General features: G+C 42.9%; 1 long non-coding RNA gene and 1 pseudogene across 1 annotated transcript; one reads left to right on the top strand and one right to left on the bottom strand.

The window, feature by feature from the left end:
• Positions 1 to 15,067: 15,067 nt before the first annotated feature.
• On the bottom strand, positions 15,068 to 21,844 carry LOC119543377. Its single transcript, XR_005218567.1, has 3 exons — positions 21,788 to 21,844; positions 16,550 to 16,612; positions 15,068 to 15,488 (listed from the first exon to the last, which is right to left on the bottom strand). It is a non-coding gene; the product is annotated as an uncharacterized LOC119543377 (long non-coding RNA).
• Positions 21,845 to 39,328: 17,484 nt separating this feature from the next.
• Positions 39,329 to 130,944, top strand: LOC119542525 (annotated as a pseudogene).
• The last annotated feature ends 13,235 nt before the right edge of the window (positions 130,945 to 144,179 follow it).

Here is a 144,179-nt window from a genome sequence, read left to right as displayed (position 1 = left end):
ATTTCATATCAGTGAGATCATACAATATTTGTCCTTTTGTGTCTGGCTTGTTTCACTTAACAAGTTGTCTTCAAGGTTCATCTGTGTTGTAGCATGTGTCAGAACTTCATTCCTTTTTACTGCTGTATAAGATTTCCTTGTACAAATATACCACATTTTGTCTAGCCATTCATCAGTTGATGGACATTTGGGTTGCTTCCATCTTTTGGCTATTGCGATTAACGCCTCAATGAACATAGGTGTGCAAATATCTGTTCAAGTTCCTGCTTTCAGTTCCTTGAGGTATATACCAGGAAATCAGATTGCTGGGTCGTATGGTGACCCTATACGGAACTTTCCGAGAAACTTCCAAACTGCTTTCCACAGCAGCTGCAGCATTTACATTTCCACCAACAATTTAAAAGCGTTCCTATTTCTCCACATCTTCACCAACACTCGTTCTTTTCCAGTTTTTTTAAAATAGTAGCCATCCTAGTGAGTGTGAAAGCCCATTTTTTTTTCCTCCAGTTTATTTTTTATCTACCCACCCACCCATCCTTCAGTTTCTGTCCCCAGTCTGGGCTGGCCGTGCCACAACATGTTCAGCAGGTGACTTGGTTGTGGTGAGCATGTCTGGCGTGGACCTCCTGGGGGTCTCCGTCTTCTGTGGCTTGACGTGGCAGGCCCTTGGGGAGGGGAGAGTGAGTTCCCCACCCCTGGCTGGGGCAATGGTGAGTTGGTTCAGCAGGTGGTGGCGGGGGGCACCTGGAAGCCGGTGGGCCCTGTGCACACACCGGGTCCCAGAGTGGGGCCCCTAGCTCTCTGGGAGGGTCTGCACTTTTCCGGTGAGTATCCTCAAGGCTGAGAGAGCACAACATTAAGTCACAAATAAAAAACACCATGGCAGGTGGAGAGAGAGAGACTGTGGGAGACAGAAAAAGCTTTACCAGGCTGTACCATTAGCATTGCTCCTTTCTTGCTTTTTGAACAAGGGGCCCATGTCTCTTGTAGCCAGCCCTGGTGTCAGGGAAGCCTTTCCAGGAAGGGGGTCTGCTCATCCTTGGAGCTTTGGCAGGTCTGGTCCACCAGGTAGCAGGCTCCTTGAAGATCCCAAATCCAGAGGCCTCGCTGTGCTCTGAACCAAGCTGACAGCAAGCATGGCTCAGCTCCTGGGGCCACCACTGCCCCTCAGGGCCTGTGCTTACCTCCTGCAGACCCCCAAAAGCCAAGCTTCCCTTTTCTCATGGTCCGAGTTCAGCTGGGCGCCTGGCTGCCTGGCCAAAGGCCACCTTTCCCAGCAGCCCTTGCAGCCAGGTATGGCTGGTCGTCAGTGAGCAGCGGGGACAGTGCCACTGGGGCAAGCTTTCTGCCCCTCTCCCCTTTCCCTGGGCTGCAAAACGTGAGCACTGGGCCCCTGGATGTTGAGGTGGAGGCTGAGCACTGAGGGTGCAGAGCCCCCCTTCAGCCCTGGGCCACTCACTTCTGCACTGTTAGGTGAGTGACACCCAGATGTGAGCATTTTGGGTGCTTTTATTTCAGAGGTTTAGACTATACCCTAATATGGACAGAGAGAGAGACAGCCCCCCATCCTGGGGCCTTGCTCTCTCACACTGGTCCCAGTGACTCCAAACAGAACCATCCTAGCTCCTAGAGATTTCACTCGGAATCCATCCCAGGGTTTCGGCACAAGTCTGTGGGGCTGGGGCTGGGGCCGGGGCCACTGACGGAAAGATCTCATGTTGCCCTCAGAACCAACCCTACCCTCTCGTGGCCCTTGGGTGCTCAGCAGAGGAAGCCTGGAATTGATGAGAACAGAACGAGCCTAAGGCTGGGAGCCCCACTGCAAAGGAGAGCCTCCTGGGACATCCAGGATCCACCCTCCTTATTTTAGATCCCATTTTGCTCACCATTTTTCTACGTATTATAGTCATTTATTTCTCAAAATATGTTAAAGTACTGACATGCAGACCACATATTCTATTCCTCTCCTAAAATGTACATGGGGCATTGTTTCCTATTTTGTCCTAACGTGCTGATTTTCAGTGTTCTTATAAAATTTATTATCAAATATGAAGGCTGGAAGACACATAATGAGGTATTCCGAAGATATAGGGGCATGGACTTTTTTTTTAAATATAAAGCAATTAGCAAGTTTATTCTGCTTTTTATGAACACTCCTTCTTTCCCCCCATTGACATCTAGTTTGTCAGTGAATCTAGTCTTCACATGCTACGCTATCTCCATTGAACCTGTGTCTTAGTTCTACAGGTAAATATATATTTAATATTTAATAATCACCCCCAGTCTTCATATTAATGACTCTCCAGCTGCTTTTTTTTAAATTAAGGAAGTTGTGGGTTTCCAGAAAAATCTCTCCTAAAATGCAGGGTTCCCATATACCCCCTACTATTTATTAATACCTTGCATGGGTGTGGTGGATTTATAACAATTGACGGAAGTACATTTCTATAACTGTACTACTAACTGTAGTCCATGGTTTAACTTAGGAGTCACTGTTTGCACTGTGCAGTTCCACAGATTTTTAAATTTATATATTAAACATATATAGGCATGGCCTTTAAAAACTAATTTCCATGTGAAAAGATCAACTCCAACTGAAGAGAAGAACAGGAACTGGGTAAAATAAATAAAATGAAGGTTGGGGACTGGGTTCCCAATGCAGGAATAAAATGTCAACATTTGCTGTTGGCACATTGGGTGGTGTTGTGCTGGGTCTCCCCTCTTGTGTGGCACATAGCTACACAGATATCAACACGCGCCTAATGTCACTGTCAGTTGCTTTCCAAAAAAGAAGCTAGGCTGTTGTGGAAGCAATCTGCACGTCTTTGTCAGATTCTGAAGTTTTCACTCTGTGAAAGAAAAATCAGTGTCACCACAACGTAACAGCTCTGTGGTTTACATGTGAATTGCAGGTATACTTCTGATATCTGACGAGGTGATCCCAGAACTCTCCAGCACTTTCCTGGGCTAATAGCCACTTTTTAAAAAACTTTGCTTTTGGAAATAATTTCAAACTTATAGGAAAGTTGTAAAAATCATGCAAAACCCATATAAAGAACAGCAACCTACTCACCCCCAATATCCAGATCTACCATCTTTTAACATTTTACTGCATTTGTTGTATCATTCTATCCACCCATCCACCATCTATCCATTCACCTGTCTATTTATCTATTTTCTAAACATTTGAGAGTAGGTTGTATACATCATGTTCCCTGAACACTTAATACTGCCATGTATATTTCCTAAGAACAGGGTATTCACCTTAAGTTCAGTTATCAAATTCAAGAAAGTTAACATTGATATTGTTCTGGTTTGCTAATGCTGCCATTAGGCAAAATACCAGAGATGGATTGGCTTCTATAAAAGGGGGTTTATTTGGTTACACAGTTACAGTCTTAAGGCCATAAAGTGTCCAAGGTAACACATCAGCAATTGGGTACCTTCACTGGAGGATGGCCAATGGCATCTGGAAAACCTCTGTTAGCTGGGAAGGCACGTGGCTGGCATCTGCTCCAGAGTTCTGGTTTCAAAATGGCTTTCTCCCAGGACGCTCCTCTCTAGGCTGCAGCTCCTCAAAAATGTCACTCTTAGTTGCTCTTGGGGCATTTGTCCTCTCTTAGCTTCTCAGGAACAAAAGTCTGCTTTCAAAGCCCATCTCCAAAATGTCTCTGTAAACTGCAGCTCCTCTCTCAGCTCCTGTGCATTCTTCAAAGTGTCCCTCTTGGCTGTAGCAAGCTCAATCCTTCTGTCTGAGCTTTTATAGGGCTTCAGTGAACTAATCAAGGCCCACGCTCAATGGGCGGGGCCACACTTTTAAGGAAATTATCTAATTAGAGTTATCACCTACAGTTGGGTGGGTCACATCTCCATGGAAACACTCAATCAAGGAATTACAATCTAACCAACACTAATCTGTCTGCCCACACAAGATTGCACCAAAAATAATGGCGTTTTGGTGACATAATATATTCAAACTGGCACAGATATAAAGCTTACAGTCTACATTCCAATTTTTTATATTTCCCAATAATGTCCTTTTGGCATTTTCTCTTCCATTATTAGATACTAACATCTACTCTTTTCAAAATCAACAAATTTGGGTGAACACAGATTCAAGTTTGGCTTTCAATTCCAGCCCTGAAAATAAATTTGAGCCTGTGACTTAACCTCTCTTATCCTGTTTCCTCCTTTTCAATGTGGGGAAAAAAATAATCAGAACTCACTTGTTGCTGAGAAACTATAGGAAATAATAGTTGTAAAGCATTTAGTGCAGGGCCCGACACCCCTCAACAACTCAATATGTTCTAGACATGATGACTATTATCAGAAATTTATTTTAGTTCATGTCAAGATTAATTTTCCAAATTGACTGTAAATAAGTGTTTATATGTATACACGACTTTGCTTTATCAACCAGAAGCCTTGCACGGTAGGCATGCAATATGCAAAAGACATGTCCACCCGGGACCTGTAACTGGAGCCTTATTGGGAAAAAGGTCTTTGCAGATGTAATTAATTTAAGGATCTTGCGATGAGATCCTCTTGGATTAGGGTGGGCCTAAGTCCACCGACAAATGGGCTTAGAAGAGAAGAGAGAGGGAGAAGATACAGCAGAGAAGGCAAGGAGAACGCAGAGGCACGTATTGGAAGGAGGCTGCAACGAGCCACAGAACAGAAGCTGGAGGCTTCCAGAACTCAGAAGAGGCAAAGAAGGATTCTTCCCTAGATCCTCTGCAGGGAACGCAGCCCTGCTGACACCTGGATTTTGGACCTCTCACCTTCAGAACTGTGAAAGGATAAATTTCTGTTGTTTTAAGCTGCCAAGCTTATGGCAGCCCCGGGAAACCAGCACACAATGCAAGGAAAGTTGGTGCATAAGGCTTGTTTCCACATTTATTTATGTCATAATTTTTTATTTTCTCTTCCAGGAGAAGTTTTGCATTCACATCGCATTAAACCTTTCTCCGGACACAGTTCAAAAAGGAGCATATCAATTGCTAGCTGTTTTGCCTACTTGCTGTGTGCCTCTTACATCCAAGAAACCAGGCTGCATGATTATCATTGTCATTTTACAAAATGGGAAAATGGAGGCACAGAGGATGTGGAACAAGGAAGGGATGGAGTTAGGATTTGAACCAGGCAGGGAAAATGGTAATTTTAATGATAAAACAAAGAATGCCATGCTGGAAACATGTATGCTTTAGCTGAACATAACATTCAACTTGACGGGAAGGTTCTACTAGCTGAAAGGAAGCTCTCACTCGTTAATGTGGAGATAGGCAGCTGACGATGGAGCACTTCGGCAAGTTGGGGCCTCATGACGGGGAAGAGGTGGGGGGTCTGCAGGACAGGGGAGCATGGGGATGGGGTGCGGCAGAGGTCAAAGGGCTGGCGGTGGGGACACACCTCCAGGTATGCATCAGATGTTCACCCCAATCCCAGATCCCAATGATTCCAAGGCTGCATAACCTGAGGAGCAGGCCACAGGTGACGCCTCCTTCCAGAACACTTCCAGACCCTACCTCAAACCTGGCAAGGTCAGTCGCAGAAAGTCATAAAACTAAATCTCGTCAGTTTAGAAACCAGAGTTAGGTTTAAAAATTTTAATAAAAAATGTTATGCACTTGGCCATAGCCGATTTATTTTAAGGTTACCTTAATTTCTTTCAGTCCGTGGGGGCCCAATTCAATTTTCAAGGTTAATTCCTTCCTGCTCTCACCATGACTGCAGCCTCTCGAGCCTTCTCCTCCCTCGTCCAGCCCCCAAGGGCCCCTCCCTGCGTTTTTCTTCCAATGCCACCAGGAACCACCCATGCAACCTGCCCACATGCGGTTTTTGATTGCTGAAGCCCTTTCTGGGAACAGATAAAGATCTACGCTACCCGGAATCTGCAACTTCGGGGCCCCAGCCTGAAGTGTGGTGAGAGTCTGTCTTAGTTTCACCATCTCAAGGTGAGAGTGGGTCTGCAGGAGGCGGGCAATGCCCCTCCCAAGAAACCAGCCCTCCTTTCTCCATCAGGCAGAGCAGAGGTTACAGCTCTAAGATAAATCTGTGTGAATTTAGAACCATGACATTTGGGATACAGCAGTTTCTGGAAACATGCATGCATTTCGCTTAGAGACACTTTTGCTTAGATATTTGCCAAAGAATTCTGGAATTAAAATGCAGCCACTTGCAAATTAAAGCTAATGAAAAAAATAGTGTCTTTCTCTGTGCTGCCCCATGTGGATGCATACACACACGTTTTACACACACTTGCATGTATATTTTTTTTTTATCATCATTTTATTGAGATATATTCACATACCACGCAGTCATACAAAACAAATTGTACTTTCGATTGTTTACAGTACCATTACATAGTTGTACATTCATCACCTAAATCAATCCCTGACACCTTCATTAGCACACACACAAAAATAACAAGAATAATAATTAGAGTGAAAAAGAGCAATTGAAGTAAAAAAGAACACTGGGTACCTTTGTCTGTTTGTTTGCTTCCCCTACTTTTCTACACATCCATCCATAAACTAGACAAAGTGGAGTTTGGTCCTTATGGCATTCCCAATCCCACTGTCACCCCTCATAAGCTACATTTTTATACAACTGTCTTCGAGATTCATGGGTTCTGGGTTGTAGTTTAATAGTTTCAGGTATCCACCACCAGCTACCCCAATTCTTTAGAACCTAAAAAAGGTTGTCTAAAGTGTGCGTAAGAGTGCCCACCAGAGTGATCTCTCGGCTCGTTTTGGAATCTCTCTGCCACTGAAGCTTATTTCATTTCCTTTCACATCCCCCTTTTGGTCAAGAAGATGTTCTCCATCCCACGATGCCGGGTCTACATTCCTCCCCGGGAGTCATATTCCACGTTGCCAGGGAGATTCACTTCCCTGGGTGTCTGATCCCACGTAGGGGGGAGGGCAGTGATTTCACCTTTCAAGTTGGCTTAGCCAGAGAGAGAGGGCCACATCTGAGCAACAAAGAGGCATTCAGGAGGAGACTCTTAGGCACAAATACAGGGAGGCCTAGCCTCTCCTTTGCAGCAACCGTCTTCCCAAGGGTAAAACTTATGGTAGAGGGCTCAACCCATCAAACCACCAGTCCCCTATGTCTGTGGTCATGTTAGCAACCATGAAGGTGGGGTAGGCAAATACCCCTGCATTCTCCACAGGCTCCTCAAGGGGGCACTACATCTTTTTTTTTTTTTTTCCTTGTTTGTCTTTTTTCTTTTTTTTTTTTTTTTTAACTTTCCCTTCTTTTTTAAATCAACTGTATGAAAAAAAAAGTTAAAAAGAAAACAAACATACAATAAAAGAACATTTCAAAGAGACCATAACAAGGGAGTAAGAAAAAGACAACTAACCTAAGATAACTGCTTAACTTCCAACATGTTCCTACTTTACCCCAAGAAAGTTACATACTATAGCAACATTTCAGTGAACTTGTTCCTACTACATCCATCAGAAATTAACAGACCATAGTCATTTCTGGGCATCCCCAGAACGTTAAATAGCTTATCTGTTCTTCTTGGATTATTGTTCCCCCTTCCTTAATTGCTCTCTACTGCTAGTTCCCCTACATTCTACATTATAAACCATTTGTTTTACATTTTTCAAAGTTCACATTAGTGGTAGCATATAATATTTCTCTTTTTGTGCCTGGCTTATTTCGCTCAGCATTATGTCTTCAAGGTTCATCCATGTTGTCATATGTTTCACCAGATCGTTCCTTCTTACTGCCGCGTAGTATTCCATAGTGTGTATATACCACATTTTATTTATCCACTCATCTGTTGAAGGACATTTGGGTTGTTTCCATCTCTTGGCAATTGTGAATAATGCTGCTATGAACATTGGCGTGCAGATATCTGTTCGTGTCACTGCTTTCCGATCCTCCGGGTATATACCGAGAAGTGCAATCGCTGGATCGAATGGTAGCTCTATATCTAGTTTTCTAAGGAACTGCCAGACTGACTTCCAGAGTGGCTGAACCATTATACAGTCCCACCAACAATGAATAAGAGTCCCAATTTCTCCACATCCCCTCCAGCATTTGTAGTTTCCTGTTTGTTTAATGGCAGCCATTCTAACCGGTGTTAGATGGTATCTCATTGTGGTCTTAATTTGCATCTCTCTAATAGCTAGTGAAGCTGAACATTTTTTCATGTGTTTCTTGGCCATTTGTATTTCCTCTTCAGAGAACTGTCTTTTCATATCTTTTGCCCATTTTATAATTGGGCTGTCTGTACTATTGTCATTGAGTTGTAGGATTTCTTTGTATATGCAAGATATCAGTCTTTTGTCAGATACATGGTTTCCAAAAATTTTTTCCCATTGAGTTGGCTGCCTCTTTACCTTTTTGAGAAATTCCTTTGAGGTGCAGAAACTTCTAAGCTTGAGGAGTTCCCATTTATCTATTTTCTCTTTTGTTGCTTGTGCTTTGGGTGTAAAGTCTAGGAAGTGGCCTCCTAATACAAGGTCTTGAAGATGTTTTCCTACATTATCTTCTAGGAGTTTTATGGTACTTTCTTTTATATTGAGATCTTTGGTCCATTTTGAGTTAATTTTTGTGTAGGGGGTGAGGTAGGGGTCCTCTTTCATTCTTTTGGATATGGATATCCAACTCTCCCAGCCCCATTTGTTGAAAAGACCATTATGGCTCAGTTCGGTGACTTTGGGGGCCTTATCAAAGATCAGTCGGCCATAGATCTGAGGGTCTATCTCTGAATTCTCAATTCGATTCCATTGATCTATATGTCTATCTTTGTGCCAGTACCATGCTGTTTTGGCAACTGTGGCTTTATAATAAGCTTCAAAGTCAGGGAGTGTAAGTCCTCCCACTTCGTTTTTCTTTTTTAGAGTGTCTTTAGCAATTCGAGGCATCTTCCCTTTCCAAATAAATTTGATAACTAGCTTTTCCAAGTCTGCAAAGTAGGTTGTTGGAATTTTGATTGGGATTGCATTGAATCTGTAGATGAGTTTGGGTAGAATTGACATCTTAATGACATTTAGCCTTCCTATCCATGAACATGGAATATTTTTCCATCTTTTAAGGTCCCCTTCTATTTCTTTTAGTAGAGTTATGTAGTTTTCTTTGTATAGGTCTTTTACATCTTTGGTTAAGTTTATTCCTAGGTACTTGATTTTTTTAGTTGCTATTGAAAATGGTATCTTTTTCTTGAGTGTCTCTTCAGTTTGTTCATTTCTAGCATATAGAAACATTACTGACTTATGTGCATTAATCTTGTATCCTGCTACTTTGCTAAATTTGTTTATTAGCTCTAGTAGGTGTATCGTCGATTTCTCAGGGTTTTCTAGATATAAGATCATATCATCTGCAAACAATGACAGTTTTACTTCTTCTTTTCCAATTTGGATGCCTTTTATTTCTTTGTCTTGCCGGATTGCCCTGGCTAGCACTTCCAGCACAATGTTGAATAACAGTGGTGACAGCGGGCATCCTTGTCTTGTTCCTGATCTTAGAGGGAAGGCTTCCAGTCTCTCACCATTGAGTACCATGCTGGCTGTGGGTTTTTCATATATGCTCTTTATCATGTTGAGGAAGTTTCCTTCAATTCCTACCTTTTGAAGTGTTTTTATCAAAAAGGGATGCTGGATTTTGTCAAATGCTTTTTCAGCATCTATTCAGATGATCAATTGATTTTTCCCTTTCGAGTTTTTAATGTGTTGTAATACATTGATTGTTTTTCTTATGTTGAACCATCCTTGCATGCCTGGAATGAACCCCACTTGGTCATGGTGTATGATTTTTTTAATGTGTCTTTGGATTCGATTTGCAAGTATTTTGTTGAGGATTTTTGCATCTATATTCATTAGGGAGATTGGCCGGTAGTTTTCCTTTTTTGTAGCATCTTTGCCTGGTTTTGGTATTAGATTGATGTTAGCTTCATAAAATGAGTTAGGTAGTGTTCCATTTTTTTCAATGTTTTGAAAGAGTTTGAGTAAGATTGGTGTCAGTTCTTTCTGGAAAGTTTGGTAGAATTCCCCTGTGAAGCCATCTGGCCCTGGGCATTTATTTGTGGGAAGATTTTTGATGACTGATTGGATCTCTTTGCTTGTGATGGGTTGGTTGAGGTCTTCTATTTCTTCTCTGGTCAGTCTAGGTTGTTCATATGTTTCCAGGAAATTGTCCATTTCTTCTACATTATCCAGTTTGTTGCCATACAGTTGTTCATAATATCCTCTTATAATTTTTTAATTTCTTCAGGATCTGCAGTTATGTCACCTTTTTCATTCATTATTTTGTTTATATGGGTCTTCTCTCTTTTTGATTTTGTCAGTCTAGCTAGGGGCTTGTCAATCTTGTTGATCTTCTCAAAGAACCAACTTTTGGTGATATTTATCCTTTCTATTGTTTTTTTGTTCTCTATGTCATTTATTTCTGCTTTAATCCTTGTTATTTCTTTTCTTGTACTTGGTTTAGGATTGGTTTGCTGTTCATTTTCTAGCTTCTTCAGTTGATCCATTAGTTCTTTGATTTTGGCTCTTTCTTCCTTTTTAATATATGCGTTTAGTGCTATAAATTTCCCCCTTAGCACTGCTTTTGCTGCATCCCATAGGTTTTGGTATGTTGTGTTCTCATTTTCATTCGTCTCTATCTATTTAGCAATTTCTCTTGCTATTTCTTCTTTAACCCACTGATTGTTTAGGAGTGTGTTGTTTAACCTCCAGGTATTTGTGAATTTTCTAAGTCTCTGATGGTTATTGACTTCTAATTGTATTCCATTGTGGTCAGAGAATGTGCTTTGAATAATTTCAATCTTTTTAAATTTATTGAGGCTTGTTTTATGTCCCAGCATATGATCTATTCTGGAGAAAGTTCCGTGAGCACTAGAAAAGTATGTGTATCCTGGTGATTTGGGATGTAATGTCCTGTAGATGTCTGTTAAATCTAATTCATTTATCAGATTGTTTAGGTTTTCAATTTCCTTATTGGTCTTCTGTCTGGTTGATCTATCTATAGGAGAGAGTGATGTGTTGAAGTCTCCCACAATTATTGTGGAAACATCAATTGCTTCCTTTAGTTTTGCCAATGTTTCTCTCATGTATTTTGTGGCACCTTGATTGGGTGCATAGACATTTACGATTGTTATTTCTTCTTGCTGAATTGCCCCTTTTATTAGTATGTAGTGGCCTTCTTTGTCTCTCAAAACATCCCTGCATTTGAAGTCTATTTTATCTGAGATTAATATTGCTACACCTGCTTTCTTTTGGCTGTAGCTTGCATGAAATATTTTTTTCCATCCTTTCACTTTCAGTTTCTTTGTGTCCCTGTGTCTAAGATGAGTCTCTTGTATGCAACATATTGATGGTTCATTTTTTTTGATCCATTCTGCGAATCTATATCTTTTAATTGGGGAGTTTAATCCATTTACATTCAACGTTAAAACCGTGAAGGCATTTCTTGAATCGGCCATCTTATCCTTTGGTTTATGTTTGCCATATTTTTCCCTCTCTCTATTAATATCCTTTATTGTACCCATACCGAATCTCTTTAGTACTGAACCTTTCTCCAGGTCTCTCTGTCCTGTCTTTGTTTCTCTGTCTGTAGGGCTCCCTTTAGTATCTCCAGTAGGGCAGGTCTCTTGTTAGCAAATTCTCTCAGCATTTCTTTGTCTGTGAAAAATTTAAGCTCTCCCTCAAATTTGAAGGAGAGCTTTGCTGGATAAAGTATTCTTGGCTGGAAATTCCTCTCACTCAGAATTTTAAATATATCGTGCCACTGCCTTCTTGCCTCCATGGTGGCTGCTGAGTAGTCACTACTTAGTCTTATGCTGTTTCCTTTGTATGTGGTGAATTGCTTTTCTCTTGCTGCTTTCAGAACTTGCTCCTTCTCTTCTATGTTTGACAGTGTGATCAGTATATGTCTCGGAGTGGGTTTTTTTGGATTTATTCTATTTGGAGTTCGCTGAGCATTTATGATTTGTGTATTTATGTTGTTTAGAAGATTTGGGAAGTTTTCCCCAACAATTTCTTTGAATACTCTTCCTAGACCTTTACCCTTTTCTTCCCCTTCTGGGACACCAATGAGTCTTATATTCGGACGTTTCATATTATCTATCATATCCCTGAGGTCCATTTCGAGTTTTTCAATTTTTTTCCCCATTCTTTCTTTTATGCTTTCATTTTCCATTCTGTCATCTTCCAGGTCACTGATTCGTTGTTCAACTTCCTCTAGTCTTGTACTATGAGTGTCCAGAATCTTTTTAATTTGGTCAATAGTTTCTTTAATTTCCATAAGATCATCCATTTTTTTATTTAGTCTTGCAATGTCTTCTTTATGCTCTTCTAGGGTCTTCTTGATTTCCTTCATAACCCGTACTATGGTCTCATTGTTCATCTTTAGTTCTTTCAGTAGCTGCTCTAGGTGCTGTGTCTCTTCTGGTCTTTTGATTTGGGTGCTTGGGCTTGGGTTATCCATATCGTCTGGTTTTTTCATATGCTTTATAATTTTCTGTTGTTTTGGGCCTCTTGGCATTTGCTGAACTTGATAGGGTTCTTTTAGGGTTTGTAGACCAGTTGAAGTCCTTATCTCTAATTTATCAGATCTACAGCTTCGTGGAGTACACTTTCTCTAACTAACCAGCAGGTGGCGTCCACGAGCCACCTGTTCTCCACAAGCCAGATCTCCCCTGCTTAGCCTTTTTGGTGAGTGGGGGAGTGAGTCTTGTGGGGCCCAATTGGTGTACCAAGCTTGCGTGTGTAGTTGGTGTTGCCTGCCCTGTATGTGGGGCGTGTTTCTGGGCAGTCGGGAAGGGGGGGTGGCCCTAACAATGAAATCTCCCTGATGATCCTAGAGTTTTAAAGCTGCTGCAATAGTCTAATCCTTCAGTTCAGTCCTGCCACAGTTTGTCTCTGCCACTGACCCACAAGTCTTTGGTATTGGCGTATGGCTCCTGAGACTTGCAAGTGGGCCCCTCTTCCAGGCTGTGCACCCCGGGTCCTCTGTTGAGGGATGACTGTGCTATGTCACAGGTGAGTGCCGTCCCCCCAGGGCAGTTCTGGGCTGCTGGGCTGTGTTGGGAGGCTCCCAGTCTGCTCAAATGATGGCTGAATGGGGCTCTGTTAATTCACACTGCTCCCCCTTCCCAGCTCTGGGACATTCAGCTGAGGTTGCAGGGAAGGCTAATGTCCACGCCCAGTTTTGTGGTGTATGCCTGTTATTTGAAGCACTTCCGTCACACTGGGTTGTCTGGGGCAGCTCTGGGCTATGGGGCTGGCGATGGGCAGGAGTGTTTCCTGTCCACCAAGATGGTGGCTGTGAGCGGACACCCCCCTTTTCTTGGGAAGTTGTGTTGTTTAGTGAATTTTCTCAGCCACTGGAATATTGCCTTTTGTCTCAGAGCTCTCTTAGTTCTGCTCTTGACTTGACGTGCCCAAATTTCAATTCTTTGAAGCTTTCTGTATTGAGCTTCTTAGAGTAATTGTTTTAGAAAAAGCAAAAAGGATTTAAAAAAAAAAAAAAAACAAAAAAAAAAAAACGGCCCTCCTCAGAGATCTAATGGGTTATTGAAATGCTAATAGACAAAGCAACCAGGGCCATTAAGGAAAGATGCACAGGGCAGAGAGATCAGCCTTGCTTCGGGATTTGCATATGCGCCTCAAGGCCTGATCTCCGCCCTTCCCCTTTCTGTGTTCACCAGAACTCGAAAAATCCTCTGCTTTTATTTTGGAGTTTTTCGTGTTGTTTTTTTTCTATGTCTGTCTCCTCTCTGCTGGGCTGGCTGCTCTCAGAGTCTCTGGTGTCTGGTCTCAGTCTATCTATGGTTGGAGTTTGAATCAGTAGAATGAGTTTCCGATAAGAGCAGCCACTGCAATTCTCCCTTCTCCTTCCCGGAGCTGACAGCCCCTCCTCCCCCGGGACTGAGCCTGGCAGGGAGGGGCGCGGGTCCCCTGGCCGCAAAAACTTACAGATTTCGCTGATCTCAGCAGTTCCACGTTTTCATGAGTGTTGTATGAAGTATGCCCAAAGACAGATTGCTCTGTGGTGTCCAGTCCACGCAGTTCCTGGCTTTTTACCTACTTTCCTGGAGGAGTAACTAAAACATACAGCTCACCAGTCTGCCATCTTGCCCCGCCTCGGGTTTTTTGTATATTTGCATGTATATTTAAATCTCACGAGTCCTCTTTCAATAATTACCTAAGAACTGGTAAACAGAGACCCTGCACTATCTGGCTCCTGCCTCTCTACCTAACCTCATTGGGGCCCAGGCTCCCCCTTGCTTGATATCCTGTAGCCACTTGGGGCTTGGCTCTACTGCTCCAACACACCAAGCTCTTCTCTGCCCCAGGGCCTTTGCACAAGTTGCTCCCTCTGCCTCAGAAGCTTTGCTCCAGGCTCTGCACGGGCAGCTCCTTCTCATCTTTCAGCTCTCAGCTTCAGCATCAACTCCTCTGCAAATCCTTCCTTGACCACCTCATCCAAAGTGGCACCCCCACTGTGGTCGACAGGATGATGGCCCCCCAACGATGTTTACATCCTCATCCCCAACATGTATTTGTTACATTACCTGGCAAGGGGGGTATTAAGGTTGCGGATGGAACTAAGGCTGCTGAGCAGCTGACTTTAACGTAACAAGATTGCACTGGATTATCTGGGGGGCCCCAATGTAATCACGGAGTCTTTAAATGGGGAAGGGGGGTGGGTAGAAGAGCCAGAACCGGCGAGATGGCAGCCTGAGAAAGGCCGGATTAGCCAGCGTTGGCTCTGAAGACAGGGAGGGGCCGTGAGCCAGGAATGCCGCGGCCTCTAGAAGCTGGAAAAGGCAGGGAGACAAGTGCTCCCCGGGAAGGAATGCAGCCGGCCCACACCTTGATTTTAGCTCCGTGAGACTGACTGTGGACTTCAGGCTCTCAGAACTGTAGGAGAATGAAGTTGCATGTTTTAAGTCCCCATGTTTTTGGTAATTTGTTACAGCAGCCGTGGGAACGAACACCGGTCTGTGCTCCAGTGCCAACCCCGCAGAGAAGCCCTCCCTGACCACCTCATTGCCCGCCCCACCCAGTGACTCTCTTTTGGGCATTTCCCATGTACTCACCACCGTTTCCAGGCTCCAGGCACAGAGCAGCAAATGAGACAGACTAAAAGTCCCGGGGAGTGCTGGGCTTAGGGGAGTGTGCCCTGTACATGGCACAGTCGCTGAAGGTGACATTTGGGCAAAGATCTGAAGCAGGTGAGGGAACAGGGCAGGAGGTAGCTGGGGAAGAGCGAGCCGGGCAGAGAGAGAACACGGTGCAAGTGCAGAGGCCGTTTATCATCGGGAGAGTAAAAACGGCACTGGCAATAACCAGGCTGGACCAACAGGCACGAAGCAGGACAGAGGCCACCTCTCAAAGGCAGGATCCCTGAGCAGCAAGGACAGGTGCTGGAGCATGGCGAGTGCAGAGCAGGAGGGGTCACGAGGTCCGAGAGGGCAGGGGCAGGCTGGTCACGGCCTGCAGGTCACGCTGACATCAGCTTTTGCTCTGGGAAGACAGAAAACCATGGGAGAGCTTTAAGCAGAATAACCTGATTGGGTTTACATTTTAATAGGATTGCCCTGGCTGGTGAGCTGAGACCCGAACCTAAGAACAAGAGGGCAGAGGCAGGAAGCCATGCCCCTTGGCCCCCACTCTGTGGATGGGTAAGATCTACTTTGACAGTAGAGCCAAAAGGATTTGCCTTCAGATAGAAAGTGGAGAGGAAGGGAAGCCGAGGGTAGTGCCTCATTTCCTTTGTAGACTTTTCACATCTCTACATTTGTCTGTCTCTGTGTGTTCTAGTTTGCTAATGCTGCCGGAATGCAAAACACCAGAAATGGATCGGCTTTTATAAAGGGGTTTATTTGGTTACAAAGTTACAGTCTTAAGGCCAGAAAGTGTCCAAGGTAACACATTAGCAATCGGGTACCTTCACTGGAGGATGGCCAATGGTGTCCGGAAAACCTCTGTTAGCTGGGAAGGCACATGGCTGGTGTCTGCTCCCAAGTTCTGGTTTCAAAATGGCTTCCTCTCAGGACATTCCTCTCTAGGCTGCAGCTCCTCAAAAATGTCACCTTAGTTGCACTTGGGGTATTTGTCCTCTCTTAGCATCTCCAGAGCAAGGGTCTCCTTTCAACGGCTGTCTTCAAACTGTCTCTCATCTGCAGCTCCTGTGCTTTCTTCAAAGCATCCCTCTTGGCTGTAGCTCCTCTTCAGAAGTTCACTCACAGCTGCGCTGAGTTCCCTCTGCCTGTCAGCTCATTTATATGGCTCCACTGATCAAGTCCCACCCTGATGCGTGGGGCCACACCTCCATGGAAATATCTCATCAGAGTTATCACCTACAGTTGGGTGGGGCACATCTCCATAGAAATACTCAAAGAATTCCAATCTAATCAGCATTAAAATGTCTGCCCCACAAGATTGCATAAAAAAAATATGGCTTTTTCTGGGGACATAATACATTCAAACCAGCACACTGTGGATGGAAAGTCCACAGGGCAGGGACTTTATACTGTTTGGCAGCTGGCATTTAGTACCTGGCACATCATAGGCACACAGCTTACCTTGAATGAAAGAATGAATGGAAAGGAACTGGTATTTCAATTTCCATGGTGCTGATAAGAAACCTGAAAAAAAAAAAAAAAAGAAATTAAATAAATGGTTTGCCCAAACTTGTTGACTCAGAGGCAAAACTGGGCCTAAATCCAGACATCCGACTGCTCCTTTCCAGCGCTCAGCCATGGATCCACCAGCAACTCTTGCCTCACAGCCTTGATCATTTTCTTGGCTTTTAAATTTGATGCCACCAGTGAAGTTATGGTCTTGAAGGTGCCCAATTAGAAAGCAGAAGCACCATCGATCAGAAATTCATTTTGCAGAAAAAAGCTCTGGGTGGTCCAGCTATTAGAGAGGGCACTGAACAGCTTCGCTGCTTGGGGCTGGATCATGAAGAATCAGGAACCCCTTTGTGCTGATTTGAATCTATCCTGTCCCCCACAAAAGCCATGTTCTTTAATGCAGTCTTGTGGGGGCAGACTTATTAGTCTTTTGATTAGGGTGGAAACTTTTGAATGAGTGTTTCCATGGAGATGTGACACCCAGCTGTGGGTGAGACCTTTAATTAAATTATTTCCATGGAGATGTGGACTCCACCCGTTTAGGGTGGGTCTCAATAAGTTCACCGGAGTACTTAAGAGAGTTCAAGAGCCAACACAAATGCTTGGAGACTCTTGAAGAGGCAGACAGAAGATTGTTTGGAGATGCTAAGCTAAGAGACGAAGCCCAGAGTTTGCCCCCGAGAAGTTAAGAGAGGACCCCCAGATGCTTAGAGAGAAACATCCTGGGAGAAAGAAACAAGGATGCACAGGAGCGGAGAGAGAGGAGCTAAGAGAGACAGAAGCCCAGAGACATTTTGGAGAGAGACATTTTGCAACAGAACCCAGGAGCAAAGGACCAGCAGATGCCGGCCACGTGCCTTCCCATCTGACAGGTGTTCCGGACGCCATCGGCCATTCTTCAGTGAAGGTAACCTCTTGTTCGTGCCTTAGTTTAGTCACTTTTATGGCCTTAGAACTTAGGTTATTTGTAATCTAATAAAGCCCCTTTATAAAAGCCAATCCATTTCTGGTATTTTTGCACAAAGGCGACATTAGCAAACTGGACCGCCCTCTTTACTCCCCACCATCAAGAACGACAGGAGGCTTGAGGACGGTCTTCCAAAAGGACCTGCTACATCCTGCCGCAAAAGAGTGGTCTCCCCCAGCAGACTTATTTGTCCTAATAATTTAGAAGGAAAGTACACATTTTTCTGAATGCAACGATACTTTTTTCCTCCTCTTAATTTTCCACTCTCCATAAGAATTTGTCTAGTAGTGCTGTCTGGTGGGTACTGAGCAGAGCCCAGACAGAGAAGGTGGGGAGGCCAGCAGATGGGCAGGTGAGCAGCTCCAAGGAGATGCCCTGGTTTTCTCTTCCAGTCTAGGTCCTGTATGATTTCCATGCACTTGTGAGACATAAGCTTGGCTGTCTGTGAGGCAGCTGCATTTATGTATTTACATTTTTTTTGCATTTATTTTTATTGTAGTAAAATACATATAACAATCAATTTGCCATTTTCATCATTTTTAAGTCTACAGTTCAGGGGCATTAAGTACATTCATAAGGTTGTGCAACAATCGCTACTGTCTCTTTCCAAAACATTTTCATCACCCCAAGCAGAAACTCAAAACCCATTAATCCATGACTCCCCATTCCCTGCTCTCCACAGACCCTGGTAATCTCTCATCTGCTTTGTGTCCCATGAGCTTACCCCTTCTAGAGACCTCATTTAAGTGGAATCATACAATATTTGTCTTTAGCGTCTGGCTTATTTCACTCAACATGACGTCTGCAAGGGTCGGTCATCCAGTTTGTAGCATGTACCAGCACTTCACTTCCTTTTACTACTGAATAATATTCCATTGTATGGATAGACCACATTTAATTTATCCATACTTCTGTCGATGGTCACTTGAGTTACTTCTACCTTTTGGCTGTTGGGAATAATGCTGCTGTGAACACTGGTATACAGGTATCTGAGTCCCTATTTTTAATTCTTTTGGGTATTTACCTAGGAGTGAATAGCTGGGTCCTAAGGTAATTCTATGTTTAACTTTTGAGGAGACAGCTGCATTTTAATAGTGTGTAATTCTTGTGGATTTGTTGTTTGAGATGAGGCAGTATTAAGGAGATCATTGCTACCTATTGACAAGGGCACCTTTGGAACTTGCTGGATGGGCTGACTTACCCTCAGAGAGAAGGGATAGACTTCTCTTCCCATTTGTAAAATGCAGAAAGATCAACAGAACAAGATCTGGGATGACGTCAGATGTTTCACTGGATCACCATAAAATGCTCCCTGGCAGTAGGTCTGTACAAAACTTCTCCATAGCTCTCACTGCACCTTCTAATGTTCACGTGATCATTAGGAGGAGCCTTTCTGTTAGGAAGGAACTTAAAAATACGCCGTGTCCACCAGCCACTTCCCCTCCCTGTGGGCTACTCAGGTGTTAGAATCTCTGGCTGAGAAAGCAGGTGAGGTGACTGCGTGAAATCCATGAAGGGGTCACCTCCTGCTTGGGGAAGGGGGCTGCTGTTCTGAGCATCCCTTTTTTACCCTAAATAGTACGAGTTAGCCAAATCCATGGCACCTGGCACTGGACAGATGACAGATGCGATGCACATCCCTTCATTCGTCACGGACGGGCACACCCTGGAGAAGCAGGGCCCTGCCTGCCACACAGGGCCACCTGGGGTTGCACTCTGGAGCAGAGCGAACGGACGGGGACAGTGGGAGGAAGGCCTTGTAGGAACGAGGCTGTTACTACCCTGGTTCCCACGAGAGGATGCGATGGGCTTGCTGAATATTCCATGGGCTGGCAGGCGGTGGAAACTATTGGGTCGAGGGCAAGCTGGGGTGCAGCTGGCCCAGCTGGATGGGGAAAGAGCCAGGTAGGGAGGCTTTCCTACAGGGTGGGTTGCAAATCTGATGAGAGCAGGGGAACCCATAGTGAGGGCTTTGGGGCCCCATGGGGCTCAGAGATGTCAAGGCAGCACACGGCATGTCAGGCCTCACAATTCAGCTGTACTTCAGTGGGACCTCAGACTCCAGCAAAAGAGAGAGAGAGAGAAAGACAAGGAAAGGAAACCCACAGGTGATGGGGGGGTCAAGGGAGACATGCAGGTGTGGCACCTCCTGGTTCCCTCTGCAGCCTTCTTCCCATGGGTCCCCCATGTCTTCCACTTACTACCACCCTCCAGACCACTCTAACCCACCCTCCTGCTCCTTCCCAGCTCAGAGCCACCTTCTTGGCTGCGGTTCTGTATAGATGACCCCCTCTTGTCTGTCCCCTCTCCCCCTTCCCCCAACTTTGATGGCAGCTGTGTTTATTATTATTTTTTTAATCAATAATTCCTTATACCATGATGTTTCAATGCAGACCAAATGATGTTTAAGCTCTCTAGCTGCATCTTTTTGTGAGAATTAGATTAAGTTTAGCTTTCACACAGGGTGGGGGCAGTTTGGGGGTTGACAGAGGGCTAAGAAGCTAAACCCTAATCGGTGGCCAGTCCTCCGGTTTATCTGCCCACTATTCTTGCAAGATGGAGACTAGGTGGTAGAGGTTCTTAAAATAGCTTCATAAGTTGTTACCAAACTAGCTCAGACTGGCTCTGCAGTTAAAGAACAAAGGAAAGAGAGGTGGAGACTTGTTTCAAATGTTCCTTGTTTCAAATGTTTCAAGTTGGTGCAGGAGACTTACTTTCAATGTTTCAAATCTGAGCCGGCTGCATGTTTCAAATTTGCATGGGCTGGTTAAGCTTGTCCAACAGAATGTAACCTCTGAAGTATCCAGCCACTGGAGAAACAGGGGAGGGACTTGTGGGTTAGGGGAAGGGAATAAATACTGCTGGATCTATTGTTTTGCAGCCAAGTTTCCATGTTTTGTTTGTGTGCCCCTTCCTGCAAGATTGTGAGTAAATCCTTTTCTTCTCCACAATCGGGTGAGCATTCATTGCTTTTTAGGAATAGTGCTTGTTTGTCACACTTTCAGGTCCATTTCTCTCCATAAAGTGCTTACCTTAGAAGGTCTGGGCAGAATCTGAGTTCGCTCTTTGTACCAACTCATCAGTATACCCAGAACCTCCCTCTGCTAGGTGGTTACATCTGTGCGGAGCCGCTGGCTGATTTGGGGCCATATTGCAAAAGGGGCTTGGGGAAGGCGGAACCGAATGACATTCCTGCAGCGTTGTCTGTCCTGTCCTCCCGGGCTGCTTCATCCCGGGGCCACCCCCGCTGCCTCCTGTGAGTCAGGCACTGGACTGAGGCCTGGGAAGGGCCGCCAGGAATCCACAGGCCACCCCCTCATCCGAACAGGGAAGGCGTTGGGGTCCAGAAAGCTTAGAGACCTTACTCAAGCAGGTGGGTAAAGGAAGACTCGGGAAACTTGCTTCCCCTGCTCTCCGTGCTGCTGCCCCGCGGGAGCTGACAGGCTGCGGCATCCGAGTCCGGGAAGCGCTTCCCGCCAGCCGGCTTGTGAGAGAACAGCAGCTCCGCACCCCGCTTACCAAGGCCAGAGATCTCCAGGTAGCTCAGGCCCTGGAAAATGTGCCACCTGGGGACGTGACCTGGGGACGTGACTCAAGGGATGTGGGTTATTATTGCTTCGGGGCGGGGCGGGGTGCCGAAGGCAGAGTGGGGGGTGCGGGGAAGAACTTTCGGCTTTGTAAATGACACCGCGCCCCGACTCAAACCCTCCTAGCACAGCTCTTCTAAACCCGCAAAAGCACAGCGCGGCGATAAATCCCCCCGCAGCCGAGGCCGTGGTTTCCTCGGCGGGGGTCGCAGGACGCTCCGAGGCCGCTGTAATAACCAGCCCTCGGCAACAAGTACTTTTGCTTCCCACTCGTTCCCGCAGCGCTCAAAGAGGAGGCGGAGGAGCCGCGCTGCTGCCAGGAAAGACAATGGAGTCTATTAAAAAGGGCTGATTTTCCCCAAGGCCAAGCCCGAGCCTTGGAACCCTTCGGGCAAGCGCAGAACCCGAGGCCCGGCGTCCGGGGCGCCGCCCTCCCCGCGGCGGGGGACCCCTTTCTGCAGAGGCCAGGGGCGCTCCCAGGACCCAGCTGTTCTCCGGAGCGCGCCCTCTTTCCTTGCTGTTTATTCCCACCGGGCCGGGGCTCGGCAGAGAGAACACACAGCCGCCAAGACTCGCCAGCCTGCATTTCCCGCCTTTCCCTCCTGCCGGGTCCCTAAGGCGCTGTCCTACCTTTGAGGCGCAGCAGAAGACTTGGCACGGAGCCCACCTGTGTCAGCACGGAACTCCAGAGGGCGGGCACACGCACACACACGCATACACGCATGATTTATTTTAGGGGCTTGTCTCGTGACTGTGGGGGCTGGCAGGTTTGCAATTTGTAGGGCACGGCTGCAGGCTGGAAACTCGGGGCAGGATTTTATGTCATAGCCATGAGGCAGAATTTTTTCTTCTCTGGGAAACTCAAGTGTTTGCTCTTCAGGCCTTTGATTGATTGGAATGAGGCCCACCCATAGTTTCCAAGGTAATCTTTACTTAAAGTCAAGTATTGTGGATGTTAACCACATCTACTTAATGCCTTTACAGCAACAGCTAGATTGGTGTTTGATTAAATAACTGGGTACTAGAGCCTGGCCAAGTGGACACACAGTCTAACCATCTGTTCTCATTTGCTAATGCTGCCAGAGTGCAAAATAAATACCAGAAATGGATTGGCTTTTATAAAGAGGGTTTATTTGGTTACAGAGTTATAGTCCTACGGCCATAAAGTGTTCAAGGTAATGCATCAACAATCAGGTACCTTCACTGGAGGATGGCCAATGGTGTCTGGAAAGCCTGTGTTAGCTGGGAAGGCATGTGGCTGGCATCTGCTCCAGAATTCTGGTTTCGAAATGCGGGACACTGATTACGTGCTTTGACTTGGCGGGCCTGGGCTGGGGGACCTGATCAGCCCCTGGGGAGGGTGGTGGGCACGGGCGACAGCGCCCTCCACAGCCCCCCAGGCCTGGGAAAGTGGAGCCGGAGGCAGGCCCCATTTCCTCACCCAAAATACCACCGTAGGGGAGGCTTGCCGGAGGGAACCGCCTTTTCCCCACCCCCTTATCTTGCCCCTGACACTCCCCATTGCCAGAGCAACTCCCCCACCGTCAGTGCGCATGCGCAGTTACCAGAGTAACTCCCGCCCCTTGTCTATCAACCTCCGCCCCCTCTCCGAACCAATCCAAGCCTTCGACCTCTACAGCTACCCCGCCCTCTAATCGCCCAATATAAGCTTGTGCTCTCGCCAAATAAAGCTCTCTCTCTCTCTTAGTTTTCCACACCCTCAAAGAACCGTGTCCCGCCTGTTCCTTCTCGCCGCCCTCCTTGCACGCCTCCGCCGGGGACTAGGGCCCAGTCCCCCGCCTCGCCCTCGCCTCCGGGAAAGAGCCCCCGCCGCCGGTACCCTCAGAGCAACGCCCAGAGCCGAGGGTTCAGCAACCGGCTGCCCCCCCCCCACGAAGCAGCAAACGCGACAGCAACTGGTGCCCCGTGTGAGGAATTCTCCACACGACGGTTTAGCAGGTCGCCCGCTCGCCCGGACGCCTCTCCAGCTTCCCTTCTCCTCGCCTGCAAGGTAGGGCCGCCTCTCCTTCGCCGCTCCCGGAGCCGCTTTTCCCTCGCCGCTCCGCGTTAGGGGCCGCCTCTCCCTCGCCGCTCCGGAGCCGCTCCTCCCTTCCCCCATTATCCCGGCTGCCTCTCCTTCTTTTCTTCTATGACCCCCCATTCCTCCTAACGCTCTCCCTCTTCCCCTCCATTACTTTGCTGTCCTCCTTTGTGTCTTTCTCTCTTTGTTTAGCGCCCTGTGCCTCTTTGCAACCGCCCCCCCCAGACTGCTCCAAAATGGCGAACTTCCTCCTTCTTCTACTGAGGGGAGGAAGTGCTCTAGTGATGACGTCAGCCCTAAGCCGGGCTGGAAACCGCATGCGCTTTACCCCGCCCTTTCACAGGGCGGAGCTAGTCCGCCATCTTATGCCTTAGGCCCCGCCCTTTCACAGGGCGGAGCTGGTCCGAGCATCCTGGAGCATCGACAGGATCCTTGGTTCATTAGCCACATTCGTAGTCATTCAGGCCTTCCGGGGCCCCTGGCTAATGGCAATAGTATAGTAGATCAAGCGGTCTCAGCTCAGAATACCCAAGCTATGCTAACCCACACGGCAGCCCCTCTGGGGGATGCTGTTAACCAGGCCAAGTTATTGCATTCCAGGTTTCACTTTTCGGCTACGTCGTTACATCATCTATGTGGCCTCCCCCTAGATACCTGTAAACATCTTGTCCGCAATTGTGCAACTTGTGCGCCCTTTGCGCCGCTTGGCCCCCTGCAACCTCAGGGAGTCAACCCACGAGGCCTAAAACCCAATTCTAGATGGCAAATGGACGTAACTCACGTTCCGTCCTTTGGACGCCTCAAATATGTGCATGTAATAATTGACACTTTCTCAGCCATGTGTTATGCAGTCCCCCTTGCCGGGGAAACGGCAAAACACTGTATCAAGGCCCTGAGACAAGGAATTCTCTTCATGGGAGTTCCCTGGGACCTAAAAACGGACAATGGGCCTGCCTATCGCAGTGCCTCCTTTGCGGCCTTTCTTCAGTTATATAACATCACCCATCATTTCGGCATCCCCTATAATCCACAGGGGCAAGCCATTGTGGAAGCAGTCCATCGCCGCTTAAAAACACAAATAGAAAAAGAAAGGGCAATGCTCCCCCAGGCGACTCCAGGGGACCTTATCATAGCAGCCCTTATTCACCTTAATTTACTCACATTCAATAAGGAAGGGCTTTCGCCCCTACATAAACATTGGGGGCCCTCATACAGGCCTACCCAGGCCCCGATGGTTTACTGGAAGGACCCAGAGAATAATGCCTGGAAGGGTCCCTCCCCACTCCTCGCCCAGGGGCGCGGGTTTGCTTGTGTTTTCCCAGATGATGCAGCACAACCAATCTGGATCCCAGGAAGGGCAATCCGGCCCGCCACCAGCAACCACGCGTCTAACGAGACGAGAACGCCGTCGTCTCCGCAGCCTGGTGCACCAGATGACAACAGTACACCTGAGCCTGGACCCCAGCCCGAGTGAGACCCCAGAGAATATAGAGATCAGAGAAATTATACGCCTCTATAGGCAGGCAAAAGCCAGCCCCCTACACCTCCACAACCCTCACCCTAGTATTGCTTCCCTTCTTACGATCATGTTGGCTCTCGCCTCTTCTGCCCGGGCCATCTCTCAGCCCCACTCCCCCCACCAACCTTGGAAATGGACCTTGGCACGATGGGAAGATTCCACAGTTATACAAACCCAAGTTACAGCAGGGCGACCTTCTTTTCTTGTCAACGCAACTGATTTATTTCCCACTCCTTTAGTACGCCCCACTGGTTGGAATCAAGCCCAATATTACATGTGCCCATCCTCAAACTCTGGAAAACCTTACTGTAATACTCCCAACCAATATTACTGTGCATATTGGGGATGTGAAACATTAGCCACTTATTGGAAGCCTTACGCCACTGATCTTTACCTAACTCTAAAATGGGCTCCCCTGAACTGCAAGCCTCCTGAAGAACCCATTACCTGGGGTATCTATGGAGGTTATCACCACACTGCACCTACAGGTGACTGCTCACATTTAAATCTCACTGTGCAGCTCCCTGCTGATCCCTCTTGGCTCCTCGGTCGAACTTGGGGCTTTCGGATTTACATAAAAGGGACCGACCCGGGTTCCCTTATATTAATAAAAAAGGAGGCTGTATTAAAAAACCCCTCTGCCATTGGTCCTAATAAAGTCATTAACCCTCTTAGTCCACAGCCCTCCAGCCGCACTTCAAGTACAAGCAGCGCATCCGGAAACCGCACCTCAGCTACAAACAGCGCATCGCCAACACCACCACCCCAACCTTTCCTACCCCCCTCTCGTTACTCCTCTCCCCTCCTCGATCTTATCCAAGCGGCCTTCACCTCAGTGAATTCCTCCAACCCCAATCTTACCTCCTCTTGTTGGCTTTGCCTCTCCACTTCCTCCCCCCTGTATGAGCCGGTCGCCTCCAACCTCTCTTTTTCAGAAAACACAGAGGACAGCCCTTCGGAATGCAATTGGAATACCTCTGCCGTCCCCTTAACCTTTCATTCAGTCTCCTTTACAGGAAAGTGCATCCGCCCTCGCTCGAGTAGCTCTCCCAGCCTCACAGCTTGTGCCAACTACTCCTCTCCCAGCAGCTCTGCCAAGTTTCTTATTCCCCACAACTCCTCCCAATGGCTCTGCTCCTCTACAGGACTTACCCCCTGCCTTAATGTACAAACCCTCAATACAACTCATGAAACTTGCCTCTTGATTGTCCTCGTCCCTAGGGTCCTATACCACAGTGAGGAAGACTTCTTCCTCCGCCTGGAAACAAGTGCAGCTCCTGCCCCACTGCAAAAGCGAGAGCCCATCACCGTTCTCACGATTGCCTCCCTCCTAGGTCTTGCAGGCGCTGGCACCGGAATCGCTGCATTAGCCAGTCAAAGCTCCGCCCTAACTCACCTCCGGGCGGCTGTTGACGAGGACATTCGTCACCTACAAGACGCTATTTCCCATCTTAAAAATTCTGTCAATTCCCTCTCTGAGGTAGTGCTCCAAAACCGCCGAGGTCTCGACCTTCTCCTCCTCAAAGAAGGCGGCCTCTGCGCCGCCCTAGGAGAAGAGTGTTGTGTTTATGCCAATTCCACAGGTCTCGCCGAAGACAGCCTAAAAAAGGTTCGAGAGGGACTGGAGCAACGTAGAAGAGACCGTGAAGCCACCAGCTATTGGTCCCACATCTTTACTCCCCTCCTTCCTTACCTTCTTCCTCTCCTCGGCCCCCTACTAATGATTATTCTAGCTCTCACTTTAGGACCCTGCATTATCCGCAGAATTGTCCAGCTTGTAAGGAAACAAACGGATGCTATTTTTTCCTCGTTCGTGCAAGTCCAGTACCAGCGACTCGCCACCTCTAACGCTCCCTACTCCGAGAGAGCAACCAACCCTCCGCAACCTCACCGCCACCGGTCAACCCGCCGACCGCGAGGCCCTTCTCGATCGCCTGGACATCACACCAACCTCGAGCTCCAGTTTATCTGAACCTCCAACTTTAAACCTCCCATCCTCGTCCATCCCGCAAGCAACAAGGCTCCTGTCGAGCACCCGGGTGCCACACCAACGCTGAGCTCCAGCCTTGCTGAGCTACCGTCAACCCTTTTTCCCCTCCCCAACCTTCCCCTTCCCTCATCCTTTAGCGGACCTCTCCGGTAAGCTTCTTCCTTTAATTTGAAAAGAAGGGGGAAATGCGGGACACTGATTACGTGCTTTGACTTGGCGGGCCTGGGCTGGGGGACCTGATCAGCCCCTGGGGAGGGTGGTGGGCACGGGCGACAGCGCCCTCCACAGCCCCCCAGGCCTGGGAAAGTGGAGCCGGAGGCAGGCCCCATTTCCTCACCCAAAATACCACCGTAGGGGAGGCTTGCCGGAGGGAACCGCCTTTTCCCCACCCCCTTATCTTGCCCCTGACACTCCCCATTGCCAGAGCAACTCCCCCACCGTCAGTGCGCATGCGCAGTTACCAGAGTAACTCCCGCCCCTTGTCTATCAACCTCCGCCCCCTCTCCGAACCAATCCAAGCCTTCGACCTCTACAGCTACCCCGCCCTCTAATCGCCCAATATAAGCTTGTGCTCTCGCCAAATAAAGCTCTCTCTCTCTCTTGGTTTCATCATCCCTAAAAGAACCGTGTCCTGCCTGTTCCTTCTCGCCGCCCTCCACACCTTGCACGCCCCCCCGCCGGGGACCTGGCCAAGCCCCCCGCCTCGCCTTCGCCTTCGGGAAAGAGCCCCCGCCGCCGGTACCTTCAGAGGAAGCCTGGGAGCCTAGGAATTAGCTACCGGCCGCCACCCCCCCCCCCCCTAGACGAATCAACTGCGACCGCACGAAATGCTTTCTCCCAGGATGTTCATCTCTAGGCTGCAGTTCCTCTTCAAAATGTCACTCTCAGTTGCTCTTGGGGCGTTTGTCCTCTATTAGCTTCTCTGGAGCAAGAGTCTGTTTTCAATGGCCGTCTTCAACAGTCTCTCATCTGCAGCTCCTCTCTCAGCTCCTGTGCATTCTTCAAAGTGTCCCTCTTGGCTGTAGCAAGCTCGCTCCTTCTGTCTGAGCCTATATAGTGCTCTAGTAAACTAATCAAGGCCCATGCTGAATGGGTGGGGACACACATCCATGGAAATTATCCAATGAAAGATCTTGCCCACAGCTGAGTGATCCCATCTCCACGGAAAAATCCAATCAAAAGTCTCCAACCCGATCAACACTAATATGTTTCCTGCCCACACAAGACTGCATCAAAGATAATGGTGTTTTGGGGAACATAATACATCCAAACCAGCACACCATCACTCTGGCCTCAGTAATGCTCCAGAAATGGCTCCCCAGGCTGTTGCTAGCAATAACTTTCCCAAGAACTCTTATGCATTAAACATTCCTCTTACAACTCAACAACAAAAACGAACAACCCCATTTAAAAATGGGCGAAGGACTTGAATAGACATTTCTTCAAAGAACATGTACAAAAGGCCAATAAACACATGAGAAGATGCTCAACATCATTAGTCATCAGGGAAATACAAATCAAAACCACAAGAAGACTCAACTTCACACTCACTAGGAAGGCTATTATTAAAAATCTGAAAATGCCAAGTGTTGGTGAGAAATTAGAGCCCTTGTCCATTGTTGGTGGGAATGTGATATGGTGCAGCTGCCATGGAAAACTGTTTGATCCTGGGAAAGGTGAGTATAGAATTCCCATATGACCCAGCAATCCCTCTTCTGATTATTTATCCAAAAGAATTGAAAACAGAGACTCAAATAGATATTTTTTGGCCAATGTTCATAGCAGAGTTATTCACAGTAGCCAAAAAGGTGGAAGCAACCCAAGTGTCCATCAACAGATGGATGGATAAACAAAGTGTGGTCTATCCACACACGGAATATTATCCAGCCGTAAAAAGGAGTGAAATTCTGATACATGCTACAACATGGGTAAGAAACATTATGCTAAGTGAAAAAAGCTAATCATAAAAGGGCAAATATTGTGTGATTCACTTATAGGAAATACCTAGAATAAGAAAATTCATAGAAACAAAAAGTAGATTAGAGGCAGGCCTGGGGGAAAGTGGGGATGGGGAGTGAACTAAGACACTTTTTGGCATTGGAAAGTGGGGTGCTGCTATTACAAATACCTAAAAATGTAGAAGTGGCTTTGGAATCAGGTAGTGGCAGAGGCTGGGAGAATTTTTGAGGTGCTTGGCAGAAAAAAGCCTAGATTGCTTTGAAGAGACTGTTGGTAGAGATACAGATAACAATGGCATTTCGGGTAAGAAATCAGAAATAAATGAGAGCTGCAGAGAAAGTTTCTGCCATCTTAGAGAATACATAATTCATCATGAGCAGAATGTTGGTAGAAATATGGATGTTAAAGGTAAGTGAGGCTTATGATAGGTTAAATTATGTACCCCAGTGAAAGACGTGTTCTTAATCTTAATCTACATTCCTGTGAGTGTGAATTTATGTGCAGATTGGACCTTCTGCAGATGTTGTTTTTAGGTAAGGTATGGTCAACTAAGTCAGGGTGGGTTTTAATCCATACTACTGGAGTTCTCCTAAGGAGAAGAAGCCAGAAGCCAGAGGTCAGAGGCTCCTACAAAGGAATAAGCTGGAAGTCAGCAGAAACCAGAATAACAGAAACATGGAGAGAGAGATGGCCACATGATGGGAGGCAGAGATGCAAGCCAAGGCACCCTAAGGATTGCAGCAAACTGGTACCAGAACTCTACAGACTTCCAGGAGAAAGCAAGCCCTGCCGATACCGTGATTTGGGACTTCTAGTCTTCCTAAGTGTGGGCCAATAAATTCGTGTTGTTAAACCATCCCACTGTTGTGTATTTGTCATTGCAGCCCGGCAGACCAAGAGAGGGAGTTATTGCTTATGGGTACAGAATTTCCGTTTGGGAAGATGAAAAAGTTTTGGTGATTGTTGTAGTTTGCTAATGCTGCTGGAATGCAAAACACCTGAGATGGTTTGGCTTTTATAAAAGGGGGTTTATTTGGTTACACAGTTACAGTCTTAAGGCCATAAAGTGTCCAAGGTAACACATCAGCAATCGGGTACCTTCACTGGAGGATGGCCAATGGTGTCCGGAAAACCTCTGTTAGCTGGGAAGGCACATGGCCAGTGTTTGCTCCAAAGTTCTGGTTTCAAAATGGCTTTCTCCCAGGATGTTCCTCTCTAAGCTATAGTTCCTCAGAAATGTCACCCTTAGTTGCACTTGGGGTATTTGTCCTCTCTCAGCTTCTCTGGAGCAAGAGTCTGCTTTCAATGGCCATCTTCAAACTGTCTCTCATCTGCAGCTCCTGTGCTTTCTTCAAAGTGTCCCTCTTGGCTGTAGCTCCTCTTCAAAATGTCACTCACAGCTGCACTGAGTGCCTTCTGTTTGTTAGGTCATTTATATGTCTCCACTGATCAAGACCCACCCAGAATGGGTGGGGCTGCACCTCCATGGAAATATCAGAGTTATCACCTACAGTTTTGTGGGGCACACTTCCATGCAAACAACCTAGTCCAAACATTCCAACTTAATCCCCACTAATATGTCTGCCCTACAAGATTGCATCAAAGAATATGGCTTTTTCTGGGGGACATAATACATTCAAACTGGCACAGTAATGAATGATGATGATTGTAGCACAATGTGAATACAATTAATGCCACTGAATTGTATGCTGAAAAATGGTTAAAATGGGAGGAGAGGCAGGGCAAGATGGCAGCATAGAGAGATGTGGAATTTAGTTGGTCCTCTAGAGCAACTAGTAAGTAGCCAGGAACAACTAGTAAATAGTCTGGAACAACTGCCGGGGGACAACCGTGACTGTCCACACATCATACACCAGCCTGGATTGGACGAAATGCTGAGATATCAGTATAAAAGCTGTAAGTAAAAACTGAAGAACCACACCAGAATCCCCCTCCCCCCATGGCAGGCTGAGCTGCAAAACTTCACTGTGGGTGAAAGAAGCAGTCCCTGCCAGGAACAACTAAATATAGCTCAACCTAGCTCCAACTGGGGTTTTAATGAACAAATGTGGACTGCTGAATACAAGCTACAAACACAGATAAACCCCTAATAAGCAGCAAAGTACCCTGAGGTTGCTCCCAGTGGAGAGGAGGTGGAGCTGATTGGAAAAAATAGAGGCTTTTGGAGACAGCTGTGCTTAGAGTACTGGAAAAAGCCTGTGTCCAGAAAAGGAGCACAGAAGAATGGGTACTATCTCTGGCCAACAGGTGAAACTGGGAGATTGAGGACTGACTCTGAAAAGGGGCTTTCTTTCCTCTTTTTTTCTCTCTCAATCTGAGTGGTTCAGTGGAGAAAGCCTCAGGCATTTTCAGTTCTTAGCACTCTGACCCAGGCAGGGTTGGAGTTAACAGAGTCAGAGAGACAAAGGACTAATTCAAATGCAGAAGATAACTCCCTAGGAGGTGTGTCTTCCCTAAGAGGAGGGAGGTGGGGTCCAGCTCAAGTGCCTGCCCTCCCTTCAGAACTTAGACCCCAGGGCCTGGAGGAAAACAATCTAATCAGAAGAAACTTAAACTGAGAATTAAAAGGGTCACACCTCTTTACACCAATGGAGAGTGAAAGGCTGACAGGTGCCACCTGCTGGGCAGGTTAGGAAAAGCAAAGCAGCTAGAGGCCTCAGGGAAAAGTCTGTCAATCTTCTAAGACACACCCTCAGGGAAACCTGATACTGAATATAGTCCCCTTCTGAGACCTGAGTCCCTTCTGGTCTGGGAAAATCTGACTGGGGTAATCAAGGAAACCTGGATGCCTAGACAACAGAAAACTACAAGTCACACTAGGAAAAATGAATATATGGCCCAGTCAAAGGAACAAACTTACACTTCAACTGAGATACGGGAATTGAAACAACTAATGCTAAATCAATTCAAAAAGTTTAGGGAAGATATGGTAAAAGAGATGAAGCATATAAAGAAAACACTGGGCGAACATAAGGAAGAACTTGAAAATTTGAAAAAAACAACTGTCAGAACCTATGGAAATGAAAGGCACAATACAAGAGATGAAAAACACAATGGAGACATACAACAGCAGATTTCAAGAGGCAGAAAAAAACATTCAGGAATTGGAGAATAAGACACCTGAAATCCTACACGCAAAAGAACAGATAGGGAAAAGAATGGAAAAATATGAACAACATCTGAGCAAACTGAATGATAACATGAAGCACATGAATGTACGTGTCATGGGTGTCCCAGAAGGTGAAGAGAAGAGAAAAGGGTCAGAAGCAATAATGGAGGAAATAATCAATGAAAATTTTCCCATCTCTTATGAAAGACATAAAATTACAGGTCCAAGAAATGCAGTGTACCCCAAATAGAATAAATCTGAATAGGCCTATGCCAAGACACTTAATCAGATTATCAAACATCAAAGACAAAGAGAGAATCCTGAAAGCAGCAAGAAGAAAGCAATTCATCACATACAAGGGACACTTGATAAGACTATGTGCAGATTTCTCAGTAGAAACCATGGAAGCAAGAAGGCAGTAGTATGATATATTTAAAATACTGAAAGAGAAAAAATCACCAACCAAGAATTTTATATCCAGCAAAACTGTCCTTCAAATATGAGGGAGAGTTTAAAATATTCTCTGACAAACAGACAATGACAGAGTTTGTGAACAAGATACAGGCTCTACACAAAATACTAAAGGGAACACTACAGACAGATAGGAAAAGACAGGAGGGAGAGGTTTGGAACACAATTTTGGGTGATGACAGCACAATAATGTAAGTACCCTGAACAAAGATGACTGTGAGTATGGCTGAGAGAGGAAGGTTGGGGGTATGTGGGACACCAGAAGGAAAGAGGGAAGATAAAGACTGGGACTGTATAACTTAGTGAAACCTAGAGTGGTCAATGATTGTGATAAAATGTACAAATATGTTTTTACATGAGGTAGAACAAATGAATGTCAACTTTGTAAGGTGTTAAAAATGGGGTGGTATTGGGGAAAAAATACAATCAATGCAAACTAGAGTCTATAGTTAACAGAAACATTGTATTATGCTTCCTTTAATGTAACAAAGGCAATATACCAAAGCTAAATGCCTATAAGAGGGGGATATAAGGGAGGGGTATGGGATTCTTGGCATTGGTGTTGTTGTCTGACTCTTTTATCGTACTTTATTTTAATTTTATCTTTTCTTTTGTTGCTATTTAGCTGTCTTTTTTTTTTCTTTCTTTTTCTTTTTCTTATGTCTCTCTACCTCTTTTGACTCTCCCTCTTTCTTTGTGGAAGAAATGGAAATGTCCTTTTATAGATAGTGGTGGTGGTGGTGAATGCATAAATAAATGATTATACAGCGAACCATCAACTGTTTACTTAGGATGGAATGTATGGTGTGTGAACAAAACCATCTTAAAAAAAATGGGTTGTTGGGTGAAACTTGAGAACATTATATTGAGTGAAATAAGTCAGACACAAAAGGACAAATATTATATGATCTCACTGATAGGAACTAATTATAATATGTAAACTCATAAACATGAAATATAGGTTACCAGGGTATAGAATGAGACTAAAGAATGGGGAATAGTTGCTTATTATGATGGTAGCACATTATTGTGAGAATAACAGTGCTAAATGGTGTGTGAATGTGGTGAAAAGGGGAAGTTTAGAGTCACGTATGTCACCAGAAGGAAAGTTGGAGGTTAAACATGAGAATGTATAACACAGTGTGGTGGACAATGTCCATGATTAGCTGTACAAATATTAGAAATTTCTTTCATGAGCTAGAATAAATGTATGACACTATAACTAGAAGTTAATAATAGAGGGGTATATAGGGGAAAATGTACCTATTGCAAACTATGTACTACAGTTAGTAATATTGTAACATTCTTTCATCAACAGTAACAAATGTACTGTTCTAATACTGTGAGTCAATAATGGAGGGGGTGAGTTTAGGGGTATGGGAGGATTTGAGTTTTTTTTTTTCTTTTTATTTCTTTTCAGGAGTAATGAAAATGTTCTAAAATTGAAAAAGAAATAATTGTGGTGATGAATGCACAACTATATAATGGTACCGTGAACAACTGATTGTACACTTCAGATGATTGTATGGTATGTGTGAATAATCTCAATAAAATTGAATAAAAACAAACAAAAAACAGATTTAGTAGTTGTCGGGGGCTGGAGAAAGGGGTAATGGGGTGCGACTGCTTGATGGGTGTGGGGTTCCTTTTTGGAGTGATGAAAACGTTCTGTAATTAGATAGTGATGGTTGTACAACACTGAGAATGTGCTGGAAGTCACTGAATTATAAACTTTAAAATACTTAAAATGGTGAATTTTATGTTAAGTGAATTTTACCTCAATAAAAAGAAATTATTTCTTCTCAAAAAAAAAAAGGGTTAAAATGGGAAATTTTGTGTTATATATACATTAACAAGATAATTTGTTTCATTCTTCCTGCAGGCAGGCAGGCAGGAAGGAAGGAAAGGAGGGAAGAAAGAAAGAAAGAAAATCACCAAAGATTCAGGCCCAAAGAGACTCTCGAGTTGGAGTGCTCAAATTACTTGCGCTGAAGTTATTGCTAAACCAGCAGGGTTATCATTATCATTGATCTGCAAACCAGCTGGGTCAGGAATCAAATACCAGCGATATTACAACACGCAGGTGCAGTATAATTAGGCTAATTAGGCCCATTTGGGGAAAAGGCCAATCTACATTAGTGAAAAGCCTGAATTAAACAAAATGCAATAAAATGAAACTGCTTTAAAAGATTTCCTTACCACCTTATTTTAAACTTCTCATCTATATGGTAAAGAAAGAATTTATTAAAGTAAATTTGGGGCTGACCCCTATTTATCAGAACTGAATGAAATTATGTTTTTTACTCTTATTATAAAACTAAAAGGGACCAAAGTAAATAATTTCAACTTCTGTCACTACCCAGGAGGAATGAAAGCATAGTATTTATCATCAAATCACATGCAAATAAAAGTTTTTCTTTCATTAACTAGAATTATTAAACAGCATAAGAAAAGATCTGTGGAAACATGACAAAATGATCAAAAGTAAATATAGCTATGTAGAAGCCAAAGTATTCTTCTGTAACTAGAATATAAAGTTCCTATAAATTGTATTTATAGAAAACTCATTGAACCATTCTTACTAAATCTCCTTTGCAGCTAGACCTTTCTAAGAATGTTTATATCTGGACTTCCCTTGTGTTATTCAGAGCAGTTCAGCAGAAAGGTTTGCTCCAGCAAAATCAGTCTTGAATTAAGACCATGTTCTCACCAAGTCTTACTGAGCTCTCCACTCTGAGTTGCAAAGTATTTGGTAAGCCGCTTTAAGGGAGAGTCATTCAATCCTCTGACACAATGCATCACAGAGAACCTACACTGGGCATATATTTGTGTTCTTTAAAATTAAAAAATACTCATGCACAAAGTAAGCATTTTCCAGGATCCTTTAGCCTAATATGGCTAAAAATGGGAAAATATGGGTCAATTTTTGCTTAAAATTGTTACCTTCTTAAGACATTTTGGATAAAGATTATGGGATAATTCATATCTTAATACCCAGCTGTCTTCAGGTTACGTTTTGGTCCCTTTTATTCTCTATTTGCAAAGTTCTTTGTTTTAAATGCAATTTTGAGATACATTCACAAACCATATAATCATCCAAAGTATATAATCAGTTGTTCACAGTATCATCATGTAGTTGTGCATTCATCACCACAATCAATTTTTTGGGCATTTTCATTACTTCAAGAAATAAAATAAGAATAAAAGTAAAAGTATGAAAGAACACCCAAAACATCTCATACTTGCCCCCATCATTCATTTATTTTTTGTCCCCCTTTTATCTTCTCATCTGTCCATACACTGAACAAAGGAGTGTGACCACAGTTTTCACAATCTCACTGTCACACCACATAAGCTATATAGTTACACAATCATCCTCAAGTATCAAGGATACTGGACAGCAGTTCAGCAGTTTCAGGCATTTCCCTCCAGCTATTCCAATACACCAATAACTAAAAAGGTCGGCTCCCTTTTTATAGACAAAAGAAGTGAACACAGAGGTCTCAAGCAGAGCCAGAGATGGACACCCAAGCGGATCATTTTCTCCTGTGGGGAAGTCACAAATTCTCCCTGCCTTCACGTCCACCACTTACCTGTCTGTAGGGCTAAATCTGTTAGGTACACATAGGGTTGAACAACTAAGTGTCTAAATGCAAACTTATTTTAAAAGGCTGCCTGACCCAGCAATTCCACTCCTGGGTACATACCCCAAAGAATCCAAAACAGGGACTCAAACAGATACTTGTATGCTAATGTTCATAACCGCTTTATGCACAATAGCCAAAAGGTGGAAGCAACCCAAGTGTCCATCAACAGATGAATGGATCAACAAAATGTGGCATATCCATGCAATGAATATTATTCATCCGTAAAAAGGAGTGAAGTTCTGATATATATGACAACATGAATGAACCTTGGAATTATTATGCTGCATGAAATAAGCTACTTATATGAGGTCAATTCATAGAGACAGAAAGTAGATTAGAAGGCTCCAGGGGCTGGGGGATTGGGAGCTGCTCAATGGATACAGAGTTTCCATTTGGGATGATGAAAAAGTTATGGAAGTAGTGGTGATGATAGCATGACATTGTGAATTCACTTAATGTCACTGAATGGTACACTTCAAAATGTTTAAAATGGTAAATTTAATTTATGTATAATTTACCCACAATAAAAAAAGAAAAAAAAGACTGCCTAAGGTTCTGATAAGTTTTCGAATATGCTCTGATATTTAATACATAATAAATATTGAATGTCAATCATTTACAAAGATTATAACAAAATGCATAACCCAGAACCCAGCTGTGCTGGTTTGAATGTATTATGTCCCCCAAAATGCCATTATCTTTGATGCAATCTTGTGTGGGCAGATTATTAGTGTTGATTAGATTGTAATTCTTTTGAGTGTTTCCATGGAGATGCAACCCCTCCAACTGTAGGTGATAGCTCTGATTGGATGGTTTCCATGGAGGTGTGGCCCTGCCCATCCAGCACAGGCCTTGATTAGTTTACTAGAGCATATACAAGCTCAGACAGAAGGAGCAAGCTTGCTACAGCCAAGAAGGACACTTTGAAGAAAGCACAGAAGCTGAGCGAAGAGCTGCAGATGAGAGAGTTTGAAGACTGCCGTTGAAAGCAGACTCTTGCTCTGGAGAAGCTAAGAGAGGACAAACACCCCAGGGGAAACTGAGAGTGACATTTTGAAGAGGAACTACAGCCTAGAGAGGAATGTCCTGGGAGAAAGCCATTCTGAAACCAGAACTCTGAAGCAGATGCCAGCCACATACCTTCCCAGCTAACAGAGGTTTTCTGGACACCATTGGCCATCCTCCAGCGAAGGTGCCCTATTGTTGGTGCATTATCTTGGACACTTTATGGCCTTAAGACTGTAACTTTAACCAAATAGACCCCCTTTATAAAAGCCTATCCATTCCTGGTGTTTTGCATTACAGCAGCATTAGCAAACTAGGACACCAGCATTGTAAGGAAACAGAGGACATGAAAATGTTGAGTTGATAAATGCTGCCCGGGAGTAATATCCAGAGTGAATGCTGTGCCTTTCATATAGCAGGTGGCCTTGCAGGCTGTTTGTTTCCTTGCATTTTAGAGTTTGGCACGGTATTCCTTAAATGAGGATTATCAGATAATAATAATTATGTACATGGGCTTAATATTTTATAAACCTATAATTTTAGAAGAAAAATCTTCCTACCATCGCTTTTTAAATTAGGGGCACATATAAACATCTTACAGAACTAGCATTCCATGAAACACAGTTTGGGAAATGTGTTTTTGTGTAAATCCACTAAGTTTTAAGCATATGAGCATTTTTCTTTTCCTCCAAAGTTTAAAAATCCAGTCAAGAATATAGTGGGCACAGTCTGGGGTAAAGCTTATAGGTTTTTCTTATAAGCAGAAGTCAGGAGATTCTGAGCAAATCATTTCATTTCTCCAGGTCTTAATTTCTTGCCCCAAAAGGCTGGGGTTTAACTCACACCAGGATCTACAAAATGGCCCTTCACTGGTGCATACTGGTCAACCTCCATGCCTCACTGGACAAAAGCCCCTTAAATTACTTTCCCTTTTTGGCTAGTTTTGGCCTCATGCTTTGGGCCAACTCCATGGGGCTTTTCCACACAGGCCGTATAATATGCCTGGGGCCAGGCACATGGATACTTAATGAACTCTTTGCTGAATGAATCAATGACCTTATAAAGCACATACAAATTACTCTGGCCTGGCAGTGTGGCGTTATCCGGAAAAATGACCATTGCAGGGAGCTGGCCTGGAGAACTTTCTAGCCCTGCTGCAGGGCACCTGCTTGAGCTGGAGCCTGACATGTACCTTCCTGTCTGGTAAGAGGTGTTGGGAACCCTGTCCTACCTTTGCCATGGAGGTTACAAAGACCCACTGGGCATCACCAATGGCCTGGAGCCTGAAACAAATATCTCTGTATAAAGTACCAATGTTACAGAGAATGTTTGTCAGACTTTTAAAGCACTTTGCCTTTCCTGTCTTTTATTTATCTGTTAGTATAATTCCGAAGCCAATATCTTGGTTTGGGCCTGACTTGCAGAGCTTGCCAGGAACAGAGGAGAGAGAAGTGGTGGTGGGTGAAAATCTATAACTGCAATAAGTGTGCTTCTACTGACACCACAGGCTTACTGTGAAATTGATACCCTGAGTCTAGGCTTGGTTTGCCATAAATATAAAGTACACCTTTGGGCTGGCTGCCTGGGAAGGGCCTAGGAGAAGCTGTCTTTAATAGGAATATCAGGCAAATCAACTGCTGCCCACGGCCTAAATAAAAGGTGATCCCCCCTTACTTCCCTTCTGCTTCTAATTTTGCAGGTATGTGTTAGAAGACGGTACTAGCAATCACAAAAGCCCTATCTTGCCTTTTCAAAAGCAGTAATAGGGAAAAGCAGATGCTGAAAGCAGAGTCACAAATTCTACAAGGGGTTTCCCGTAGGGGACTAGGGCGATCTATTTAGCATCAAACAAATGACTTCAGCTTTCCGTCTAAAACACTGTTTGTACAACCACCGTTGAAAAAAATAACATAAAACAAGGTCGATCAGGACGTCGTGTAAGAGGGGCGCTCAGGCAGGGAGCGTGCGTCCTGGGTGGGCACAAGTCGGGTGGCGGGGGGGTGCCCGGAACAGCTGAAAGGAGCCAGCCTGTCCTGCGTCCATCCCGGGCCCGGCCTGGCGCGCCCCCCTGGCTTCTGCAGGCACAGCTCTGCACCAGCGCGCTGTCTGCCCCTCCTCACCGGGAGGCGTCCCCATCACAGCGGAGAGTCGTTGGGAGTTGCTTCCACCAGCCTTTCCAGAAGCCTCACCGCGCGGTCTTCAGCCAGAAGTTGCCTGTCTGGGAGGAAATGCGGAGGCAGATGGGGCCTGGGCACCGCACCTCGGGCTAACCAACGGGTGACTGCTTCGCCACGGCTCTGCTCCTCCTCGCGCCGGCCTCGCCCTCCGCCCGAGGCCCGGGAGCCGAGCCTGTGCGACGGTGCCATGGGTCGCGACACCTGCCTTCTCTCCGAGCATCTCTCATCGCCCATGGGGCCAAGGAAGAAGCCATCCCTAGCACCTGCCTTCGGTACCGCCGACCTGGGACGGGAAGGAGACCATGGTCAGTGATCAGGGCGCCGCCTCTCCTCCCGGCCGCCTGTGCGCCCTACCTGTCCGTCTGCGCGGCGGCCCATCCTTCCCCAGGGCCCCGCTCCCGAGTCTAAGAGCGATGCCACTGCTCCAGCCTTGGGGGATTGCCGTCAGAGCTCTGGGTGCATATTCTCAGACCGTTAGTTTTGTTTTTGTTTTTTTTTTTTTTTAACTTTTTTGGAGTATAATTTACACCCCCAAGTGCACGCATTTGAGAAATGTATACTCATGTAACCGCCACAGGGTGCATTTTTTTTCTGTCCTCACTATTGTCAAACTTGCATCTATAGAAAGTGAATTTAATGTCCAGAAACATCCAAAAGTCATTAAAACTCATCTTCATTCATAAGGATATTGATCAAAATAAATAATACATTTAGGACCAAAATAAATAAATAAATAAAAAATAAAAACCCCAAACCAAAACCAAACTCAAATATAACCAGTAGTTATTTTGTCATGTGGCTCTGACTACCCTGAGGATTCTTTTTAAGAGAAGTTCTAGAAGTATTTCAATCACTGATAGCAGCATCCAATGTGAACATTCTAAAAAACCACTAAGGGTGTAAATAACACTGGATATTTTGTTGGGGAAAAATGTTTCATGGTTGTACTTCATATTTCTCATGTACTTCTACCTATTTTTAAAACCTTCAAGGAACCAAATCTTCCTATTCAAACTTCACTGAAGTCTAAGCTCATGGGGTTACCAAAACACAGGTGACATGAAAGAGCATAATTGTAAAGTTTTCAGAGATGATACCTGCCCTTTCTGAGTAGGCCCGTCATGCCTCATTCCTTAATGCAATATTCAGTTACCTTTTGAGTGGAAATGCAAATCCTTACTACAGTGTATTTTGCCTCAGTACTGTGTTAGTAATGAAAGCAGCTTTGTCTATTAGCACTTAGCTCAGGCCATGGACCAGCCTCAGCCTTTAGGAGAAGTAGCTTCTTCCGTACAACTCTTAGCCCCATTTTGCAGTGAGGGAACCAAGGCTCAGAGAAGTGAAGTAACTAGCCTGGAGCGGCACAGCAGGCATGTGGCAGACCAGGGCTCCTGGGCCTGCGCATATATGCTGGGGCACACCCCTAACAAAGTAGCTCTCAATCAAGTCACTGCACCTTTTTTAAGTGGGGATCTGGGTGAGAAAGCACTGCCAGTGATAACTTGCTCAGGGCCCCAGGCAGTGGTCAGTAGCGTGAGCAGAGCATTTGGGGCTGCCCCGGGTCAGTGGTCCTAACCCTCTGCAGGTGATGGACCTCCAAGGCTCCAGTGAGGGCTCTGGACACTGTCCACAGTGTGCATGTGGGTACCCACACACAAACTTCCACAGGATCACTGCAGGGTGTGGGACCCAGATTGGGGATGTCCCCTGCTCCCTGCCCCCATCCTAGATGAATTTCTCCTTTACCTGAAGTTTTAGAATTTTTGATCCAATAGTTCAGTAATTGAGATGTTTAGAATAATAAATCACTTTTTCTTCAAGATTAAATATCTTATTCATCCTTGCTTCCTTGTATTTTCCTCTATCTTTCCTCTCTGCAACACAGAACTTCTGCTGAAATTCTGAGAATTATTTTGTCTGAAACTCAAGGTTTGATCCCAGTAAGAAGCTGGCACCTAGCAGCAGGTTGGCAGAGCCCTGAGATGACTGGCTGTGAACATTCATTTATTTGCTTCTCTCACTTATTAAGGACTTAGGAGGTGCCAGGTGCTGGGGAGTCAGCAGGGAGCAAAGCCCAGGCCCCAGCCTTCCTAGAGCTCATGTTCCAGCAGAGGGAGACAAATGACAAACACATATGAAAAAGAATGAAATTTTAGTTTCAGCATGCTCCAAGGTGCTGGTGCAAAGGGAAAGAAAAGGTGGAGTGGGAGGGGGGATCTGGGAGGTCAGGGTGCTTTTCCTTTTTAAGTCAGGTTGTCAGGGTAGACCTGTTGGGAAGGTGATGTTTAGGGAAAGACTGGAAGGAGATGGAGTTGCTGGTCACATAATAGCTAGAGAGGATAAACTTCGGGTCCAACACTGCCAGTGTAGAATATGCCAGGTGTGTTCCAGGGGCCAGTTTGGTTGGAGGGCATCAAGCAAGCTGAAGTCAGTCCACAGAACAGGGTTGTGCATTGGCCATTGTAAGGACGCTGGCATTTACGGAGGAAAAGGGGGTGGGGTGCATCGCAGGGTTATGAATAGGGCACCACTCTGGCTGCTGTGTTGAGAATAGGTTTTAGGAGACAAAAAACAAGAGCAGGATGACAAGTTGAGATGCTACAGCAATACTCCAGATGAGGTAGGAGGGTGGCTTGGACTGGGCTGGTAGCATCAGAGGTGGTGAGGAGTGGACAGATTTGCATTTATTTTAATGCAGAGCCAATACATCTTATGACAGACTGGATGGAGGGGGAAGGAGGAGACGGAAGAAAGGATGACTCAGGGTTTTGACCTGAGTAACTGGAGGGATGGTGCTGCCAACAACTGAGAAGGGAATAAGGTGAAATAAGTGGCCTGCAGTCAAGATGCAGGATGTGGATTGGGATGTGCAAGCCCAAGGTGGACGTGCAAGCCTGAGGTGGATGTGCAAGCTTGAGATGGACATGCAAGCCCGAGATGGATGTGCAAGCTTGAGATGGATGTGCAAGCTTGAGATGGACGTGCAAGCCCGAGATGGATGTGCAAGCTTGAGATGGATGTGCAAGCTTGAGATGGATGTGCAAGCCCGAGATGGATGCGCAAGCTTGAGATGGATGTGCAAGCTTGAGATGGACATGCAAGCCCGAGATGGATGCGCAAGCTTGAGATGGACATGCAAGCCCGAGATGGATGCGCAAGCTTGAGATGGATGTGCAAGCTTGAGATGGACGTGCAAGCCCGAGATGGATGTGCAAGCCAGGCTGTTGAGAAGGCAGCTGGACGCTTGAGGACAGTGTTCAGAGAAGAAGTTCAGGCCAGATGTGGGAGCTGTCAGGTATCGATGGTTTCAAAGCCGTAAGACCTGATGAAGAAGAGAAAAAGTAAAATAATTTTTAAAAATTTAAGTTCACATTCTTGCAGCAATGTTAATTTCACCCAAAGAAAGAAAAGATAATAAAAATATTCATTGGGACTGTTAGGTCTGGAGCCATTCAAGAATTCACACAATGCAGCGAGTCAAAGTTTAAGTATAAAGTTGAAGATTTATTAGAGGAAGAAAGCAGGTGGGAGCCAGCAGAAAAGAAGAAAAAGATAATGGCTCCCGCTCTCTATCTGAGAGCAGCATTCTTTAACAAAAAAGGGAACCCACGTTGGGTAGGGTGCCTGGTGTGATGTTCTGTGTCTCGATTGGGTGAGCGCTTATCTAGTTTTGGGCTGATTGGTTGGTAGAATTCTGAGACAATGTTCTTTTTAGGAAAGCAGCTGCATTATCTAACTGGGGAGAGCAGGCCTTTTTGGTTGTTTATTTTATGGGCATCTCTGACCTTGTCTTACCCACCTTTGAGGGGCCACTGGGACGGCCTTGAACAGCTTTGAACAGCCTTCATTCTTTAGTTTATGGGGCACCTGTTTTCTTGGGAGATAAGCTGTGGGGCCCCTGAGTTGGAAACTCCTTTTACATGTTAGTTTCTTCTTCTGGGATCTAACGTTCCTGCCTTTTGCTTGTAATAAATTTGGCACAAGTCTGGGCTGTATTAGGGTTAAGGCTTTAACTTAGCTTAAGGCAACTTTTTGCAGGGGCTGGGGCATCGTTTTTCTCTTTGACTGCTTCTGGCTGGGCGGGGTCGTAGTTGGGGATAGTTGTCTTGAACTAAGCTTTAGCATTATTAAATTGATGTTTATCCAAACATCAGTTTTCTGCTGGAACTGGCTGGTAGTGAGGCTCTTTCTGTGCAGGAGCAGACCTTCAAATCTTTGTTGTAGCAGGAGCATGTTTTCAGAATTTTGCTGGTAAGCTATGGCTGCTATTGAACTATTGATAAATTTAATTAGACATTGTAAGAGGCAAGGAGCAAAAAGAAAAATTAATATAAGGATAATTAATGGCCCAATAAGGGGGAGTAGAATAGCTCACACAGGCATGGAGAAGAATGAAAGAAAATCTGATAGAAAGTTTTTTGTTTGTTTGTTTGTTTTTTAACTAGATAGAAGAGAGAAAGCTGTCTGGCCAGCATTTTCTTGTTATTTTTAGTTTGTTTTTTTTTTTTTTTTTTTTTTTTAATTTAGGCTCACTTTTTAAGGTTTTGATTATGAGACTATATGGTTACATCTCTCATATTTTACCATTGACAATACCGGGAAAGTTCTTGGGAGTAGAGAATAAGTTTTTGTTGTTGAGCTAATGAATGCTCAAGTTTTTCCTGAGCTGCATTAGGTGTCAAGTTTACGGTACCATACATGCTGTCCCCTCATAGGAGCAGGCTTTAGTGTTAATTACTAATTGTTTTTAGGTTTCAACCACATCACACTGGCAATCACAGCTTTGGGAGGTATCTTCTTTGTACAGTTGTTGTAGCGCAGCATCGTTGGTCTTCTGGGAAACAGGACGGTGGGCTTTAGGGTTCCATTGGGCTGTTGTATAGTGCCCTCTAGCACTATGCAGCAGAGCCAGTCTGGAGGCAGTGTTTACTGAAAAGCCAAAGTGATCAAGTCTTTTGTGTTAGGCAGAGACAAAGGTGTCTGTAGTAAAAGGTGTTTGCAGTAACAGCATGTGTCCATTTACTTTTGGAGCACGTCCATGTGACGTGGTTGACACCCTTATAGCTTTAGGGACCACAGAAATGGGTCTTACCAATAACTCTGATGGGGAGAGAGCATGCAGGCACAGTACTAGGAGCTTGGTTTAAACATGCAAGCACTTTAATTAAAATAGAGGTCTAGTTTTTCTCTACATTTTTACTAGGGTTATGTTAGATAATGGGTAGAACATAATTTATATACTTGCCTCTTTTTAAAAGATTTTCTTTGTTATAGTTGAAGAGGAAGCTTTGACTTGTAACTAACTGCAAGCACTTTCAGAGAAGCATCAGAGTAAAACAATGTAACTTATAAGGAAATTTGGCTGTTTTTGTGACAGATAACACTTTAAAAATAATGAAATTATAACTAGCAGTACAACATTGTTGTTTGATGTTATGCACATCAGTAACCAAAAGGTTAGAAGTTTCTAATTTTTATAACATTGTCTAAACATTTCTTATGCAACTTATAACATATTATATGAATTTAATTATTTCTTAGTAGTTTATTTATATATTTTTTCCCAACGTGAAAGAACAAATTCTTTGTAACTGTTCGGAATAAAAAGATATTTTTTTAAGGTTTGTCCTTGAGAAAGTACCATGGGTTTGCTGCTAGAACACAGGTGTTGTGAAAACCATTGCTGATTTTTAAGCCAAAATGGGAAAGGAAAAGACTTAGCTCTTTTAAAAGTGAGAAGACAATATTTTTAAAGGACATGATAAAGTTAACATAGAGTGCAATAAATTTATGAAAGTATTTTGTTTTCTTTATATATTCCAGATTTATTACAGTGATTATTAAGTAATTGATGGATATATTTATTTGAGGTATGGATAGCTTAGAAAACAAATATTTTTATACACTTACAAAGTTTTATTTAATATAAAATGAGTAAACATAGTTTCATTTATTGGCTAAACGAGGCTGTTAGAGGGACTTTGTGTTACTGTTACAGGTTTGTTTGTTACACTTTAAACCTATGGTTTTTATTAGAAAAGGCCTGAGCCTTATTAGCTTGTCATTTAGCCAGTTTGGGATTTATTAAGTAACCTCCCATTCAGATAAGAGTATAGGGACAGATAATAATTCAAAAGTAAAGATGCTTAATACAAGAATTTAAATAAACAATCAAGGACATAATAATGTTAACATAAAGTGCAAGAAGTTATTTTGATAAAAGAGACTTTTTGCATCCTACGCTGATTACTTAGAAAAACACTTTTACAACCTTTTGTTAAGAAATAACACCTTAATAATTTAAGGAAACTTTTTCTTTAATAAAAGCAGCAGGAGACCTTAACGTGAGGAGCTTGCAGTACAGTGAGGAATGTTTATATCGTATGAATTATTAGGTACATACTTACAACACTGATATTAATTATTGCTTCGGGTGGTGGCCAAAATATTTAATGCTATTTTGTCTTATAAATCTACTTTTTCTTTAAGTTGTGAGTCTCTCTTTTTAAGCAATGTAATTACTAGTTTTTGACCACAGAAATAATTGTCTTCACAAACTTTTTACAGCCTTCTGTATCTATCTTTCAACCTTGACTACAGAAATAAATTTTCCACTTGACAAATCTTCTACACCTTTCTGTATCCATCTAAGCTTTATCCCACATTCCTGTCCTTAAACAATCAGTCATTTAGGACAAAGCTACTTGCCTTTTTCCCTTAATTAGAAAAACATTCTTTATACCTTCTATACAACATGCAATTACCACTAAAATCAAACTTGTTAGAATGATGCTAAATACTTAAAACAAAACATTCTTTATAGAGAGAGGAAGTTAAAGTCTTCCTTATCAGATTCCTTAGTAGAGACATTATTTTATGACACTGGTTTGACAGTTTGCATTTTTGCTGTTTTTTAAATTGTATTAGTTACTTTTGATGTCTTTCTAGCAATTTTAGGTTTTTGCAAGGACCCTTTTGACTAGGTCTTTTGACTTTTTAATTTTAAAACTGATAGGCTAGCACATTTACATTATTTTTTTTTATTTAATTGCTTTGGAAGTTTTGATATTAAAGCAGATGTGGAAGTCCACTTTTTTTTTAAACTGTAACTTTTCTTTTAACTTACAGATTTCTTTGTCTTTCTTGAGACAGTTTGCTATAGCTAGCCATACCACACATAAAGGCCAGCTGGCTGCAGCTATAGCTCATTAATAATTTTAATGATACTTTGTAAATTTAGACTAATTATTAAGAATAGTTTTTAAGAAAGATATAGCTGGCATATTTTAAGAGTTTGCCACAGCTGAGCAATAGCAAAAGAAATTATAAAGACAAAATACAGGAGTAGGAGCTGTTTAAATGTAACTGGCTTTTTACACAAATGCAAATTGTGCAAACTGCACAAAATTTAAAACGAGAACTACAAATTTGGGTTACACTTAGTGGGGCTTAAATTCATGTATGCATGACTTTTGGATTAACTTAATCAGCCTTAGTACACAGTAGACTAATTGAAGCAAAAGAAAGTAAAGTGAAGATAATAAACAAAAAATCACACACTTATCCAGCAAAGGGAAAGTCCTAATTGCCACGCTACCTTAACTCAGATGCATTTGGTGTTTGTCTGCGGTGGGCACTTCCACCTGTACTTTCTAGTCCTGGTACTCTAGGAAAAATTTCTGGATAGCTGAGGGGAGCTTTACAGCCCATGAGACATGGATTAGGGTATTTGAAAACATGGTTTTAAATAGGCTTACCTGATGTTTTATGAAATAGAGAAATAAGTTTTCTTTTGTTAAGGGAGAAGGAAATTTCTAAGTAAGTGACTTGTGGCTTAGAAAATTGTTTTTTACTTTTGGAAACTTTATATTCTTTCTGTTGGAGGTAGTTAAGGAGAGTGATTATTTTTGCAGTAAGGTTTTAGGGGAGCTGCATAGTAGGAGGTTATTTACATATTGAAGCAGCTTACTGGGATGTAAATTTAGTGTTTGTAAATTAGAGGTTAAATGTTGTTAGGGATGGGGGTAGGTTTGGGAAAGGAAGGGGTTAATAGTAAACCGGTAGAAGACAGTAACTTGAGGAGTTTTTGCCTTATTCATTTATCTTCTGGTTGCACCAGTCACATGCTCCAGGCTTGCACTGCACCCCCCTGCCCAGAAGAGGAGGGCTGAGTGGGAGATGGGAGAAGAGGCGCGCAGATGGCGAACAGACTGCATGCGGGCACGGTGAGGTGGGGGGGCATGATGGGATGAGAAGGGAGGGGAAGGGGTTAAGGATAAGGAGAGGGGAGTGGAAGGGGTTAAGGGTGTGGGAAGGGGAGTGGAAGGGGTTGGAGAGGAATTGGGAGGGGGAGTATAGTTATGAGGGGGATGGTTTGCAAGGTTAAAGAAGCCAAAGCTGTTTAAAGGCTTTTCAGGGTTAACTCTTGTAGAAAGGAAAGCAGAAGTCTTAGAAGGCCTTTTTTTGTGAAGGTGGAGGATTTGGTAGGGGGCAACAGAGTGGCATAAAGATAGCCAGGATGGAACAGTTTAAGATTAGAAGCTACAGACCACTTGTCATTGTGCCAAATAAAATTATTAAGTTCAGTGAGAATTTGCCAATCAAAAGTGCCATTTTCTGGCCAATGTTTTTGTTGTTCTAAAGGATATTGCAGCCAAATTGTATTACAAAAGTGGATGAGTTTTTTTGCTTTTATTTCCCCTTTTAATTGAAGTTTACTAAGATTGCAGATTAAACATCTGAGGGGAGTAGATTTAGAAGGAAATTCAGTTTTGGAGCCACTGAAAAGTGACTGTATATTACCTATGATTATTTAAGAAATTTGAAAGGCTTGAGGTTTGTTAGGGAACTTCGCTCATCAGAGGCTTATAGAGATCGCCTATGGGAGACTCATGGCCCCCCCACTTCTTTAGAGACTTACGGTTTCCCTGTAGGGACTTTTGCTCATCAGAGGCTTACAGAGATCCCCTGTGAGACCCCCATGGTCCCCCGGCTCCTTTAGAGGCTTACAGTCTCCCTGAATGAGACTGACACAAATTGGGGCTACGCTGATCACAGGCTTACGGAGATTGCCTGTGGGAGACTCATGCCCCCCACCCCGCTCCTTTAGAGACTTATGGTTTCCCTATAGGGACTTTTGATCATCAAAGGCTTATGGAGATCCCCCTTGAGACCCCCACAGTCCCCCTGCTCCTTTAGAGGCTTACAGAGGCCACCCAAAATGTTGCTCAAGTGAGACTAACGGCCCAGATTCACACGACCACCTCAACAACGAAGCAGGCATCCCCAGTTTGTCATTGAGGGTGAGGAAATGCATGCAGTCTTTCGCCCAAGGCATCCCTCAGATTACTTTGACTGCTGCAATGGGGAAAGATGCTCCCAGAGTGTCGGAGAGTTTTGACTGAGTGCTCAGGTTTTCCTAGGCTTACAAAGCTGGGCGTTGCATTAAAGTGAGCAGAGACGCCACCCAGAGGTGGGCCGGGTGTCCCCGGGACACCAAACAAAACTCTCAAGGGGGGATCTGGGCAGAAAGATGTCACTTACCTCCCTAGGGCCAAATTAGTTATAGATATTTGAGAGCTGTGTGGGTGAGCCAGCATCGCGTCAAGGTGGTCTGAGTTGATGGATTCAAGCCACTGAATGCATGCAAACCTGAATGGCTGTGTAGTTCAGGGAATGGAGTTGACTGGGAGGCTGCCCCATTGCCCTGAGGGGCCAGGAAACTTAAACCTCAGTCAAATCTCCATCCTGGGTTTTCGGCACCACGCCAGAGATATAAATGTGGGAGCTGTCAGGTATCAATGGTTTCAAAGCCATAGGATCTGATGAAGAAGAGAAAAAGTAAAATAATTTTTAAAAATTTAAGTTCACATTCTTGCAGCAATGTTAATTTCACCCAAAGAAAGAAAAGGTAATAAAAATATTCATTGGGACCTTACAGAAAATCACAAGTTACCACATATAAACTTGGTATAAGCTGTAACGGGATGGGTGAAACCTTCTGCTCTTAGTTGGGCCTCTTCCCCTTGAACCTGTTCTTTTTAGTCTTTAAACAGTTGAGAGGTTTTCCAGGGAGATGGTGGAACGGGCGAGGCAGAGTTCAGCCCCCCACTGCAGAACACCTAGAGGAAAGTCAGAAAATGACTGGGACAGCGGCTCCAGGGTACGAGCGTCCAGAGAGGGGCTTCTGCATTACACAGGGAGGACCTGGGTGAAAAAGCAGAGAAATTATGACTCAGAGGACAGGGTGAGTTTATCCAATCATGACCCCACCTCTGCAGGCAGCTGCGGAGGTCCTGCCTCTCAGCTCCGGAGCCCGGAGCTCCCACCTGGGAACCCAGGAGACAGCAGCCTCCTTTTACCACACACAGAGAGTTTGCTGGGTGCACAGAGCCTACCCCGGGCTCCTGAGGCAGGGGAGGGGAATTCAGAGCAGAACGGATCTGACAGTTGGCCATCGAGAGACACTCTGGGTCCCACTGCCCATATCCTTGCTCCACGGAGGCCCCAGCACTCATGGAGAGGTGGGGACGAGGGAGTGAGCTGCAATGAGTGAAGAAAAGAAAGAAGGGAGGAAGACAGGGAGAGAGAGAGAGGGAGAGAGGGAGAGATGGGGAAGGGGAGGGGAAGGAAAGGGGGAGGTGAAAGGAAGGGAGGGGAGGGGAGGGGAGGGGGAGGGTAAGGGGAGGGGAGGGGAGGAAAGGGAAGGGAAGGGAAGAGACAGGAGGGGAAGCCTGGGAGTTACAAGACCCATCATAACCCATCGCCCACAAGTGGATTCTCTGCCAAGGTGCACAGTGCCCACCCCCCATCCCTGGGGTTGGTGGCTTTCAGTGCGCCTGGAGACCTGTGGCTTTGACTGGGTTTTCTCCTGGTCTGGACACTGCCCAGCTGGCTGCCCCAGTCAGGGAGGTGGGGCTTCAGGGGAAGAGGTGGCCCAAGGGTGCCATCTGCTGGGAAGACAGGGAAAGTGCACTATGGCAAACTGCCTTTAACAGATCTTCAAATAGTTACACCTCCTGCATGAGGCCCTGGCCTTGGATTGGCTGGGATTACTGACAAACCAAGTGCCAAAGGAGACCTTCAATGCAAACCCAAGTGTATTAGTCAGGGTTCTCTAGGGAAACAGAACCAACAGGAGATATCTATAAATATGAAATTTTATAAAGTGTCTAATGTAATGATGCATGAGTCCAAATTCTGTAGGGCAAGCCACGAGCTGGCACTCTGATGAAGGTCTTCAATGAACTCCCCAGGAGAGGCTGGCTGGCTGAAGAAGTGAAGGTTCTCTTTTCTCCCTTAAAAGTCTTCAACAGATTGGATCAAATCCAGCTGATTGAATTCTCTCATTGCAGAAGACACTCCCTTCATTGATGTAATCAGTCACAGCTGCAGCCAATTGACTGATGTGGTTTATTAACCATGCATAAATGTCCTTGCAGTAATGGTTAGGCCAGTGCCTGCTTGCCCAGACACATGGGCACCATCACCTGGTCAAGTTGACACATGAACCTGACCATCATAGTCCACCCCTGTCAACTTGGCAGCTATACACATCACCTTAAGCCATACTTCATCTCTAAATAGAACACAATAACAGACATATGATTTGCCTAACAATACTCAGCTGTCCCGAGTACAACCAGAAATGCATTAAATCTTTCCAGAATAGGGTGCAAGTCCTTGGGTACCATTCACTCTTAAACTTGATATCCTATAACTTAAATACATCACAGTCCTCGTTTCTGTAACTGGTCATGTGGTCATAGTTCATATTTCTCACTACCTTCTTCCACTACCCATTCCATGTTCCCTTCACCCTCAGCAAGCACTTCAGCTGGCCATGGTTCTTTGCCTGTGGGGTGACCCAAACCTTCATTCCTGAAGTTTTTGGGCCATTGGTAGTCCTGCCTGGATTGGGTTGTTGTAGTTTTCCATTGACTTTAATCACAGGGCATGATAGTACTAAGAGATGCCCCTAGGAGATCTCCTGTATTCCAGGAAAACTCTTCTTTACCTCCATTGTGTAGTTGCAGTCTTATTTCCCCTTGATAGTCAGTATCAATCACCCCAGCCAGTACAGTAATCCCCTTTCCTGCCTGTTGATTCAGAGCATGAGAAGCCCAAAGTTGTCAGGTGGCAGTCTTGACTTCCAGTTCAGTGGAATCATTGTTGTGTCTCCTGGTGGGAGCACTCCTCCTTTTGGAACTAAGACTTGGAGACCAGCAGAGTTTAAGGTTGCAGGGACAGGAAGCAAAAATTTTTCTGGTGGATCACTAGGAGTTATAGTGAGTGGTGTCACTCCCATTTCCACCCCTTGATTCCTGGACCCATGAATCTGGCTATGGGAGAAATAGCACCATAGAGTAGACGCTGACTGAGAGCATACACAGCCTCCTAGAGAACATTCCCCCAAGGCCTGCAAGGTGTTGCCACCTAGTTGGTGCCATAATTGAGTCTTCAACAGGCCATTCCACTGTTATATCAACCCATCTGCTTCTGGATGAGGAGAACATGGTAAGACCAGAGAATTCCATGAGTATGTGCCCATTCCCACACTTCATTTGCTGTGAAGTGGGTTCCTTGGTCAGAAGCAATGCTGTGTGGAATACCATGATGGTGGATAAGGCATTCTGTAAATCCACAGGTGGTAGCTTTGGCAGAAGCATTGTGTGTAGGAAAGGTAAAACCATATCCAGAGTATGTGTCTACTCCAATTAGAACAAATCACTTCCCCTTCCATGATGGAAGTGGTCCAATGTAATCAACATGCCACCAGGTAGCAGAATGATCACCTCAGGGAATGATGCTATATCGGGGACTGAGTGTGGGTCTCTGCTGCTGGCATATTGGGCACTCAGCAGTGGCTGTGGCCAGGTCAGCCTTGGTGAGTGGGAGTCCATGTTGCTGAGCCCATGCATAACCTCCATCCCTACCACCATGACCACTTTGTTCATGAGCCCATTGCGCAATGACAGGAGTGGCTGGGGAAAGAGGCTGATTGCTATCCACAGAAAGGGTCATTTATCCACTTTATTATTAAAATCTTCCTCTGCCGAAGTCACCCTCTGGTGAGCATTCACATGGGACACAAATATCTTCATGTTCTTTGCCCACTCAGAAAGGTCTATCCACATACCTCTTCCCCAGACTTCTTTGTCAACAATTTTCCAATCATATTCCTTCCAAGTCCCTGATGATCCAGCCAAACCATTAGCAACAGCCAATGAGTCAGTATACAAATGCACTTCTGGCCAGTTCTCCTTTCAAGCAAAATGAACAGCCAGGAGCACTGCTTGAAACCATGCCCACTGGGAGGGTTTCCCCTCACCACTGTTCTTCAGGGACATCCCAGAAAGGGGCTGCAGTACTGCAGTTGTCCATCTGTAGACTAGGCCCAAGTTTTCTCTACCTCAGTCAACTGATTGTAAGGAACTCCCCAAGAGGCCATAGCTGAGGGCTGGGAAAGAGAAAGTAATGTGGCAGGAGTGGAGGTCATGGGCATTAGGGCCACTTCTTAATGTAAATTACTTGTACCTTCAGGACCCGCTGGAGCTCTGTCTCATATATTCCACTACCATTTTGCGATGGAGTGCTGCTGTGCATGCCCAACTTTATGGCTTAGCAGGTCAGACAACCCCCAGCTCATGATAGGCAACTCAGTTCTCATGGTAACTTGGTGGCCCATGGTTAAGCGTTCTGTCACTACCAAGACCCAGTAGGAGGCCAAAAGCTGTTTCTCAAAAGGAGAGTAATTATCTCCAGAGGATGGTATGAGTTTACTCCAAAATCTTAAGGGCCTGCAGCATGATTCTCCTATAGGAGCCTGCCAAAGGCTCTAAATAGCATTTCTATTTGCCACTGACACTTCCAGCACCATTGGATCACTGGATCATATGGTGCAAGTGGCAGAGCAGCTTGCACAGCAACCTGAACCCGTCACAGAGCCTCCTCTTGTTTTGGCCCCACTTGAAACTAGAAGCTTTTCTGGTCACTCAGTAAATGGGCCGGAGTAGCACACCCAAATGAGGAATATGTTGTCGCCAAAATCCAAAGAGGACAACTAGGCATTTTGCCTCTTTTTTGGTTGTAGGAGGGGCCAGATGCAACAGTTTATCCTTCACTTTAGAAGAGATATCTCAACATGCCCCAGACCACTGGACACCTAGAAATTTTACTGAGGTGGAAGGCCCCTATATTTTTGTTGGATTTATTTCCTATCATCTGACACACAATAAGCCTTACCAATAAGTCTAGAATAGTTTCTACTTCTTGCTCAGTATGTCCAATCAACATGATATCATCAATATAATGGACCAGGGTGATGTCTTGAGGGAGGGAGAAGTGATCAATATTATGGACAATATTATGACATAGGGCTGGAGAGTTGATTTCCCACAGAGGTAGGACACTGAAGGTATACTGCTGGCCTTGCCAGCTGAATGCAAACTATTTCTGGTGGTTCTTACTAACAGCTATTGAGAAAAAAGCATTTGCCAGATTAATAGCTGCATACCAGGTACCAGGGGATGTGTTGATTTGCTCAAGAAATGATACCACATCTGGAACAGCAGCTGCAATTGGAGTCACCACCTGGTTAAGCTTACAATAATCCACTGTCATCCTCCAAGACTCACCTGTTTTCTGCACAGGCCAAATAGGAGAGTTGAATGGGGATGTGGTGGGAATCACCACCCCTGCATCCTTCAAGTCCTTAAAGTAGCATTAATCTCTGCAATCCCTCCAGGAATCTCGTATTGCTTCTGATTTACTATTCTGCTAGGCAGTGGCAGTTCTAGTGGCTTCCACTTGGCCTTTCCTACCATAATAGCCCTCATCCATGAGTCAGGGAATGTATGTGGGAATTCTTCCAGTTGCTGAATATATCCCAATTTTGCATTCTGGAACTGGGTAAATAACCACAGAATGCATCCAGAGACCCACTGAACCCACTGTGAGATGGACCAGAGCTAAAACACCATGGATCACCTGACCTCCATAAGCCCTTATTCTGACTAGTGGACCAGTAATGTTTTGGGTCTCCAGGAATTAATTTCATTTCTGAGCCATTGTCTAATAATCTCCCAAATATCTGATCATTTCCTTTTCCCCAATGCACAGTTACCCTGGTAAAGGTCATAAGTCTCCCTGGGGAAGGCTGGGAGGACCATTAACAGTATAAATTTTTGGCAGTGTAACAGGATCCTTCCCCAAGGGTACATGGTCTTCCCCTCATTCAAGGGGCTCTGAGTCTATAAACCGTCTCAAGTCTGGGAATTGATTAAGGGGCCATCACTCTCTGTTTTTGTAATTCAAGTTAGACTTTTTTTCACTTGTCCTAGAAATCTTCTGCTTATACAGATCAAATAAGAATTTAGTAGACTGCCCAATTATTTTACTGCTAGGTACTCCATGATCTATTAGCCAATGCCATAAGTCTCTGTGAGTCAGATTATTTTGACTGCTGTTTTGAGCCTGCTCTCCATTATGGTAGCCACATCCACCTTGTCTTTGGTGATTAACTGCTGCTATGTGGCTTTTACCAACCTGAGATCCGATTATCCACATCGTAAGGATTCCAGCTCAGTGACAGCAGTTCCTACAGTAATATCTGACCTACAGAGAAGGGCACTACAGAGCTCTTCAGGGATGATGGAGCTAGTCTCACAAATTTATTCCTCACAGTCCTGGTAAAAGGTGTGTCCTCCAGACATTCCTGGGGTGTGTGAGCAGGTCTTCCATGATAAATCCACTCTAACGTTCCAATCTCTCTAAGCCTTTGAATCCACTCCTCGACATTATACCAGTGTAGTGCTGGCATTTTGACCTCAGGTAATGTTGGACACCTTTTGATCCATGTTTCAGCCAACCACCCAAACTGTTAATGCCCTTTGTAACCCCTTGAGCTATAACATTGAATGCAGAATCTCTGCTTAGTGGGTTCATATCAGTAAATTCAGCCTGATCCAACTTTATATTCCTTCTACCATTATTCCCCACCTTTAATATCCATTCCCAAACATATTCCCCTGATTTCTGCCTATATAAATTGGAAAACTCATGCAGTTCTTTTGGAGTATAGCATACTTCCTCATGGGTCACACTTTGTACTTCATCTCCCAGGGCCTGTTGGGACTTTAGTTTAGTTATAGGTCTTGAAGAACAGAGTGAGGGTGGGGGTGGGTCATGAAAAGAATTAGAAGTATCTTTCAAGCCAGTTACCTACGAGCATTCTCTCCAGGCAGAGGAGTAAGGGCTGCTTCCTTAGGGGAGGTGATTACAGGATTAGCAGTCACTGAAGGGTTAATCTCTTTAGATGGAGGTTGGATGGCAGGCTCTTCAGTGCAGAATGGAGTTGGGGAAGCTGTTTCCTCAAGGCAAGCTGCAGGTTGGGTAGCTGTCTCCTCATGGTAGACTCTAGGTGTGTGGGGGGGCTGTTTCCTCAAGACAGACCACTACAGGTATATCTAGCAAAGACTCAGCAGAGTCCAGGGTTCCAGTGTCCTCACTGCCATTATTATCAATCCATATGTGCCCATCCCAAGTTTCAGGATCCCATTCTTTTCCAATCAATGCCTTTACTTTAACAACAGACATCTTGCAAGGTTGAGAGTTTACATTGTAAATCTGCTATTTGCAAAATGAGACTCTGAGTTTGGTTTTCAGAGATCTCAAGTCTGTAGCCACAGGAAATAAGATTTTCTTTCAAAGCACACATAGAAATCTTTACATCTGTCAAATGCCATTTCAGTTTCAAATTTGAAGCCTTCAGCTCATCCCTTTCTCTTATAACTATATCCAGCAAATCTAAGAACAAGCAGCCAAAATCATTATACCTCTTAAAGCCACAAAATTCTGTTAAGGTGTCAAAAACACTTGTGTTTTTTCTTGCCTCATACAAAAGTATGATTAGGAGAATCTAATGGTGATATTTTGCATCTCTCCATTGCCAATTCATGCCATGGACTGTCAGTGCTCTCTTGATTATTGGCAATAGAGTCATTAGTGCCTTTGAATCTAATCAGAGTAGAAAACCTATTGTAAAAGCCCATTTTAATATTCTGTTTCTCAAGAACCTCTCCCAGTACCAAGCTGTATTAGTTAGGGTTCTCTAGGGAAACAGGACCAACAGGAGATATCTGTAAATATGAGATTTTATAAAAGTGTCTCACAAACTGTGGAGATACATGAGTCCAAATTCTGTAGGGCAGGATGTATGAGTCCAAATTCCATAGGGCAGGCAGCATGCTGGCAATTCTGATGAAGGACTTTGATGAACTCCCCAGGAGAGGCTGGCTGGCTGATGAAGAAGGAAATGTTCTCTCTTTTCTACCTTAAAAGTCTTCAACTGATTGGATTAAATCCAGCAGATTGAATTCTCTCATTGCAAAAGACACACCCTTCATTGGTGTAATCAGCCATATATGCAATCAATTGACTGATGCTTTAATAAAGCAGCCTTCTAGTTTATTAACAAGTCAAAAATGTCTTTGCAGTAATGTTTAGTTCAGTGCTTTCTTGAACAGACACCTGGGCACCATCACCTGGCCAAGTTGATACACGAACCCAACCATCAGATCAAGCAACTACAAAATCTTAGATGAGTAAGGGAAATCAACATTCAAAATAACCTTATCAAGATAATCAAATGCCTGCAAATCAACAAAAAATCACTAAACATATGAAGATGCAAGAAGATATAACCAAGCCAAATGACCAAACTAAAAAGCCAGAGGAGACACAGAAATTAGAACAACTAATCAAAGACATTCATACAAATCTCCTAAATACCTTCAGTGGGTTGACTAAAGACATAAAGGGTATCAAGAAGACAATAGAAGAGCTTAAAGAAGAATTTGAAAGAATAAATAGAAAAACAGTAGATCTTACAGAAGTGAAAGGTATTGTAGATCAAATTAAAAATATACTAGAGACACACAGCAGCAGATTTGAAGAGGCAGAAGAAAGAATAAGCAAACTAGAGGACAGGGCAACTGAATTTGAATGCATAGAAGAACACATGGTGGAAAAGATGGAAAATTTTGAAGTCATCTCAGGGAAATGATGGACAGCATGAAGCAAACAAATGTAAGAATTCTTGGTGTCCCAGAAGGAGAAGAGAAGAGCAAAGGGCTAGGAAAATGATTTGAGGAGATAATTGGGGAAAACTTCCCAACCCTTATAAAAGGCATGAATACACAAATCAAAGAAGCCCAACAAACTCCAAATAGAATAAATCCAAATGGACCCACTCCAAGACACATACTAATCAGACTGTCAAATGCTGAAGAGAAGGAGAAAGTCCTGAAGGCAGCAAGAGAAAAGCAATTCATCACATACAAGGGAAGCCACATAAGACTAAGTTCTGGCTATTCAACAGACATCATAGAGGCAAGAATTTTTAAAATTCTGAAGGAGAAAAATTGCCAGCCAGGAATTCTTTATCTGGCAAAGTTGTCCTTCAAAAGTGAGAGAGATTTTAAATTTTCACAGACAAACAAATGCTGAGAGAAGTTATTAACAAGAGACCTGCCCTGCAAGAAATACTAAAGGGAGTTCTATCAGACGAAAAAAAAAAAAAAAAAAAAAAAAGACAGGAGACAGAGGTCCAGAGGAGGGCACAGAATTGAAAATTATTAAAGGATAAAAAGAGGGAGAGGTAAAAAAATAGAACTGACAAATAAAAACCAAAGGATAGTTAGTAAGATGGCAGCTAGGTGAGACAGGGCAAAAAAAAACAACTCCGTGAAAAACACTAGATAAAAACTAGAAAGTGACCCAGAATACCAGTTACAGTGATGCACCAGCTGAACAAGTTCTGCTAGTTCCACAGGGGCCGTATACTTGGTGAAACCAGGAGTCTGCATTCTGAAACGAGTGAGTAAGCTGGCTGGAAGACCCGCAGCTGCACGGCGTTGTGGGGAAGTCAGGGCTTGGCATCTGGAGGCCGACTGGCTCTTTAAAAAAAAAGAGAGAGAGAGAGAGAGAGAGAGAGAGAGAGAGAGAGAGAGAGAGAGAGAGAGAGAAACCCAGGAGCAGCTGCAGTTGTGGGAGTGGGAACCACGCAGTAAAACACAGCAAGAGGGGGCTGGGCCAGCCTCTTGGTGTCTGGCCTGGAGGGTAGTCTACTGCAAATACCCTCAGGGCTGGGGGAATGGAGGGAAGAGCTGGAAGCTGAAAGAAACCCCACAGCTCGCAGCTGGCTCCCCGGAGGGCTGGATAAACTCCTGCCCAGGGCCATGCCCACAGCCCAGAGCCCCGCCAGTTGTCCTGGAGCTGGGAAGGAGGAACTGTGCGAGGAGGGGGGGGGGGTTGAGATACCCTGTTTGGCCATCTTTGCTTCAGGCTGAGAGTGCCACTGCACAGCCTGGTGGCCTGGGGCTTCCCTTGAGGGATGGCGCATACTGGTGACATAGCACAGCATTCCCTCAGCTGAGCTCCTGGAGGATCATGGCTGGGAGGGGGGACCTGCTCGGAGAATCCAGGGATGCTATGCCAATTCTGGTGGTTTGTGGGACAGCGAGAGAGAGGGTCTGGGGCTGAACTGAAATGAAAGCTTAGACTCTTGCAGCAGCCTTGAATCTCCAGGAACCTGGGGTATTTGAATATTAAAGCTGCCCTTCCTCCCTGGCCACCCGTACACAAGCCCCACATTCAGGGTGGACGGCTCCAGCAACACACCCAAACTGAGTTCTCCAACTGAACCCCACAAGAATCATTTCTCCACACACCGTAGGAACAAGGTTGAGAACTGACTTGAGGGGTATATGTGACTCACAGACACCATCTGCTGGTTAGTTAGAGAAAGTGTTCATCACCAAACTGTGTTTCTGAAAAATTAGATTGATATCCTTTTTTTTTCACAACTTGAAAGAACCCTATCAAGCAAAACAAATGCCAAGAGGCCAAAAACAACAGAAAATCTTAATGCATATGATAAAACCAGACAATATGGAGAATCCAACTCCAAACACACAAATCAAGATATCGGAAGAGACTCAGTACTTGGCAAAATTAATCAAAGAACTACAATCAAGGAACGAAAACATGGCAAAGGATTTAAAGGACACCAAGAAGACCATGGCCCAGGATATAAGCGACATAAAGAAGACCCTAGAAGAGCATAAACAAGACATTGCAAAAGTAAATAAAAAAATAGAAGATCTTATGGAAATAAAAGAAACTGTTGGCCAAATTAAAAAGACTCTGGATATTCACAATACAAGATTAGAGGAAGTTGAACAATGTCTCAGTGTCCTAGAAGTCCACAGAACAGAAAATGAAAGAACAAAAGAAAGAATGGAGAAAAAAAATTGAAAAAATCGAAATGGATCTCAGGGATATGATAGATAAAATGAAACGTCCAAACTTAAGACTCATTGGTGTCCCAGAAGGGGAAGAGAAGGGTAAAGGTCTAGAAAGAGTATTCAAAGAAATTGTTGGGGAAACTTCCCCAACCTTCTACACAATATAAATACACAAAGCATAAATGCCCAGCAAACTCCAAATAGCGTAAATCCAAATAAGCCCACTCTGAAACATATTCTGATCAGACTCTCGAATACTGAAGAGAAGGAGTAAGTTCTGAAAGCAGTAAGAGAAAAGCAATTCACCACATACAAAGGAAACAACATAAGACTAAGTAATGACTACTCAGCAGCCACCGTGGAGGTGAGAAGGCAATGGCATGACATATTTAAAATTCTGAGAGAGAAAAATTTCCAACCAAGAATACTTTATCCAGCAAAGCTCTCCTTCAAATTTGAGGGACGGCTTAAATTTTTCACAGACAAACAAATGGTGAGAGACTTTGCCAATAAAAGACCTGCCCTACTTCAGATTCTAAAGGGAGCCCTACCAACAGAGAAACAAAGAAAAGAGGAAGAGATATAGAGAGTTTTGACAGACATATATAGAACCTTACATCCCAAATCACCAGGACACTCATTTTTCTCTAGTGATCACAGATCTTTCTCCAGAAGGGTCCATAAGCTGGGACATAAAACAAGCCTCAATAAATTTTAAAAAAAATTGTATATTCTCAAAGCACATTCTCCAAACACAATGGAATACAAATAGAAGTCAATAATTTTTGAACTGTAACTCCACTATTTATTTCCTACATGATGTAAAATACACAAACTCTAAAGACAAATCAGTGGTTTTGAACTCAATGTAAAATACATAATTTTAGACAACTATATAAAGGTGGGCGAATGGAGGAGTATAGGAACATAGTTTATGTGTCCTATTGAAATGAAGGTGGTAACAAAGAAAAACAAGATTGTTATGGATTTAAGAGGTTAATGTTAAGCCCCACAGTAAACACAAAGAAATTATTAGAGAATATAACCACAGAGATGAAAAGTAGAGTATGGGTTAAGAGAAATGGGGGAAGGGGCAATGGGGAGTTAAGAAAGGAGTGTAGGGTTGCTGTTTGAGGTGAAGGGAAATTTCTAGTAATGGATGGTGGGAAAAAGCATTACAACATTCTAAATGTGATTAATCCCACTAATGGAAGGCTAGGGAGGGGGTGGAATGGGAAGATTTAGGCTGTATATATGTTTCCACAATTGAAAAAAAAAAAAAAGACTGTCTAAATAGATGACAATTGAATGCCAAGGATTAACCTGGATGGACTGGAGGATGGAGGACAGGAGGCTCAATGGGTCACAGTTGAGACATAAGGAAAAGAAAATATAGAATGTAAGCTTTGTATCATTGTTGACTCTCTTGTACTTCTTAGCTGGGCTTAATGGGATTGCATAAAAGAATGTTCTTGTTCATAGGAAGTGTATATGTGAATTACAGTGTATGTTCAAGGGTGTGAGCAGCTAGCTCTCATACATTCAGAAGACAGAGCAATAGATGATGGATGAACATAGGGAGAGAGGGAAAGAAATAGCGATGTGACAGCATGCTAAAGTTGGTGGATTGGGCTATGGGGGGAGGGGGGTCAGGGTATGATGGAATTCTGTGTATGGGGTTAGTATTGTTTTTGCAACTGTTCCTATAACTTTGAATTTATTTCAGAATAAAAAAACAAAACAAAGGATAAGATGGCAGATTAAAGAACTGCCTTTACAGTAATAACTTTGAATGTTAATGATTCAAACTCCCCAGTTAAAATAAATGGATTGGCAGAATGGAGTAAAAAATATGATCCATCTATATGCTATTTACAAGACACTCTTCTTAGAGCCAAGGATACAGATGGATTGAAAGTGAAAGGATGGAAAAAGCTATTCCATTCAAGCTGTAACCAAAAGGAAGTAGGAGTAGCTATAATAATATCAGACAAGACAGACTTTAAATTCAAAGATGCCATGAGATACAAGGAAGGACACTAAATATTAATAAAAAGGACAATTCACCAAGAAGAAATAACTATCATAAATGTTTATGCTCCCAATCAAGGAGCTCCCAAGTACATGAGGCAAACATTGGCAAAACTGAAGGGAACAATATACTATTCTACAATAATAGTGGGAGGCTTCAATACACCACTGTCTTCTTTATATAGAACATCCAGACAGAGGATCAATAAGCAAATAGAGAACCTAAACAATATGATAAATGAATTAGACCTAATAGACATATATAGATTGTTACATCCCCAAAATACCAGGAAATACATTCTTCTCTAGTGCTCACAGAGCATTCTCCAGGATAGATCATATACTGGGGCACAAAAGAGATCTTAATAAATTTAAAAAGATTGAAATTATTCAAAGCATTTTCTCTGACCACAATGGAATGAAGGTGGAAATTAATAACCACCAAAGAACCAGAACTTTAACAAATATATGGAGGTTAAATAATACACTCTGAAACAATCAGTGGGTCAAGGAAGAAATTGCAAGAGAAATCTGTAAATATTTGGAGATGAATGAAAATGAGAATACGACATATCAAAACTTATGAGATGCAGCAAAGGCAGTGCTGACAGGGAAATTTATTGCCCCAAATGCCTACATTAAAAAAGAATAAACAGTAAAAATCAAAGACTTAGCTGCTTACCTGGAGGAACTAGAGAAAGGACAGCAAACTAACCCTAAAGCAAGTAGAAGAAGAGAAATAACAAGAATTAAAGCAGAAATAAATGAATTGGAGAACAAAACAAAACAATAGAGAGAATCAATAACACCAAAATTGGTTCTTTGAGAAGATCAGTAAAATTGATGGACCCTAAACTAGGCTGACAAGGAAAAAAAGAGTAGATTCAAATAAATAAAATCAGAAATGGGGGCGGGTGTCATTACCATGGACCCTGAAGAAATGAAAAAAACATTATAAGAGGATACCATGAACAACTGTACACCAATAAACTAGACAAATGAAACATACAGTTTCCTAGAAACTCATGAACAACATACACTGACTCAAGATGAAAAAGACCTCAATCACAAGGAAAGAGATTCAGTCATCAAAAACCTTCCTACAAAGAAAAGCACAGGGCCAGATGGCTTCACAGGGGAGTTTTTGTTGTTGTTGTATTTTCTCTCAATGAAGTCTTTTCCTGACAGCCAAAAAAAAGAGGATTACCAACCTATGATTTATAAAATGCCTTCAATGTTTTTGAGGTTTCCTCCTGTTAGATTCTGGCTATGCATCTTTAAAAGGATTATAAGAGAAATGAAATTACATTGTCTTTATATCCTATCATGTGGCACATGATTTCAATTTATTCCAATACAGATGGTGTTCACTTTGAACACTTGATTAGGTGGAGTCTGCCAGGATTTTCCATTGCATAACTACTCTTTTACTCTTTATAAATACTATACATTTTGGGAGATAGGAATTTGAAAATCTGTAAATATCCCACTCCTCAACAATCTTTCATTATATCGATAGATTTATTTGTATCTGTATTAACTAATGATTTCCTATTTGTTCAATGGGTAATAATCTACTAATACTAACAGTGTGGCTGCAATTGTCTCAAATTGTTCCTGTGGGGTGTTCCCTTTCAAGTTTGCTTCTCTGTGTTTTTTAATGCAATTTTATTGAGATATATTCATGCACCATAAAATCATTCAAAGTGTACAATCAGTTGTTCATTTTATCTCCTATAGTTGTGCATTCATCACTACAATCAATTTTTTGAACATTTTCATTATTTCAAGAAATAAAAGTAAAAAAGAACACCCAAAACTTCTCATATTCCTGTCCCCCTTTTATTAATTTACTTTTTGTCCCCATTTTTTTTACTCATCTGTCCATACACTGGATAAAGGGAATGTGAGCCACAAGGTTTTCACAATCACACAGTCATCCCATAAAAGCTGTACAGTTATACTATGGTCTTCAAGACTCAAGGATACTGGACTGCAGTTCAACACTTGCAGGTATTTCCTTCTAACTATCCCAATACACTAAAAACTAAAAAGGGATATCTATATAATGCATAAGAATAACCTCCAGAATGACCTCTGGACTCCATTTGAAATTTCTCAGCCACTGAAACTTTATTTTGTTTCATTTCTCTTCCCTTTTTTGGTCAAGAAGACTTTCTCAATCCCAGGATGCTGGGTCCAGGCTCATCACCGGGAGTCATGTCCCATGTTGCCGGGGAGATTTACACCCCATCACAGGGGAATTTTGCCAGACATTCCAAAAAGAACTAACACCATTCCTGCTCAAACTCTTCCAAAAAATTGAAGAAAAAAGAACACTACCTAACTCATGTTATGAAGCTAACATTACTCTAACACCCAAACCAGGTAAAGATACTATAAGAAAGGAAAAGTACAGGCCAATCCCCCTAATAAATATAGATGCAAAAGTTTTCGACAAAATACTTGCAAATCAAATCCAATGGCACATTAAAAGAATTATACACCATGACCAAGTGAGGTTTATTCCAGGCATGCAAGGATTAAACACAGAATCCTTCAAGATTCAACACAAGAAAATCAATCAATATAATACAACACATTAACAAATCAAAAGGGAACAAAATCACATAATCACCTTGATTGATGTTGAAAAAGCATTCAACAAAATTCAGCATCCTTTCTGATAGCATCACTTCAAAAGGTAGGAATTGAAGGAAACTTCCTCAATATAGTAAAGGGCCTATATGAAAAACCCACAGCCAACATCATACTCAATGGTGAGAGACTGAAAGCCTTCCCCTTAAGGTTGGGAATGAGACAAGGATGCCAACTGACATCACTATTATTCAACATTGTGTGAGAAGTTCTAGCTAGAGCAATTAGGCAAGAAAAAGAAATAAAAAGCATCCAAATCAGAAAGGAAGGAGTGAAAGTCTCATTATTTGCAGATGACATGATACTATATTTGGAAAATCCTGAGAAGTCTACAACAGAGCTACTTGAACTAATAAACAAATTCAGCAAAGTGGCCATATACAAGATTAATATGCAAAAATCAGTAATGTTTCTAGTCACTAGTAATGAGCTAACTGAAGAGGCAATCAAGAAAAAAAATTCCATCCAAAATAGCAACTAAAAGAATAAACTTAACCAAGGATGTAAAGGATCTCTACACAGAAAACTACAAAACATTGCTAAAAGAAATCAAAGAGAACCTAAATAGGTGGAAAGATATTCTATGTTCATGGCTAGGAAAGCTAAATGTTGTTAAGATGTCAGTTCTACCCTAACTGATCTAGAGAGTCAATGCAATACCAATCAAGTTTCCAACAACCTACTTTGCAGACTTGGAAAAGCTAGTTATCAAATTTACTTGGAAGGGAAAAGGGCCTCAAATTGCCAAAAACATCCTAAAAAGGAAGAATGAAGTGGGAGGACTTGAAGTGGGAGGACTTACATTTCCTGACTTTAAAGCCTACTGTAAAGCCACAGTGGTCAAAACAGCATGTTATTGGTACAAACACAGACATATTGATCAATGGAATCAAATAGAAAGTTTGAAAATAGACCTCCAGTTCCAGTTAATTGATTGTTGACAAGGCCCCCAAATCCACTGAACTGGGGTAGAATAGTCTTTCCAATAAATGGGGCTGGGAGAACTGGATATACATATCCAAAGGAATGAAAGAGGACCCCTACCTGACACCCTATACAAAAATCAACTCAAAGTAGATCAAAGACCTAAATATTAGAGCCAGAACTAAAAAAACTCCTGGAAGATAATAGAGGGAGACATCTTCAAGACCTAGTGATAGAGGTAGCTTCTTAGACCTTACACCCAAAGCACAAGCAATGAAAGAAAAAATAGATAAATGAGAACTCAAAATCAAAATCTTCTGTGCTTCAAAGGACTTTGTCAAAAAGGTGAAGAGACAGCCAACTCAATGGGAGAAAATACTTGAAAACCATGTATCTGATAAGGGTTTGAGATCCAGTATATATAAAGAAATCCTACAACTCAACAACGAAAGGACAAACAACTGAATTATAAAATGAGCAAAAGATATGAATAGACATTTTTCCAAAGAGGAAATACAAATGACTAAAAAGCACATGAAAAGATGTTCATCTTCATCAGCTTTTAGCAAAATGCAAATCAAAATGACAATGAGTAATCGTCTCACACCTATAAGAATGGCTGCTAAAAAGCAAACACGAAACCACAAATGTTGTAGAGGATGTGTGGATATTGCAACACTTATTCACTGCTGGTGGGAATGTAAACTGGTACAGACACTGTGGAAGACACTTTGGCGGTTCCTCAGAAAACTAAATATTGAGTTTCCCTAGATCCAATAATTCCACTACTTGGTATATACCCAGAAGATCTGAAAGCAGTGACACAAACAGACATTTGCACACCGATGTTCATAGTAGCAATATTCACAATTGCCAAGAAATGGAAATAATCCAAGTGTCCTTCAACAGATGAGTGGATAAACAAAATGTTGTATATACATATGATGCAGCAGTAAGAAGAAATGAGGTCCTGAAGCATGCAATGACATGGATGAACCCTGAAGACATGACAATGAGTGAAATAAGGCAGACACAAAAGGACATATATTGTAGAATTTCACTAATCTGAACCACCTAGAAAATGTAAACTCAGAGTCATAAAATGTAGAATTTAGGGGAACTAGAGATAGACAGAAGCTAGAGAAGGGGGAATGGTTACCTAAGATGTGCAGATTTCTTAATGAGGTTGATCTTAAATGCTTGACAATGGATAGAGGTGATGGTAGCTCATTATTGGGATTATAAGTAATGGTGCCTATTGAAGGTGAATAGGATTGAAAGCAGTTGTCTAAAGTCATGTATCTCACTGATTAACACTGCAAACTTAAATAAGTTCTTGCATGAACTACTTCAAATGTATGACACTTGTACAAAGAGTTAATAATTGGGTGGTATGTGGTAAAAATTACCTATTGCATGCTATGGGCCATATTTAACAGTAATACCTCACAAGTACCACACCAATAGTAGGGGTAAATAATTGGGGTGGGCAGGGGGATAAGGGATATGGGATGTTTGGGGTTTTCTTTTGTGTGTGGCTATGTGTGTTATTTTTCTCTTTAGAGCAATAAAAATTGTCTAAAATTGAGACTGATGATGATTATATAACTGAGGGTCCTGTGAGTTACTGATTCTTTGGAAATAATATATGGTATGTGAATGTACCTCAACAAGAACTGCAGATTCAAAATAAATAAACAAACAGAAAGCTACAAGTACAGGAAAAGATGTGGAGAGTGAGGTATGTCTATTCAATGTTGGTAGGGAAGTAGAATGGTGCAGCCCCTCCATAGAGTAATGCAGTGGGTTCAAAGGAGGCCAAGTATGGGGTCACCATAGGATTAGGCAAGCCTGTTACTAGGAATATACTGAGAAGAACTGAAAGCAGAGACACACTGGCACACTGATGTTTATGGAAGCATTATTTACAATAGCCAATGGATAGAGGTGGTCAAAGGGTCCACTGACTGACAAGCAGAAGGGCGAGCTGTGATATATACAAATGATGGAATATCATGCAACTACAGAAAGGAATGAAGTCATAAGGTATGCAACAAGGTGAATGAACCTTGAGGACATTATGTTGAGCAAAATAAGCAAGGAAAAAAGGACAAATATTGTATGGTCTTATTTAGAAAGTAGTAATAAGAAAATTAGGGCCTAGATTGTAAGCTCTTAGAGCAGACACATTTATTCCTGTGTTTTAAGTGTTATTTATAAATTATGAGATGCTCTGCTCTTTGTGTGTAACTTGCTAGTTCCCTGGATCTATAGGTACCTGTGTGACACCTAAGACTCAGAGTTAGAGTTCTGCAGCTCTGAAAGTCAGCATTACTCCATACAGAAACTGTTAAAAAAATGAAAAAGAATTCAGACTGCAATTAGAGATATGAATGAAGCTGATCTGGTTGGGACCAAGGTAAATCAAAATACAGGGTGTTCCAGTTTGCTAATGCTACTGCTATGCAAAATATCAGAAATGGATTGGCTTTTATAAAGGGAGTTTATTTGGTTACAAATTTACAGTCTGAAGGCCATGAAAATGTCCAAATTAAGGCATCAACATGAGTATACCTTCACTGAAGAACGCTGAAGGAAAGCCAATGGCATTTGGGAAACCTTTATTAGCTGGGAAGGCACGCAACTGGTGTCTCCTGATCCCAGGTTGTGTTTCAGCTCCTCTCTCAGCTCCTGTGCATTCTTCAAAATATTGCTCTTGGGGAGTTTTGTCTCTCGTAGTTTCTCTGGAGCAAACACTGGACTAGCATCTCCAAAAAGTCTGCTTTCAGTGGCCATCTCCAAAATGTCTCTCTCAGCTGCTCTCCAAAATGTCACTCTCAGCTTCTCTTAACTCCTTCTGTTTGTAAGCTCTTTATAGGACTCCAGTGATTAAATTAAGACCCATCCTGAATGGGCAGGGTCCATATTTCCATGGAAATAATCTAATCAAAGGTATTACCTACATTTGTGGGTCACATCTCCATGGAAACATCCCATCAAGAGATCACACCCAATCAAAAAGATTCATCAATCTGCCCCCACAAGATTGCATCAAAGAATATGGCTTTTTCTGGGAGACCTAATATATACAAACCAGCACACAGGGTAAAGGATGATATTTTCTGTATTTTAAAACTTCAACTTCTGCATGAGACCAAAGGAAGAGATGTTTATTTTGTGCAAAAATTCAATTTTGTTGTAGCACACTATCTAACTTAACCTGTCTGGCCAATTTAAATAAACAACCTAAATACATGGAGCTTAGAATAAAGAATGAGATCTGGTGATTCTGTGTAGCTTAATGTAACATCCTGATACATTCCAGAGTATTTGGGGTAGATAATTAAAAGGTGATGCTCTCTCAAGCATTGGGACTCGCAATTTAATAAGCCAAGCTCTTGATCTTGAGGTTGGCCCTTATAAAACTTATTTCTATAATGGTGACACTAATCTATTTATAAACATGCCTAAAAGTCACCCCCAGAGAACCTCTTTTGTTGTTCACATGTGGCCTCTCTCTCCGTAAGCCAAACTCTGCAAATAAACTCACTTTCCTCCCCTCAAATGTGGGACATAACTTTCAGGGTGTAAGTCTCCCTGGGACATGATTCCCAGGGATGAGCCTGACCCTGGCATCATGGGATTGACAATGCCTTCTTGACCAAAAGGGGGGAAAGAAATGTAACAAAATAAGGTTTCAGTGGCTGAGAGATTTCAGAGTTGAGAGGTCATTCTGGAGGTTACTGTTACGCAAGCTTTACCCAGATTTACAAATTGCTATGGTATGTGTGCCAGTTTAAATGTATTATGTCCCCCAAAATGTCATTATTTTTTATGTAATTTTGTGTGGGCAGACATATTGTAATTCTGCCCACACAATTGATCAGATTGTAATTCTTTGAGTGTTTCCCTGGAGATGTGCCCCACCCAACTGTGGGTGATGATTCTGATTGGATAATTTCCATGGAGGTGTTACCCCACCCATTCAGGGTGGGTCTAAATTAAATCACTGGAGCCATATAAATGAGCTGACAAACAGAAGGAACTCAGTGCAGCTGAGAGTGACATTTTGAAGAGGAGCTACAGCCAAGAGGGACACTTTGAAGAATGCACAGAAGCTGAGAGAGGAGCTGCAGATGAGAGACAGTTTGAAGATGGCCATTGAAAGCAGACTCTTGCTCTGAAGAAGCTAAGAGAGGACTATTGCTGACAGGGCAACACAGGAATGAGACACGGACACAAAGCTAAGAATTAAGGGAGCAGGGGGCCCACTTGCATCTCGTGCTAAGTGGACGACAATGCAGCCTTGCTCCAGCTATTTATTTCAGAAGATCAGATGTATATGCTAAAGGTGCTCAGGTGGGGGAGAGCCCACCAAATACTTATGTTTACATCAGGTGCATACAATCTAGGTTTAAGACAATGGTAGTCACAAGACACATCTTTACAGGGCGGGCCTGCATGGCATTCTATGCAGGCCTGCAGCTCAGCATTCTAAGCCACCACCCCAGATATGCCTCAGGCAACATGGAAGACTCAGTTCCCCACAGAGGACAAACACCCCAAGAGCAACCAAGAGTGATATTTTTGAGGAACTGCAGCCTACAGAGGAATGTCCTGGGAGAAAGCCATTTTGAAACCAGAACTTTGGAGCAGACACCAGCCATGTGCCTTCCCAGCTAACAAGAGGTTTTCCAGATACCATTGGCCATCCTCCAGTGAAGGTACCCAATTGCTGATGTGTTATCTTGGATACTTTATGGCCTTAAGACTATAACTGTGTAACCAAATAAACCCCCTTTTATAAAAGCCAATCCATCTCTGGTGTTTTGCATTCCAGCAGCATTAGCAAACTAGAACAGATTTTAGTACCAGAGAAGTGGGGTGCTGCTGAGATTGCAAATACACATGTTGGAACAGCTTTTTAAGTGGAAAAGGGGAAGATGTGGAAGAACTGTGAGGAGCTTGATGGAAAAGGCCTAGACTGCTTTGAAGAGACTGTGGAAATATGGACTCTAAAGATACTTCTGATGAGGCCTTGAGCAGAAATGATGAATGTGTTGTTGCAAACTGGAAGGAAGGCAATCCTTGTTTTAAAGTGGCAGAGAATTTGGCAAAATTGAGCCCTGGTGTTGGATGGAAGGCAGAATTTGAAAGCGATGACCTGGAATATTTAGCTGATGAGATCTCCAAGCAAAATATAAAAGAAGCAGCCTGGCTTTTACTTGCAGCTTATAGTAAAATGCAAGAGGACAGAGATAAGCTGAGAAATGAACTCTTAGTTTCAAAGAAACCAGAAATTGATGGCCTGAAAAACTCCAGGTTTCCAGGAGATGAAACCCCAGAAGCTACAGCCCAATGTGAGGATGTAACTAAACATGGAACCCAGCTGCCATTTCAGTACAAACCAAGATTGGAAAAGGAGTTAAGCAGAAAGGATTTGTGGAAAGTCCTATTGTCTGACGGCTTTGACCCCTGTGTGCTTTGTGCGAAGCCAACAGAATTTTTGCAAGATGTTTATAGACAGAGCCGTTGCTGTTCTGGACTGGAGGAGACAGACAAGGAACAAATTGAAAGAAAAATTTCTTCAAAGACAGAGCCATGGAGGTTGAGGTCTGGAGTCAAGAGGCCTTGGGCTGGGAGAGCGGAGTGGACCACACGCATGAAAAGGGTGAGTTTGCCCTGGAGGTCGAGGGTGGGCCTTCTGCCTCGATGCTCCAGAAGAGTTCTGCCACCCCAGGCCCCAAAGAAGATGGAGCACATTCCCAGGGAATTGGGGAGAGCCTGGCTGTCACCCCTTTGTTCTGAAGGGGTTAAGCCTGTGCCCCGGAGATGGAAGGGAATCTGGGTGCTGCCCTGATGTTTGACGAGGGTGGGGCCAAGAAGGTGGAGAACTCACCCCAGCATTTGGAGAGGAAAGGGCTGCTGAAAAGGCCCTTAGGAAGGGTTAGACTCCTGCTTTCTCAAGCCCCAAAGATGCGATGTCATTCTGTAAATGACCCTCAGACTTTGAAATCTAATGGAGTTTGTCCTGCAGGTTTTAGGAACTGTTTTGGTCCTGTGAACCCTGTTTTCCTTTCAGTTTCTCCTTATGGTATTGGAAATGTTTATCCTATGAATGTCCCTCCTTTGTATATTGGAAGCACATAACTTGCTCTAGGTTAGGTCCACAGTCAGAGGGGAATTTTGCTTTTGGACAGACCACACCTGTAACTGATTTAATGGGATCTTGTACTTAACTATTGTTACTGAAATGATTTAAGTTTTTGTGATATTGTGATGGGATGAATGCATTTTGTTTATGGAAAGATCATGTCATTTTTGGGCCCAGGGGGTGGAATGTGCCAGTTTGAAGGTATTATGTCCCCCAAAACACCATTATCTTTGATGTAATCTTGTGTGGGCAGACATATCAGTGTTGATCAGATTGTAATTCTTTGAGTGTTTCCCTGGAGATGTGCCCCACCCAACTGTGGGTGATGATTCTGATTGGATAATTTCCATGGAGGTGTTACCCCACCCATTCAGGGTGGGTCTAAATTAAATCACTGGAGCCATATAAATGAGCTGACAAACAGAAGGAACTCAGTGCAGCTGAGAGTGACATTTTGAAGAGGAGCTACAGCCAAGAGGGACACTTTGAAGAATGCACAGAAGCTGAGAGAGGAGCTGCAGATGAGAGACAGTTTGAAGATGGCCATTGAAAGCAGACTCTTGCTCTGAAGAAGCTAAGAGAGGGCAAACACCCCAAGAGCAACTAAGAGTGACATTTTTTGAGGAACTGCAGCCTAGAGAGGAATGTTCTGGGAGAAAGCCATTTTGAAACCAGAACTTTGGAGCAGACACCAGCCATGTGCCTTCCAAGCTAACAAGAAGTTTTCTGGACTCCATTGGCCATCCTCCAGTGAAGGTACCTGATTGCTGATATGTTACCTTGGATACTTTATGGCCTTACACTATAACTGTGTAACCAAATAAACCCCCTTTTATAAAAGCCAATCCGTCTCTGGTGTTTTGCATTCCAGCAGCATTAGCAAACTAGAATAGTATGCCAAGCTCCAAAAAAAACAGTATATCTGAAACCCCTAAAGAAAATCCAGGGCTCTACCTAAGGCTCTATAATATTTTACTTATTGGGTTTATTTTTCAGAAACTTAAAACCTCCAGATTGTTCCAATGCCAGATAAGCCCTAAAACTTAGAGGAACCAGTTTTTCCCAGAACATCAACTGGTTGCATTCCCCTACACCATAATATCGACACCCCTTTTCAGCATGAAGAAGTTAGAACAGTTATTGCCCAGATATCCCTGAAGTTTGAGAGAATGATCAAATGAGAGGGAGGAGTTTTAACAGAGAAGTTAGGATTTAACAAATGATTATGACAACTGAATCATTTTATAGGTATTGCTTTTTAGTTTCTAGTGTATTTGAACATTCAGAAGGAAATATTTGAAATTGTGGAACTGTACCCCATACTATACTTTGAAATTTTCTCTATAATGATTGGTTAAACTGTACTTTGAAATCTATCCCTTTTCTGCATATATGTTATATTTCACAATTAAAAATGTTTTTTAGAAAGTATGAGAAAGTTATACGAAAGGAGTGTCTTGCATTGCCTTGACTGCTGGAGTTATCTATCTCCTTTTTCAGTGTAGAATTATGCCAGCCTCCCAGAGGTACCAAGAAGTTAGTTAAGATTTTGATATCAAATCAGGGAAGATGTATATAATCTGTTTTAAACATTTGAATCTGAATATGTTACTAGATGTGCTATCTTTTTCAGAACTTCCATTGGCCTCCCGTTGAAGAGTTTACATCTGTGAACTGATTAGCTTTGAAAACACCCTGGGAGGCGATAAGCCAGGGCCAGCCCTGAGCCCCCAGGGGGAAAACCTTCCACTTCTCCACATTCCCAGCCCCTGTCCTGGGCCCTGGACATGGATCAGAGGACTGAAGGGTTTGCCAAGCAGCCTGGAATAACCAGGTCCAGGCCTCTCTCTACTTCAGGTGGTTCTTTTTGATTAAGAAAGATAAACAGATTGACTGGAGGAGGGTCAAAAAGATGGAGAAAGTTGGAGGAAGACTTGGATGCAATGGGAAGCAAAAAGGAAAGCATCAAGAGAAAAACAGTCGCCCAAGAAGAGCATGAAGGAGCAATCAGGATGGCAAGAACGGGGGCTCCTGACCGCCCGCTGCCCACTCAAGACCAAAATTAGATAATCCGTGCTACAATTTGGCATATGTTGAAAAGATTTCACATGTTAAGGGGTAAAAAAGTTCATTCCTATCCTCTCCCTCAATCATCAAGGGCTCTTCACCAGATGTGAGGTACAAACCTGGCCCTGGCACAGGGGACTCGAATGTGACCTTATTTGGAATGAGGGTCTTCGCAGATGTAATTAGGTAAATTAAGATGAGGTCATTTGGGTTCAGGGTGGGCCCTAAATTCAACCATTGGTGTCCTTAAAAGAAGAGACACAGACACCAACCAGAGGGAACGCAGCCAGGTGGAGACGGAGCCAGATTGTGTCACATGGCCACAAGCCACAAGCCACAAGCCAAGGAGCCAGCAGAAGCCGGAAGAGGCAAGCAAGGATCCTCCCCAGAGCCTCAAAGACAGCAGGCCCTGCCCAGACCATGGTTTTGGACTTCCAGCCTCCAGAATAGTGAGAATAAACCTTGATTGTGTTACACCACTAAGTTTGTGGTATTTATTAGAGCAGCCACAGGAAACGACTACACCAAGCCCATTTCGGTCAATGACACCCTAAGCACCCAGGCAGAAAACCTCCTAGGGCTTCCATTTGACTCTTCCCTGGCTACCTCACACATCCCATGGGTGTTCTCAACATCATCCTATCAATTCTCTCTCTCCCATCTCTCCTGCCACCCTCCCCGTCCCCAACCCAGGTTCTCCATGTCTTGTCCTAGAATATGTAAAAGCTCCCTAACTTGTCTCATCTGGTTAGTCTGGATGAATCCTTCCTAAGCACAACTGTGGTCATGTCACTTCCTGTTTATAAATACCCAGGAGCTCCCTGTAGCAAACACATTGGGGTGGCTGTCCCTGACAGTCACATCTTCACGACAACCTCCCCCAACTTCCACCCATTCCCACCCTAAGCCCTGCCTATGGATGATTCCATCCAAAGACCCCTTTTCTGAGCTGGGCCAAGCACAGAAGCTCAGCCCCAGCCATGGGGGTTGGTCCAAATAGTGGGCTTGGATCCCAGCCCAGACAGCCAGATTCTTCCCTGGGAGTTTTTAGTCTGGAACTGGGAGAGAGAAGATGATCCCTGATCTAACTGCAAAATTACCAAACAAGCCTGCTACTGCCTGCAGCTGTGGAGATGGAGTCTCTGAGCAGGAAGCAGAAATGGCAGAAGGATTCAGCCCTAAAGGCAGTTCTATCTCCGCTGTTCTTGGTCACAAGAGACCATGAGTTCCCCTCCGGCTAGTTGAAGTTGGCTTCCTGTCATTTGCAGCCCACGAATCTTGATTAAATACACCCCACCTGCTTACCAGAGTCAGCGCGAACTCCTTGGGCTGCCTCTGCTGATGGAGCCGGGAGCCGTGGGTCCATTGGGTTCTTGCTTCTGCTCTCCAGGTGCCCACAGGTCACTAAGCCAGTCCTGTTCCCAAAACACATCCGTGGGTGTCCTTGCCTTTGGGCCTGCTCATTGTGCTGCCACAACCGATTCACGCCCTCACCCCTTCCTTACATGTTTGAGCTCCACGCATCAGCCAAGGCTCACCTCAGACGTCACCTCTGCTATAGAACAGGCTCCAGGTTGACCCTCTGAGCCCTCAGAGATTCCAAATCTCTGCTCCCTCCACCTCGCTCTGGGTGATTTTCCAGCTCATGGACCATGGTTGACCCTGTAGCCTGAGGACGCCAAGACAGCCATGAGAGTGATATGGCTGAAAGTGGGTCCCACCTAATGCGCACCAAGTCAATCGAGTAACACTGAGATTTTGAGAAGAGAAAGAGTTATTTCAGCAAAGGCAGCCTTGAGGAGAGAGAACTCGTCTGGGATCTGTCTCCCCAAGTCACAAGCACAGCAGCATTTTATTGGCTTTTCTGGTGGGTGGAGAGGTGGGTGGGGTCAGGGTGACGTGGGTCAGGGGCTGGCTGAGGCGGTCGTTACCTGGAGGATGCGTAGCTTCTAATCATGCTAAAACACGCTTCTACATACAACGCGTGTTCAAAAAATGGCATCTAAATCCCACCCAGAGGCAGAGAATTTTCTACTATAATGAACTAACATGACTCTAGGTCAACATTTTTTTTTTCACATGTAAAGCTTTTTTTAATAACAGCTTTAATAAGATACAATTTACATGCCATCGAATTCACTTATTTGAAGTATACAATTCAGTGGTTTTTAGTATATTCAGAGTTGTGCAACCATCACCACAATCAAGTTAAGAATATTTTCATCACCCCAAAAAACAAATCCTGCACCAATTACTAGTCATTCCCCATTTCCCTCAACCTTCCACCCTGCTCCCACACCCAGCCCTAGGCAATCCCTAATCTACTTTCTCTCTGTAGATTTGCCATCTCTAGATATTTCATATAAATGTAGTCTTTTGTGACTGGCTTCTTTCATTTAACATAATGTTTTCAAGGTTCATCCTTGTTGTAGCATGTTTCAGCATTCCATTTCATTTTATTACCAAATACTATTCCATTGTGTGGATATATCACATCTTATTTAACCATTCATCAGTTGATAGACATTTAGGTTGTTTCTACTTTTTGGCTGTTATGAATGCTGCTACAGATGTTTGCAAACAGGTTTTTGTGTGGACATATGTTTCATTTCTCTTGGGAATACAGCCAGGAGTGATCATATAGTAACTCTATGTTTAACTTTTTTGAGGAACTGCCAGATTGTTTTCCAAAATGGCTGCACCATTTTACATTCCCACAGCTGTGTGTGAGGGTTACAATTTCTCCACATCCTCACCAATACTTGTTACTGTCTTTCTGATTAGAGCCATCCTAGTGGGTGTGATGTGGTATCTCACTGTAGTTTTGATTTACATTTTCTTGATGGCTAATGAGGTTGAACATCTTTTTATGTTCTTACTGGGCATTTGTATATCTTCTTTAGAGAACCGTCTGTTTAGCTCCTTCGTCATTTTATAAAAATCACATTATGTGTCTTTTTATTTTTGAGTTGTAAGAATTATTTGTAGACTCTGGGTACCATCAGATATACGATTTGCAAATATTTTCTCCTATTCTGTGAGTTGTTTTCTCACTTTCTTGATCCTATTCTTTGAAGCACAAAAGTTTTTCATTTTGATGATGTCCAATTAATTTTTTCTTTTGTTTAGGTCAACATTTTATTTAATTGTACATGCTATTAGAGCTGGTTTGGGTTGGTTTCCTTGGGTAAGGAGTAAGGCAGGATCTTGCGGGTTTGCTATAGGGTCAGCTTCACTCCGATTGGGTAAAGGGTCTTGCTTTTAGGGCCTAGCAGGTGCTGAGCTAGTGGTGGGAAAGTTCCTTGTGAATAGGGGTTGGAAACACCAATGGGGTGTGTGTGTGTGTGTGATAGCTCCTAGACTGTTACAGTTACCCCCTTTTTGATGTTCCTTTCCATAATCCTGAGGGGAAAAGGGGCAATGACCATTCTACTTGCTCCCTGCTAAGAAGGGGTACCAATGGAGTTGCGGATGAAGAAGAATGGAACATCGTTGCTTGCTGGTGAAGGAATTCCCTAGTCCCTGGGGTTGGCTGTGCCTATGGCTGTTCCAAGTCCAGGACAGCGTGATACCTATATTCAGAGTAGAAGAAGAGGCCAGTGGCCCAAAGTCTTTGAGAAACCCGCTTAACAATTAGTTTGATGATTATGGGCCCAAATATCAGAAGTATGATAGTAATGAATATAAGACTTAGTATTGGCAAGAACCCAGATAATGTGGGTAGCTAACTCTTGATAGATTCCCATAGCAATTGCACAGAAGGCTTCTTAATATTATGCAGCTAAGTGTCTTGGGTCTATAGTTTTCTTATGTTCAGCTCAGTCTGGTTTGAGGTATTTACCCAGATACCAGCAGGAGGTATTTGCTACAGCACCTACTCTTCCTTGTTCTGCTAAGGAATAGTCTAAACCAACTTGGTGATCCATGACAACATTAGCCAATGTGTCTATGGCATTGGGGGCTCTTCCACTATAGCTGTTAGGCCATGCAGAGTGACTTCATGATAAGCAAATCTTCCCCCAGGGACCTAACAGTCCTACACTAACCCCAATCCAGCTATTATCATGTCTAGTAGGGCTCATTTATTCCAGGTGTGACTGGTGGGTTGGTGAAGAGATATCAGGTTTTAGATATCCTATTGTCCATTGACCTCTGTCCAAACATTGTTTATATATCAAAGCATCAGGACTTGAGGGAGCAAGTCTCACTCGGAGCAATGCAACTGGTAAGGCTTTGTCCCGAGTCAGGTTAGTTTCCTGGCAGATCTTGGCTAAGGCTCTTTTGAGAGTCTGATTCATTCTTTCAGTTTTTCCTGTGGACTGTGGTCTCCAAGGTGTATGTAAATGGCAGGAAACATCTAAAATCTTAGACACTTCTTGTGTAATTTTTGAAATGAAGGTGCTGCCACTATCACTCTGAATTGAAATTGGTAAGCCAGACCTAGAGACAATTTCTTTTAGCAGAGCTTTTCTCACCTCTGATGCTCTCTCCATTCTGCAGGGAAAGGCTTCACCCCAACCTGGAAAGGTGCCCACAAACATCATTCAGTATCCCTAATTTCCTGGCACTCTAGGTAGGCATAACCATAAAGTCAATCTGCCAGGCTTCCCTGGCTCCAAGTCTTCAGGATTGGATGCCTTTGGCTAGTGGTGGAGGTTAGTTTTGGGGTTAGTTTTAGTATATATTACACATTTCTGGTTCACCTTTTGGAAAATTTTTCTGATATTTGGCCCCACAGTGAATTTATATAACCATTGCTACATGGTCTCTTTCCCGTAGTGGGTGCTCTGATGTAAATGGGAAACAATAGGTTCAACTAGCTTCTCTGGCACGAACAAAGTGCCTGTTGCATTTTCAAGCCATCCTGAGGGAGTTTGTCCAGTGAATCCCCACTCTATGTGCATCTTCTTTAGAATATACAGGAATTTCAAATGGGCTCAAGTTAATTGTCAGTGTTGGCATAGGAATTAAAAAGATGGTTTTAGCAGGAGTCAGAGACCTTGCTGCCTGCTTTGCTGTTTGATCTTTTGCTATGGTGGTTGTGCCAGTTTGAATGTATTGTGTCCCCCAAATGCCATTATCTTTGATGTAATCTTGTGTGGGCAGACATTATCAGTTTTGATTAGATTTCTTTGAATGTTTCTTTGGAGATGCACCCCACTGAGTTGTGGGTGATAATTCTGATTGGATATTTCCATGGAGGTGTAGTCCCACCCATTTACGGTGGGCCTTGATCAGTGAAGCCATATAAATGAGCTGACAAGGAGAAGGAACTCAGTGCAGCCGTGAGTGATGTTTTGAAGAGGAGCTGCAGCCAAGAGAGACACTTTGAAGAAAGCAAGGAGCTGCAGATGAGAGACAGTTTGAAGATGGCCGTTGAAAGCAGACTCTTGTTCCGGAGAAGCTGAGAGAGGACAAATATCCCAAGTGCAACTAAGAGTGACATTTTTGAGGAACTGCAGCCTAGAGAGGAACGTCCTGGGAGAAAGCCATTTTTAAACCAGAACTTTGTAGCAGACGCCAGCCACGTGCCTTCCCAGCTAACAGAGGTTTTCCGGACACCATTGGCCATCCTCCAGTGAAGGTACCCGATTGCTGATGTGTTACCTTGGACACTTTATGGCCTTAAGACTGTAACTGTGTAACCAAATAAACCCCCTTTCATAAAAGCCAATCCATTTCTGGTGTTTTGCATTTCAGCAGCATTAGCAAACTAGAACAGTGGTTTTGTCCTTTTGGTGCCCAAGGCAGTGAATTTCTGCTACTTCCTTAGGTAACATAACACCTTCCAAAAAAGCTAGTGTAGCATCAGCAGGCTTAATATCTTTGTTGCCAGAAGTTCATAGTCCTCTTTCTTTCCATATAGCTCCATGGGCATAGAGGACAGAGAAAGCATATCTGGAGTCTGTATAAATGTTGATTCTTTTGTTTTTCCCTAAGTGTAGTGCACTAGTGAGTGCAATAAGTTCAGTGTATTGAGCAGATGTAGCTGGTGGAAGAGCTCCTGCTTCTAAACTCTCTTGCAAGGTTACTACTGCAAATCCAGCCTTACGGTGTCCTTGATCCACGACATTGCCTCCATCGGTGAACGTCTCGAGGTCTGGATTATCTAATGGAATGTCTGAGAGGTCTAGGCAGCTAGAATAGACTTCTTCATTAGTTGAGTAAGTTGCTCCTGTGTCTATTAAAAAGTCTATTAATTTGTTTCCCACCTTTAAGAATACCCGGGGTTTTTGGTGGGAGATATTGATCTGATTGATGTCACTGGAAGGTGCCCCAAGACCCTGTCATTCCACATCATTATCATCATCCCTGGCCCAGTGGGGAAGTTGATATGTGGGTTTACTAGATGTCTGGGCTCACCACTTTTTAAGGAGATACGGGCATTCCCCTTTCCTTGCCCCTCTTTCTTGCAGTAAGTACCTTGCTGAGGCCTGAAGGGATAGGTTCTCTTTGTGAGCTTATTCAATGGGGGCCTTTGAGGTCTTGCCTTTCATTGGTCTTCATTTGGGTTCCAGTTCCGATGGGGCTGAGAAATTCCTTGGCTGTAGGCAGCTCCTGTTAGTGCTGTCTGCCATTTCATTCGCTTCTCCTGAGCTTGCTCTCTGTTCATACAAACCTTAAAAGCAATCTCCACAAGCTGTGACTTAGGCCTGCCCAGCCCTCCCTCCAGCTTTTGTAACTTCCTTCTGATGTCAAGAGCACTCAGACTTATCGTCAGGGCTTTCTGGGCCTAGGTGGGTGTACTGCCGATAAGCTTCAAAAAACGCATTCTAAACATTGAAGGACTTTCATCAGGTTTTTGTTGTATTTCTTGAACCCTTTTTAAACCTTTAGGTCTCAACACTCCTTTTCATAATTCATCATGAAGCGAGCTTTATAGAATTCCAGGCTTGTTCCAACTCCTTGCTCATTCAGATCCCAATTAGGCTCAACTAGGGGGATGGCCTGTTGCCCTGGGACATATATTGGTTGGCTGGTTACTATTGCATCGGTCAGCTTCTTGTCTAGCTTTCTCTAAAGCCATCCCATGCTCTTCTGGTTTTAGGAAGGGTTCAGGAGGGGCTGTACATCTATCCAGGTTGGATTGTGGTGGCAAATATGGAGGTGAAGAGATTCTCCATTTTCTTTGTATCGTTCCCATAGAGGGGACAGTGTTTTTCCAATTAAACAAATCTGAAAGATAGAATAGGCTATGAATGGAAATGAACCTCCTGGTCTTCCTTGATTAACTATACAGGTGGGGACTTGCATTAAGGGAAATTGCCCTGTCGGAGAGGTTGCTCCCTGGCCAAAAGGAGTCCCCTAACGGGTATGTGGGGGGAGACCAACCCTTCTTGATTTAGGGTTCCCTGAGAGTCAATGTCCTCCAAGGGTGCCCTGTTTCCTGCATTTCCACCATAGGGTGGATGGGTACACCAGGGAACCACAAAAGTGACACATCTTCCTCTGGGTTAGACTCAGGAAGGACAGGTTTCTTAGTCAAAGATTGAGTAGGGGACTTCGAGTCCTGCATAACCATTATCTGGCACCCAAAACATTTTTGCTGTAATTTAGCAATGCGAGAAGGAGCCATGACATATTGAACCTAGGGAATTTCTTCCCATTTGTTTGTTCTTTTGCAGAATAATTCTAATCGTAATATAGTAAGAAAATCTAAGGGTCATTCTTCAGGATGCTCAGCATTATCTCTAATTCATATTGTGGCCAAGCAGTTTTACATAAAAATACCATCCTCTTCTTTCTCATGGGTCATAACCAAATCATGATCAGGTATCTAACATACATTTTAGAGGGCTACATCTGAGAATTTTCCAATGCGAGACAAACAGTAGACAATACCAAACACTGAGAAAATGAATAATGAGAACAAAATCCAAATCCTAGCAGTCAAATTCCAAGTACCAAATACCAAGAGCCAAGGGTGAGAACCTAAATATCTAGTCTTCTAAAGCTCCAGGTTCTGTACCTGAAAAGCGAGTTGGCAAGCCTAGGGTGAGACTTGAACCCGCAATCCTAGTTTAGCCCCAAGTACCAAGTGAGCCAGTGCTCCAAACAGACTTTGGCAAAAGAGTAGATATTTTGTCAGAATACTCACCCAAGAGACATCTGTTCCCTGAACTGTTTCTGCTCAAAATGAAAGCGCCTTCAGGGTCTGCAGGGCCAGTGGAGTTTAGGTGGGACCCACGTGCCAAACCTGCAGACAAAAGGGTCTAGGTGTCTACTTAGAGTCGGCAGCTGGTGCTCACTGCTCTATGGGGCCGTGGAGTCCTTGGGTGATAGGGTCATAAAGACCCTGGGGGTCTCATCTGAGGTGCCAACTGTTATGGCTTGAAGTGTGTCCATGCCCAATGTGCACCAAGTCAATTGAGTAACACCGAGATTCTAAGTCAAAGAATTTATTCAGCAAAGTCAGCCTCGAGGAGATGGGCAATTTGTCTGGGATCTGTCTCCCCAGGTCACAAGTGTAGCAGCATTTTATTGGCTTTTCTGGTGGGGGGAGAGTGGATGGGGTCAGGGTGACGTGGGTCAGGTGCTGACTGAGAGGTGGCAACTGGTACATGCATAGCTTCTAATCATGCTAAAACATGCTTCCACATACATTGCGTATTCAAAAAATGGCGTCCAAATCCCATCCATAAGCGGAGAATTTACTATCATAATGAGCTAAGGTGACTCTATGTTCAAGATTTTATTTAATTATGCATGCTCTTGAAGCTGGTTTGGGTTGCTTTTCTTGGGTAAGGAGAAAAGCAGGATCTTGCAGTTCACTATAGAAGTTCGCTTTGCTTTTGGTTGCGTATAGGGTATTTTAGTCAGGGCCTAGATGCCAAGCTAAGGGTGGAAACACCATTGGGGAGGGGTGTGATAGCTCCTAGGCCATTACAATATGCATGCAAGAAGCTCAGTGGCTCTCCAAGCACAGTCCCAGAGCTTCCAACCTTACAGAATATTCAAAAGTTGTTTTGCAACCCCATTTTTTTTTTCCAAGGAGGGAGAAAACCAAGTGTATCCTGAAGGAGTATGAAAGAGTAAAGAGAAGAAATAAAAGCAGTGGATCTGTTAGTGTAGTAGAATTATAGGTGACTTTCGGTATTTTTGTTTTTTAAAAAAAGTTTATGAAATAATATGAAGAAGATCCTGAAGGAATAGTACCATAGCAGGTATTTGTTGATTGCTTTTTTTTTTTTTGCTGTCCAAGATTTCATTTTTGTAAAAGCATAAACAATATTCATAATATGACCAGACATGCCCACTTCTAGGCATATACATAATAAAATTGATAACAGAGCTAGATTGTCAAATTACTATCAGAAACATGACAAACATACATTTTCATCAGCAATATATGCAAAGCACAACATTCTGAACTCCACATGTTAGAAATAAGCATTATATCTTTAAAATGCTCACCTGGTTGTGGAGGAGAAAAGAATTTATTTTCGATCTTGCAAGAACTGATGCACAGCCAGACACATGGCAGGCGTGCCAAGAAAAGAAAATGGCAACAGTTATAGCCTACCCCTAACACGCAAATCCCTCCTGTTTCCCCATTAGCTGGGTACATCAGAGATTACAGCCTATCCGAGAGAGCCAATTAGCCTGCCTTTGAGATTTTGAATTGTACAGCCTATCAGGGAGAGTAACTAGTTTAAATTTCCTGCTGAGAGTTCCCGCCTTTGATTATACCCCATATCCCTTTACATTCTGGTATCCTTGGTTATTTTTCCCATATAAGGATTCTAGGCTTATGTCATGGCTCTCTCTCTCTCCTTCCCTTTACCACAGAGCCTGTTTAAGCCAATTCTGCTGCCATTTTCCCTATTCCATGTTGCCTTTATGTGAAAGCTAAACTTAACCCTTTCTTACAGAGTCCCTCCTGTTTCTTTTTAAACTCTTTAGTTTTCACATTCTAGTTTCTCAAATCTGCTAAGAGCTTTTTCAAATTCCTCATCATAGGGATCTTTCTCTTTGAGGGAGATATAGATTATTCTGCTGATATTCTTGATTAGGGTGGTTTCGATGAGTCTTTGAACTAACTCCTGGGCACACGGGATAATGTAACACCCAACAGCTATGAACACTCCAGATGAAATGATAAGGGAAGTGACAACAGACATTGCAATTCCTTTCCATTCCCTGAACCAATTTTCCAACCACCCCATGAGTAGGCTGTTAATGCCAGAATTTTTTTGCTGGTTATTATGTCTAGGACCATTCTGTTTTCCCATGCCATTTGGCTAGTGGCATCTAACTGTTCTGCTATTCCCTTAATGACATCCCTGGTACAGTTGGTAAATCTTTGCTGATTATCCACATTTTTATTGATGGTGACTTAAGAGAATAAGAATGATGCAAATCCTGCAGCCACTTGCCTTTTAGCTTTAAACTCATTTGGAACTCCCAGGGGAACCCCTATATTTAAATAAATTCTTTCATTAAAGGAACCAGATACATTTCATACATTTCTCTTATCTCTTTTGCCTTGGGTTGGTACTTTTTCTTTACTTTCAAATGCCAGGGTGAATGGGGTAGCTGATTGAACCAGAGCACAAGTTCCTTCCCATGTTTCAGGTAGTGTAACGCCCTTCCCACAGTACCACCAGAGGTCTGCTCGGGGTACAGCTAAACTGGAGAAGTTGCCAGTACTATCCTTACTCACATTCCACACTTCTGGATACAAGACCATGGTTTCAAGATCCTGGAGCCCTTCTTCCCAGCTGCAGAGACAGGCAGAGTGGTTTCCAGGACCAAGGTGAGAAGCTGGTATGGCCTTGACACTTCCTTCCAGATGGAGGGAAAAGGGAGGACAACGTACTACAACTTTCACCAGCAGTAGCATCTTGAAAAAGTAGTATTATACACTTAAACTCCTTTTCATGTTCTCCCAAGGGGAAGGGCACAATCTGAGCAGTGGTCAGCCTGTTGCACAAGCATAACAGTTGCTTTTGTTTAGACTCTGGATGGTATATTTGACACATTCTACCCAGGCATTTGTATCTCCATAACCTGTCTCTATTTTTGTGGTCTGCTTTAGGTTTCTGGTCTCAAGTACTCTAATGACCTTGGGGTCATTTTGAACTGTAGAATTGGACTCCAGTCAAGTTTCCCTTAATGATTTTCCCCCCGACATGGGTGAGACCCATAGCTTATACTGTGTTGTCCACCAAACAGCATTCCAAGAATAACAGGGGTTAGGTGACTCATAAGTTATACTCCCAAATGTTCACACACACCCCCAACAGTCTTGCTATCTGGACAGTCTGCTCACATAAATACTTATGTTCCTCCCTTAGTTGTCGCTGATGTTCTAGATTTCCGCAGTTAAATACTTGACAAGTGGCAAACTATACAGTTTGGGACTCTAAGCCTTTGACTATGCTTATAACCAATTTAGCAGAACCTGTTACATCTTGAATATGGAATATTATGATCAGTACAAGCAATTTCATGATTAAGCTATACACAGAGCACAGTGCAAACATAGGATTCAATCCAGCCCCTCTTCCCTTCCTGGTATGCTCTTTCAACTATTGTCTTTTTAGAGTGAACCTTAGGGGATCCAAGGTGGGAGTCACTCTCCAGGATTTGGGTTGAGTTGCTGGGTACTTATCATTAGGCTCAGCCACTGGTCCCTTTACCCATGTGTAATGAATCCAGCCTCTTTCTGCTGTTCAGACTGCCATCTCAGTCACCAGCAAGACTTGATAGGGTCCTTCCCAGATTAGTTGAAGCTTGGAGGACCAAGCTGCCAGGCTGATGTTGATGGACAGCAAATTCAAGAGGTGTTTCTGGACCAGCAATCCACGGTGCCTTGGTCTATGCATAGAGTGTGTTTTTCCTTCCCCTTTTCTTGTCCACAATTGGCAGACCTAAGCTTCTGATCATGGGTCTCACCAGCAGTCAGAGGTAGGCCCCCAGCCATGGAGTCCGAGACCACTCAAACCAAGGGGCATGCCTTCCCTTCTTCGGTCCTAGGGGTCCCTCACGAAGCTTCAGATCCCAGATGAGCCCCCAAGTTGTTAGAAACAAGCATTATACCTTTAAAATGTTCACCCAGTTGTGGAGGAGAAAAGAATTTATTCATGATCTTGCAGGAACAGACGCACAGCCAGACGCATGGCAGGCCTGTTGATTGCTTTTTATGTGCCCAGCACTGTGCCAAGGTTTCCATGCTCTGGTGGCCTGGTTTCTTTCTGCAAGGAGGATCTTCCCAGCCCCCTTCTCCGGTTTCCTTTGGAAAAGTTCCCACTCTGTGTGGTCCTGACCTGACATTGGTCTGCCCGCATGCCCTGCCCTGGGGTGGGCAGTGTTTTGTTTGTTTGTTTGTTTTCTTGCATTAGGGACTAGGTCACGGATGGGTTGCCGAGCTGGGAGTGTGAAGTTGGGGCTACCAGAGCATAGAGGAAACCATCTGCTGTGGGATAGAATAAATCCACCATAGGGGAACCCCTGGATCCAGCTGTGCCAGAAAAATGTCCACCCTTAGATGCCCCTGTTATACTGGTCAATAAGTACACCCCCCCCACCCCCTTTGTTTTGCTGGTCTGAATTTGGTTTCTGATTTGCCACCTAAAGAATCCTGACCACATCTACATTGTCTCAGCTGATCCCTGCTACAAGCCCATTTACTGATGAAGCAACTGAGGATCAGAAAAAGGAATATTCTGATAAAAGCTGTGCGGGTGTAAGTGGTGCTCAGGTTAGCCTTAGGCAGGCCCCCAAAGCCCCTGTCTCAGCCCCTCCCTCCACCTGGCTTTGCTCTTTGCAGAACTCTCACAATCTTTTATCTTATTGAATTCTCAAAGCAGCCCAATTCTATCAGGTGCATAGCGTAGGATTATTCTCAATTTATAAATGAACAACATAAGCCTCAGAAGCACTAAGTGATTTTTCTAAAGTTATGCAGCTAAACAGTAGCAAAACCAAAAATTTGAGCTTCAAATCCAGGATTTCATGGGCCTCTCAGGAAGCACCAAGGGACCCCCGAATTCAAGACAAGATCTCAAAGGACCTAAATATGCAGAACAACTTTCACTCTTAAACTCCAACTAATATTTAATAGAAGAGACAACACTTGATCGAGTGAAATGGCAGGCAGGGTCAGTCACAGATGTGTGATGTCTGCAATGTCTTCGAATCCTAGTGAGCAGGTGGAACTGGCCACATACTCAGCCTCTGGGACTCCCCTGGACAGGCCTTGGTGCTAATATTTTTGACCTCTTTGCCTTCTCCCTAAAAATTATCCTACCTTTACCTCTGAGGAATAATCAGCTATTTTATGAGTATATAGACAGCCTAGAAGCCCCAATGGCCTATTTTAAAACTCCAGAGAGAGTTGTCTTCACCTTTGAACTAGTCTACGGATCTCACAGCTCAGAATGAGCCTTTGATGACGACGAGAAGAAAGGCTAAGATTTCCTGTGTATTTATTGGCCGGCCCAGGAGACACGTCTTCACAGCACAACTTCAGTGCGCTCAAGAGTCAGCAGCCCCAGCTTCTCATCTTGGATCTGCCCTGAATTAGCTGGATGACCTTGGAAAAGTCCTTCACTTGTGTGAGCCTCATCCATCAGATGGTGATACAATTTGCCTGGTGCATCTCAGAGGGATGCTGCGATCCAAAAAGAAAATCAGCTCATTCTATAAATGTGTTAAATTATGTATGTAGAAAAGCTGTATAAATTATAAAATGCTAACCAAATGAAAGCTGTCTTTACTTTTCAAAAGAAGGCAACAAACACCTTGTTCTCTTGGCATTTGAGATCTCAAACAACTATGTGCAACGGAGCTACAGGTACATATCTCTAATTTGTAAAAGAAGGGAGGAACAAATATTTAGTGAGGTCTTGCTACATATCCCCACTCTCATTTTTGTCTATTTAGGTCACTGCCGTCTCTACGGCATTTTGAAAAGTACCCGACACATGCTATACCCCATCACATCTAAGATGCTTCAATTGTAAAATGCACCATTATTTTATGTACTGCTATGAAAGAAAAAAATGATGGTTAGACTATGGTGTTTCCATTCAGAATAAAATGTATCCCAATTTATGAGATGAAAAAAATGCATCTTGCAATAAATGAAACACAGTAGAGGCATTCAATAAATATTTCCTGAATGAAATATGAATATAAAATTTCACATAAATTGTATTTTATCATTTTATGTTCCCTTTTAGCTGAAACTATACACTACTTGAGGGCAGGGGTTGGGTCCAGTACTTGCATGTCAGCACTGTGTCTCAGATATAGGAGGCATTCAAAATGTTTTCCTTCAGTGATGCTAACAGTAGATACTCTGAAAATCCAAGTTAAGGAGAAGGAAAAAAAAACCTAGGCAGAAACCAGGTAGCCTCTCTATTATTTGGACATGACTATCAGCAGAGGTACTGATGGGCAAGAAATATGTTTTTTTCAACTTTGTATCTCTAGAACCAGACACTGAAGAGATTTACATTAAAAAAATTTTTAATTAAAAAAAGAGATTTACAAAATGTAAAACATGCTCCTAAATTAAAAAAAAAACCTCACTAAATGGTTTTTACCATTTCGGAAAATATTGTTCATAAAAATTTGCTGTTTATGTTAACATGTAATGTACTTCATATTGTTATTTTCAAATGAATTAATACATTTTTTAAATTTCTTAGCTTTAATATGGATAGATATAATTCATAAAAACCAAGGCCCTTTGGGGTCTACAATTTCTTTTTTTTTAAGCCATTGTGACTGTGAAATTCCCATGCCAAAAGGGAAAATTATGTGCATTTTTTATTAAATTATTTGAGTTCTTTTTCTGTGATAAATATTAATTGAGCTTCTACTATGTGTTATGCACAGATTCAAAATCTATCTAGATGTAGATTATGTCAGATTTAGAATTTAATGTTTGCTCTTTACATGATTTCAGAAAAGTTCAGGTAAATTAATGAGCAGTTAATCCACCATGAAATAGAAGGAAGATGAGGATATTTGCAGGGTCATAGTTTTCTTTTTGTTGTTATTATTGTATAAATTATTTTTATTAAAGAAGTTGTAGGTTTACAGAAAAATCATGAAGAAAATACAGAGTTCCCATAGACTGCCTCTCCCCATAATTAATACCTTGCATTAGTGTGGTAGCTTTATTACAATTGGTGAAAGAATATTATTTTAATTGTACTATTAATTATAGTCCATGGTTTACATTAGGGTTCACTGCATTATACAGTCCTATGGGTTTTATTTTATTTTTTTTAATTTTTACTCTGGTAACATATGCAATGTAAAATTTCTCCTTTTAATCACATTCAAATATATAATTCAGTGCTGTCAATTATGTTCGCAATGCTGTGCCACCATCACCACCATCCATTACCAAAACTTTTCCATCATCCCAAACAGGGGTGATGGATCTTCAATTTTTAAGGGTATAAAGGGGTCCTGAGACCAAAATGCTTGAGAACTGCTGGTTTAATGGAAGAGACTAACAAATAAATAGATCAATAAACAATTGGGAAATGTCAAGTGCCAGGAGCAGATGCGAATCCCAAAGCAAGGCCCCACCTAGCGGCCGAGCGCGGACGGTGGAGGAGCCGGAGCTGCCAGAGCTGCAAAGCCTGAGGCCGGGGAGGCTGCCCTAAGGGCACAGCCAGGCAGGGTTCCCAGGAGGGAGGGGGCCTGGCATTTCCTTAGGCCTGATTAAAGAAAAGAAAGAAAGCAAGAAAAAAGCTAAAAACACAAATCCCGTGAAAGTGAATGGTGGTGAGCAGGAGGCAGATCACACAAGAGGACCAGAACTCACGGATCTGGAAGAGGCATGGCCCTGCTGGACATGCTGGATGTGCTAAAACCATCTCTCCAGCTGCTGAGTGGAGAATGTACTGGAAGGGGGCAGTGGGAAAGTAGGGAAGCCCTGGGAGGCTGGCGTGGGGGCTCCAGAGATCAGGAGTGACCGTTCCCATCCGGCAGAGAGAAGGGGCTTGGATTGGCATGGGCAGTGAGGGTGGGGTGGGAAATGGGCAGACTCTGGGTGATTCTGAAGGTCAAGTCCATGGATTTGCTGATGGACTGGAGCATGCGCTCAAACAGAACACCTTCATCCATTTTTCTTTTATTTCTGCCATTTCCATAGCTGCCAGGCCGGGTCCTGCAGATTCTACCTCATAAGCATCTCTCAAATCAAGCCCTGCCTTTGCATTCCAAATCTAGGTGGTGGGTGCAGCCCCTGGCGACCTCTAATAAGTTAGCCACACTGGCGTCCTGCCTGAATGAGGAAGCACCGAGCAAATGCAGAGCGTGCAAGCAAACCTCCAACCTGCAGATGCCCTGTAAAGGGGCAAGGTGATGTCTTTGCTGAAGCATTATTTAACATAGCAAAGAGAGGACAACAACCTAAAGCTCATCAGTAGGAGAATAATTTGATAAATTACGGTATCCTCATACTCTGAAAAATGACAGAATTCCTCGAAAGAACAAGGTAGGTCTAAGTGTGCTGACAGGAAAGATGTCTGTGACAAAAATATTTTGAATAAGAATCAGTTACAAAAAAATACGTACACTTTCCATTTTTATTTCAAAAGACATGACATGTATATTTGCATGAGCACAGAAGAGGAGTTGAAAGGACGCATGCCAAATTGCAAAGGGTAATTTCCCCTGGGAGATGGGGAGGGCAGAGGGCAAGAGGAAGACTACATATTTCCATACTGTTTTACTTTTTACAATGATTAATTATTGCTTTTATAATGAGAAAAAAAGAGATGTTTTTCCCAAAGACCCTGTCTGGCTCTTGCAGTCCCTGGCAGGGGTGAGAGGCCCTTCACACGCCTTCCATCTCCTGCTCTCCACGCTTGCTCACCTGCTTAGTCCATCCAGGTGACGCCCTGCCTGGCTGTGCTTCTGGCTCCCAACTTCCAGCTTCATTCCCTGGATTCCATTTAAAGCCGCTCTCCTTTTTGGCAGTGCCCCACCAGCTCCCATCTGCAATGGCCTTGCTGCCCAGCTCCCACCAGGTCAGCCCAGCTCTAGGATCCCCACTACTAACCATCTCCATCCTCCCATCTCTGATCTAGCCTCCATGCTCCTGCAAATCACTTCCCTGCTGGGAAACTTCCAAGGTTTTCCATTGCCTGTGAAATAAAGTCAAATCTCTCTGGCATGGCAAAAAGGGCCTTTCACTAAGCTTGGCCCAGTTTACCAGTCTTGATGCCTATCTCCTACTACCCCTGCTCAAGCCACACCTACCTGCTCGTGGTTCCAAACCCGACACTCATTTCAGGGCTCTTTTGTCTTTTGCAACCTTTCCTTTCCCTGTGTTTCCTTAAACCTTTGTACATACCTCTATCATAGTCCATTCCCAGAGTTGGCAAACTATGGCCCGTGGGCCAAATCTGGCCCACTGCCTGTTTTTGTACAGCCGGTGAGTTAACATGGTTTTTACACTGTTAATGGATGAACAAAACTCAAAAGAAGAGTAAGTCATGCCACGTGAACATGACATGAAATTTAAGTTTTGGTGTCCATAAATAAAGTATTATTGGAGTACAGCTGTATTCATGCATTATAAGCTGCTTTTCACTCTATAACACCAGAGTTGAATAGCTGTAACAAAGAACATATGACCTCAAGGCCTAAAATATTTGCCATATGGCTTTTTACGGGAAGGTTTGTTGGCCCCTGGTCTACTCTATGTATATATAGGTCAGTTTTTAACTAGATGGTAAATCCACAAAAATAAGAATGTACCGTATAATCTTTTTTTTTTTTTTTAATCTTTAGCCCTTAACATTGTATCTAGTACCTAGTAGGGTTTCAGTATTTATTGAGCAAATGTCTGGCAATTCAGTAATGACAATATGTTCCTAAAAGGAAGAATTACCCAAGTCCCTAATTCAAGAAGGAAATGCTGTCATCAAGAAACCGATGTCACATGCTGTGGTTGGGTAGGTTAGGATTTTTTTTTCTTGAAGTGGAGAGAGAAAAAACATGTCACAGTCTCAATTCCACTCACTATTCCTGCGGATTAAAGACAGCCAAAGAAACCAATTGAGATATAAATAATCAATTAAAGGGAAAATTTCTTCTCATGAAAAAGAATTGTGGGGCCACAATTCCACTGATCTTATCTTAATGCAGGCTTTTGTGGCAGAAAGCTGTAATTATCTAAGACTTTGCTTAAGATACATGTCACTCTGTTTCCTCTCTTGTCATTTCTAATGAGCTGTGCAGCTTCTAGGGTCCTCTGTAACTTGGTCCCACTCTATCCATTCAACCCCAAACAGGAATTGCCTTCCTGTGGACAAGTTGGCTTCTTCACTCGTTCCAAGGCACACAATTCTTAGGCTCCTGTCAAGGTCTCTGTTCTAGTTTGCTAATGCTGCCATTAAGCAAAATACCAGAAATGTATTGGCTTTTATAAAGGGGGTTTATTTGGTTACACAGTTACCAAATACAGTCTTTAGGCCATAAAGCGTCCAAGATAACGCTTCAACAATTGGGTACCTTCCCTGGAGGATGGCCAATGGCATCCAGAAAACCTCTGTTAGCTGGGAAGCACGTGGCTAGTGTCTGCTCCAAGTTCTGGTTTCAAAATGGCTTTCTCCCAGGATGTTCCTCTCTAGGCCACAGCTCCTCAAAAATGTTACTCTTAGTTGCTCTTGGGGCATTTGTCCTCTCTTAGCATCTCTGGAGCAAGAGTCTGCTTTCAATGGCCTTCTTCAAACTGTCTCTCATCTGCAGCTCCTCTTTCAGCTCCTATGCGTTCTTCAAAGTGTCCCTCTTGGGTGTAGCAAGCTTGCTCCTTCTGCCTGAGCTTATATAGTGCTCTGGTAAACTAATCAAGGCCCATGCTGAATGGGCGGGGCCACATCTCCATGGAAATCATCCAATCAGAGTTATCCCCTACAGTTGGGTGGGTTGCATCTCCATGGAAACACTCAAAGAATTACAATCTAATCAACACTAATATGTCTGCCCACACAAGATTGCATCAAAGATAATGGCATTTTGGGGGGCACAATACATTCAAACGGGCACAGTCACCTATCAAATGATAAGCATCCTTGAAGACCTACCCCAAACCCACTCCTTCCTTGCAAATACAACCCATGATGACTTCTCTAAATTTCAAAAGGAGGAGTAAAAAAGATTTGACAAGAACCCTATGACAGTGAAGTTCATGTGTCAACTTGGCCAGGTGATGATGCCCAGTTGTTGGTCAAGCAAGCACTGGCCTGATTGTTACTGTGAGGACATTTCATGGACTTCAATCTTCATGCATCTATAGCTGATTGCATCTACAATCAACTAAGGAGATTGCCTTCAACAATGAGAGAAGTCTCTCATCCAATCAATACTTTGAATGTTGGGGTGGATTTCAAGACATGGAAATAGAAGGAGGAGGAAGATATTCCAGACTGAAGATACAAAACCTCAACATGGCAATCCTCTCTGTCAACACTTTGGTTGGGTGTGGGAGGTAAGACAAAGTTTGATTAAACTGATTGTGCCGGTTTGGATGTATTATGTCCCCCAAAATTCCATATTCTTTGATGCAATCCTGTGTGGGCAGACTTATTAGTGTTGATTATGTTGGAATCTTTGAATTAGGCTTTTTCCATGGAGATGTGACCCGCCCAACTGCAGGTGATAACTCTGATAAGATAATTTCCATGGAGGTGTGGCCCTGCCCGTTCAGCATGGGCCTTGATTAGTTTACTAGCGCCCTACATAGGAGCAACTGAGAGTGACATTTTGAAGAGGAGCTGCAGCTAAGAGAGGACAAAATGCCCCAGGAGCAACATTTTAGAGAACGCCATTTTGAAACACAACCTGGAAGCAAGCAGATACCAGCCACATGCCTTCTGAGCTAACAGAGGTTTTCCAGATGCCAATGGCCATCTTTCGGTGAAGGTATGCTATTGTTGATGCCTTACCTTGGACACTTGATGGCCTTAAGACTGTAAGTTTGTAACCAAATAAATCCCCTTTATAAAAGGCAATCCATTTCTGGTGTTTTTGCAAAACAGCAGCATTAGCAAACCAGAACACTGGTTAACAATTATTGAGGGCTTTACATTGATAAATTAATTTATTTTTCACAACAACCCCATGAGGTCACTATCACATTTACAGATGAGGACATGTGAGGCACAGAGAGGATAAGAGTAACTTGTCACACCAACGTGGGTAGTTAACCTCAGAGCCTGGGTTTAAACCCTAACAGCAGAGCTCAGTGTCACCATATACATTTCCATGAGGATGGTCCCTGGGAGAGGGATAACAGTCCAGGAGTTATTTAAAAACTCAGCTGCAGATTGATTATTATACTATTTCTTTCATGCAGCATTAATCATTTTTGAAAATGCAATTTACATGTAATATTTCTGTTTTGTTCTTGAAAATAGCTTGAGCTTATAAACCTTCACCACCCTGCACTTAATATCCCTCAGTAAGGGACCATCAGCCATTAAAAGGAATGAAACAGCTCTGCAGGGTTGCTATGGAATTGTCAAGAGAAAAATGCAAGATGTGGAACTGAACTGGGGGGTGGGGGTGGGGGGCACAGCGTGGAAGAGACAGCTCTTCACCAGGTGCTCTTTCAAGCTGTCAGTTTTGCAGCATAAATTATTCCTTTTTAAAAAAAGAAAGAAAAAGGAGTTAAGCCCTGTTTTTCAAAACCAAGACACAAATAGTGTAATAATTTTAGATAACATTGATGAACACTTAAAAGTGGGCCAGATATCCTTCCTACTGATTTACCCGGATCAACTCATTTTGTCCCCACAGCTCCTACTGAGTGGTCCTACGGTGCCCATTTTCCACACGAGAACCTGAGGCACGGAAAGGGTGAGGACCACCCAAGATGCAGCGCTGACCCCACACAGTCCCCCGCAGGGCAAGCCTATTCATAAGGACATGGGGTTAATGCCTGCAGTCACTTGCTAATAAATTTGCTGATTTTTTTTAATTAAATTCAGTTTTATTGAAATATATTCACATACCATACAATCATCCATGGTGTACAATCAACTGTTCACAGTACCATCATATAGTTGTGCATTCATCACCCCAATCTATTTTTGAACATTTTCCTTACACCAGAAAGAATAAGAATAAGAATAAAAGATAAAAGTTAAAAAAAAACACACCCAAATCATCCCCCCCATCCCACCCTATTTTTCATTTACTTTTTTGTCCCCATTTTTCTACTCATCCATCCGTACACTGGATAAAGGGAGTGTGAGCCACAAGGTTTTCATAATCCCACTGTCACCCCTTGTAAGCTACATTGATATACAATTGTCTTCAAGAGTCCAGGCTACCAGGCTGGAGTTTGATAGTTTCAGGTATTTATTTCTAGCTGTTTCACTGCACTAAAACCCAAAAAGGGTTATCTATATGCTGCATAAGAGTGCCCACCAGAGTGACCTCTCGACTCCATTTGGATTCTCTCAGCCATGAAAACTTTGTTTCATTTCATTTCGCATCCCCTTTTGGTCAAAAAGATGTTCTCAATCCCACGGTGTTGGGTCCAGATTCATCCCTGGGAGTCATATCCTGCGTTGCCAGGGAGATCTGCACCCCTGGGAGTCAGGTCCCACATAAGGGGGAGGGCAGTGAGTTCACCTGCCGAGGTGGCTTAGCTAGAGAGGACCACACCTGAGCAACAAAGAGGCACTCGGGGGAGACTCTTAGGCACAATTATAAGCAGGGTTAGCCTCTCCTTTGCAATAACAAGCTTCATAAGGGCAAGTCCCATGATAAGAGGGGTCAGCACATCAAACTGTCAGTCCTCCATGTTTGTGAGAACAGCTGATTTTTTTTTAAAATAAAATACTGCCTTGAGAGTGTGGTCTTTTTTTAATTAGTAGACTTTATTTCCTAGAGCATTTTTAGGTTTACAGAAAGGCTGAGCAGAAAGCAGAGAGTTGCCTTATATTGTCTTTTGCCCCACGGCTCCCTCTGTTATTAACATTTTTTTGTTTATTTGGATTTTTAAAAATTTCTTTTTAGAGCAGGTGTAGGTTTACAGGAAGATCCTGCAGAAAGTTCCCATACCCCCACCCCCCCCACAGGATTAACATTTTGAATTAGTATGGTATATTTGTTACAATTGATGAACCAATATTATTGTAATTACAGTATTAAATAAAATCCATAGTTTGCTTTGGGTTTGTTCTCTGTGTCGCACAGTTCTATGGGTTTCAACAAATGCATAATGTCATGTATCCACCATGACAGTGTCATACCAAATAGTTTCACTGCCTAAAATGCCCCAAGTTCCAGCTCTTCACACCTCCCCCTCCCTCCCCCACCTCCTGGCCACCACTGATCTTCAGTGTGATCATCTTAAACCAAATTCGAAACCACTGTCACTTGCTTAAGTGATTCATAGACATACATCTAAGTCAAAGACAATACAACAAAAAGATGTGGGGTTGGGGCAGGAAGCAAACGGAGAACAAGGAAGGGGGGAGGGAGAGAGGAAAAGAGGCAGTGGACAGACAAGACAGGAGAGACAGAGGAGGACAGACATGTCCCTTACCCGCTTCCTGTTTAAGATTTCAATAATTCATCTTTCCAAGGAAAGAAAGGAAAACTCATGGAAACTGGATAAATTTGACATTAAAGTAAATGCTTCTCCCCCCTACGTGGGATCAGACACCCAGGGGAGTGAATCTCCCTGGCAACGTGGAATATGACTTCCGGGGAGGAATGTAGACCCGGCATCGTGGGACGGAGAACATCTTCTTGACCAAAAGGGGGATGTGAAAGGAAATGAAATAAGCTTCAGTGGCAGAGAGATTCCAAAAGGAGCCGAGAGGTCACTCTGGTGGGCACTCTTACGCACACTTTAGACAACCCTTTTTAGGTTCTAAAGAATTGGGGTAACTGGTGGTGGATACCTGAAACTATCAAACTACAACCCAGAACCCATGAATCTCGAAGACAGTTGTATAAAAATGTAGCTTATGAGGGGTGACAATGGGATTGGGAAAGCCATAAGGACCACACTCCACTTTGTCTAGTTTATGGATGGATGAGTAGAAAAATAGGGGAAGGAAACAAACAGACAAAGGTACCCAGTGTTCTTTTTTACTTCAATTGCTCTTTTTCACTCTAATTATTATTCTTGTTATTTTTGTGTGTGTGCTAATGAAGGTGTCAGGGATTGATTTAGGTGATGAATGTACAACTATGTAATGGTACTGTAAACAATCGAAAGTACTATTTGTTTTGTATGACTGCGTGGTATGTGAATATATCTCAATAAAATGATGATTAAAAAAAAAAAAAGAGAGATCCCAGACGACCAGGAATGCGGGGACAGGAGAGGACTAAAAGGACCAAGGACTGACAACCACACAAGACTAGAACATCATAGAAGCCAGCACAAGACACAATCCTGGGGAGGGGGCGTGAGCCGACAGATCAGGTTTCTGCCTCTGGACAGAATGTGAACTTGAAATAAAAATCAAGCTCAGTTATAGAAAAAAAAAAAAAAAAAAAAAAAAAGTAAATGCTTGCTTCCTTTTTCACAATCAGGTTTATCTTTAATTATAAAAATTCTTAATTAACAGAAGGAAAGCACTCATAGAACCAAGCCACTCCAGTCTCCAAAATAAATCAAACTTTATTTTATAGACCTGAGAATTCTTACCTCCGCAAAACTTAAAATCCTGCGATCCGCACCCTATGTTCTCATTAGTAGGTCATATTTGAAATATTCCTGACTAAATACCGAGACTAAATACACAAACTTTCTGTACAAGGAGGACCTGAGCCTGGCATCTGTCAGTCATGGAGGTGGCAAATTTCTTCTGAGCTTACCCATCTCTACCTTTATAATGCAGTTTAAGACATACTGCTTCTTTCAGAGTGTTCTTACATTGAACAACAAGCAACCTGGGGGTGACTCCTATAACATGTTTCACCATTGTACACTGGCCCTAACTAATTCAAGAACATTTTAAAATAAGTTATTTCTTTTATGACTGGTTTATTCCAAGTTCAGGTAAATAATGACAATGGTGATAATAATTAGTAATAATAATAATAATCACTGCCACTTATTTAGCAGATTTATATATATGCCAAAACTGTGTTTAAAATGCTGCATATATATTATTTTATTTACTCCTACAATAATTTTTAGGTATTTAGCTCAATTTTTAAAATATTTATGTATTATAAATCAATCGTGCCAAAATATAATACTCAAATGAAATTTCACAGCTTACAACAATAACGGGACATAGTCTTAAATTGGGGCAGGTATTTTCACATATGGTTCATCTAAAACTTATAGCTATGAATACTAATATGAGCCAGACCCCACTGTATCCAAGGAGAGGGAGTTGATTGCAATTTACAAAGATGACATTTGGCATGCTTAAGTCACACAGTCTGTGTGAGCATCACAATATAATTGAATTCTTATTTATATGTTTGAAGATGGATGAAAAGAACGAAAGGAACTAAATAAAAAGAGACAGAAAATGGGTCATGGGAAGATAGGCTAAAGGTTTTTTATTAACCCCAAAGAAGAAAGGATGAGAGAGTTTTGGTTAATAATTGTCTTCAATTATTTGAAAATTTATCTAGCAAAAGTTAATGAAAAAAGTGTCCGCATTTCCAAAAGCAACAGGAGGTACTGTTCTAAAACTGCAGTGGGAAGGATTTAGGTGAGAACTTCAGAAAAATTATTATGTGACCAGGAAGGAGGTGAAATCTATTCCTATCCAGTCCTTTATCAGTCAGCCATTAAGTGTGCCCTTCTAAATAATGTGGAGAAGAAGGGTCTTGTCACTAAATGGGTTACATTTGGAAGTCCCTTTCGGTCCCAAGTTCTTTGAGGAACCACAGTGAACCATCCATCAAACCTGGATATGGTTATTTCTGGAATAATCTTAGACCCCAGGATGCCCCTGGTAATATCAATTCAAAATAAAACACACGGACCCTCCTTACAATCCCTGCCTGGTCAGTCAAAAGAGTTTTTGGACGCTGGTTCTCAGAGGGGACTCCGAGGGTCTTTCAGGTAGAAGCAGAGATTCAAAGAGCCAAACCACAACACGAAACAAAAACGGTAAAAATCTATTGTCTTCTGCTGCAGACTGGAAGTCCCATTCCAAACCTAACTTTTTTTTTAATAATTCAATTTTATTAAGATATATTCACATACCATGCAGTCATACAAAGTGTACAATCAATTGTTCACAGCACCAGCATATAGTTGTGTATCCATCACCAAAATTAATTTTTGAACATTTTCATTACCACACACACACAAATAATAGAAATAAAAATTAAAGTGAAAAATAACAAAGTTAAAAAGAACACTGGGTGCTTTTTTTTTTTGCCCCCATTTTTCTACTCATCCATCCATACACTGGACAAAGGGCAGTGTGATCCACATGGTTATCCCAATCACATTGTCACCCCTCATAAGCTACATGGTTATACAATCATCTTCAAGATTCATGGGTTCTGGATTGTAGTTTGATAGTTTCAGGTATTTGCTGCTAGCTACTCCAATTCATTAGAACCTAAAAAGTGTTGCCTATATTTGCATAACAGTGCCCACCAGAGTGACCTCTTGGCTCCTTTTGGAATCTCTCAGCCACTGAAACTAATTTCATTTCATTTCACATCCCCCTTTTGGTCAAGAAGATGTTCTCCATCCCATGATGCCAGGTCCAGATTCCTCCCTGGGAGTCATATTCCACGTTGCCAGGGGTATTTACATCCCTGGGTGTCAGATCCTACGTAGCAGGGAGGGCAAGATTTCATCTGCCAAGTTGGCTTAGCTAGAGAGAGAGGGCCACACCTGAGCAACAAAGAGGCATTCAGGAGGAGACACTTAGGCACAATTATAAGCAGGCCTAGCCTCTCCTTTGCAGTAACAGTCTTCCCAAGGGCAAGTCCCGTGATAGAGGGCTCAGCCCATCAAACCACCAGTCAGTCCCCAATGTCTGTGAGCACATCAGCAACCATCAAGGTGGAGAAGGCCAACACCCCTGCATTCTCCCCCAGCAATGTTCACGTTAGTGGTAACATATAATATTTCTCTTTTTGTGCCTGGCTTATTTCACTCAGCATTATGTCTTCAAGGTTCATCCATGTTGTCATATGTTTCATGACATCATTCCTTCTTACTGCTGCATAGTATTCCATTGTGTGTCTATACCACATTTTATTTATCCACTCATCTGTTGAAGGACATTTGGGTTGTTTCCATCTCTTGGCAATTGTGAATAATGCTGCTATGAACATTGGTGTGCAGGTATCTGTTCGTGTCACTGCTTTCAGATCTTCCAGGTATATACTGAGAAGTGCAATTGCTGGATCGAAGGGTAACTCTATATCTAGTTTTCTAAGGAGCTGCCAGACTGACTTCCAGAGTGGCTGAACAGTCACACCAACAATGGATAAGAGTTCCAATTTCTCCACATCTTCTCCAGCATTTGTAGTTTCCTGTTTGTTTAATGGCAGCCATTATAATTGGTGTGAGATGATATCTCATTGTGGTCTTAATTTGCATCTCTCTAACAGCTAGTGAACATTTCTTCATGAGTTTTTTTTGCCATTTGTATTTCCCCTTCAGAGAACTGTCTCTTCATATCTTTTGCCCATTTTATAATTGGGCTGTCTGTACTATTGTCATTGAGTTGTAGGATTTCTTTATATATGCAAGATACCAGTCTTTTGTCAGACACATGGTTTCCAAAAATTTTTTCCCATTGAGTTGGCTGTCTCTTCTTCTTTTTGACAAATTCCTTTGAGGTACAGAAACTTCTAAGCTTGAGGAGTTCCCATTTATCTATTTTTTCCTTTGATGCTTGTGCTTTGGGTGTAAGGTCTAGGAAGTGACTGCCTAATACAAGGTCTTGAAGATGTTTCCCTACACTATCTTCTAGGAGTTTAATGATTCTGTCTTTTATATTGAGATCTTTGATCCACTTTGAGTTAATTTTTTTGTAGGGTGTGAGGTAGGGGTCCTCTTTCATTCTTTTGGATATGGATATCCAACTCTCCCAGCACCATTTGTTGAAAAGACTGTTTTGTCCCCAGTTCAGTGGCTTTGGGGGCCTTATCAAAGATCAGTCACCCATAGCTCTGGGGGTCTATCTCTGAATTCTCAATTTGATTCCATTGATCAATGTATCTATTTTTGTGCCAGTACCATGCTGTTTTGACTACTGTGGCTTTATAGAAAGCTTCAAAGTCAGGGAGTGTAAGTCCTCCCACTTTGTTTTTCTTTTTTAGAGTGTTTTTAGCAATTCAAGGCATCTTCCTTTTCCAAATAAATTTGATAACTAGCTTTTCCAAGTCTGAAAAGTAGGTTGTTGGAATTTTGATTGGGATTGCATTGAATCTGTAGATGAGTTTGAGTAGAATTGACATCTTAATGACATTTAGCCTTCCTATCCATGAACATGGAATAGTTTTCCATCTTTTAAGGTCCCCTTCTATTTCTTTTAGTAGAGTTATGTAGTTTTCTTTGTATAGGTCTTTTTCATCTTTGGTTAAGTTTATTTCTAGGTACTTGATTTTTTTAGTTGCTATTGAAAATGGTGTCTTTTTCTTGAGTGTCTCTTCAGTTTGTTCATTTCTAGCATATAGAAACATTACTGATTTACATGCATTAATCTTGTATCCTGCTACTTTGCTAAATTTGTTTATTAGCTCCAGTAGCTGTATCATCGATTTCTCAGGGTTTTCCAGATATAAGATCATATCACCTGCAAATAATGACAGTTTTACTTCTTCCTTTCCAATTTAGATGCCTTTTATTTCTTTGTCTTGCTGGATTGCCCTAGCTAGCACTTCTAGCACAATGCTGAATAACAGTGGTGACAGCGGGCATCCTTGTCTCATTCCTGATCTTAGAGGGAAGGCTTTCAGTCTCTCACCATTGAGTACAATGCTGGCTGTGGGTTTTTCATATATGTGCTTTATCATATTGAGCAAGTTTCCTTCAATTCCTACCTTTTGAAGTATTTTTATCAAAAAGCGATTTTGTTGAATGCTTTTTCAGCCTCTGTTGAGATGATCATTTGATTTTTCTCTTTTGATTTGTTAATGTGTTGTAATACCTTGATCGATTTTCTTATGTTGAACCATCCTTGCACGCCTGGAATGAACCCCACTTGGTCATGGTGTATGATTTTTTTCCATTGTGTCTTTGGATTCGATTTGCAAGTATTTTATTGAGAATTTTTGCATCTGTATTCATTAGGGAGATTGGCCTATAGCTTTCCTTTTTTGTAGCATCTTTGCCTGGTTTTGGTATTAGATTGATGTTAGCTTCGTAAAATGTGTTAGGTAGTATTCCATTTTCTTCAGTGTTTTGAAAGAGTTTAAGTAAGATTGGTGTCAGTTGTTTTTGGAAAGTTTGGTAGAATTCCCCTGTGAAGCCATCTGGCCATGGGCATTTATTTGTGGGAAGCTTTTTGATGACTGATTGGCTCTCTTTGCTTGTGATGGGTTGGTTGAGGTCTTCTATTTCTTCTCTGGTCAGTCTAGGTTGTTCATATGTTTCCAGGAAATTGTCCATTTCCTCTACATTATCCAGTTTGTTGGCATACAGCTGTTCATAGTATTCTCTTATAATTTTTTAAATTTCTTTGGGATCCACAGTAATGTTACCTTTCTCATTCATTATTTTGTTTATATGGGTCTTCTCTCTTTTTGATTTTGTCAGTCTAGCTAGGGGCTTGTCAATCTTGTTGATCTTCTCAAAGAACCAACTCTTGGTGTTATTTAGTCTCTCTATTGTTTTTTTTTTTTTTTTTGTTGTCTATGTCATTTATTTCTGCTTTAATCCTTGTTATTTCTTTTCTTCTACTTGGTTTAGAATTAGATTGCTGTTCATTTTCTAGCTTCTTCAGTTGCTCCAATAGTTCTGTGATTTTAGCTCTTTCTTCCTTTTTGATGTTTGCGTTTAGTGCTGTAAACTTCCCCCTCAGTACTGCTTTTGCTGCATCGCATAGGTTTTGATATGTTGGGTTCTCATTTTCATTCATTTCTATATATTTAGCAATTTCTATTGCTATTCTTTAACCTACTGATTCTTTAGGAGTGTGTTGTTTAACATCCAGGTATTTGTGAATTTTCTGTCCCTGATGGTTATTGACTTCTAATTATATTCCATTGTGGTCAGAGAATGTGCTTTGAATAATTTCAATTTTTTTAATATATTGAGGCTTGTTTTATGCCCCAGCATATGGTCTATTTTGGAGAAAGTTCCATGAGCACTAGAGAAGAATGTGTATCCTGGTGATTTAGGATGTAATGTTCTATATATGCCTGTTAAATCAAATTCATTTATCAGATTGTTTAGCTTTTCAATTTCCTTATTGGTCCTTTGTCTGGCATTTCTTGATGAAGACAATGCCTTCATTGTCTGTGAAGGCATTTCTTGAATAAGCCATCCTATTCTTTGGTTATTGTGGAAACATTAATTGCTTCCTTTAGTTTTGCCAGTGCTTTTCTCATGCATTTGGCGGCACCATGATTGGGTCCACAAACATTTATGATTGTCATTTCTTCTTGTTAAATTGCCCCCTTCATTAGTATCTAGTGACTTTCTTTGTGTCTCATAACATCCTTGCATTTAAAGTCTGTTTTATCTGAGATTAATATTGCTACTCCTGCTTTCTTTTGGTTGTAGCTTGCATGAAATATTTTTTTCCATCCTTTCACTTTCAATTTCTTTGTGTCCCTGTGTCTAAGATGAGTCTCTTGTATGAAACATATTGATGGTTCATATTTTTTGATCCATTCTGCCAATCTGTATCTTTAAATAGGGGAGCTTAATCCATTTACATTCAACATTATTACTGTGAAGGCATTTCTTGAGTCAGCCATCCTATTCTTTGGTTTATGTTTGTCAGATATATTTTTTCCCTCTCTCTCTTATTGTCCTTTAATGAACCAATATTGAATCTCTTTGTTTCTCTGTTGGTAGGGCTTCCTTTAGCATCTGAAGTAGGGCAGGTCTTTTATTAGCAAAATCTCTCAGCATTTGTTTGTGTGTGGAAAATTTAAGTTCTCCTTCATATTTGAAAGAGAGTTTTGCTGGATAAAGAATTCTTGGTTGGAAATTTTTCTCTCTCAGAATTTTAAATATGTCATGCCACTGCCTTCTTGCCTCCATGGTGGCTGCTGAATAGTTACTACTTAGTCTTATGTTGTTTCCTTTGTATGTGGTGAATTGCTTTTCTCTTGCTGCTTTCAGAGCTTGCTCCTTCTCTTCAGTATTTGACAGTCTGATCAGAATATGTCTTGGAGTGGGTTTATTTGGATTTATTCTATTTGGAGTTCACTGGGCATTTATGCTTTGTGTATTTATATTGTGTAGAAGGTTTGGGAAGTTTTCCTCAACAATTTCTTTAAATACTCTTTCTAGACTTTTACCCTTCTCTTCCCCTTCTGGGACACCAATGAGTCTTAAATTTGGAAGTTTTATTTTATCTATCATATCCCTGAGGCCCATTTCAATTTTTTTGATTTTTTTTCCCCATTCTTTCTTTTGTTCTTTCATTTCCCATGTTGTCATCCTGCAGGTCACTGATTCATTGTTTAGCTTCCTCTAGTCTTGTATTATGAGTATCCAGAATCTTTTTAATTTGGTCAACAGTTTCTTTTATTTCCATAAGATCATCTATTTTTTTTATTTACTCTTGCAATTTCTTCTTTATGCTCTTCTAGGGTCTTCTTCATGTACTGTATATCCTGTGCCATTCTCTCATTTGTCTTTAGTTCTTTGATTAATTGCTCCAAGTACTGTGTCTCCTCTGATCTTTTGATTTGGGTGTTTGGGTTTGGGTTATCCATATTGTCTGTTTTTTTCATATGCTTTAAAATTTTGTTGTTTTTGGCCTCTTTGGCATTTGCTTAACTTGATAGGGTTCTTTTAGGATATATAGGCTAATTCAAAGTCTAATCTCTAATTTATCAGATCTACAGGTTGGTGGCATGCACTTTCTCTAACTAACCAACAGGTGGCGTCCGTGAGCCACCTATTCCCCTCAAGCCAGTTCTCCCGAACTTTGTTTTTGTAGTGTGTGGGGGGGTCTGATTCTTGTGGGGATTCAGTTGGTGCACCAAGTTTGGGTATGTAGTTGGTGCTGTCTGCCCTGAATGTGGGGCGTATTTCTGAGGGGTCAGGGAGGGAGGGCAGCTTTAATAATCAAACGTCCCAGGTATTCCTGGAGATTTAAGGCTGTTGCAAGTGTCTAAACCTTCAGGTCAGTCTCACCAGAGTTTGTCTCTGCCGCTGACCCACAAGTCCTTGGTATTGGCGTATGGTCCCTGGGATTTCCGAGTGGGTCCCTCTTCCAAGCCGTGCCCTTCCAGGGCCTCTGCTGAGGGAAGACTGTGCTATGTCACAAGTGTGTGCCGTCCCTCAAGGGAAGTTCTGCACCACCAGGCCGTGTAGGGGCGTTCCCAGCCTGCTGAAAGGAAGCTATATGGGGCATGTTAATTTCCCCCTTTTCACACAGCTCCACTTTCCTAGCTCAGGGACAATTAGTTATGGGTGCGCGAAAGGCTATTGTCCACGCCCGACACTGTGGCATGTGAGCGTGTGGCTGGAAACACTTCCCGTCACACTGGGTTTTTTGGCGCGGCTCTGCACTGTGGCGCTGGCACCAGGAAAGAGCATTCCCAGCCCGTGAGGAAGATGGCTATAAGGGGCATGGTTATTTTCCCCTTTTGGCTCACCTCTGCCTGCCTCGCTCCGAGACAATTAGCAGCAGGTGCGCGAAAGTCTATTGTCCACACCAGATATTGAGGTGTTCGCACAGCCCATTCCTGCCGCACTTCACTATGTGGTCCTCACTGCTGTATCTGCAGCCGCTTTTGGGTTTTTTAAAAAAGAACTAGTCCAATTCCAAACACCAACCCACAGTTTCCCCACACTGCAGCGTGGCTGCTGTGTATTCAGCGGCTTACTCACTTGTTTCAGAATGCAGACTCCTGGTTTCACCAAGTGCACAGTCCCTGTGGATTTAGCAGACCTTGTCCAACTGGTGCATCACTGGAACTGGTGTTCTGGGTCACTTTCTGGCTTTTATCCAGTATTTTTCATGGAGGTGTTTTTTGCCCTGTCTCTCCTAGCTGCCATCTTCCAGAAGTCTCCAAACCTAACTTTTAAATGACTGTCCAAGCCAAAGCTCCTTAAAAATGTTTAAGGCATCCGGAGGGGGTGGTCCTTAGAATCTTTGCCCCAGAAGTGATCCCTGAGCTAAATTTCGGTCAGCAAAAGTGTATTATGCTTCTCTCCATTTTCTCATGCAGGAAAAAGGAAGGAAGAAAAGGAGGGAGGGAGGAAGGAAGGCAGGAAAGGCCCTTCTTTAGCTTTCTCTTTAAATTAATCCAAACTAGTAGGAAAGGCTCTGGGAGGCAACCCTAACAGCCTAGGCGGGAAGACACAGCTGGGCCTGGGAGGAGGCCCCGCAGGATGCTCCTGGCACCTGCGGGTTCTCCAAGTCTGCCGCACAGGGAGGAGCCAGGGCAGGGATTGGGTTGAGGCAGGAGGGTGTGAGGGCTCCAGACCCGCTCGCCATGCACAGCAGGTCTTCGTGGGTCCGGAGCCCGAGGTCCCGCTGCCTGAGGTCTCCAGCAGGTGCTGTCTCTGAATAAGATCCAGACACACCCTGTGCCCGTTCCGGACCCTCCAGCCCCACCTCCCCGTGTTTCCCCCTTTTGCCTGCCTTCACCCTAAACCCCACTGCTCCCCTCCTGGCCCCCTCAAACCCAGACTCACCTGCCCACGTGGCCTGAGACACTTGCATGGGGCTAACTGCAGAAGGTCAGGTTTCCTCTCAGTCCCCTAACTTCCCCCTCCCTGGAAAGACAAAAATCCTCCAACAGACTGTCGAGCCAGATTCCCCCACATTCTGCAGACCACCAACCTCATTAAAAATTTTTGTTAAAATTTAATTTCTTAAACACTTTTTCATTGTGAAATATAACATATATGCAGAAAAGTGACAAATTTCAAAGTGCAGTTTAACAAAGTTATAGAACACATTTCAAAGTAAAATATGGGTTACAGTTTCACAATTTCAGGTATTTCCTTCTGGCTGTTCTAATACACTAGAAACTAAAAAGCAATATCTATATAATGATTCAGTAGTCATAAACATTTATTGAATCCTAATTTTTCTCCCTCTCATTTGATTATTCTCTCAATCTTCAGGGATATTTTGGCAACGACCATTCTAACTTCTTCATGTTGAAAAGGGGTGTCAACATTATGGGGTAGGCAAATGCAACCGGTTGATATTCTGGGAGAGACTCATTCCTCTAAGTTTCAGGTTTATCTGGCATAGGATCAATCTGGAGGTTTTAAGTTTCTGAAGATAAACTTGACAAGTAAAACTTTTATAGAGTCTTAGATAGGGCCCTGGATTTTCTTTAGGGTTATCAGGGCTACTGTTGGTTGGGGGCTGGCACACCATGGCAATTTGCAGTATCTAGCTGAAATTTGCATAAGAGTAACCTCCAGAATGACCTCTCGACTCTATTTGGATCTCTTAGCCACTGAAACCTTATTTTGTTACATTTCTTTTGGTCAAGAAGGCATTGTCAATTCCACGATGCCGGGGCCAGGCTCATCCTTGGGAGTCATGTCCCACATTTCCAGGGGGACTTAATTCCCTGGAAGTCATGTCCCAAATACAAGGGGAGGGAAGTGAGTTTATTTGCAGAGTTTGGCTTAGAGAGAGATTGGCCGCTTGTGAGCAATGAAAGGTTCTCTGGGTGTGACTCTTAGGTGTGTTTATAAGTAGGCTTATAACGGTGACATTACAGAAGTAAGTTTCATAAGGGCAAACATCAAGATCGAGGACTTGGCTTATTAAATTGGGAGTCTCCAATGCTTGAGAGACTATCAGGAATTTCCCAGGTGGGGAAGTTCAATAGTTCCATATTTTTTCTCCAGTCCCTCAAGGAACTTTGCAAATATTTTTTTATTACCTTCCTAAAGTACTCTGAAATATGTCAGGATACATTACATTAAGCTGTACAGAATCACCAGATCTCATTCCCTATTCTAGGCTCCATGCATTTAGGTTTTTTAACTAAACTGGTCAGACAGGTTAAGTTAGATAGTGTGCTACAGAGAATTTAAATTTTGCACAAAATAAACATCTCTTCCTTTGGACTCACATAAAAGTTGAGGTTTTAAAATACAGACAATATCATCCTTTACCCTGTATTCTGATTTACCTTAGTCCCAACCAGATCAGCTTCGTTCGTATCTCTAATTGAAGTCTGATCTCTTTTTCATCTTAACAGTTGCCGTATGGAGTAATGCTGACTTTCAGAGCTGCAGAACTCTAACTCTGAGTCTTAGGTGTCACACAGGTACCCTATTTTTCTTATTAATACTTTCTAAATGACACCATACAACATGTATCCTTTTGTTTCTGGCTTATTTTGCTCAACGTAATGTCCTTAAGTTTCACTTACCTCATTGCATGCCTTACAACTTCATTCCTTTCTGTAGTTGCACGATATTCCATCATATGTATACATCGCAGCTCGCCCTTCTGCTTATCAGTTGATGGACGCTTCAACCACCTCCAACCACTGGCTATCGTAAATAATGCTGCCATAAACATCACTGTGCAAGCGTCTATTTGAGTCCCTGCTTTCAGTTCTTCTAGTACATTCCTAGTAATGGGATTGCCTAATCCAACAGCGACCCTATATTTAGCCTCCTTTGGGTCTTCTGCTTTACCCTCCAGAGGAGTTCAACCATTCTACTTCCCTACAAACAATTGAATAGGTATAACTCACTCTCCACATCTTCTCCAGCACTTGTATCTTTCTGTTTATCTATGTATTTATTTACTTTGAATCTGCAGTTTTTGTTGAGATATATTCACATACCATATAATCTATCCAAGTTACAATTAATGTCTTACAGGATCTTCACTTAGTTGTACAACCATCATCACTCTCAGTTTCATTGCTTCAAAGAGAAAAATAACAGCCAAAGCCACATAAAAAAGAAAACTCAAAACATCCCATATCCCTTATCCCCTTCAATTATTTACCCCTAGTATTGGTGTGGTACTAGTAATGTATTACTGTTAAATATAGTCCATAGCATGCAACAGGTAATTTTCCCATATACTACTCTATTATTAACTCTTTGTACAAGTGTCATACATTTGAAGTAGTTCATGCAAGAACTTATTTAAGTTTGCAGTGTTACTTAGTGAGATACATGACTTTAGACAACCCCTTTCAATCCTATTCACCTTCAATAGACATTATTACTTACAATCCCAATAACGAACTACCATCACATCTACCCATTCCAAAACACTTAAGATCAACCTAGTTAACAAATCTGTACATATTAGGAACTGCTCCCCTTCTCTAGCTTCTGTCTAGCTCTAGTTCCCCTATATCATTTTAAGACTCTGAGTTTCCATTTTCTAGGTGGTTCAGATTAGTGAAATTCTGCAGTATCTGTCCTTTTGTGCCTGGCTTATTTCACTCAGCATTAAGTCTTCCAGGTTCATCCATGCTGCACGTGCTTCAGGACCTCATTTCCTCTTACTGCTGAATAGTATTCCATCCTATGTATACACCACGTTTTGTTCACCCACTCATCCGTTGATGGACACTTGGACTTTCCCACCACCGCCCTGGGTGAAGGAATCTGTCTTTTGCCAACAGAGTCGCCCAAGTGGAGGCCAGGACGGAGACAGGCGGGGCGGAAGGTGCTGGAAGCCGAGGCCGTTTGGGGATTCCGCGGAGAGGGCGACGCCGGCGCTCTCCCGGCCTCCCCACCCCCGTGGCAACCTCCGCCCGCGCCCCCCAGTCCCGCCCGGCGCCACCTGCGGCTCCGCGCGCACCTGGGGCAACGGGCGCTGGGAAGCTCCCGCGCCGCTGACCGCCGAGACGGCGCTCGCCTCTCTCCGTTAGCACGGGAGGGTCTGGATGAAACCTCCTTTCAGAGCTGCGGCTGCCGGCCTGGCGACCTCCCGAGGCCGAGAACCGCTGTCCCACCTGAGGGGGGGCGGATCCCTGGAGACGCCGGAGCACGAGTCAGGTGGAAAGCGGGTGTGCAGCGGGAAAGCCACCCCTGCGCGGGTGGGCCCTCGGCCGGGGGAGTCGCGATGGCGAGCTGGCCCAGAGGGGACACTCGCTGGGAGGTAAGCCCGTGGAGCACCTCACTCCCCAGCCCTCGGGCAGTGGGCACTTCCCTCGCAGTGTTGCCCCGGACCTGCCCTGGGGTGCCTGTGCCATCCTAACCCCCACCAAACTATTTCATCTACCACGTGGGAAGTTGGGACTCTGTGCGGGAGCAGCAGGACGCGTCCATGTGCTCTGGGAATGCTGGCTGGCTTCCCCCTCACAGCCCCTAGTCTTATGCCGCCCCCTTTGAGCTGAAAGTCTCTCCTCTGAGGTTGGGTTCCCTGCAAAACAGAATTAGCACCTCTGAGACGTGCAGGCAGAAAGCTTCTTGGAGAGCGCTTTTACACAGGGCTAAGAGTGAAAGAGAAAAACCCAAGGCTGCTGGGAGCCTTGTCCAATTCCTCGGGGAACTCAGGAGCTGGGGTGGCCCCGCAGCGTTGTCTGGAACTGAGAGCTGTACCCCTGCATGACGGCACTGGCTGCAGGCTGCCCTGGGGGAAAACAACCTAGGGCAAGGCAGCTCCCTGGGTCCAGAGCAAGGCCCAGGGAAGAGCTCAGCTGGGAGCTATCAGAGCTGCGCTCCAGGGAGCTGGAGCAACAGGTGCCTCAGCCTGGGGGTGGGGGTGGGCATGGGGGGCTGTGGGCGTATCACAGCGCCCATTTCACCCCTTGAGGGACATCTGCTTATTCTCCTCTCTGTGCTACAGGCTACAGGGTGGAAGATGGTCATACCCCATCTCCTTTAATATGTATATGTTCCTTCCTAAAGACAAGCCCAGTGTAAGGTTGGAACATGAGACCCAATCCCAAATTCCTGGGGCAGAGACCTTGGCTCAGCTTGGGTCAGGTTGCCCACCACACAATTAGTTTCTGCCTCAGGGCAGAGTAGCAAATTACAAATATGGCTGCCCAGGGTCTGCCTTTGTAATCGTGTGGGAGGGGGGGAGGGGGGGAGGGAGAGCAGACAGATCCTTAAAAGAAGTATTGTGAGTGGAGTACGGTGAGACTGCAGTGAGAAGTTTCCAGACTAAGGAAACATATGCCAAGGCGTGCAGTGAGAAAATGAACTCAGCATGATCAGAGAACTCATTCATTTCTTCATGAAACAAATATTTACTGAGCACCTGTTGCATACCAGATGCTCTTTCGGGCTGGTGTTACAACATACAACAGTAAAGAAAACAGAGCCCTTACCCCAGGGGAGCTGACATTCTAATAGAAGAAGGCAGATGGTGAACAAACACGCAGGAATGTCAGGTGGCAATGGCCCGTGGACAGATAAAGCTGGGAAGGCAGGTGAGGGTGGGGGCTGCTGAACACTGAGGGGTCAGGGAACTGGTCTGAGATGGTGCCATGAAGGAGGGGATAGCGAGTCCGAGGCAGAGCAGGGAGGCCAGTGGGACCGGAGCCTGATAGGGGAAGGAATGTCCCGGAGGCAGAGCCAGGACCCCAAGGCAAAAGAAGCCAGATGTGAAGTTCATACTGTACGATTCCATTTATATGGAGTGAAAAACTGGTAAAATTAATCTATGCTGCCAGAAGGTTAGCAGTGACCCTGGAGAGGGGTGGGTAGGGACCAGAGAGAAACACGTGGGGAGCTTCTAGGAGTGCTGGGACTTTTCCGTTCCTTAATCTGTGTACTGGTGTCAGAGGTGTGTTCAGTTAGTGAAAATTCATCAGGTACATTTATGAGTTTGTGCACTTTTCTATATTACGTTCTACTTCAATAAAAACTTAATTTGAAAGTACCTCTTGCACAGAGACCTAGAATTGCCAATCTGTTATTTTGCAAAGTGAGGGTATTCTAACCCCAGAAAGGGAAGACAGAGTAAACAGCCTTTCTTTAAATGTAACCTTTGGAAAATCTTCCTGCCTTGTGTTAACTGACTGTGAGCTGGTGTTTGGGGTTCACTGGGGTAGGAAGAGAGCTGGGTGGGGAGAAAGGAGGCCACTATGTAGTCCAGCCAAGGAGAGTGGCACCCAGAAAAAGGTGGCAGAGATGGAGGGATGTCAGGGCAAGGCTGGGAGACATCTCTGACTTAGAATCAATGACGTACAACTGAGTGAAGATAATGTAAAACACTGACTGTTTATCGTGGGGTAGAATATGACAAACCATCACCACAATCACATTTGGAACATTTTCATCACCCCCCAAAACTCCTAACCCTTTAGCCATCAGCCCTCAATCTCCCATCTCTCCCAGCCCTAGGCAGTCACTGATCTTTTTTTGTCTATTCTTCCTTTTCTGGACATTTTACATAAATGGAATTATACAATATGTGGTCTTATGTGTCTGGCTTCTTTCACTTAGCATAAAGTTGTCAAGGTTCATCCATGTAGCATGTTTCAGGACTTCCCTTTTATGATGATACTGTTCCATCATGTGGCTATACTATAGTTTGTTGATGGACCTTTGGGTTGTTTTCACCTTTTGGCTATTATGAATAAATGCTGCTGGGAATAGTCTTGTACAAGTGTTTTTTGTGGACATATGTTTTCATTTCTCTTGGGTATATATATCTAGCAAACTCATAGTGCTAATATCCAGAATATAGGTTACCAGAAGGTAGAATGGGGGCAGAGAATGGGGAGCTGATGCTTAATTTGTGTAAAATATGTAATAAGGTTGATTGTAAATGTTTTGAAGTGGTTAGAGGATATGGTAGCACATTATAGTAATTAATAGTGATATGTGGGTGTGATTGTGATTGAAAAGGGAAGTTTAGGGTTGTGTATATCACTAGAAGGAAAACCAAAGAATGAAACATGGGACTGTGGAATCTAGTGAACCTCTTGGGGGTGAAAATGTTCTAGAATTTATTGGGGTGATGAATGCACAACTCTATGAATGTACCAGAAGATACTGTTGTGCACTTTAGATGGATTGTATGATATGTGAACTTATCTCAATAAAACTACTTAAAGACAGCCCAATTAAAAAATGGGCAAAGGATCTGAATGAACATTTCTCCAAAGAAGATATAGAAGTGGGCAATAAGTACAGGGCAAGATGCTCTACATTGTTAGCATGGAGGAATTGCAAATAAAAGATAGAGTGTACTACCACTCCACACATACTGTGCTGGCTATTTTTAAAAGTTCAGATAATACCAAGAGATGGTAAGGATATGGAGAAACTGGAATCCTACGAATGGGAGTATAAAATGGAGTATAAAATGGCACAGCTGCTGTGGAAAACAGTCTGGCAGTTCCTCAAAGAAATAAATGTAGACTTGACCTCTGCCCCAGCAAATTCCACTCTAGGCTGCAGTTCCTCAAAAATGCCACTCCTAGTTGCCTTAGGGTGTTTGTTCTCTCTTAGCTTCTCGGGAGCAAGAGTCTGCTTTCTACAACTGTCTTCAAACTCTCTCATCTGCAGCCACTCTCTCAGCTTCTGTGCATTCTTCAAAGTGTCCCTCTTGGCTGTAGCAAGCTCACTCCCTCTGTCTGAGCTTATATAGTGCTCCAGTAAACTAATTAAGGCCCATGCTGAATGGGCGGGGCCACACCTCCATGGAAACTATCCAATCAGAGTTATCACCCACAGTTGGGTGGGGCACATTTCCATGGAAACAACCTAATCCAAATGTTCCAACTTAATCCCCACTAATATGTCTGCCCCCACAAGATTGCATCAAAGAACATAGCTTTTTCTGGGGGACATAATATATACAAACTGGTACACCCCCTTTCAGTATGAACAAATTAGGGTACTCACTGCCTAGATACCCCTGAAGATGGAGAAAGACATTAAGGGATAGGAAGGCGTAGCAACAAACAAGATAAGAGTTAACAAAAGTCTATGAATACTGAAACTTTATATAATTATATATATATTTTAGGATGCTGGGTTGTCAGAATGGCTGGAAGGAGGTAAATGACATGGGGGAATGGTAGCCTACAGCATCTCTTAGATTTGTTCTATAGCTGCTTATTGAATTGTGCCTTGAAGGTCTCCACCTTTCTATATACACTTTGTATTGCATAATAAGGAAATAACTGAAATTGTGGAACTGTAATCCGTAACAATTTTTGAAAATACCTGTAAGACTGCTTGTTGAGCTGTGCATTGAGAGTTGACACCTTTCTGTATGTATGTTATATTTTACAATAATGGAAATGGCTGAAGTGGTGAAACTGTGACCCTGACATTCTTTGAGATCTGCTTTCTAACTACTTGCAAGATCGTATGTTGAAAGTTATCACTGTTATGAATATATGTTAAAGTTCACAATAAAAAATTTTATCACATAAACATGCTGTTTATCACATAAAACTTACTTATAAAATAAGTAAAGATCATTCTTTCATAAAAAAATTCTTCACCCCTCACCCCCCCAAAAAAAATCAATGAGGCTTGTTGGTAACTTAGGGTTGAGGATGATTGCTGTTTTATTGTTGTTTGGGAACCTGGAAGGTGGTGACGCCATCACTTGAGATAGAAAACAAAGGGGGAGCCCAGCGAGGAAAGTCCGTTTAATTTTGGACAGGTTAAGTTTGAGGGGCCTGCCAAGATGTATCAGAAAAATTGCTCAGGGGGCAGCTGGAAACCTGGGTCTGGGGCTCGGGAGAGATCGAGGCCGGGGATGTGGATGTGGGGTTGGTTGCCACTCCTCGGAGGCCAGAGAAGTGTTCAAATTCACCCAGGTAGATCAAACGGTGAGAGAGCAAGGCCAGAGACAAAATTCTGGCAAATACGTACTTGTAAGGGCTGCCAAGGAGCAGGAGGAAAGAGGAGAAGGAGGAAAGGGGGACGAGGATAAGAAGGAAAGGAAGGGGAGGTAGGGAAAGGAGAGACAGAAGGAGAAGAGGAAGAGAAGAAGAGGACAAAGAAGAGGAAAAAAGAGGAGGATGAGAGTGTTATGGATAGAAGTGAAGAAGAGGAAGATGAAGAGCTAGCAGCAGAGATTAAGAAGGAGCAGTTGAAGGGCCAGCAGAGGGAACTGGGGAGGGGAGCTGGGAGTGAGGGGCGTCCTGTGGGCCAGGAAGGGGTGTGAGCAGATGGTGAGCAGCACTCAGCCCTTCTAAGAGGTCTCCGCTCATGGGACAGTGAAGGAATACCCCTTTCTCTGAGGATGGAGATGGATTCCATTGTTGGGGAGGTATCTGTGCTTTGGAAGCCAAAACTAAGACACTGATCTGGAAACTGCAAGGAAACTTTCAAGAACAAACCAGATCATGACGACCTGTGCTTCTCAGACTTTAACGTGCCTCTGAATCACCTGAGCATCTTGTTAAAAACAGATTCCGGTTAAGTGGATCTGGGCTGGGCCCGAGGGTCTGCATTTCTAGCCAGCTGCTAGTTGCAGCAGATGCTGCTCTTCCGGGAGCCACAGTTTGGAGGAGAAAGAACCTACAACTACGCTGTCCAGGACAGTGGCCACCAGCCATGGGTGGCTCTTGAGCCTTGAAATGTGGCTGGTCTACATTGAGATGCACCATGAATATAAAATACTCACCAGATTATGAAAATTTAAGAAAAAAAAAAGAATGTCAAATGTTTCAACTTTTATATGGATTAGGTGTTGAAAAGATAACATTGGATAGATTGGGTAAAATAAAATACATTATTAAAATTATATTCACTTGTTTCTTTTACTTTTTAAAATGTGCTCCTAGAAAATTTAAAATTACATCTGTGACTTACATTTGGGGTTTGCATTATATTTCTATTGGATAGTGCTGCTGTAGAATGCTAGAATTCGAGAGATTAGAAATAATCTGGGACCCAGGATCACTGTAGTTAAGAGATGGAGTTGCAAGACATGGGTTACATTACTGACAGCGTGTTAATAGATTGGGGGGATGGGACGCAGATTTTGGAGGACTGAGGATGCTGGTGCCTGCAAAGTGGGGTACTGAGTGTGAGCAAGTGTGTATGCACTTGTGTGTGCATGCTGAGATAGAGCTTGAAGAAAGAGGTAAAGTTTTTTGTTTTTTTTTTAATTGCTTTTTTTTAAAAAAAAAAAAAAAAGAGAGAGAAAGTCTTGAACCAGCCTAGGAATCATCAAAGGTAGCTGAGTCAGGTCAAGAAAAACTCATCAGGATGAGATCGGAAACCCCACTGCCGTAAGAAATGTCGACAGTCTATGGAGCAGGTTACTATTTTTGAGTAGACATGTTTGGCTCTAGCTGTGAAATAAATGTCCTCCTGAGAGTGACACTATACGGTTAACACAACACCCAGTACCTTCCAGCAGAGATAATGCAAAGCCCTTGAAGAAACAGGATGTTTGGTGCCAAACCAGCGAAGCATGCCAGCCAACCACCTGCAGGCCTCGGTGCATCTTTAGGGAAGGACTGGTGGGTGGCTGAGCAGCATTAGATAAGAGGCAGCACTGGGGCCAACTCCGGCTGTGCCGGTAAGCTCAGGGCAACTCGGTTATTCCAGCCGCTGCAGCCGACTTCCCTGACTCCTCCTAGCTCACAACCACATCTGTCAGCTAATCCTGTTGGCTCTTGCTTCAAAGTAGATTCTGAATCTCACCCCGTCTGAGCACTTCTGCTCCTACAGCACCCTCTTACCTGGTCCCCCTAGGTTGGCCTTGTTACCCAACCCTCTGACCCACCCACCCCCATCTCTTCTCCTTGGGACAGCCAGGGGGATCCAGTTAGAGCGTTTGGATCAGTTTTCTGTTCAAAACCCTCCAGTGACATCCAGCCCATGCAGAGTAAAGGCCACGTCCTTCTGGTGGCCTTCGGGTCACTTTGTGGCCTGTACCCCACCCTGCCGCAGTGGCTTTCACCACACATCCTCCCACCCTCGTGTGGTCACTGCTCGGGCTGCCCTGGCTGCCTTTCTTGTCATCACTTCCCCCTCAGGGCCTTTGCACTTGCTGCCCCTTTCCCAGACCACCCTCGCTTCAGATCTCTGGATACTTCACTCGCCCTTCAGGTCTTTTCTCAAATGTAGATGTCACCCGCTCAGTGGGGCCTTCCCTGACCACCCCGGCCGCAATTTAAAAAATACAATTCCTTATCCACAGGCACACACTCTCTTCTCCACTTTGCCCACTATATTTATCACCGAGTAACAGACTATATATTTTTCGTATCTATTTTATTTGTCTCTCTTCCACCACTAGACATTAAGCTCCACTGGGTGGGGATTTGAGTCTGTTTTGTTGCCTGTTAGCCATGGAGTGAATGACACATTTGCCTGCTGCAAGCTGGATTCTCAGGGAGGCAGAATCTGAGATGGAGATGAGGGTTCAGGAAGGTTCTTAGGGCATGCTCTCAGGACCAGCCCTGTAGGGGAAGGGAATGGAGCAGGAGCGGGTAGGAGAGAAGCTGGACTCGGATGCAGCCTCACCAAGGTCTCGTGGGAAGGTCCGAAGCTGGGATGGTCCTTCAGAGTTGGCCGGACACGGGAGGCAGGATGCTCCCGGGAAGGGACTGTGACCTTGGGGAAGGCAGCTCTTACCCACCAAGGGCAATTCCAGAGAGGACCAACAGCGGGTGGCCTCACAGCGGGTGGGGAGTAAGCCCTCAGTCCTGAGGGGGGGGGATCCGGGCAGCACAGCACGGCACCACGATACTGTGTTCCCTCTTGCCCCGTCAGAGCAAGCGTCCCACATGCTTTGGAGAAATGAAAGCAGGGCAAGGGGAAACAGTGATGCGGGGTGAGGGAGAGCTGTCCAGTTAGAGCATCAGGGGACACTGATCAGAGGCCTAAATGATTGGTGTCTTCTCATTAACTCACCAGCACACTGCACGAGCAGAGCGAACACACCCCAGTTTCACAAATCCAGAAACTGACAAGGAGATGTAAAGCACACAAGAACACATAAGAGCAAAGCTGAGTGTAGAACCTATGGTGATAATTCCCGGAGATGTTCTGATGAGATATTGAATACATAAAGCACCAGAGTTGAAGTTGACCCTTATACAATCAATTAAGCAAAATACAAAAAGAAAGAAAACAACTTCCCCCTTGATGTGGTGAGATTTGGAGAATTCTGGGCTGTGTCGTTCCCGTTGTCTAATAACCCAGGAGGAGCCTGCTCCACGCAACTGTGGAAACGGGGAAAGCAGGACGCCTTCAGCAGGCGGCTCTGGAGGGCATGGCTTGGAGCTGTCAGTCACGACATGGTACAAAATATCCATCTGCACAGTTGTGCTTCCTGAAGTTTGCATCCTCATACTTTGGTCCAGGGCGTAGAAGAGAGTTACAGACATTGCAAGTGTCAAGTGAAAAGTTCTCTCTCTTTTCTAATGAAAGCTTTTTCTGTTTCCTGAGGTAGGAGATGAGAGAGAATTGGAGGACACAAGGGAGCAGCTTCTGGAGAGAGACAGGAGAGCTGGCGAGAGAGAGAGAGGAGCTGGGGCCAGGCAGGGCAGGAGTCCACCTGCCTCCTCTGCCTCTGGGCCTAGGGGAGGAGAATGACCAGCTGGAGACAGGAGAGGGGTAGATCTTCCATGAAGACAGGAGGCAATGCCATTTGCTGAGAATGAAGTGTGTCTGTCCTTGGGGGCATGGTGATGCAGAGGGGGACAGATGTGGGAGAAGAAAGGAGCAGGGCTGGAGCATTTGAACTACTTATTATTTTTAATGCAATCATTTTATTTAATTTTTAAAAAATGTTTTGTCATAAAGAATTTTCACACAGAGGAAGAAAAGTAGGAAGACTAGTACAATGAACACCCATATCCTCATTGTCTAGATTCAACGATGGTTAACATATTGCCATTTATGCATCATATACACATACACAAACACACAGATACATATACATACATACAAATATATACATATGTATAAACAAACATTTTGGTGAACTGTTTCAAAGCAAACTACAGATATCACACTATATACCCCCTTTTCCTTCTCCTATATAACCTCCATACCATTATCACATGTAATAAAATTGACATGAATTCCCCATCATCTAACTCATAGTCCATAATCAAATTTTGCCTATTAGCTATAAAACATATTCTATAGCTGTTTTTTTTGGAGCCATGATCAATCAAAAATCAAATGTTGCATTCAGTCTCTTAAACCTATTTTTATCTAGCATAGCCCACCCCTATTTTTTCCCCATGACTTGGGCTCTTTTGAAGAGACCAGGACCTGTGGGCTCTGTTTCACGGAATTAGCTATCTATTGATGCATAACAAATTACCCAAAACTTAGTGGCTTAAGGCAACAACAGACCTTTAGTATTTCACACGGTTTCGGTTTCCGAGGGTCAGGACTTCGGGAGTGGCTTAGCTAGGTGGTTCTGGACCAGGGTCTCTTGTGATGTTGTGGTCAGGATATTGGCCAGGATCGTGGTCGACAACTGCAGGCTTGACTGGACCTGAAAGATCCACTTCCAAGGCGGCTCATTCATGTGGCAAATTAGTGTGGGCCGTTGGCCAGGGGTCTCAGTTCCTTTCTGCGAGGTTGCTTGAGTGTCCTCAGGACATGGCAGCTGGCTTACCTCATGGTAAGTGACCCACGAGGCCAAGGCAGAGGCTACAATGTCTTTTTGACTTAGCTTCATGCCATCCCTTCCACGATATCTGACTGGTTATGTAGGTCAATCACATTCAACTCAAGGCTCCAACTGGCAGCAGGTAAAGATTACTGGGGCCATGTTGGAAGCTGGCTTCCATACCTACATTCTGGATTTCTCTGATTGCTTCCTTGTGGTGTCACTTAACATGTTGCTCTATACCCAGTATTTCTAGTAAACTGGAAGTAGAACAAAAGGTTTGATTAGATTCCAATTAAAATATTTTTTGGCAAGAATGCTTCTTTGAGGAAGCCACATCTTCCTTTTGCTTCTCATCAGGTGGCCCAAAATGTCTATGTACCATCCAGTGTATGCTAAGTTTGATCCCTGGGTGATGGCCACAGCCATCCGTGGTCAAGGCATGTCTTGTTTTGTTTTGTTTTCCATTGTGATTAGCAAGTTATCTGGGTCCCACATGGGTATCCAGTTCTCCATCGTATTTTCACTTGATGGTTTAAGCTTTCATTGGTGGTCTTTACTTGAATCACTTATTTTGGTAAGAGTTGAAAAATTGTATTTTCAAATTCTGTTATTTCTTCTGTGTGCCTTCCTTATTAAATGGCGCTATTTGGTTACTCTGGATTGTAGTTCCTACTGATAAAACAGTACAAATACTTAATTCTTTCCCTTTAATTATAAATTTCATCACTTTTGATAATGGCAAATGAGTTTTGGTTTTTTTCCTTCAAGTTACATCTTTTTACTAAGGAATTATTTAATACAACAAAATTCACCCTTTGAAGTTACAATTTGATGTGTTTTGACAAATATACAAAGTGATGTAACAGCCACCACAATCTAGTGGTCAAACATTTTGATCACCTCCGAAAGTTCCTTGTACCACTCTGCATTCAATTCTCTTTCCTACCCCAACCCTCTAGCAAACTGTTCTTGTTTTTTGTTTTCTCTTTTTTGAATATTATTATGGGCCCATAGATTTTTATAAATTGGTGGCATTTGATTAATCACAGTCATTGTTCTTTTGGATGCTCAAATTTTCTCAATTTTGTTTGGTGAGAGCCCTTTCCAGCTGGCTCCTGGATTTTTTTATTTTTATTTTTATTTTTATTTTTACATTTCTCCATCATCCATGAGCGCGTCCTGTTTTCAGGCACAGCGAGATTGTTCTGGGTTCATTTTGGCTTCCCCCTGCCACAGAGCTGGAATCAGCCGTATCTCCAAGGAGCTCTGATTCCGTTTAGAAGAGAATGAGAGAAGGGCCTCGGCAGATTTCTTATGATTACTCCATCCATATATCAAGTCACACTTCCTCCAAAACAGGGGAGTGTTCCTGGAACAATCGAGAAGCATGACAGCATTATTCCAGAACATTACTTTAAGGCAAGACTTCCTGCCAGCAACAAGATCATCTGTAGGAACCTCAAAAGTCATTCTTTAGAGAAGAGGTGAAGGGGCATCTGTCCTTTTCTGCTTCTAAGCAGAAAGTACTGAGTTCAATAAAGATGAAATAAAAGCTAGAGAAAGGGAAGTGTACACAAGAGTCAGCAAGAGTAAGAGTGAGAGTGGAGAGGGGTGGAGGAAACCGAAGATGGGGGAGGGCCATCGCCACACACATCTGCCAGAGAGTCTGTCTTTTATCGCACTTTGAGGATGCCCTAACTGTGAAAATTTGCACTTTAAAAATGCATAAATTCTATCTGGTTATTTTACAAACTTTCCAACTGATTTTTTAAATGCAATTTTATTGAGATATATTCACACACCATATAATCCATTCAAAGTATACAATCAACAGTATCATCATATAGCTGTGCATTCACCACCACAATCAATTTTAGAATCAATTAATTTTTTCTTTTTTTATCGTGGCAAAATATACATAACTTAAAATTTTTACTATTTCAATCACTTTTAAGTGTATAATTCAATGGCATTAATTAATTACATACGCAATTTTGTGCAACCATCAATATCTATTTCCAGAACTTTTTCACCACCCCAAACAGAAATTCTGTGCCCATTAAGCAATAACCCCCATCTTCCCCTCCCCCAGCCCTTGTAACCTCTAGTCTAAATTTTTTTGTCCCTATGAATTTACCTATTCTAGATACCTCATATAAGTGAAATCACACAGTGTTTGTTTGTCCTTTTGTGTCTGGCTTGTTTCGCCCAGCATAATGTTTTCAAGGTTCATCCATGTTCCAGTTTGCTAAAGCTGCCAGAATGCAAAACACCAGAAATGGAATGGCTTTTATAAAGGGGATTTATTTGGTTACACAGTTACAGTCTTAAGGCCATAAAGTGTCCACAACAAAGGATACCTTCACTGGAGGATGGCTTACGACGTCCGGAAAACCTCTGTTAGCTGGGAAGGCACGTGGCTGGCATCTGCTTGATCCCAGGTTGCGTTTCAAAATGGTGTTCTCCAAAATGTCTGCATCAGCTTCCAACAGCCATCTTCAAAATGTCTGTCTCAGTTCCAGGTAGCTATGAGCTCCTTCTGTCTGAGCTTGTATAGTGCTCCGGTAAACTAAACAAGGCCCACGTTGAATGGGCGGGGCCACACTTCCATGGAAATTATCCAATCAGAGTCATCACCTACAGTTGGGTGGGTCACATCTCCACGGACACTGAACCAATAGGTTTCAACCCAGTCCACACTAATACGTCTGCCCCCACAAGAACACATTAAAGAATATGGCTTTTTCTGGGGGATGTAAACATAAAAACCAGCACAATCCATATGTCAGAACTTCATTCCTGTTTATGGCTGAATAATATTCCACTGTACGGATAGTCCACATGTCATTTATCCATTCACCTGTTGATGGACACTTCGGTAGCTTCCACCTTTGGGCTATTGTGAATAATGCTGCTGTGAACATCAGTGCACAAATATCTGTTCAAACCCGTTTTCAGCTTCGTTGGTACGTATACGTAGGAGTAGAATTGCTGGGTCATATGTTTATTCGTTCATTTTTAATCAATTAACTTTTTAAAGGTTCACCAATTAATTTTTAAAAGGTCTCCTTTGATGGCGAGTTCCTTTTGCATGACTCCGCTGCGCACTGTGGTCGCGGCCCTGGTCAGAGGGTATTGTCACATCTCTCTTGACTGTCAGGATTCCTTGGGGGTGTTTCTGAGTCCCCAGCACTTATCACCATGTGTAGCAACGGCAGGAGCTCTGGAACTACTGAATAAACGCATCACAACACAACCTTCTGGTAGTTCCCTCCTTGGTTAATTTAAAATCTGATTTCTTTACAAATATTATCTACCAAATTGCCAGGAACATTTCCAGGATCCATAAATTGTCTACAGCCAAGTTCACCTTAATGTATTTATAAATACACATAAAATCTTTGTAGCTGAGAGCTATAAGTCTCAATCACCATTTTGCTAATGAAATTGCCACTTTCTGCCTTCCTCCTTTCCCCATTTTAGGATCTCTTAGTCTAAAAAGTGAAGCTTGAGAAAACCCAAATGATGCCTTAATTTTACACCCAAAGAAGAAAACAAGATTAAAGGAAGCTCATAGGGCTGGTTCTATTTTGAGGTCAAATTTGGCCCATTTATTCAACCTTGAAGCTGAGTTACATCTGGGTTCTTGCCCTTTCCCCAAAGGCGGGTCACTTCTCAATAATAAGGGCAGAGGTTCTTTTCAGGAAAGCAGCAGCCACGCGACATGCACGGAGAGACGGTGTGACAACTACATCACGTGTCATCTTGATTGGTTATGTTGTCCAGTTGTCCAGTCAAACACTGGCCTGCTTGCTACTGTGGAGGTGTCTCGACGATCGCACTAGCATCTGCAATCAGCTGACCTTAAGTTAAGGAGATGACGCTCCATAACATACGAGGGCCTCATCTAATCCAGTGGGGGTCTTAACAGCAAGAACAGAGGGTTCCTGAGGTCAGAAGAATTTCTGCCTCAAGAGTCCACCATCCACTCTTTTTTTTTTTTTAATTAAATTCAGTTTTATTGAAATACATTCACACACCATACAATCATCCATGATATACAATCCACTGTCCACAGTATAACATAGTTATGCGTTCATCACCACAGTCTATCTCTGAACATTTTCCTTACATCAGAAAGAACCAGAACAAAAATAAAAAATAAAAGTGAAAAAACACACCCAAATCATCCCCCCCATCCCACCCCATTTGTCTTTTAGTTTTTATCCCCATTCCTCCACTCATCCATACACTAGGTAAAGGGGGTGTGATCCACAAGGTCTTCACAATCACACTGTCACCCCTTGTAATCTACATTATTATCACCATCCACTCTTACTCAGATTTCCAGTCCTGCCAGCTTCCCCTGAGGAGTTTGGCCTCAAGACTTCAACATCATCTTTATAGGAATTTCCAGCCTTTGGCCTGCCCTACGGAATTCGGATATGCCCGTCCCCACAATTGTGTAAGCTACTTCCTTAGAAATAATAGATCTCTTAATTAATACACATATACTGAATCACTGTACAGGTACTAAATATATATATATATATCTCCTGTATTCTGTTTTTCTGGAGAACCCTGACTGATAATGGAGGGGCTGGGTGGGGCTGGGTGAGCAGTGGGGAGCTGTTGTATGATGCATCCCCACCCCCCTCAGAAAATGCACAGAAATGGCCCTGAAGCTGCTCTCACCTGGGACTCTTCCCACAGACTACCTGCAAATAGTACCGCACCACTTCATATATAATGCTAGAACCTTCCAGAAGGATACTTCCCACTGCTCCCACTCATCCTCTCTGCCATTTTCGTCATATATTTAAATCTACATGTTCTTAGCCCCCAGTGCTTTGAGATTATTTTTGCTTTAAAAGTCAATTGCCTTTTAAAGAAATTTTAAAATGAGAAAAAAAAATTTTAATATTTACCCAAATATTTGCCATTTCTTATTCTCGTCAATATTTTCAGTAAATTCAATTTTCCATCTGGTATGATTTTCCTTCCACCTGAAGAACGTCTTTTAACCTTTCTTGTAGTGCAAGGCTGCCAGCAACGAATTATCCCAGCTTTTGTTTGTCAGAAGAAAGCATTTCACCTTCATTTTCTAAATGTATTTTTTATTTTGGAATAATTTTAGATTCAGAGAAAAGTTGAAAAGAGCTCCTTTATGAGCTTCACTCAGTTTTCCCTAATGGTAACATCTTATACGGTCCATCTGTCAGAAATAACAAACGAGCCCTGAGCCCACAGTGCTGCCCTGGTGGCCGTGCTGCCCCTCGCGACCTGCCACCAGCGGCCCTGGGGAACCCCCTTGCCCTCCTGGGCCACAAGCCGCCGTCGACACCCGCGACGGGCCTCGGGGCCTGTTTTTAAGGTCTACTCAAGAAAATGATATGCTGTGGGAAGAGAAATTTCCTGAAAAAACCATCTCTGAATTCCCCACGACTCTTCAAGTATCATTGTCCAAATCTGATACTCCAACCTTGGAAAGTACTGAGTGGCCCGTGGGCTGGAGCATTCAAGGCCAACTCCTTTTTACCTCTTCTCAACCCTTTCTGGGGCAGAGCATTTGAAAGCTCAGGAAGAGGCTCAAGCTCTTGTGCAGCCTTGGAGGGCAACGTAAGTTGCTCGGCCTCAAAGTGTACGGGACCCCCACTGACCACTGAGTTCCTTCGTGCCTTCCAGCAGAGCTTCACCTGTGGGCTCCGTCCCGCCTTCTCGTGGCTACCATGTCTCCTCGTATTAGAGATGATTAAAAAAATGGCTGGAAAGACAAGCCCTTGGTCAAATTGTAACTGAGAATTAACAAATATAATTATAGTCTACTGAACTTTACTTAGCTGTTTATTAACCTGATATATTATTACGCAGCCAAATGGCAATTGCTTGTAACTGTTATAGCTCACTTGAACTGTTGCCCAGATGCCGTGATGCTTTACTCTGTAACTGTAACTGAACAGCCTCGTGAGAATCTAGTGACCCTGGGCTTATCTTGTTTTGTAACTTAAAAGCCTTGTGATTCCGTCAACAGCCCCCATAATGTTTTATTAATGAAGAAACCTGAGCCAACCCACCCCCTCTCCTCCATTATTGCACTAGATAGGGCCAGTCCTATCTGACCTGCTCAGTAGCACAAAACTGTAACCTGTGGTCACCTATACCTCATTGTAAAAATCATGCCCATAATCATATTAAGCTGCCATTTTCCTTACATATGTCCTATGACCAAATATGTAAGCTGGCTGCATTTACTTCATAATTAGACTCTCTCTAAGCACGTCATCTCAAACCACTGCACTCATTATCATAAGTCCACCTTTTGCCAAGATGCTATAAAACTCTCAGAAGCTCTCCAGTTTGAGGAGACAGATCTGAAGCTCCTGTTTCCCTTGCATCATGCTTTGCAGTAAAAGCTCTCTCTTTGAAACCCAGGTGTCATAGATTGGCTGTTATGTGCAACAGGCAGCAAGTGCAGCCTGGCAACAAAATGATGAAACCCTACGAGACGTTTTAATGAGTGACTGCTCTGTAAGCTTTACTTTTGTATATAATCTACTGAAGACAAAACTTTGCCCCTATTTCTATGCTTGCACCTATTGGTTTACCATCCTATTCCATGCAGCAGGATTAGCAGGATATGATGTAATCAGAGCTGTCATATCTCCCACAGCTAGAGGTTTAAGAGAAGCTATGAAAAATGATGCCCCTCTATTATTAACTTCTAGTTATAGTGTCATACATTTGTTCTAGTTCATGAGAGAGACTTCTAATATTTGTACAGTTAATAAAGGACATTGTCCACCACAAGATTCACTGTTTTATACATTCCCATCTTTTAACCTCCAACTTTCCTTCTGGTGACATACGTGACTCTGAGCTTCCCCTTTTCACCACATTTACAGACCATTCAGCACTGTTAGTTATTCTCACAACATGCTACCATCACCTCTGTCCATTTCCAAAAGTTTTAAGTTCACCCTAGTTGAACATTCTGCTCAAAAGCAACTGCTCCCCATTCTTTAGCCTCATTCTATATCCTGGTAACTTATATTTCATGTCTTTGAGTTTACATATTTTAATTAGTTCATATCAGTGAGATCCTGCAATATCTGTCCTTATGTGTCTGTCTTATTTCACTCAATATAGTGCTCTCAAGATTTCTTCATCAACCCATGTTTTAAAAAACTGTTTTGTTCACACACCATACATTCCATCCTAAGTAAACAATCGTTGGTTCCCTGTATAGTCACATATTTATGTACTCGGCACCATCACCACTATCTATATAAGGACATCTCCATTTCTTCCACAAAGAAGGAGGAAGAATCAAAGAAGGCAGAGAGGCAAAAGAAAAAGATAAAAGAGAGAGGGAAAAAAATGACAGCTAGAAAGCAACAAAAGGAAAGAGGGCATTAACCTAAAGTAGAATAAAAAGTCAGACAACATCACCAAGCCCAGGAGTCCCATACCCTTCCCCTATTCCCCACCCCCATATGCATTTAGCTTTGGTATATTGCCTTTGTTATATTAAAGGAAGCACAATACAATGTTTCTGTTAATTATAGTCTCTAGTTTGCATTGATTGTATTTCCCCCCAATCCTACCCTATTTTTAACACCTTACAATGTTGACATTCATTTGTTCTACCCCATGTGAAAACATATTTGTACACTTTATTACAGTTATTGAGCACCCTAGGTTTCACTGAGTTATACAGTCCCAGTCTTTATCTTTCATCTTTCGTTCTGGTGTCCCACATGCTCCTAACCTTCCTCTTTCAAACAAACTTGCAGTCATCTTTGTTCAGTGTACTTATATTGCTGTGCTACTATCTCCCAAAATTGTTTTCCAAACCTCTCACTCCTGTCTTTTCCTTTCTGTCTGCAGTGTTTCTTTTAGTGTTTCCTGTAGAGCAGGTATCTTGTTCACAAACACAGCCATTGTCTGTTTGTCAGAGAATATTTTAAGCTCTCCCTCATATTCGAAGGACAGTTTTGCCAGATATAGGATTCTTTGTTGGTGGTTTTTCTCTTTCAGATCTTAAATATATCACCCCACTTTTTCTTGCCTCCATGGTTTCTGTTGAGAAATCCACACATAGTCTTATCAAGCTTCCTGTGGATGTGATGGATTGCTTTTCTCTTGTTGCTTTCAGGATTCTCTCTTTATCTTTGACATTTGATAATCTGATTATTAAGTGTCTTTGGCGAAGGCCTATTCAGATCTATTCTGTTTGGGGTATGCTGGGCTTCTTAGATCCGTAATTTTACGTCTTTCATAAGAGATGGGAAATTTTCAATTATTATTTCCTCTATTATTGCTTCTGCCCCTTTTCCTTTCTCTTCTCCTTCTGGGACACCCATGACACATACATTCCCGCATTTCATTTTGTCCTTAAGTTCCCAGAGACGTTTCTCATATTTTTCCATTCTTTTTTGTATCTGTTCTCTTGTGTGTAGGCTTTCAGGTGCCTTGTTCTCCAGTTCCTGAGTGTTTTCTTCTGCCTCTTGAGATCTGCTGTTGTATGTCTCCATTGTGTCCTTCATCTTGTGTGTCGTGCCTTTCATTTCCATAGATTCTGCCAGCTGTTTTTTCAAACTTTCGATTTCTCCCTTATGTACGCCCAGTGTTTCCATTATACACTTCATCTCTTTTGCCATATCTTCCCTAAACTTTTTAAATTGATTTAGTATTAGTTGTTTAAATTCCTGTATCTCAGTTGAAGTGTAGGTTTGTTCCTTTGACTGGGCCATAATTTGTTATTCTTAATGTAGGTTGTAGTTTTCTGTTGTCTAAGCATCTGGTTTCCTTGGTTACCCCAATCAGGTTTTCCCAGACCAGAATGGGCTCAGGTCTTGGAAGGAGGGAATAGTATCCAGTTTCCCTGAGGGTGTCTTAGAAGATTGGTACACACTGTGAGGCCTCAAGTCACTGTGCTTTTCTACCCAGCAGGTGGTGCCTGTCAGCCTGTATCTCCAGACTGGTATAAGGAGGTGTGGCTTGTGACTGTTTTCCCCCAGGCTCTGGGGTCTGGTAATGAATGGAAGGTGGGTAGTAGAGCTGGGTCCCACCTCTTTCCTCTTAGGGAAGAGACCCTCCCTAGGGAGAGGTCATTAACATTCAAATGGTCTCTGCCTGTACTATCTCCACCCTTGTCTGGGTCACAGTACTGGGAACTGAAAATGACTGAGGCTTTCTCCACTGAGCCAAAAAAGGAGCAGAAAGCCCCCTTCAGGGCCAGTCCTTGGCCACCCTCTGGCTCTCCAAGGTCAGTCATCACCCAAAGCCTCTGTCTGCTTCTTGGGGATTCATAGCTTGTATCAAGCAGTCCACGTTTGTTAATTAAAACCCCAGTGAGGGCTCAGCTGAGCTATATTCACTTGCTGGGAGAGTGCTGCTCTCTAGCACCACAAGGCTTTGCAGTTTGGGGTATGGTGGGAGGGGGTTACTGGCTTGGATTCTCAGTTTTTACTTACAGATTTTATGCTGCGATCTTAGGCATTCCTCCCAATTCAGGCTGGTGAATGATGAGTGGACAGTCACGTTTGTCCCCCTCCAGTTATTCCAGATTATTTACCAGTTGTTCCTGGTTGTTTATTAGTTGTTCCAGGGGGACAAACTAGCTTCCACTCCTCTCTATGCCACCATCTTCTTCCTTCTCCCTTCTTTATGTAACTAACCTTGTAGAACTCAAGCTTTGTGAGTGCATAATAGATAAAAATAGAAACTAACTGTGCCAGTTTGAATGTATTATGTCCCCCAGAAAAATCCATATTCTTTGATGCAATCTTATATGAGCAGGCATATTAGTGTTGATTAGATTGTAATTCTTTGAGTGTTTCCACGGAGATGCAACCCACCCAACTGTTGGTGATAACTCTGATTGGATGATTTCCATGGAGGTGTGGCTCTGTCCATTCAGCATGGCCTTAGTAGTTTACTAGAGCACTGTATAAGCTCAGACAGAAGGAGCAAGCTTGCTACAGCCAAGAGGGACACTTTGAAGAATGCACAGGAACTGAGAGAGGAGCTGCAGATGAGAGACATTTTGAAGATGGCCATTGGAAGCTGATGCAGACATTTTGGAGAATGCCATTTTGAAACTCAACCCGGGAGCAAGCAGACACCAGCCACATGCCTTCTCAGCTAACAGAAGTTTTCTGGTTGCCAATGGCCTTTCTCCAATGAAGGTACCCTTTGTTGATGGATACTTTATGGCCTTAAGACTGTAACTGTGTAACCAAATAAACCCCCTTTATAAAAGCCAATCCATTTCTGGTGTTTTGCATCCCGACAGCATTAGCAAACTAGAACACTAACTTAAGAAGTAACCAAGATCGACTACTACAAATCATGATCTCATTTCATTGTCATATCAACTCTCTAAAGTAGGAACTCTTATTTTCATTTGCAGTTGAGGAGTCTGAAGCACAAAGCAGTTATGTGACTTGTCCCAGGTGAGCAGAAAATCACTTGCAGCTTATAAATGACACCTTTCCCCATTTACATGAGATTTCAAAAATCTTAGACCCAGTCTTTATCCAGGCCACCCTGTTACACGCCTATTATTTTGAATCTTCACACAGCCTACGTCCTTCAGGGAAGGTACCGATATATCCATTTTATACACGAAGGAAGCTTTTCAGGTCTGTGCCAAGCTAGTTAAATGGCAGGGCTCTAACCTCTGACCTGTACCCAGCCCCATATCCTTTTCAGCCTTCAGGATGATATCCCACCAGGTAGGCAGGGCACCTAGGAAGAAACCATATGGCCCTCACCGTCCAGGTGAGCCCCAATGCCCACGGGGCCAGGCAGGCTAGAGGAAGCCAGCTGGGGGCAAGGAAATGGGGCTGTGCAGGGAGATGGTTCCACCCAGCCCCTCCTGCTTCTCACCTTTCAGAATGGAGGCCCACCACCCAGTTCTTCAAGAGAAGCTGGAAGGCTGGATTTTTACGTAACATCTCCCAAGTCTTCAAGGTTGGCATCTAAATCAAATTTTTGAAAACCACCACATAGACAATTAAAAAAAAAAAAAAACCTGTAGACCATATTTAGGTAACCTTGCAAATTTGTTCATTTGCAACCTTTGTGCATAGGTGACAGAATCCTAGAAAGAGAGAGAGACACACACAGAGAGAAACAGAGAGAAAGAGTGGCACGAGGAGCTGGGCAGAGGTGCAGACTCCCAGTTGGGTCAGTGGAGTCAGGGTGGGGATCTTCAGTCCTGGAAAATGAGGACTCAGACACCAAGGAGGGGTCGGATCTGTGCCAGGGTGGGGATAGGTACCATGGTAGTGCCAGGCTCCCTGTGGGAGGAGCGTGCTGAATAACTGAAAACGTTCAGTTGTTGAATGACGGGGAGACAGGCTTGGTCCATGCCATGGTGGAAACCAGCCCCTGCCTTTATCAGCTTTCCCTGAACCTCTGTACTCTCTCTAGACAGGTGGCTGGGTTCAACAATTACACTATTACAACAGGATTACACAAAATAAACAATACCCCCTCCCTGCCAGTTGCTAAACAAGCCCTAATTGTTTAAATCAAGATTAAAGCACCATGCTAAATTTGGTGGGAATATAACCTTACTTCCCCCTTTTTTTGTGATTATTTTCCTACCTCCAACCTTATCTTTCCTCTTCTACTTTTTTGAGTTTTGTAGCACTTTTCTTTTCCTGTTGCTCCCAGGTGCCTCTGTATCCCCTCCCATCTTTGAGACTGAGCCCCCTGGAAACCATAGGATAGCCTCCTTGTCCCCCTTCCCACCTCAGCTTCATTCCCTCCTCCATGCCCTGTAGCAGGTGCTCTGCAACCTCTCACCACTGAAACCAGCCACCTCCTAATTGTACACTTCCAGGAGTACTGATCCTAATTTTTGGTTGATTTCACTGCAATTCGTGACCCTTGCTGATCACTCTCTTCTTGAAACTTCCTCCTTCTTTGGCTTCCATGAGACCACAGGTGGCTGCTTCTCCTTCCACGGGCCGACTGTGCCACCTACAAATGCCTTTGTGGGCTCCCCTTTCCCCACTGGTTCATGAGCTGCTAGGGCCCCCCAGTCTCTACCCACAGGCCTTTTCCCTTCTCGGCCCTTGTGCCTTTCTAGAGCAAATCTCATTCATCGCCATAGCCTCAACCACCACCTATGTGCCAATGATTCCAATTCTATATCTCCACCCTTAAGAGCACTAAACATTTTCTTCTCTATTTATGTCATACATAGAAGAGTATGTAAGGTATCTATGACATTTTAAAGAGCTATAAAAATAGTAAGGTGTGATGGTTAGATTCATGTGTCAACTTGGCCAGGGGATGGTGCCCAGGTGTCTGGTCAAGCAAGCACTGGACTAACTGTTACTGCAAGGATATTTCATGGCTGGTTAATAAACCAGAAGTCTGGTTTATTAAATCATCAGTCAACTGATTGCATCTGTGGCTGATTACATCTAGGATCAACTAAGGGAGTGTCTTCCACAATGAGAGAATCCAATCAGATGAAGACTTTTAAAGGACAAGAGAGAACTTTCATTTTTCTTCAGCCAGCTAGCCAGCCTCTCATGGGGAGTTCATCAAAGACTTTCATCGAAGTTCCCAGCTCACTGCCTGCACTGCAGAATTTGGGCTCATGCACCCTGCCGTATGGAATTTGGGCTCATGCAACCTCACAGTTGTGTGAGACACTTCTATAAAATCTCATATTTACAGATATCTCCTGTTGGTTCTGTTTCCCTGGAGAACCTTGACTAATAACATAAGGCAGACACCTGTGTAACGACCACACATGTTAAAAACCAGAATGTTGCCCTCCTCTTAGAAGCTTCCTGTGTGCCAATCCTTGTTTGCATCACTCACTACTCCTCCCCAAAAGTAATAATCCTTCTGTTATACTTTACAGTTTATCACTATATATGAATCCATAAACAGTATATTACTGAGGCATTCCACTTCCAGTGGTGACCAAATAGCTCCTACCAAAACAACCTTTAGCATATAACAATGATAAATTCTGGGCAAAACATAAAAAGCAACTACTTGAAGGCACCAGAAAGCAACCAAAGCCGGGAAGATACTGGATGGGAGTTGACATTTGAAGGAAAGGAATGGCACTGAATGAGCTTCCAATTTTTAATGGCTTTTAGCCTAAGAGCAAGCGCCAGTCTTTGCCATGTTGGGCAGCTAAAATCTGAATTGAACCCACAGTCTTATTGACTTGATGAACATGAGAATGGAGATTGGGGCAACAACAGCACCTGGAAATTTAGGGGAGAAATTCTGGAAGGAGACATTCAAAGAGGAAGAGCTTGTGTACACATTCTACAGATACATATTCTTCCCAAATCTTGGTTAACCTCTGGACTTCATGGGGCAGGTGCCAAGCAGTCTTGCTAAAGGCTAAAAGAACTGAAATTAAATTTGAGCTACCACATCAAAGAGGAGACAAAGTTTGAAGTAGGATTTCAGCCAATTTAACTGCCTGCTAAAACATATACACACATACACAAATCAATATTCTTTGGAGGAACATAACAGAATCCGGAGTCTCTATAATATGTGATTCACAATAGCTAAATTACTGAATGTGCTGGTTTGGATCTTTTTGTACCCCAGAAAAGACTATGTTTTTTAAATTCAATCTTGTGGGGACAGAACTATTGAGGGTGGGACCTTTTGATTAGGTGATTTCCATGGAGATGTGACCCACCCATTCAAGGTTGGTCTTGATCCCCTTGCTGGAGTCCTCCATGAGAAGATAAAAGGCAGAGACATTTTGGAGAGAGCAGGGAGAAGCTAAGAGAGATAGAAATGCCCCAGAAGAAATAAGCAAGGACCCACAGGAGCTGAGACAGAAGCCCAGAGACATTTTGGAGGAAGTCATTTTGAAACCAGAACCCAGGAGAAGAAGGACCAGTAGACGCCACCTTGTGCTTCTTCCCACGTGACAGAAGAACCCCGTATGCCGTCGGCCTTTCCTCAGAGACGCCATCCACCTCTTGATGGCTTAATTGGACATTTTCATGACCTTAGATTGGTAAATTTGTGAGCTAATAAACTTCCATTGTAAAAGCCAGTCATTTCTGCTATACTGCATTCTGGCAGCTTTAGTAAACCAAAACACTCAACATAATCAAAAATAGGAAAATGTGACCAAGAGAAAGCAAAGGCAGTGGTATGGTATATTTAAGATACTGAAAAAGAAAAGTTGCCAGCAAAGAATTCTCTCTCCAGCAAAGCTGTCCTTCAGAAATGAGGGACAGTAAAATATTCACAGATAAACAGAAGCTGAGAGAGTTCATTAACAAAAGAGCTGCCCTACAAGAACTACTAAAAGGAGTTCTGCCAGCCAAAAAAGAAAAAACAGGAGAGAAATGCTTGTAGGAGAGTATAGAAATGAAGATTATTTGTAAGGGTAACTAAAAGGATAGAAAGAGAGAAAAAATAGATCTGACAAATAAAAGCCAAAGAATAAAATATTTGAAGTACTGCCTTTACAATAATAACATTCAATGTTAATGGATTAAACTCCCCAATCAAAAGACACAGATGGACAGAATGGATAAAAAAAAATATGATCCATTTATATGCTGTTTACAAGGGACTCATTTTAGAGCCAAAGATTCAAATAGATTGAAAGTGAAAGGATGAAAGAAGATATTCCATACAAGAAGTTAAAAAAAAAAAAAGAAAAAGCTGGAGTAGCTATACTATATATTAATAAAAAGGGCAATTCACCAGGAAGAATTAGCAATCATAAATATTTATGCACCTAATCAAGGTGTTCCAAAATACATGAGAAAAACTATTGCAAAAATGAAGGGAATAATAGACATCTCTACAACAATAGTAGGAGAATTTAACACACCACTCTCTTCAATAGATAGAATATCTAAACAAAGGACCAATAAGGAAATGGAGAACATAAATAATATGATAAATGAACTAGATCTAACAGACATTTATAGAACATTGCACCCCAAGACAGCAGGTTATACATTTTTCTCAAGTGCTCATGGAATGTTCTCCAGGATAGACCACATGCTGGGACACAAAACAGGTCTTAATAAATTTTAAAAGATTGAAATAATACAAAACACTTTCTTTGATCATAATGGAATGAAGCTGGAAATCAATAACAGCCAGAGGACTCAAAATTTCACAAATAAATGTATGTTAAACAACACGCTATAAAATAATCAGTGGGTCAAAAAGATCAGTAAATATCTCAAGATGAATAAAAATTAGAACACAACATATTAAAACTTATGGGATGCAGCAAAGGCAGTGCTGAGGGGGGTATTTATAGCCCTAAATGCCTACATTAAAAAGGAAGAAAGAACTAAAACTAAAGACCTAACTGCACACCTGGAGAAACAAGAGAAAACAGCAGACTAATCCCAAAGCAAGCAGAAGGAAAGAAATAACAAATATTAGAGCAGAAGTAAATGAAATGGAGAACAAAAAAAAAAAAAAAAAACAATAGAATCAATAAAACTAAAAGTTGGTCTTTGAGAAGACCAATAAAATTGGCAAACCCTTAACTAGACCAACAAAGACAAAAAGAGAGAAGATGCAAATAGATAAAATCAGAAATAAGAGGGGGTCATTACCATGGATCCCAAAGAAATAAAAAAGATAATAAAAGGATACTATGAACAAGTGTATACTAACAAACTTGACAACTTAGATGAAATGGACAATTTCCTAGTAACACACGAACAACCTACACTGACTTGAGAAGAAATAGAGGGCCTCAATAAATCAGTCACATGTAAAGATACTGAATCAGTCATTAAAACCCTCCCAATGAAGAAAAGCCCAGGACCAGATGGCTTCACAGGCAAATTTTACCAAGCATTCCAAGAAGAATTAATACCATTCCTGCTCAAACTCTTCCAAAAAAATTGAAGAAGGGGGAACACTACCTAACTCATTCTGTGAAGCCAACATCACCCTAATACCAAAGCCAAGAAAAGAAACTACAGACCAATCTCTCTAATGAATATAGATACAAAAATCCTCAACAAAATACTTGCAAATTGAATCCAACAGCACGTTAAAAGAATTATATACCATGACCAAGTGGGTTTCATTCCACATATGCAAAGGTGGTTCCATACAAGAAAATTAATTAATGTAACACACTATGTTAACAAATCAAAAAGGAAAAACCACATGATCATCTCAGTTGATGCAGAAAAGGCATTTGACTTAATTCAGCATTCTTTCTTGATAAAAACACTTCAACAGGTAGGAATTGAAGGAAACTTCCTTAACATGATAAAGGGCATATATGAAAACCCCACAGCTAACATCATATTCAATGTTTAAGAGACTGAAAGCTTTTCTCTAAGATCAGAAATGAGACAAGGATGCCCAATGTTACCACTGTTATTAACATTGTGCTAGAAGTTCTAGCTAAAGCAATCAGGCAAGAAAAAGAAATAAAAGGCATTCAAATCAGAAAGGAAGAAGTAAAACTTTCACTATTTGCAGACAACATGATCCTATATTCAGAAAGTTCTGAAAAAACTACAACAAAGCTACTAGAGCTAATAAACGAGTTCAGCAAAGTAGCAGGAGACAAGACCAGCATGCAAAAATCAGTAGTGTTTCTATACCCTAGTGATGAGCTATCTGAGGAGTTTCAAAAAAAATTCCATTTACAATAGCAACTAAAAGAATCAAATATGAAGGAATAAACTTAACCAAGAATGTAAAGAACCTGTACAGAAAACTACAAAACAATGCTAAAAGAAATCAAAGACCTAAATAAATGGAAAGACATTCTGTGAACATGAATTGGAAAACTAAATGTTGCTGAGATGTCAGTTCTACCAAAACTGATCTACAGATTCAATGCAATCCCAATCAAAATTCCAATAGCTTACTTTGCAGAAATGGAAAAGCTAATTATCAATTTATCTTGAAAGGTAAGGGGCCTCAAATAGCCAAAAACATCTTGAAAAAGAAGAATGAAGTTGGAGGACTCATGCTTCCTGACTTTAAAGCATATTATAAAGCCACAGTGGTCAAAATAACATGGTCCTGGCATAAAGATAGACATATTGATCAATGGAATAGTATTGAGAGTTCAGAAGTAGACCCTCAGATCTATGGTCAATTGATTTTTTTTAATTTAATAAATTTTATTTTGAAATAAATTCCAACTTACAGGAACACTTGCAAAAACAGTACAAACCCCATACATAGAATTCCAGCATACCCCAACCCCCCTCCCCCGATACCCCGATCCACCACCTTTAACATCCTGTCACACCACTGTTTCTTTCTTTCCCTCCCTCTCTCCCTCCCTCCCTATCTACCATTCATCATCTATTGCTCTGTCCTCTGAACATATGAGAGAAAGCTGCACATATCTTTGAACAAACAATATAATTCACATATACCTTTCCCATGCACAAGAACATTCTTTTATGCAATTCCATCAAGTGCAGCTAAGAAGTTGTAGAAATTCAACATTGATACAAAGCTTACATGCTATATTTCCTTTTCTTTTTTTTTCTTATGTCCCATCTGTGTCCCTTTGAGCCTCTTCTCCTCCATCCTCAGATCCCATCCAGGATCATCCTTGGCATTTAATTGTCGTCTATTTAGACTGTCTTTTTTTTTCAATTGTGGAAACATAGATACAGCATAAATCTTCCCATTCCACCCGCCCCCCCCCCAGCATTCCATTAGTGGGATTAATCACATTTAGAATGTTGCAATGCTATCACCTTCCCTCCATCCATTTCTAGAAGTTTCCCTTCAACCCAAACAGAAACCCTACACTCATTTCTTAACTTCCCATTGCCCCTTCCCCCACTTCTTGTAACCCGTACCCTACTTTTCATCTCTATGGTCATATTCTCTGATACTTTCTTTGTGTTTACCGTGGGGCTTAAAATAAACATCTTAAATCTATAACAATCTTGTTTTTCTTTGATACCAACTTAACTTCAACCTGACACATAAACTATGTTCCTATACTCCATCATTCCCCCACCAATATGTAGTTCTTGTAAAAAATTACATATTTTACATTGAGTCCAAAACCACTGATTTATCATTACAGTTTATGTATTTTAGATCCTGTAGGAAGTAAATAGTGGAATTACAAATAAAAAATACAGTAGTATTGGTATTTATATTTACCATGTGATCTTTACTGGAAATCTTTATTTCTTCATGTAGTTTCAGTCAATTGTTTAGTGTCCCTTCCTTTCAGCCTGCTCAACTCCCTTTAGCATTTCTTATAGCACTGATCTACTGATCTAAAGCTGATGAAGTCTCTCAGCTTTTGATTATCCAGGAATGTTTTCATCTCCCCCTCATTTTTATCCTCCAGGTGTTTGTGAATTCTCCAAGTCTCTGATGGTTATTGACTTCTATTTGTATTCCATGGTGGTCAGAGAATGTGCTTTGAACAAATTCATTTCTTTTAATTTATTGAGGCTTGTTTTTATGTCCCAGCATACTGTCCATTCTGGAGAAAGATCCGTGATCACTAGAGAAGAATGTGTGTCCTGGTGACCTGGGATGTAATATTCTATATATGTCTGTTAAAATTCTCTATATATCTCTCTCCTTTCTTTGTTTCTCTGTTGGTAGGGCTCCCTTTAGTATCTGAAATAGGGCAGGTCTTTTATTCGCAAATTCTCTCAGCATTTGTTTGTCTGTGAAAAATTTAAGTTCTCCCTCAAATTTGAAGTAGAGCTTTGCTGGATAAAGTATTCTTGGTTGGAAATTTTTCTCTCTCAGAATTTTAAATATGTCATGCCACTGCCTTCTTGGCTCCATGGTGGCTGCTGAGTAGTCACTACTTAATCTTATGTTGTTTCCTTTGTATGTGGTGAATTGCTTTTCTCTTGCTGCTTTCAGAACTTGCTCCTTCTCTTCAGTATTTGACAGTCTGATCAGAATATGCCTTGGAGTGGGTTTATTTGGATTTATTCTATTTGGAGTTTGCTGGGCATTTATGCTTTGTGTCTTTATATTGCATAGAAGGTTTGGGAAGTTTTCCCCAACAATTTCTTTGAATACTCTTTCTAGACCTTTACCCTTCTCTTCCCCTTCTGGGACACCAATGAGTCTTAAATTTGGATGTTTTATTTTATCTATCAAATCCCCGAGATCCTTTTCAATTTTTTCGATTTTTTCCCCATTCTTTCTTTTGTTCTTTCATTTTCTATTCTGTGGTCCTCGAGGAGGCTGAGTTGTTGCTCAACTTCCTCTAATCTTGTATTATGAGTATCCAGAGTCTTTTTAATTTGGCCTACAGTTTCTTTAATTTCCATAAGATCTTCTATTTTTTTATTTACTTTTGCAATTTCTTCTTTATGCTCTTTAGGGTTTTCTTTATGTCCTTTATATCCTGTGCCATGCTCTCCTTCGTGTCCTTTATATCCTGTGCCATGCTCTTGTTGACTGTCTGTAGTTCTTTGATTAATTGTGCCAAGTACTGTGTGTCTTCTGATCTTTTGATTTGGGTGTTTGGGTTTGGGTTCTCCATATTGTCTGGTTTTATCGTATGCTTTAAGATTTCCTGTTGTTTTTGGCCTCTTGGCATTTGCTTTACCTGATCTGTAATTGTCAGAACTGCAGCTTGGTGGCGTACACTTTCTCTAACTAACCAGCAGATGGCATCCGTGAGTCACCTGTTCCCCCAAGTCAGTTCGCAGGGATCCGATTCCCGTGGGGTTCAACTGGTGCACTAAATTTGGGTGTGTGGGTGCTGTCTGTCCTGAATGAGGGCCGTGTGTCTGAGCGGTTAGTGAGGGGGAGCAGCTTTAATAATCAAACCTCCCAGGTGTTCCCGGAGAGTTAAGGCTGTTGCAAGAGTCTAAGCCCTCATTTCAGTCTCGCCACACACCGTCTCTGCCACTGACCCACAAGTCCTTGGTATTGGTGTAGGTTCTCTGGGATTTCTGAGTGGGTTCCCCTTCCCTGCTGTGCTCCTCCAGGACCTCTGCTGAGGGAGGGCTGTGCCACGTCACAAGTGTGCACTGGCCTCCAGGGAAGCCCTGGGACACCGGGCCGTGCAGGGGCGTTCCCAGCCCACTTCAAAGATGGTTGAATGGGATGCGTTAACTTCCCCCTTTTCTCACAGCTCCGCTGTCCCAGCTCCGGGACAGTCAGCCGTGGGTGTATTAAAGGCCACTGTCCACGGCCGATATTGTGGCATGTGCACAGTGCTGTGGGAAAGACTCCCCGTCACACTGGGTTTCCCGGCATGGCTCTGGGCTGTGGGCCTGGCCCTGGGCAGGAGTGTCCCCCGCCCGCTGGGGAGATGGCTGCAAGTCATGCGGTTTTTTCTCCTTTTGGCTCCCCTTTGTTCCCCTGGCCCCAAGACAACCAGTAGCGGGTGTGGGAAGGGGTATCCTCCACGCCAGACACTGAGGCGTTAGCCCAGCCTGCTCCTGCCGTGCTTCATTGCGCAGCTCTCCCAGTTGTATCTGCAGCTGCTCCTGGCCTTTTTTTTTTTTTTTTAAAGAACTAGTCCATCTCCAAATGCCAACTCACCGTTTCCCCACACCGCAGCATGGCCGAGGGACTTTCAGCCAACTCACTCGCTCATTTCGGAAAGCAGTCTCCCGGTTTCACAAAATGCACAGTCCCTGTGGATTCAGCAGAACTTGTCCAGCTGGTGTATCGCTGGGACTGGTGTTCTGGATCACTTTCTGGTTTTTATCTAGTATTTTTCACGGAGGTGTCTTTTTGCCCTGTCTCACCTAGCCGTCATCTTAGGTTCTCCTCGGTCAATTGATTTTTGACAAGGCTTCCAAGTCCACTCAACTGAACAGAACTGTCTCATCAATAAATTGTGCTGGGAGAGTTGGATATTCATATCCAAAAGAATGAAAGAGGACCCCTATCTCACACCCTATTCAAAAATTACCTCAAAATGGATTAAAGACCTGTATATAAGAAACAGTACCATAAAAGTCCTAGAAGAAAATGTAGGGAAACACCTTCAAGATCTATTGATAGGTGGTAGTTTCTTAGACTTTACACCCAAAGCACAAGCAACAAATGAAAAAATAGATAAATGGGTCCTCCTTAAAATTGAATACTTCTGTGCTCCAAAGAACTTTCTTCAAAAGGGTGAAAAGGCAGTCTACTCAATGGGAGAAAGTATTTGGAAACACCAGGAAACTACAAGTGTTGGAGAGGATGTGGAGAAATTGGAACACTTATTCACTACTGGTGGAATGTAAAATGGTGCAGCCACTGTAGAAGATGGTTTGGTGCTTCCTCAGAAAGCTAAGTATAGATTTGCCTTATGATCTGGGAATCCTGTTACTCGGTATATACCCAGAATAACTGAAAGCAGGGATGCAAACAGACACTTGCACAGCAATTTCCATAGTGACATCATTCACAATTGCCAAAAGATGGAAACAACCCAAGTGTCCATCAACTGATGAATCGATAAACAAAATGTGGTATATACATATGATGGAATATTATTCAGCAGTAAGAAGGAATGAAGTCCCGAAGCATGTAACAACATGGATGAAACCTGAGGACATGATGCTGAGTGAAATAAGCCAGACACAAAAGGACAAATATTGTATGATCTCACCGATATGAGATAATTATAAGCAAACTCATAGAGTCAGAATCTAGAATATAGACTACCAGGGGATACATTGGGGTTAGAGAATGGGGAGTTGATGCTTAATTTGTAAAGAATTTCTATTTAGGTTGATTGTAAAGATTTGCAAATGGATAGAAGTGACAGTAGCACATTACTGTGAACATAATTAACAGGGCTGAAATATGTGTGAATGTGGTTGAAAGGGGAAGTTTAGAGTCTTATAGGTCACCAGAAGGAAAGTTAGAGGTTAAAACATGGGAATGTATAATACAGTGAGTCTTGTGGTGGATGATGACTGTGACACAAATATTAATATTATTTTTTTCATGAACTAGAACAGATGTTCAGCACTATTACAAGGAGTTAATAATAGAGTGGTATGTGGGGGGAAGGCACCTATGACAAACTATGGACTAGAATTAACAGTAATATCTTGATATTCTTTCATCAACAGTAACAAATGTGTCATGCCAATACTAGTGGTCAAGAATGGGGGTAAAATGGGTATGGAATGGTTTGGGTTTTCTTTTTCTTTTCCTTTTTTTTTTTTTTGAATAATGTAAATGTTCTAAAATTGATTATGGTGAGGATTGTACAACTATGTGATGATACTGTGAGCCACTGACTGTTTTCCTTGGATGGATTGCATGGTGTGTGAATATATCTCAACAAAATTGCATTAAAAAACCCTAAAGTATTGGTATTGCATCTCAGTTTTCCCCATTTACTTAAAAAAGCTTAAACTTACATGATTATAGGTTATTAAATAAAACTAGAATTAACAAACATTCCAAGTGTTTCACTTTTAATTGTAGGCCCAACTCCTATATTTTGAGCTTTACAAAAAAAAAAGCATGTCTTTCAAACAGTGTTTGATGTGATCTGGTAGGTATAAAAGCAAATTTAACATAACTGAGTAACTGCTTTAACCTAAATATGCTTACTGCTTAAGTACATCCTACAACATAATCAACTTGAGAAAAGCCGAAAGTTGTTCAACAGTTATAGTTTGCTCAAACTTCACTGTTACGTCCTAGATGAATATTTGTGTTCAAAAATACTGATCCTGGGAGTTGGGCAAGATGGCGGCATAGAGAGGAGTGGAAGCTAAGTAGTCCCCCTGGAACAACTACAAAAAAACAGAAACAACTAGTAAATAATCCAGAATAACTGCAGGGGGACAAACGAGACTATCCACTCATCATACATCAACCTGAATTGGGAGGAATGCCCGAGAACACAGCATAAAATCTGTAAGTAAAACCTGCGGATCCAAGTCACGAGACCCCCTCCCCCATAGCCCGAGCTGCGAAGCCTCGTGGTGCCAGAGAGAAGCTCTCTCCCAGCAAGCGAATATAGCTCAGCTGAGCTCCAACTGGGGTTTTAAGTAGCGAGTGTGAACTGCTCACTACAGGTGCAAATCCCCAAAAAACAGACGGAGGCTTTGGGTGACAACTGACCTTGGAGAGCCAGAGGGTCGCCTTGGACTAGGTCTGAAGGGGACTATCTGTTTCTTTTTTGGCTCAGTGGAGAAAGCCCCAGTCATTTTCAGTTTCCAGGGCTGTGATTCAGGGAAGGGTGGAGACAGCACAAGCAGAGAGAGAGACCACTGAAATGCTAATGACCTCCCCCTAGGGGGTCTATCTTCTCTAAGAGGAAAGGGGTGGGGCCCTTTCCATTCAGAACCAGACCCCAGAGCCTGGGGGAACACGGCCATACCTCCTCACACCAGTCAAGAATTATAGGCTAACAGGCATCACCTGCTGGGCAGAAAAGCACAATGACCTGAGGCATCACAGGGTGGAGCAATTTTCTAAGACACACCCACAGGGAAACCAGATACTGAATATTACTTCCCTCTGGGACCTGAGCCTGTTCTGGTCTGGGAAAACCTGATTTGGATAACAAAGGAAACCATGCCTAGACAACAGAAAATTACAACCTACACTAAGAAAAACAAAGTTATGGCCCAGTCAAAGGAACAAACATACAATTCAACTGAGATACAGGAATTTAAACAATTAATGCTAAATCAATTCAAAAAGTTTAGAGAAGATATTGCAAAAGAGATAGAGGCTGTAAAGGAAACACTGGGCATATATAAGGCAGAAATTGAAAGTTCAAAAAAACAACTAGTAGAATCTATGGAAATGAAAGGCACAACACAAGAGATGAAAGACACAATTGAAACATACAACAGCAGCTCTCAAAGAGGCAGAAGAAAACACTCAGGAACTGGAGAACAAAACACCTGAAAGCCTACACGCAAAGGAGCAGATGGAGAAAAGAATGAAAAAATATGAGCAACATCTCCGGGAACTCAAGGATGAAACAAAGTACAATAATGTACGTATCATTGGTGTCCCAGAAGGAGAAGAGAAGGGAAAAGGGGCAGAAGCAATAATAGAGGAAATAATTAATGAAAATTTCCCATCTCTTATGAAAGACATAAAATTACAGATCCAAGAAGTGCAGCGTACTCCAAACAGAAGAGATCTGAATAGGCCTACACCAAGACACTTAATAATCAGATTATCAAATGTCAAAGACAAAGAGAGAATCCTGAAAGCAGCAAGAGAAAAGCAATCCATTACATACAAAGGAAACTTAATAAGATTATGTGCGGATCTCTCAGCAGAAACCATGGAAGCAAGAAGGAAGTGGTGTGATATATTTAAGATACTGAAAGAGAAAAACCACCAACCAAGAATCCTGTATCCAGCAAAGCTGTCCTCCAAATATGAGGGAGAGCTCAAAATATTTTCTGACAAACAGACAATGAGAGACTTTGTGAACAAGACACCCGCCCTACAGGAAATACTAAAGGGAGCACTACAGAGTGATAGAAGACAGGAGTGTGTGGTTTGGAACACAATTTTGGGAGATGGTAGCACAACAATGTAAGTACACTGAACAAAGGTAACTATGAATACGGTTGAGAGAGGAAGGTGGGGAGCATGTGAGACACCAGAAGAAAGGAGGAAAGATAAAGACTGGGACTGTGTAACTTGGTGAAATCTAGAGTATTCAACAATTGTGATAAAATGTACAAATACGTTCTTTTACGAGGGAGAACAAGCAAATGTCAACCTTGCAAGGTGTTAAAAATGGGGAGGCATTGGGGGAGGGATGCAATCAGCATAAACTAGAGACTGCAACTAATAGAATCATTGTATTATGCTTCCTTTAATGTAACAAAGGTGATATACCAAGGTAAATGCAGATAAGAGAGGGGAATAGGGGAGGCATGTTAGACACTTGACATTGGTGGTATTGTCTGATTCTTTGCTTTACTTTGATTTAAGGTTATTTTTCCTTTTGCTGCTTCCTAGCTGTCATTTTTTTTTTCCTCTTTCTTTTGCCTCTCTACCTTCTTTGACTCTCCCTCCTGCCTTGTGGAAGAAATGTAGATACCCTTATATAGATGGTGGTGAAGGTGGTGAACACATAAATATATGACCATACAGAGAACCATCGATTATTTACTTAGGATGGAATGTATGATGAGTGAACAAAACCATATTAAAAAAAAAAATGGGTTGATGACAAAACCTCAAGGGCAATATACTGAGTGAAATAAGCCAGACACATAAGCACAATTATTGCAGGGTCTCCCTGATAGGAACTAATTATAGTATGTAAACTCATAGACATGAAATATAAGGTACCAAGATATAGGACGAGGCTTAAGAATGGGGAGTGGTTGCTTAGTATGAGCAGAATGTTCAACTAGGATGAACTTAAATGTTTGGAAAAGAACAGGGTGT

The sequence above is a fragment of the Choloepus didactylus genome, chromosome 8 (assembly GCF_015220235.1).
Source record: "Choloepus didactylus isolate mChoDid1 chromosome 8, mChoDid1.pri, whole genome shotgun sequence".
Taxonomy (NCBI): Eukaryota; Metazoa; Chordata; class Mammalia; order Pilosa; family Megalonychidae; genus Choloepus; species Choloepus didactylus.
The sequence above is the reverse complement of the archived record's forward strand: the minus strand, read 5'-3'. Positions and strand labels throughout refer to the sequence as shown.